Genomic DNA, 144179 nt, shown 5'->3' on the forward strand with positions numbered 1-144179 from the left:
TATCTTCTTCTCTGGAACAAATAATAGATTAATGAAACCAAAGACTGACTGTTAGATTTGCCCATAACAAATTACATGTAATGTGTAACCACTACAGAGACTTCAGAGCCAGCGGTAAATTCCAGAAGATCTGGCCGTGGCGAGACCACTCTTGAGCGGATTGATGAGTGCAGAACGCCCCCTGACATTATGGGTCTCACCCGTCCGAAACCGACGAAGCAATTTTTTCAAATAGACGTTATCTTTATTAACAAACTGCATATTTGAACTATAAACAAGTACATTCTTGCCTGAAAACCTCTTAAAACTACATTCCGTGACACAAAAAGAGTAATATTTATAAAATGATAAGGGATTTGGATGTCCGCCATGAAACTCGAGAAAAAAAAAAAAAAACGGACCCAGCTAGAACACCAGCTAGTGATACAAAATTGTGAAAGGGCGTTCCTGTGGCGATATCAGAAGAATATCTAACGGATCTCAATCAATCAGATTTGAGAACCAGAACTAATATATATATATTAGTCAAGCCCAAAATTATTCATACCCCTGGCAAATTCTGACTTAAAGTTACTTTTATTCAACCAGCAAGTTTTTGAGACCGGTAATGACACAGGCTTCTCCCAAAAGATAATAAGACAATGTACAAGAGGCATCATTGTGGAAAAAATATTTCTCATCTTTTATTTACATTTGAACAAAAAGCATATCTAAATGTTTTGAAGTTCCAGTGGCTACAGTGCAAAGTATTATTAAAAAATGTAACTGTGAAAAATTTCAGAGGATGTGGTCAGAAGCCAAAAATGACACCTGTGTTGGCCAGGAGGATAGTGAGAGAGGTAAAAAAAGAATCCAAGGATCACAACCAAGGCCATCCTGATGAATCTGGTCTCTGCTGGTGGCAACATCTCAAGGCAGACAGTCCAACAGACACTGCTCACCGCTGGGTTCCACGGACGCAGATCAAGGAGGACACCACTTCTCCAGATAAGGCATACAAAAGCCCGCTTGGCCTTTGCAAATGCTCATCTGGACAAAGAAGAAGACTTCTGGTCTTCTGTTTTATGGTCAGATGAAACAAAAATTTAATTGTTTGGTCACAATGATGTAGCCTTTATTTGGCGTAAAAAATGAGAAGCCTTCAACCCTAAGAACACCCTAAGAACACCAAACATGGTGGTGGGAACTTAATGTTTTGGGGGTGGGGCGTGGGGGGGGGGGGGGGGGTTTAGCCGGTGGACCAGGGAACCTTATCACAGTAAACGGCACCATGAAAATTCTCAACAACAACATCAGGCAGTCTGCAGAGAAACTTGGCCTTGGGCACCAGTGGACATTTCAGCACGACAACGATCCAAAACACGCAGCTAAAGTGGTGAAGCGTGAAATGGTTAGCAGACAAAACATTATTGTTTTGCAGTGGCCCAGCCAGAGTCCTGAATTAAATCCAAATGAGAATCTGTGGCGGGAGCTAAAGATCAGGTTGATGGCAAGGTGACCCTCCAACCTGAAGAGTTGGAGCTCATCTCTAAAGATGAATGAGCAAAATACCAGTGGAGACATATAAAAGGTGGTCAGGGGAAGCATTTGATTGCTGCAATAGCCAATAAAGACTTTTCTATTGATTATTGAGAAGGGTATGAATAATTTTGTACATGCAACTTTTTGTTCAAATGTACATAAAAGGTGAGTAATATTTTTTTCCACAATGATGCCTCTTGTACTCCGTCTTATCTTTTGGGAGAAGCCTGTGTCATTTCCGGTCTAAAAAAAAAACTTGCTGGTTGAATTAAAGTAACTTTAAGTCAGAATTTGTCAGGGCTATGAATAATACTAATTATGTTCTCAATTAGTAAGTCATGAAAGTACCAGTAAATTTTGTAACTTGTGCATTCTGTGTTGCTGCAGTTTTTGTTGTAGATCAAAAGGACAGATTTAGTCATTCTAATGACTCATTTTGTTCATTGCAGATCAGGATATATCCTTATTTGATACAGTGCCAGTCTCTGCTGTTGCTGCTGCTGCTGCTGCTGTTGTATTTTTGTTGACTGTAGCTGCAGTCGTGATGTTCTGTATCTGCAGGAAACACAGAAAAACAGACCAAAAAGGCAGGTGTTACTTACTGCCAATATATTTGTGCAAATACCTGTTATTAACATTAAAATAATGTAGAAAAGTGCTGATTACAATTTATTATTTATTCTAAAACACAACAATAATATGCAAACATCATTTGATTGTGTGTTTTATTTCTATCGTCATGAAACAGTTGAGACTCGTGAGGAAGAGATCACTTATGCTGATCCCGCATTCTACAAAAGAAAAGCACAGAAATCAGTAAGCTCATATATGATTTTATATTGTGTCTATGTTATTTCATCAGCACATAAGATTAAGGTGTGTGTATGAGTGCAGGCATGTGTGTTTGTATCATGCACACAACAGCACAAGATCATAAACATTAAATATGGTTTTTTTAAATGGTCAGTAATACTTTGATAAACCCATCTATTACGTAAACGTGTTTGTTTTGATTACAGAAAGTTCAAGTGGAGGAGGATGTGGTGTACGCTGGAGTCGTTGTGAGACGCTGAACAAACTGTAATTCTGTTTAAGGGTTATCATTTTTCTAGAACCCAAATACAAAAACATGGAAAAAGAGGTGGATTACTATATGTGTGTGGATATTTTTGTGTGAATATAAGTAGATGCATGTTTCATGTGACAGGATTCACTCACAAACCTTTGATCTCATTGTTTTCTAAACTAAGATAATACTATTTAGTAACTGGATTTTATCTCAAGGCTTTGGAGCAGTGTTGTTGTTTTGTATATGTTTGAATTATTTTCAGATGTTTCTGTAGACACTATGTCTGTGCTACAGATAAACCTGATTGGGCTTCACTACTGGATGAACATGTTCTTTCAGTAACAGCGTTGTCTCACTATAATATATGTGACCCTGGACCACAAAACCAGTCATAAATAGCATGGGTATATTTGTAAATTTCCTATAGATATTTTGTAAATATATAAAAACTTAATTTAAACTTAATTTAATATGCATTACTAAGAACTTCTTTTGGACAACTTTAAAGAAAATTTTCTCTATTCTGCACCCTCAGATTCCAGATTTTCATGCAGGTATAATATCACAAACAAATATTGTCTTGAAAGCTTTTATATTTAAATGTTATATTCATATATTCATTTTTTTAAAACTGACCCTTATGACTGGTTTTGTGGTCCAGGGTCACATATATTACAGCAGTGGCTCTCAACTGTGGCCTTCGAGGTATTTGCTGCAATAGTCCTAAAGACTTTGATGAAAATGTTGATATGCAAGTAAAAGAGAAATTTCAAATTTCTCACATTTTAATGCTTTGTGCATTTTGTCCTTTTTTGTATTACATTCAAATAAACATGTACAGATTGATATTTATTTTTCTGCTTCATTTTTGTAATCTGGTACAAACTAATAAATACAAACCCAACATGTTTTTGTCATATTCTTCAGTTGTAAGTCTCTTTGGATAAAATAAATGAATGTAAATGTATTACACATGTTCAGCTCTAGCCTTGTTTTACTCATTGCTGATTTAATTAATTTTACATCTTTTTAAACTTGAAAAACAAATCCACACATCTTGCATTGTCAAGTATTTTGCATCCCACAACACAATATCCTACTGGCCATCAAATGAAATTATACTTTCCAGTGATATCATCTCCATTTCATTCTGTAGTACTTAACATAATTTCTTTCTGGTTACATTTACACCTTTGAATTATGTTTTTACACTTGGTCATTATATCTCTGCAGGTATTTTGTTTTATTTATTTATTTATTTTTTCAATGTAATAGTTGTATCCACATCGCGTCATTTTTTTTTTCTGTTAAACATTAATAGAAAAAAAAAAAAAAAAAAAAAACGTTGAGCATGAAATGAGAAGCAGAGAAGAAAAAAAAGCTGACCACAGTCACACGGTCACACAAATAAATGCGTCAGTTTCTGTTCCTCCCTTCTCTCAGTCTGGTATTTATCTCTCAGCATATCTATTTAGCATGCTTGACTGTTGAACCACATGAGTTTTCTGATCCACAGATGTTTGGTCTGTTCAAGTATCTCTATTGTGTTGAGCTGTTAAAATCAGATTCAGGTGTCTCGTTTGGTTCCCTACAGTCCACTAAGTGAATGAAAATGAGTGAGTGAATACATACACTGAGAGTGCGGTGAAACGGCCATAGTTTGCTTCCTGTTTAATAATCATTTGAAAACTTGGAAAACTGGCAGCTTCAGTAGTAATGAAAATATTTATCTTGAACTCTGTCATGGACACTATGTAGGTTATAAACCTTGATTAAACTATTTAATAATCAATTAAAAATAAATCTGTACCCGAATGATATTACACTGTTCCCACATTGGACCAGCGTTTGGAAAATGGATGGATGGATGATTCTGAATTCATTCCGTGGGGCCCCCACAGTGTACCATGGGTAATCTTAAGCTGTTGAGTGTACATCAATACACATGTTATTGAGGTGCATTATGGGATTAAATGAGTGCACTCGATAATGTCCTCTGTGGTTTCGGACACCACTAGTGCCCTTTTGAAGAGTATAGGCAGAGTTTACAGGTCTGTATAACAAAACCAGACCATCTAGATTTCAAAACTCACCCAACCACAGCTAAAATTAGCCTATTCGCATTTCTGGGAAAAATGGCAAAATTGCATCAAAATCATATTCCGGGGGGAACATTGGTTGAAATTGCATTCTGTAATGTCATTGCAGCTGCTGTTAGAAGCTGTGGTAGCTATAAAAACAGTCAGTGTTTTGAGATTTACACTTTGGACTTCACATGAACATTGGCTGGTCTAGCCTGATACATACTATTTTAACACTATTGAAAAAAAAAAATAAAACATTTTCTTAAGACACCTGTTGTGATTTGAAATATTGAATTTAACTTGATGAGCAGCAAAGGCAACCACAGATAAATTCAGTAACAATCTGAAGCTTTTTCTGAGGATTTCAGTTTTTATATGAACAAACATATTTTTGTGCAAACAGAAGCAAGTGATCAGTTGATAGCAGAAGTGAATAGGGAAATACATTTTAAAAACTGTAGAGACACTTTAACCGAAAATATGCTGTGGTTTTAATGCGATTCTGCGAAATAAATGCTGATAAGCAGTTCTTCACGAAACTGAAGTGCTCAGGAGCTTAAAGCGTCAAAAAAGCTGTAGCTACTTCTGCTTTTATGCATGCAAATGTGTGTGAGAGATATAAGTGTGAAAAAAACAGAGCAGAAATTGACCTGTACATCGGAAAGTTTGCTTTTGGTGCTGAACAATGATATTCAACATATGTGAAGTTTATTGAATAAAAAGACTTTGTACTTTGTTAAATTTTCAGTCCTTTTAAATCAGATTACTGGTGTACATACAGTACGTCTCTACTAAAGACCCAGCTGGAGTGCCAACTAGTGATTAAACATGGAAAAACAAGGCCTTAGAAACTGTGTAAATACTTGTATATTAACTGTTTTAAATGTACATAGCCTGATAAAAATATAAATTTACAAATTAGGTATGATATCTCACTATGATTCTGTTTTTGATTCGTAGTATAGATTCGTAGTAGTGAATGGAGGTAGGCAGGTGATGAGCCGGTGGCTGTCCTATATGCCAGCATCAGTGTCTTGAATTTGATGCGTGCTGTAACCGGTAGCCAGTGCAGAGATATGAAGAGCGGTGTGACATGGGCCTTTTTGGGCTCATTGAAGACCAGTCGTGCTGCTGCATTCTGAATCATTTGAAGAGGTCGGATTGTGCATGTCGGTAGACTGGCTAAAAGAGCACTGCAGTAGGCCAGCCTGGAGATGACCAGGGCCTGGACAAGGAGTTGTGTAGCATGTTCTGTTAGGAAGGACCTGATCTTTCTGATGTTGTGCAATGCAAACCTGCAGGTGGTGTTCCTTCATCCATGCCGAGATATCAGCCAGGCAGCCTGAGATCCGTGCAGCTATGGATCATAATCACCTTGTATCATACTGATGGCTGCAAACCTTTTTGTTGGTTGATTTTTGTTGATGGTCTGTTAGCCTATGCTGGTTAGATGTTGTCACAGAGACCACTTCTTCCATTGAAGCCCATTCAAATGTATTTGTGTATTCTGCTGGAACACAAAATATATAAATTGCAAATATTATGTTACATTTTACCAGTGACTGATTCCTTTTGTTGTGTGTGTGTGTGTGTGTGTGTGTGTGTGTGTGTGTGTGTTATGCTTTCAGGATGATGTTGTACAACATGACTCTCCTAATGCAGATGACATTGCTTAAGCTCCCCCTTGTGAATGAATATGGAACAAATGTACATGTGTGTGAAATGAGAAGCTGAGAAGAAAAAAACAAGTGATCAAATTCGCTCGGTCGCAAAATAAATGTGTGAACATTAGTCAGCTCATATTCCACTAGTTGATCCTTATCTCTCATCACAACTATTTTAACACGTTTTCACAAACATGTCTGTTTAACCCTGTGATGCACAGATGTTTGGCCTGATTAAGCATGTCCATTGTCCTGCAGTGTGTAAAACTGTTGTTTGGTTTAGGTCCAATGGCTTTCCACTCTCCACAAACCACAATGAAATTTCACAGATCAACTAAATCACCAACACCAGCCACATCAGACACTGAATCACCACATGAAATGATTTTTAGCGAGAGACCTGAATCCGAATGCTTTACATGAACAAAACGTACATTTTGTGCGAATACAGAAGCAAGCTGCATTCAAATAAACATAATAAACATAATCAAATAAAAATAAACATAAATAAACAACGAGTTTGCGCTTACATATAATAAACAGCATAAAAGTTAAGCGTGTTTGGCGTGCTGTCCGGGGGAGGGGTCCGAGCTTGGCATTTGGCCCGAAAAAATTAACATTATCGTGTATGCATTATCGGTGTTCTGTTGAAAACACACTGTTAAACAGTTCTAGGAAGATGTTAACCACTGAAGTAAAAACAACAACAAAAAAAAAACAAAAAAAAAAAAAACAACGATGAGTGTGACCTGAGAAGCTGAGAAGAAAACAACTGACCACAGTCGCTTGGTCGTGAAAACTGTGCGACCACAGTCACGTGGTCACAAAAATAATTTTGTGTGAACATTAGTCAGTTCTTCAGTTTATATTCCACTCTGCTCTGGGTTGATCTATATCTCTCATCATGACTACTTTAGCCACAAACCATCATCAAACTCCACAGACCACAGAAAACTGACATCAGCTGCATCAGTCACTAAATCACCACATGAAAGAGTCTTGCTCTTTCAGCAAGAGATGAGTTCAGTTCAACAGTCTGAATGATTTTCACCAACAAAACATGTATTTTGTGTGAATATAGTAGCATGTGATTAATAAAGAGCAGATGAGAGAGTAGAACTGCAAGTGTAGAGTGAATTTAACCTTTAAACACAATGTGTTTTAAAGGCTTCTGCTAATACAATTGCTGATAAACAGACCTTTAGGAAACTAAAGCTCTCAGGAGCCAAAAAGATCCTGATACTTCTACTTTCATGCATGTAAATGTGTGTAAGAGAGAGATGGAGTGTGAAAAACAGAGAAGAAACTGACTAGTGCATTGGAAATTTAATACTAATCAATAGCATTCAGATCTGCTTTATATAACAATCAAATTATGTCAGTATATTACATTTTTGAAAATGACATAACAGTACATGAGACTACACAGATAATAACACCTTGCATAGAATCTACACATCTGTGTTGAGTAAGAAGGCAAATTAATTATTCTGATGACTCAGTATGATGCAGGTTTACTGTTTTGAACCATTTTGTCAATTTTGAATCATTTATTATTTATTTTTGATGGTTTATTGTGATACTGAAAGTCACTGTGTGAATGATTTAGACTAAAGGTCAAAAGACCAAATATCACACACAGTTCATCATTATGGGATAATAAAAAAAAAAATTATTAGGTGCTTTTTTGACCAATAAACATGCCAAGATATTTGTTAAATTTCAGATTCAGTCATTGAAACTTAGTTTCATGGTATACAAAGAGTATGTCTCTCCTAAAGACCCTTACTGGAGCGCCAACTAGTGTCTGAAGATGGAAAACCAAGGTCTTGTGGATACTTCAGTTTTCTGAAAGTGTATATGAACAATTTTATATTTCCATAATCCGATAAAAAAAAATATTTTTACCAAATTATTTTATGAGTGATTTAATTACAGCCTGATCCTATTTATGATTTCGATTCAGATAGGATCCAGAGATGGATTCTTCTCAACACTCTACTTTTAAAATACATGGTCATTCATAATAATAGCATTTATGAGCCCTTTTATCCTATATGCATTTTCAGTGGCTCTTGGTTTGTATGATTTTTTTCTCTTATGGTTAATACTGCATGGCCTGTTCACCCCTGGTGGTGGATGATGTAACTACACTTATCTAGGAACACAAGGCAACATCCTTCGTTGAATGGCATTCAAACATTTATATGTAGTCTGAGGAAATAAAAGTATTTTGTAGTAACATGAAAAACTATTAAAATATTTTAATATTTTATATTTAACCAGTGACTGATTCATTTTAGATGCTTTCATGATGATGTTGTACAGCAGGGGTGGGCAAACTTTTTGACTCGAGGGTCGAACAATATTTTTTTTAAATTGACAATTACTACTGTACTGTAGCCTATTCGTAGATACATGGCAGTTCAATTCTTGTACCATCTCTTTTTTTATGAGCACTTTATTACACAGATAAGTTGCATTATTGTACAAATCGATTGATGTATAAGACTCATTTTATCATTTAATTTAGAAATAATGTAAAATAAACTGAACTTTTACAAACGTTATAAACATGTATCTATATTCCCCTCGCTCCACAAAAAATTCCGTAAATTTAGCAGTGTTCAGAACAGAAAAGGCAACGAAAATATAAGTAAAAACAAACACAAACTCACTGTAAACATTTATTATAAACGCCCAACCTAAATATTTAACCCTTATCCAGTCTTCGTTTTGGAATCACAATCATGGTCTTTGGGGTCTCTAGAGACCCCAGGCAACAAAACCTACATTTTGTAACAAAAAATAATAATAATATAAAAATAAAAATTAAAAAATGAAAAAAAATGTTTTCCTGTTCATTAATGTTTTTACCCCACATTTGTGCAGTTTTCGTAGGATTTATGCTATCTTTTAAATATATATAAATTATTAAATAAATATATATTTTTAATAGGTTTATATGCAAAAACGTCTCGGGTTACTATTGTAACCTTAGTTCCCTGAGGGAACGAGACGCCGCGTCAGGAACGCTATGGGGAACGCCATTGGCGGGCCGCACTCTGAATCATGTCTTGCAACGAATGAACGACGGGGGTGACGTCACAGGCGCGGTGACGTCACCGACCAGGAACTATAAAACACGTGCGTTTGAAGCCCGCGGCAGCTCTAGCATGAAGCGAGCGCCGCAGGGGGCGGGAATTATGGTCCGAGACGCGGCGTCTCGTTCCCTCAGGGAACTAAGGTTACAATAGTAACCCGAGACGTTCCCTTCCGGGAACTCGAGCCGCGTCAGGAACGCTATGGGGAATGAGACTACCTACGCCCCCATAATTTCCGAACCCTGCGCAGTGTCTGTGCCAGCAGGTGGAAAGGTAAAGAGCATTTGTCTAGCATTACGCGGACAAGAGGCCCTGTAGTCCTCGGCCCTTAGGCACACGAGGAATGGTAGTCTTCCTCTGTCTGGTCGCCAGCCAGAGCGAGAGGTACTCCGCGGCCCTCAGGCACACGCAGAGTCTTAGTCCTTTGTCTGGGAGTCAGCCAGAGCAAGAGGGACCGAATGACCACTGTCTAGCACTCGGCGGACAGATGGTGTGTGTAGTCCCCGGTCCGTAGACCCACTAGGACTGAGAGCTTGACTTCTAGGCTCCTCGGCCCTCGGGCACACGAGGAGTGGGTGATCCTTTGCCTGGGGGTGCAGCCAGAGCAGGGATCCAAGGCTCGGCCTGCGCTACGCCAGGACGCGAGAGATAAGGCCATTGTCGGCATTCCGCGGACAAGAGGGCACTGCAATCCCCGGCCCTTGAGCTTACGGGGAAGACAGTAGGGCCTCCTTTAGTTTGGCGAAACTAACTTCTCTTCTTTCCGCAGAAAGATGCGCCTTGAGAAGTCTTCTCCTGGCTAGGGAGGTGGCTGACTCTCTAGGCCTAGCGCACTAGGCCGAGAGCACAGCAGAGCCTGGAGCGGCTCTGAGGTCAAGCTCATACTACCTGACGAATGTCAGGGGCGATAGGACCAACCCGCAGTTCCTGGAAGCGGAGCTTCTGGAGAACGGAGGCTTCACAGAAGACTCTCTAAAATGAGAGGAAATCTCAACGCTCAATCCAACAGCTCTTAAGAGTGGAGGTCTCAGATAACCCTTCCGTGAGGGGAGACCTAGCTACACTCACGCCTTTTTTCTTTTCTTTTTTTCTTTTCTAGTACTAGAAGCGGAGCTTCTGGAGAACGGAGGCTTCATAGAGGACTCTCTAAAATGAGAGGAAATCTCAACGCTCAATCCAACAGCTCTTAAGAGTGGAGGTCTCAAATAACCCTTTCGTGAGGGGAGGCCTAGCTACACTCACGCTAGGAAGTACTGGAAGCGGAGCTTCTGGGGAACGGAGGCTACATAAACGACTCTTTATAGTGAGAGGAGGCCTGATAACGCTCAACCCTATGAGAAGCTCTTAAGAGTGGAGGTCTCAAACATAAACCCTCAAGGTGGAGTGAGCTAGCCCTGCGGAAAGGCGAGACTGTAGGAACTCCAGAACTGTACCAATCGGGCAGTTGACTGGGTCTAAGTGGCGCTCGCGGCACCATCTCGCAAACAAGTTCCACTTGAGGCCATACAGTTTCCTCGTAGAGGGGGCTCTGGATTGGAGAAGGGTCTCAACCACCTCAGTAGGGAGACCCGCTCCTATAGGTTGCGCCCCCTCAGGGGCCACACCCATAACCTCAACTTCTCTGGGTGGGGTAGCAGACTGCGCCCCTGGCCTGAGATAGGAGGTCTCTCCTGACAGGAATCTCCCATGGAGAGCCGTCTAGGAGAGATACCAGGTCCGAGAACCATACTCGTGCCGGCCAGCGTGGGGCTACTAGTAGCAGCCGCACTTGAAACCGACGGACCCGTTCCAGAACTCCCGGGAGCAGAGCGATCGGGGAAAAGGCGTACAGACGCAGCCTCGGCCACGTCTGTGCCATGGCGTCCAGCCCCAGTGGAGCTGGAGGCACTAGAGAGTACCAGAGGGGACAGTGCGATGTCTCTTGAGTCGCAAAGAGGTCCACCTGTGCCTGGCCAAACACTCTCCATATCTGCTTCACCACCTCTGGGTGAAGCATCCATTCCCCGGGCCTCGGCCCCTGCCTCGACAGGACGTCTGCTCCCACATTCAGATGTCCAGGAATGTGGACTGCTCTCAGGGAGAGGATTTTTCCTTGAGACCACAGGAGGATCCGATACGCCAGCTTGAATAAGGGGCGTGAGCGGATCCCTCCTTGATGGTTTATGTAATAAACTACCGCTGTGCTGTCTGTACGAACGAGGACATGATGGTTTCTTAGGTCTGGTAGAAAACTCCTGAGGGCCTGGAACACCGCCAGCATCTCTAGGCAGTTTATGTGCCATGAGAGGTGGTGCGGGTTCCACAGGCCTTGGGCTGAGCGGACACTCATGACCGCTCCCCATCCGGTAAGGGCATGGCATCTGTCGCTAGTGTGACACGGCGGCATGGCATCCCCAAAACCGGTCCCTGATAGAGCAACCAGGGTTTCTTCCACATGACCAGGGCACGTAGGCAGCGCCGCGTGACACTGATCTTGCGGAGTGGGTTTCCCCTCGGGAAACCAGGAACCTCCTGGTTTTGAGCCACCACTGTAGTGGTCTCATATGCAGCAGTCCAAAAGGTATCACGTTGGAGGCGGCTGCCATAAGACCTAACAGTACCTGGAACTGTTTGACAGTGAGTGACTGGCCTAGCTTGACCGCATTTACTGCAGTGAGTATGGACTCTATCCGAGCAGGTGACAATCGTGCCCGCATCGTGGATGAATCCCACACCACGCCCAGATAAGTAGTCCTCTGTAATGGAGAGAGGACGCTCTTCTTGGCGTTGAGTCTCAACCCTAACTTCTGCATGTGAGCGAGAACAACACCTCGATGCTGAACCGCTAACTGCTCCGAGCTGGCTAGGATCAGCCAGTCGTTTATATAGTTGAGTATACGGATGCCCTGGAGTCGCAGTGGAGCCAGCGCAGCATCCACACACTTCGTAATAGTTCTGGGTGAGAGAGCTAGGCCGAACGGAAGAACCCTGTACTGGTACGCTTCGCCCCTGAAAGCGAACCTGAGGAACTTCCTGTGCTGAAGAAGGATGGAGACGTGGAAATAAGCGTCTTTTAGATCTATCGTGACGAACCAGTCCTCGGACCTGATCTGTGACACGACCTGTCTGACAGTAAGCATCTTGAACTTCAGTTTTCTGACTGAGCGGTTTAGAAGCCTGAGATCTAAGATGGGCCGAAGCCCCCCATCCTTCTTCGGAACAATGAAGTAACGGCTGTAGAACCCGGATTCCCTGTCTTGAGGAGGGACCACCTCGATGGCCTCCTTCCTCAGAAGAGTATCTACTCCTGCTCGGGGCTTACTAATGTTGGAAATACCCCGCTGAAAGGTGGCGGCTTGGTGCCGAACTGGATAGTATAACCTTTCTCTACAGTACGCAGGACCCACTTTGAAATATTTGGCAGTAGTTTCCACGCTGCCAGAAAATTTACTAAGGGTACCAGCCTCTCGAGACTGGTGTCTGGATTTACTCGAGGAACTAACTCGGAGACCTGTAACAGCGGACTGGCAGGACGCTCCTGAACTAGCTCCTCTGAGGACCCCCGCAGGGGTTGCGAACTCTCCAGGGCCGCTACGTTTTCGGGCGGGACTGCTAGAGACTGTTCGCGGGAGATCGCCGCGCCTTGTAATACTGGCAGGGTTAGCTGACAGATCTCCTGAGGGCCCCGAGGGGGTTGAAACCCGCACCTAAGGGTACGGTGCAAACCCCCCCCCGAGAGGGGCTGCCCTCAACGGCCCTGAATCACAGCCCTCAGGGCCGTATAGCCGAGGACTTCCTGGGTTGGGGGACGACCCTCAGGTCGAGCCAGCCTTTTTTTTTTTTTTTTTTTTTTTTTTTTTGGAAGCCCCCGACTTAGAGCGTTGCTTTCCGGGCCCTCTAGGCATAGCCGGAGGAGCGCGGGCGGCAACGCTCTGTTTCTGCGCCTCTAAAGTGGAGAGCTGGTACACGGCTGGGGTTTAATTTTCCCGTCAGGAACCCCAACACGTGTTCATTTGCTCATCAAGCCTAAGTTTTATTAGGCGGCCTGAAGAGCAACGACGGAGCTTTCAAGGATGATGCCAAACTGGGCGACAGATAGCTGACAGCGTCTGTCCAACCCGTGGCATCATCTTTACTTCCTAGTTTTTTCTTAGATCTAAACAACTCAATGTAGATCGTGGGAAGGACAGAAAGCTCCGTTTGGAAGTGCTGACTTAGTCCGCAGGAAGCAAAACGTTTGCTTTTCTGCGGCTCATATTGCTAGTGCACAGTCAGCACAACCACCAGCTCATATAAACTGAGGCGATCAGAGGGGGCGGTTGATTACTTTTGACAACGCACTTCACATCGACCTCCTCGGAGGAAGATATGGGAAGCGTTGAAAACCTTTCCTGGAGGGAAGAAACCGCAATGCGGGCTTCCTAATCCAGTAGAGGGTTTACCGATCTACCAGATAGGAGAGGAGATAGGGTATTTTAAAACACTCGTCTCCCGTCCCTCTAACAGATCGAGCCGCGATCCTCACAAGTGCAGCTACCGCTCCGCCTAGGCGGAAGCGGGGCCAGACCCGCAAGAAACGCTGGCGAAGGCTCCCTCCTCGAAGAGAGCCTTCCGTGGAGCGCCCGCAGTGGAGGATTTTTACGCTCACACTGTGGACAGCCAGCCTTTTCGAGGGCTGACTGTGCGTGCTCTACACTCAAGCAGACTAAACATAGACTGTGTTTCACTATCTATTTGGCTGCTTGAACCGCCTTAGTTTCTAAACTTTCTTTCCCCCTTAGGTTGCATTTAAATGGTCATACTACTCAAATAAAAGCCGTGCAAACTGGCACGAAAAAGCAGCAGTATGACCGGGACAGACACAGACACAGAGAGCTCTCGCTGAATGACAAAAGCTGCCGCGGGCTTCAAACGCACGTGTTTTATAGTTCCTGGTCGGTGACGTCACCGCGCCTGTGACGTCACCCCCGTCGTTCATTCGTTGCAAGACATGATTCAGAGTGCGGCCTGCCAATGGCGTTCCCCATAGCGTTCCTGACGCGGCTCGAGTTCCCGGAAGGGAACAGCTTTTTATGTAAAATCCACTTTATAAAATACCCACATTTTAATCTTTCATTCATGGGGATAACGTGGATAATTTAATATGGTTTAGTGTAAGATTTTTACCATTTTAAATGCAGTTTTAAAAGTAAAAAAATATATAACTTTTACCACTAGATAGCTGCAGAGCACTACAATTAACTAATTGCTATTTGACCAACAATAAGATATCTTTTCACAAGTTTTTTTTTTTCAGTTGAGTTCATATCTACATATAATGAAATCACAATTATAACAATAAAAAATACTTTTTGTCAAAATTTAGCATTTTTTGTACTGAAACAAAACCAGTTCTATTACATATTGAGGAGCAGTACACAACATGAACATAAGAATGCAACAACAACATCTTTTTTTTTTTTTTTGACAAATTATAAGAGAGCAGTTTTTATGGCCTCCAAATTTAGTCCTGAGTGTTTCGTAATATGTAGATATGAACTCAACTGAAAAAAAAAGTGAAAAGATATCTTTCAGGTGGTCAAATAGCAAAAAGCATATAGTGGAGCTCTGCAGCCACCTACTGATAAAAGTATATATATTTTTTTTAATGTTTAAAACTGGATTTTCCAAAAGATGGGCAAAAATCTTACACTAAACCATGTTAAATTATCCATTTTATCCCCATGAATGAAAGTTAGACATGTGGGGTTTTTATGAAAGTGAATTTTACAAAAAAAGCTGTTTTTGTATACAAACCTATAAAAAATATTTATTAATTTATATATATTTAAAAAATATCCTAAATCCTCCAAAAACTACACACATGAGCAGTAAAAACATTACTAAACAGGAAAATAACATTTTTTTTAATATATATATTATTTTATTACAAAATTGCATTTTGACCATGAACGTGAGTATTTTTTTCACACTAACATAAAGTCAAGCTATCATTCCAATTAAATTTTTTATTTGTAGATCAAGATAGTGTTGACTGATGTACAAAGTCTCATACCATTTGAACAAAGGGAACATTTTTTTATTTATTTTAGCAAACGTCATTCGGGGTCCAGAAATAAAGGACCAGATAAGGGTTAAATCGAAACTGAAACTAACGGCGTGGTTGCAGAAAAATGCAGAATACGAACTCGTTTGCCCCTTTTTACTCGTCACCAATCCTAATGTGCGCTATTTGCGCTTGAGCTTGATTGCTTCCTTATAAGTCAGAAAATACTGCACTGCATCCATTTTCATTAAAAGAAGGCATGTCTTTGCCAGATAAAACGACAATCATTTCTATCTTTTCCAGATGAAATTAGAGTGCCCATGAGCAGGAGGATAACACTGCCATTTGTTCTACTGGAAAGTCTACAGAGCATTTTAAGCATTTGTTTTTTTTTAACCCTCTGGTGCTCTTCGTTTTGCAGTCACACGTGTGCTCTTCGCGGTCAGAAGTGACCGGACACCTGTAACGCATCCTGTAATTTTTTCAGTAAAACCATTCCAATTCATTTTTGTTTAATAATATTTTTTCTTTTTTCTTTTGCATTTTGAGAGGGTTTTGTGGTAATAATGAATATTTATGCTGTAATTAATATCCATTTTTTTGTCATTGAGAATAATACAAATTTTTATTTTTATTATTATTATTTTTATTTTTATTTTAATGAATGCAATATTTCAGGTTGAAATAGAGACTCAGCCATTCAACATACATTTTTGAAGGCAGATTAGCGCCATCTGTTGGTAAAAAAAAAACGAGAAAAACATCTGTAATGGCAGGTGTAACTTGATGCCTGTATAGTTCTCTACAAAGCAGTTGTGAATTGCCTAGTTGTTTTTAGGCAATTGATTCAGCATTTTTATTAGGTGGAATAGTTGAACATACATTTAAACAATCTCAAAGACTATTTCTTATCCAGTTTGGGATAGTTTTTTATTATAAATATGATTTGAAGTGTTAATTTTTGTATATGCAAGAGAGTGTGTGTCTTTTGCACTATGGATATGTAATTTTTTTTATACATATATTTTTTTATTTTACATCTTCTCAATTTGCTTTGTTTCAGTTCATTTGTGCGTGTGTGTGGATGTGTGAGAAAGAGACAGAACAATTCTGTACATTTTTGTATTTTTGTCGATGTCCCATTCATTTCCTGTGGTCAGTCATTTTTGACCAAAGAGCACAAGTTTTTTTTTTTTTTTTTTTTTTTGAATCGTGCCCTCATTTTTTATGTGTGTCCATAAAAGTCACTGGATTTGGTACCGTTCTGATGAAGCTGTGATTTTTTTTTACAATTCAAAACCCCTAAATGTTTTGGTCAAAAGTGACCGAATAGAGGTGAGTATATTAGTGTGTGTGTGTGTGTGTGTGTGTGTGTGTGTGTCTGTGTGTGAATGGGTGTGTTTTAGAGTGTCACCCCTTCACTGCTGTGTACTTTTTTTCAGTATTGTGGAGGATTTGTAGATTGTACACACAAACATTCTCTGAATATTTGTATTTTTGTCAATTTCCCATTCATTTCCAATGGTCAGTCATTTTAGACAGAAGAGCACATTTTTTTATTTTATTTTTTAATCGTGCCCTAATTTTTATGTGTTCACATTCCAAATGCCATAAAAGTCACTGAATTTAGTAGCGTTTTGATGAAGCTGTGATTTTTTGAGAAATTCTAAACCGTAAATGTTTTGGTCAAAAGTGACCGAATAGAGGTGTGTATATTAATGTGTGTGTGTGTGTGTGTGTGTGTGTGTGTGTGTGTGTGTGTGTGTGTGTGTGTGTGTGTGTGTGTGTGTGCGTGTGTGTGGGAATGGGTGTGTTTATGAATGGGTGTGTTTTACAGCGTCACCCCTTCACTGCTGTGTACTTTTTTTCAGCGTTGTGGAGGATTTGTAGATTGTACACACAAAAATTCTCTGAATATTTGTATTTTTGTCGATTTCCCATTCAATTCCTATGGTCGGTCATTTTAGACCGAAGAGCACAAGTGTGACTATTTTTTTTTACGACCACTTAGCCTGCTTGAATCATTCCCTCAATTTTTTTTTTGTGTTGACATTCCAAATGGCATAAAAGTCACAGAGTTTCATATCATTCCGATTAAGCTGTGATTTTAAAAAATTCAAAACAGAAAATTTTTGACCGAAGAGCACCGAAGAGGGTTAAACATACCATCCAAGGCATTTTTCAAGACAAATGAAGACTTTTTTTTTAACACAAGTAACTTATTTACAATTGTGCCAGTTTGAAAGGTGTATATTTTGACTTTTCATTTTGTATTTGCTGTGTGGCTTGGACGCGCCGTCCGTCAAATCTAGTGATTATCTATCTATCTATCTTTATATATCTGTCTATATCTTTAGGGAAGTGGAGATTTGCTTATAAACCGGTTGATGGTTCACCATCAAACTGCAAGAGTGGCCGCAACGTCGGAGCAGCGCGACGGTGTAAATCAGGGGTTATATACAGCACTACAGTCTATATAACTGGATTTTACTAATATGGCATCAAATTAGTCATTTTGGACCAACTGCCCCCCGGGCTAATGAAAACGCCCGTAGTTTTTCCACCTCTGCAAATTCGTAATTTTTAAAAAAAAAATCATTTGCTGGTCGCCACAGGACTTATATGGCCCGCGGGTCGTAGGCTAGTTTGGACACCCCTGTTGTACAGCAACATGTGGCTCTCCTAATACAGATTATGCTGCTTTAGCTCCCTCTTTTGAGTAAATATGAAAACACATGACATTTTAATTGCTCTCATTGATATTTTAGGCCTTTAAACACTGTTGTAAGGAAATGTGTCAATGATAACTTTTTTAAAATTGTTTATATATTAATCTAAATCAATCCAAGTTCATTTCAAGAATAGTCTGTTCACTCTGCAGCAATATTTAAAAAGCATCCGGGCAGATATTGTGGGCATCCTAGACCAAGTCCTATCTATTCGAATGAGGAAATCCTGAAATCTCACATCCTTCATGAAACTGAAGCTCGCAGGAGCCAAAAGTGTCAAGCAAACTTGAGTTACTTCTGATTTTATGCATGTGAATGTGTGTAGAGATGTAATTGTAAAAATCGTTTGCTTTTAGTACTGAACAATGATATTCAACATATGAAGATTATAAAATACATAGGCTTTGTTTGTACTATGTTAAACTTTTCAGTCATTTTAAATCGGTTTACTTTGTACAGTCAATACGTCTCTACTAAAGATCCAGCTGGAGCGCCAACTAGTGGCCGAACATAGAAAAACAAGGCCTTTGAAACTGGAAACTTTCTAAATAATTGTATATTAACTGTTCAAACTTTGCATAACCTGATAAAAAATTATATATTTGAAAATTAGGTTTGAGATCACAGCCTGATCCTGTTTTTGATTTATATTTGTTCTGATAATCATCACTAGAAGCTTCTGTGAAAAATGTTCAGTATATTGTGTAGGGATTTGTGTGTATGATCAGGAAATATTGATGAAATGATCTTCTCCCAGTAACGCTGTGCTTTCGTAATTAATTCACATTTATAATACTTGCGCATTTTCATAGTATATGCTTTTTTCAGTGGTTGATAGTGTGTATTGTTTCCTCTTCTGGTTAGTGTGGCCTCTAGGCCTCTTCACCCCTGCTGGTAGATGTTCTAACTACACTATGGGAAAAGGAGGCAACCTCGACTGAAGGCCAGTCAAACGTATTTGCATATTCTGGTGAAGTTAAAGCATTTTCAAGCAACGTACAAATCGAAAATGTTTTATTTTGTAATATTTGTAGATTCTTTATTTGCATTGTTTTTTGTTGAGATTGTACAGCAATATTGTAATAAAACTACATTTAGTTTGGTCATTAAAAATCAACAAACTTATCTGAGAGTCTTAGTCTCTGTTCTTGATTGTTCTCTAGATGGCACAGATAAAGTGACATCAGTGTCAGTGATGGAGGGAAAAATCATCCTCCACATATTATATACTCCAAATATTATATTACATTATAAAGAGACTGATCCTTTTTTGGGGGTGATGTACACAGCAACAGTGACTCCTAATGTAGATGACATTGCTTTAGCTTCCCCTTGAGACTGAATATGGAAAACACATTCAGTTTTAGATGCCCTTTAAAAGCTGTTATGTGGAATTTTAATAAACATTTGTATATTAATTAACAAACATCTTGATGTTTTGTATTTTTATAATATTATACCTACAATGAAATATTAATGCAAATACAATCATTTAAAGGCTGATAACATCTCATCCTGGTTGTGAGTGTTTCTGTTATAGGCCTGCTGTTAAACAGTTCTAGGAAGATGTTGAAGTGTGAAATGAGAAGCTGAGAAGAAAAACAACTGACCGCAGTCACATGGTCACAAAAAATAAATGTGTGAACATTAGTCATTTCTTCAGTTCATATTCCACTCTGCTCTAGTTTGATCTTTATCTCTCATCACGACTATTTTAGCACATTTTTTCAACTCCATGATCTTTAGATGTTTAGTATGATCAAGTATCTCCATCGTGTTCAGCTGTTATAATCATTGTTTGATCCAGTGGTTTTCCGCTCCCACAAACCACCATCAAACTCCACAGACCAACTAAACCACATACATCAGCTGCATCAGTCACTGATTCACCACATGAAAGAGTCTTACTATTTCAACAAGAGATGAGTTCAGTTCAACAATCTGAATTAATGACATCAACAAAACATGTATTTTGTGTGAATTAAGAAAGATCAATTAAGAGCAGATGAGAAAGAAGAACTGCAAGCGCAGAGACACTTTAAACTTTACACAGAGTTTAATGCTACTGCTAATAAAAATGCTTATAAACAGTCATTTAAGAAACTGAAGCTCTCAGGTGCCAAAAAGATCCTGATACGTCTATTTTTATGCATGTGAAGTTGTGTGAGAGAGCGGTGGAGTGTGTAAAACAAGAGAAAAAACTGACCAGTGCATTGGAAATATTGTTTTTAGTACTAACCAATAGCATTCTGATCCGCTTTATTTAACAATCAAATCATGCTGATATGTCACATTTAAAAAAAGAAAAGAAAAGAAAAATAAACAGAACAGAACAGTACATAAAAGTAAACAGATAATAAGGCTGGATCTATGCATCTGAAGAGATAAATGAATTCTGATGTATCAATATGACTCACTTCTGCAGGATTACCGTGTTTAACAATGTTGTCAATTTTAACCATTAAAATTAAATTTTTAACAGTTTATTGTGATTCTGAATGTCACTGTGTGAATGATTTAGACTTAAGGTCAAAGGTCAAACATCACACAAACAGTGTTGATCATTATGGGATATTAAATACATTATTATGAGATGCGTTTTTTTTTTTTTTTTTTTTTTTTGTCCAATCTTAATGTTAGAATCATTTTTAATCTTCAGATTCAGTCATTTTAATTCAGTTTAATGGTGTACAAACAGTACATCTCTTCTAAAGACCCTGCCGGAGCGCCAGCTAGTGGCCGAACATTGAAAAACAACATTATTTTACAGTCATAGGCCTTAAAAAGTAGGATGTGAAGACATTTTCATTTAAACTCTTTTGTGACATGCATGCTAACTATTATATAGTTCTGTAATCTGTTATAAAATGTTTCCTAAATTACATTATGAGCTATGTGATCACTGCCTGATCCAGACCACCATCAATAGAAACTGCTGTGAAAACCTCAGTATCTGTGTGTTTGATCAGGAAATATCAACAGATGTTTAGCTTCCTCACTGAACTCTGATTAAATGCCTATCATAGTGAAGGTCATTTATCGTCTTTATTTCCAGAGATGGATTCATGCACAGTACATGTATTTCATGGCTTACCGTTTGTGTTGTTTTCTCTCTTCTCTTCTGGTCCACGATCGCCTCTGCTGGTAGATGTTGTAACTACACTACCTGGGGACTCAGGGCAACTTCCTTCTTTAAATGCCATTTAAACGAGCATGTGTAGTTTACTGAAAGAAATGTATCTGCAAGCAACATATGGTATTCCAAATATTTCATTATAGTTGATTTGTTGGTAATTATTTCTGGGATGCTTTCAGATTGATGTTGGACAGCAACACTAACTCTTCAAATGCAGATGATGCTGCTTTAGCTCCCTCTTGTGAGTGAATATGAAAATCGCTCCTGACTCTGATATTTTAGTCTTTTATGAGGTAATATGTAGACAATTTAATTATTACTTTGCTTCTTTAATCGTTTATAAAAAATATATATAAACTGACAATCGTGTAGTTTTGTTTCTCATGTATTGTTTGTGCTTTCACAATACCCAAATATGCCCTTCTTTTTCCTCTTCTTCTTCACTGAAAACGGTTGTGCTGCGTGTTGAAATGTGGAATATGTTTATTTATTTTTTTTATTTCTTAATGAGGAACAGAATTATTTAGAACAGAATAGAAATATAAAATATAAAACGGAAGCGTGAATTAATTAAAATTATTTTAGATATAAATGCTTATTGATGTTATACATGTTTTTAATGTCTTTTTATTATTTTCATTGCACAATTGATACATTTACAATGCAAGACAGAGATCATATCCCAGTTACTAACATTTCACATTTCTATTTTTGTGCTACTGCCATCGTGTGCTGAAAGAGAGGAAGTGCATTTAAAAGGCAGCACTTGAATCAAAATATGAGCTTTTCTATGGTACTTCTAAACTATAAAATAATAATATAAAAAAGCAAACTGTAAAATAATTTTACATCTGGTCATCTTTAGTCTACTCTGTTGATTTTATTTTGTACATCAATCATAAAACATACAGTATATGCAGCAAAATATATATATTTTTATTAATTATTAATATCGTAACATTTATAGACAAATGTATATTTTAGGTACATTTTCATGCTTTTTATGTGAAAACAGCTGTTAGGAAGCAAAAACTGTATCAGTGTTTGTCCACTAGGGGACATAAATTATCAGAAATTAAGATTTCACGTGAAAATGTATTCATAGATGCTTTTATCAAAATTAATAAAACAACACATTCATGCTTCAGCGTGAATACAAAGGCATTTTAAATTCAGGTTGCATATCTGACATTCAGATCTGATTAATATTTGAGGATGAGAAAAATTAACTTTAGAACTGTCCTTAACATATTTAATTTAAATTAATTAAATATTTATACACATAAATACACATTTGTTTTGTAATACAGTAATAATATAATAAATGCATGTTTCTCGATTTATCTAAAACCAACAAAGCATTTGAAATGCAAGTTTAAAACCAGCTAAACACACAAATTCATTTCTCAATTTCACCATGAATTCTAGAGGCTCATAAAAGCAGAAACATGTTTTGTTGTTGTGGCTGGAGCTGAAATGTTGGGGATGTCAGAGTGATTGACAGTTGTGGGCGGGTCTTATGCTGTTAAAGTGATCTTCTTCATTTAACAGCGGCATCACTGCAGTAACTTATTCACTTGTCTTTCTGTGGAACCTGAATGAAAATATAGAGACAATGAGAGAAAATAAAAAGTAGCTTATAGCTGAGAAGTCAAAAATATAAATAAAATGTGTGAAATCATTTCAATGCAGAAGAATTAAATGCAGAAACAGAACAGAATGTATGAGGAAGAACTGTGATTGTTATTACATTCACAGACTTAAGACTTCACTTACGACATAAACGAAGAATTTTCTGCATGAGGTCCTTCCTTTGCTGAGGATCAGTAGTTTATAAAGTCCAGCATCATTCATTCCGATGTTTTTGATAGTCAGTGATCCTGTCGTCTCGTTCAACGTCAGTCTGTCTTTCAATTTCTGATCAGTATCATCATGTTTAGTGGTCACTTTGGTCCCTCCAATAAGTTTAACTTTAATATCTGCTATTTGAGTGTCTTCAGCTCCAAACAGCCACCGTATCTCTTCATCTGTCTGTATTTCAGTATTAGTATCTAGAATGACATTCTCTTCCTCAGTAACTATCCGTGATTTCACTGAATGTCATGGCAGCACACAGAAAGAGGAGAAAGAAGAAAAAGTCAGTGAAGCTCCATTAAAGATGTGTGTGTGTGTGGGGGGGGGGGGGGGGGGTTATTTTTGGGTTGTTGTGAAGATTTTTGAGTTTCAGTGTGTATATGATAAGATGGTTTCTTCAAATTAAATGGTGAAATGCTCATGATGTGAACTCTTATAGCACTTCTGCAAATGAAGTTCACCTCATATGAACTACACATTACTAAACATCGTCAACTGATACTTTTAAAGAACATGTCATATGTAATGTGGCTATGATTCAATGTAAACAGTTTGCAAAGTTTTTAACCAAAAAAGTGCATTATACATAAAGATATTGTCTCTCAAAAGAAAGAGTCGACTCAGAATCGCCTTAACAAGTTGTTACATTTTCTTTCTTTATCTGCTGATATACGTCACTGGGTAACACATTAGCACAATCTTGGGTTTTATCTCCTTTGGTTTCTAATCTTCATTTGGACTAACAAGCGTCTCCGAACCACAGCCTGTAAGTACGATTGATACGTTATGTGTACATTTTCAAGTGAGTGCTCAAAATATAGCTTTTTGTGCTAATTTGTAATGTATACATATAGTGCAGCTTTAGGTTTCCAGGTATTGTCTGATCTAGTTCTGATAATTTAATGTAAACCCACTATTTCCTAAGAATGTGTCGATTAATGTAGACTGTCGTTGTTCTTATTACTTCGTTTTATAATAAACGTATACATTAATATTGTTTTGCTATCTGTTTGCAGTTTAGAAGCTACACTTCAGCTGTGGGCACGATTCACTTGCATTAGTATTAAACCAATTTTTTTATGTCATTAGTTTAGGAACAGATTAAAGCACTATATTATTGTTTTATGTAAAGGTGCTTAGGGTTGCCAGGTTTTACAACAAAACCCACCCAACTGCTACTCAAAACTAGCCCAATCGCTTTAAAATACACACTTTTTGTTGGGGTTCCCCTGGTAAATGCACATTCCAGTGGCTTAATATGGCGTTGTTGGGGTCCCTTCAATCCTCAGACATCAGAAACGACACAAACCTGGCAACACAGATGGTAGCCCTCGCCAACTTGCTCAAGTACTTCTCTCTGTGCCAATCACAACAGACTTGGCCAGCTGACCAACCAGAGCAGAGTAGGCTTATGGATGGGAGGGGTTTACAGACAGTACACTCAAAGCTGGTTCAAACTAAACGTTTCGAAATCGTTGACAAATGACTCTATGTATAAATGTATATTCTGAGATTATTGCAAAGTTTTCTGACCTTGGATGCATTTGAACCTGTTGTAAGGGAATCTAACACAATGTTAGCACACTTTAAAAAACATATTACCTGATCTTTAAGCATCCTGAACTTGCAAGACAATAAAAGAGAGCAGAGGACCAGTGTTTATCTCGTGAGTTTCAACATTTTCATGAAACTCTGGATACAATTAACATCAGATTACAATTATTGCAATTCCTCTTCACTTTGTTTGTAATGGCAGAATATAGAAACAAAGAAATAGAAAGAAAATGTTGCCTGGTCAATTTCATTTGCTGCTTTTTGTCACTTTCAAAATTTAAGGAAAAAAACAAACAAAAAGCATGCAGAGCGCCGTCGTCTGAGAAACAGATCTTCGTTCCTCGCCTGTACCCTGGAGAACTTTGCCAGTGCCACTCAAGAGCCAGAGCCCAGCCAACCACCACCCAGACATGCGGGACACGAGCCCGAGCCCACCGTAGACGGAGAGCTAAAGCCCACCGCTTTTTTTGCTATTATTTTTAAAGGGGTGATATGAGAAATCAAATTTGCCTTGATCCATTGGTATATACATTGGTATAAGATCCCTGTACAATTGAAACATCCTGCAACTTGAAACTTCAAAACAAATCCTGTAGGACCTATCAGCTGACAAAAACAAAAAAAACAGACCAACAGAATGAATGAATAACTGTGAGCATTATCACATAAAGAGATGGAGATTCTCACCTCTGATAAAAACAGTAAATGTCTTCTTGCATGTCCCGTTGATCAGTAACTTATATACTCCAGTGTGTTCAATTCTGCTGTTTGTGATAGTCAGTGAGCCAGTATTCCTATCCACCTCCAGTCTGTCTCTGAATATCCCATCATGAACATAATCACTGGTTGTGATCTCGTTGGTCCCTCCGATGATTTTAGCTGTAGGTTTTAGAGAGTCTTCATTTCCAGACTGCCACTCTATTTGATCACCTGTCCGTATTTCAGTAATGCCAGTGTTTAGTTTGACGTCCTCTCCCTCCATCCCTGTCACTGTCTTTGCTTCATGTCACAGCAGCGCATAGAAATAGAAATGTTTGGAATATAAATGAACGAATAGATGAAACACTGAGGAAGATACTGTGTGAGTCTTCATGTGTGCTTCTAATAATCAGTTTGTCATCTCATTTTCTTATATATCTGTACCAATTTACAACCTATTAACAAATCTGACATATCATATATATATGTAATACTTACGCTCTTCAGCTATCTTGTGGCAATAGTAATTCATACCAGCAGCTGCCGCAGCTGCCACAGCCACCAGCAGGACAGCAACAACAATCCCTGCTATAACAGTTGAAGACAGACCTGAACCTGTAGTGATAAAGAGAAACAGTCATTATTTTGAATATGTGTCTATAACAAACACTAGACTTTGGGTTATGTATGACACCACTGTACGCTGAAAAGTTTCTTATTTTAAAGCAAGTTTTGATTTCCTATAATGTTACTGTCACATCATCTGATTTATTCATAGACAGATGATAAACAATCATTACTTTAAAAGACTTGAGTTACTCACCACTGATGGTAACAACGTATTTCTGGTATACATTCTGTTTGTTGCTGCTGATCTTCACTTTATAAAGTCCAGAGTCTGTGGTTCTGGTGTTTGTGATGATCAGAGATCCAGTCTGATGATCCAGCTCCAGTCTGCCTCTGAATCTCTCATCAGTTTCAATATATAACGGTGAGCTCTTGGCCTCTACATCACGTTTAGCTATGAGTTTTCCTTCATCTCCAAACCTCCAAACTATAAGCTCATCTCTATATAATTGAGGAACAACAGTCTGAAGAATGACAGGATCACCCTCCTTCACTGACATGAGTTTCATTTCAGCTTCACCAGCATCAGTAACAGATGGAGTCTCTGCAAGAATCATAATCAGTTACTGAAACGATTAGGTCAGCTTATGGTTACAACATAAGGCAAATGCAGAATAATTAAAGTTACCATTCTGTAAGACTGCTGAACATTCGTTAATATTAGTTGGCTGTACTTTGATTATCAGTTTTATTTAGTTTTATTTATAAAACAGAAAGAATCATCTAATTATATTCAAAGATAAAAATATTCCCACCATAAACAGTAACAGTGAATTTCATATTTGAGGTCCCAGCTTTTTGGATGACCTCCAGTTTATAAAGTCCAGAGTGCTTGACTTTCATGTTCATAATGGTCAGAGATCCAGTCTGATCCAGCTGCAGTCTGCCTCTGAATATCTCAGTGTGACTGGGATAGGAGGTATCTTTTCCATTAATTTGAGCAATGACTGGATCTCCAAACCTCCACAGTATCAGAATAAATCCCTGTGTTTGAGTAGGATCGGGGTTTAGAGTGACAAAATCTCCCTCCATCACTGACACTGACTTCACTTCATCTCCATCAGCATTAAACACACCTGGAGATTAATCAGAAACAGTTACTCAGAGATTGAACTCATAACACTTCTGGTAATGTCAATAAATACATTTACCTGAAATTCGTATTGTCTTATATAGACAATTTGACGTATTAGGGTTTGAATAAAGGAAGTAGAGAAACAAAATTCTTGTTTAGTCCAATGGTGCAGATCGAGCGAGGGGATCGAGTAAAGAGAAATAACTGTTTTCAACTCCCTGCTGAAAACCCCCCCAGCTAAAACCAGCCTGGTTGGCTGGTCTTAGCTGGTTTAAGATGGAAGTAATTGGTTTTATCTGGTCTCCCAGCCAGATCAGCTATGGAAGTAACCCAAAACCCTTCAAAACCAGCCTGCTGACCAGCTAAAACCAGGCTGGATTATCAGATAAAAACCAGCCTAAACTGGTTTGCTGGTTTTAGCTGGTTTAAGATGGAAGTAGCTGGTTTCCCAACCTGGTTAGTCTGGTCAGGCTGGTTTTAGCTGGTTTTTTCAGCTGGTCTCCCAGCCAGACCAGCTAAGGAAGTGAGCAAAACCCCTCTAAAACCAGCCTGCTGACCCGCTATACGACCAGCTAAAACCAGGCTGGATTGCCAGCTAAACCAGCCTAAACTGGATTGCTGGTTTTAGCTGGTTTAGGCTGGTTTTAGCTAGTTTCCCAGCCGGCTAGACTGGTCAGGCTGGTTTTATCTGGTTGTTCCAGCTGATTTCCCAGCCAGACCAGCAAAGGAAGTGACCAAAACCCCTCTAAAAACCAGTCTGCTGACCAGCTAAGACCAGGCTGGATTACCAGCTAAAAAACAGCATAAACTGGTTTGCTGGTTTTAGCTGGTTTAAGATGGAAGTAGCTGGTTTCCCAGCCTGGCTAGTCTGGTCAGGCTGGTTTTAGCTGGTTGTTCCAGCTGGTCTCCCAGCCAGACCAGTTAAGGAAGTGAACAAAACCCCTCTAAAACCAGCCTGCTGACCAGCTATACGACCAGCTAAAACCAGGCTGGATTACCAGCTAAACCAACCTAAACTGGTTTAAGATGGTTTTAGCTGGTTTCGCAGCTGGCTAGACTGGTCAGGCTGGTTTTATCTGGTTGGTCCAGCTGATCTCCCAGCCAGACCAGCTAAGGAAGTGACCAAAATCCCTCTAAAACCAGCCTGCTGACCAGGTAAGACACGGCTGGATTGCCAGCTAAAAAACAGCATAAACTGGTTTTAGCTGGTTTAAGATGGAAGTAGCTGGTTTCCCAGCCTGGCTAGTCTGGTCAGGCTGGTTGTTCCAGCTGGTCTCCCAGCCAGACCAGTTAAGGAAGTGAGCAAAACCCCTCTAAAACCAGCCTGCTGACCAGCTATACAACCAGCTAAAACCAGGCTGGATTAGCAGCTAAACCAACCTAAACTGATTTGCTGGTTTTAGCTGGTTTAAGATGATTTTAGCTGGTTTCCCAGCCTGGCTAGTCTGGTCAGGCTGGTTTTAGCTGGTTGTTCCAGCTGGTCTCCCAGCCAGACCAGTTAAGGAAGTGAGCAAAACCCCTCTAAAAACCAGCCTGCTGACCAGCTATACAACCAGCTAAAACCAGGCTGGATTAGCAGCTAAACCAACCTAAACTGATTTGCTGGTTTTAGCTGGTTTAAGATGATTTTAGCTGGTTTCCCAGCCTGGCTAGTCTGGTCAGGCTGGTTTTAGCTGGTTGTTCCAGCTGGTCTCCCAGCCAGACCAGTTAAGGAAGTGAGCAAAACCCCTCTGAAACCAGCTTGGTGGCCAGCTAAGATCAGGCTGGATGACCAGCTAAAACCAGCCTAAAATAAGCCAGCCTGTTAACCAGCTATGACCAGCTAAGATGAGGCTGTTTTTTTTTTTCAGCAAGGACGATTAATCTTTATTCTTAAACAGATTTATTATGTAGACGAAGAACAATTGAAAAGCTGTGTCTATCTTATTATCTCCTAAATATGAAAACACAACAGACAACAAATCCATTAGCCTTAATGTGGTGTCTTATGGTGTAGAACAAAGTGCAGCTATTAAATTGACCCAGCAGGGCATAGTGTATCAAAAAGTTAAATGAAAATAAATAAATATGTACATTTTCTGAAGAAAATATGAGAGGTGATTACCATGACAAAACTCTGCTCTAAGTACTTATGATAACCCTAATCATGTTAGCATCATGTTAACAACAAATGCTAACAACATGTTAATTGTGTTAGCATTATGATAACAACATGGTAACACAAGTAAAATGTGAAAACAAAATTAGCATGATTAGCATGTTGCTAACATGATGTTCATGGTGATCATGTTTTAAACAAGGTGTTAATGTGATTAGAATAATGCTAGCAACATACTAACATGTTGTTAGCATAAAGTTAACATGATTAGCATGTTGTAAGTTTGATGCTACCATGTTTTTAACAAGAAGGTAACATGAGTAACATGATGCTAGCAAAAGTAAACAACATTTCCCCATGTTATATGTACTTACAAGTCAAGGCCTTGACACACTAATGGATTACAGGCGGTCGACAATTAAAGGTGCCATAGAATGGAAAACTGTATTTACCTTGGCATAGTTAAATAATAACAGTTCAGTACATGGACATGACATACAGTGAGTCTCAAACACCACCATTTCCTCCTCCTTATATATATAGTGTTGGCAAAAGACCTCTGAAAAATAGGTCAATTCCAACATAACACTGACTGTTAGGCCTACATAAGAGTCACGATCATTAATAGTTACGCCCCCAAGTGGTAGCCTGTTACATTGCAGTACATAAGGTTTCACTTACCACATACAGATATGACTACGCTGATGATGGCAAATGATTTACAGATCCCGAGCATCACTGACAAGCATCTAAACTTGTGTTGTAAGTACTTGTCTCGCTGTAGTATAACGTTACACAGAGCACATGCAATCACAACAGTGAGAGTAAAATGTTGCGGATTCAAAACGGCAGATTCAACAAACCCATATTAAAAGCTTCTTGAGCTCCGTAATTAAATATCAATTTTCTTCCATGTGCGAGCTATTGAGATTAGCAGCTCTGTGAAACAGCCAATCAGAGCAGAGCTCCTCGTTAATATTCACGGACCTTCCAAATAAGGCAAAAACAGAGCATTTCAAGGGACAAATCCTAGGGTTGTAATTGGACCTGTAAAACCATTTCTGGAGAATTTTTACCCTTTCCTGTGCCATATACCTTCTATTTAGATATCAGAGAACAATTTAAAATATTCTCTCAATGCATTCTATGACACCTTTAAGGTCACAGTTAATTTATTCTAGAGTTTCATATATTAACAATAAACGTTATTCCAACTAAAATCATGCAGTAGCTTATCTGCATTTCCTTTCAGAATACAAGTTTTCAAAGATTTAAAAGTTAGGCTAATGGGAGAAATCTATGAGAAATCATATGGGCCCTATGGAGCCCATCATTACACCCCAAGTGGGGCCTCAATTGGCTGGACCTTAAATATGAGTCCAGATGCAACCCCTTTGGGCCCCACATGGGTATGCTGGCTGCAGTGGAAAAGTTACAAGATATACATTATAGCATGGTGAAACTGTGATTTGCACTTTCAGAAGTGTCACATGTCAAAATATTTTAGTGATTTGTTATTTGTGTCATCATGTTTAAACTGCAATTTTGCACCTGACTCATTCCAAGCTTTAATGCATTATCTTAATTATGAGCACACTGGATTTTAATACAAACAGTTTTAATGTTTACCGTGTGTTGTTAGTCTCCTTGTATTTTCCCTATAGCGGCTAATGAACCGTAAGTCTTACCCATATGCTTACTTCTGCATTAAAGAAGGAGGTGGCTATTTTTATGGTGATCCAGGCCTCAGACCCTTGTCTATTTGAAATGCACAGTGCGAAATCTAAACCAAATGTTAGACTGATCAAGTGTGCGTTTTTTGGTCAAAATGCAGTTGATGCACACCATGCATGGTGGCTGACTGATAAGACAAAATTATCTGCCACTGCCAGGCTGGTGGTGTGTGTTAATTTCTCACCCTGCCTGGGGGAACTGAAATCCATTAGCTCATCTCTATAAGTTTAAAGTTTTTGCACATGCAAAATGCAGAAACTGCTTCATCTAGTTTCAGTTTATTGATTTTTACACAACATACGGTTACCTGCACATTCAAATAAATATAAAAAATAGCAGTGGTGGTCCAAATTCATCTGGATGAATGCTATTATTGTAACAAGGTAACGAACTTCAGGAACGAAAAGCCAGTGAATGAGCACTACTGTTTCTAGTGTCAAAGTGAAACAGAAAAAGTTCAATAATAATCAGAAATAGTGCACTTACTGTACATTAGTAGTACAATCTCAAATAACTTGAAAATGGTCTTCATGTTGCCGTAGATTCCAGCTAATTTTGAGTTTGATGGAAGTTCTACACCTCACCCACCCGATGGACAGCGACAAAACCTCTAAATACCCACAGAAGTAGTGCTTTATATGACACTGAAACTTAGAGGCACGTATCAAGCACGCAGCACGATCACCAGTGAAGCTCCATATCTGGGCGTGTATTGGTTTCACAGAATTTACAAAGTAAGTGTCACTTTCTGTTCGCCACACTTTAATTGGTAAATGAATATGTTAGAGAAAGAAAATCAATACACACACATGTGAACTCACATTAAACACAATACCCTCACAGAAAACTACAGGCAGTTTTTGAGTTGTTTATGTCATGATCTGGGCTGTGGGGCTCCCCTCAGCCACCTGAGGTCGCTGTTTTCCCTTCCCTGCACACACATCCCTAATTGTACACTCCTGTCTAGTTGTTATCACTGATTACACGCACACCTGTTCACAATCACATCTGGTCTATAAGAACACTCATTTCCCACTACTCATCCTGGCTGCATTGTCTTCCGTATGGTTTGTTTCCTGTCTCTGTTTTCAAGTTTTATGTTAATCCTGCTCCTGCCCAGATCCAGTCGTGTGTGCCGTGTTGGCCTTTTTGGTTTTGATTTGTTTGTGTTCTTTTGTGTTTTGTTTAAATTAAAAATACTTCCCTGCATTTTGGACCCTGACCTTCCTTACTCATCCGTGACAGAAACCAGCCAGCACAGATGGGTCCAGCGGGGAGTAATTTTTTTTTCTGAGGAGGCGGAGGCGGCGTCGGCCACCCGCTTTGAGACCATCTACGCCTGTTTGGCGGCGATGGAGGCCATTAACGCTGAGGCGGAGCGGAAGCGCCCCTACTATAGGGCCAGGGCGGAGGCGTTTTTTCGGGAGAGGGCGTCCGCTCAATCTGTTCCTGATGCGGCGGTGACCGTTCTCTCTGTACCGGACGCGGCGTTGACCGCTCTCTCTGCTCCGGACGCGGCGTTGACCGCTCTCTCTGTTCTGGACGCGGCGGTGACCGTTCTCTCTGTACCGGACGCGGCGTTGACCGCTCTCTCTGCTCCGGACGCGGCGGTGACCGCTCTCTCTGCTCCGGACGCGGCGTTGACCGGTCTCTCTGTTCTGGACGCGGCGGTGACCGCTCTATCTGCTCCGGACGCGGCGGTGACCGCTCTCTCTGTTCCGGACGCGGTGGTGACCGCTCTATCTGCTCCGGACGCGGCGGTGACCGCTCTCTCTGTTCCGGACGCGGCGGTGACCGCTCTCTCTGCTCCGGACGCGGCGTTGACCGGTCTCTCTGTTCCGGACGCGGCGGTGACCGCTCTATCTGCTCCGGACGCAGCGGTGACCGCTCTCTCTGTTCCGGACGCGGCGGTGACCGCTCTCTCTGTTCCGGACGCGGCGGTGACCGCTCTCTCTGTTCCGGACGCGGCGGTGACCGCTCTCTCTGCTCCGGACGCGGCGGTGACCGCTCTCTCTGTTCCGGACGCGGCGGTGACCGCTCTATCTGCTCCGGACGCGGCGGTGACCGCTCTCTCTGTTCCGGACGCGGCGGTGACCGCTCTCTCTGCTCCGGACGCGGCGGTGACCGCTATCTCCGTGTCTGACGCGCCGGAGACCGCAATCTCTGTTCCTGACACTGCGCCGACCGTGCTTTCTGTTCCTGACGCGGCGGTGACTGCGCTGCACGGGCCTGGCCCGCCGTCCCTCCCCCTGATTTGCCTTCCCCCGTTCCTCCACCCTCCAGACTTGTGGAACGTCTGGGAGCCGTTCCGTGGGGAGGGGGTAGTGTCATGATCTGGGCTGTGGGGCTCCCCTCAGCCACCTGAGGTCGCTGTTTTCCCTTCCCTGCACACACATCCCTAATTGTACACTCCTGTCTAGTTGTTATCACTGATTACACGCACACCTGTTCACAATCACATCTGGTCTATAAGAACACTCATTTCCCACTACTCATCCTGGCTGCATTGTCTTCCGTATGGTTTGTTTCCTGTCTCTGTTTTCAAGTTTTATGTTAATCCTGCTCCTGCCCAGATCCAGTCGTGTGTGCCGTGTTGGCCTTTTGCTTTGTTTGTTTGTTTGTTTGTTTAATTAATAAATATCCTTTCCCTGCACCTGGACCCAGACCCTTCCTTGTTTCACGTGACAGTTTAGGGTGTTTTTTTTTTTTAAGTCATTTGGTTTATGAGGACACTATGTCCTCATATCTTTATTTTTCACTAACCCATGACGGCGCTGCTTCTACAAGCTTTGAATCTTTTCAAAAGATCAGGAGAAAGCCCCAGGACTTTACAATTGGCAAATCACCAGATGAAAGCTTTTAAACAAGACAACAAGTAAAGCTGGTAATGCTATTTTGGAGTCGTTTATTCATTCTTTGGTAAGATCTTAAGATATTAAGGCCAAGTCCACACATACACATCGTCATACAGAGTTTTTCCTAATCTGGTCCTCCACATGAATACGCAAAAAGACGCTAAAATTGTAGTCAGTAAAGCAGTCCTTTACATTACACATTTTAGGTAATATATTAATATACTTTTTGATAGGAATTTGGGGATTTGTGCATTTTAATGAGTTTGAAAGACAAAAGCCTTTCAACAATACATAATACGTGGTTAAAGGAGAGGTTTACATATAGAGCAAATGTCGGAAAAACTCCCATCTCATTTTCTCCTCCAACTTCAAAATCGCCCTTTAGCTGTTTTACCTTTTTTTGTAAAGGGTGTTGACCATCCTTGCACGTTCACTTTGGAAACACTGGGTCGATACTTCTGCAGTGATGTAAAACAGTTTTGATGTTGGTGGTATTTTAAAATCCGATTTACTCTAATTACAAGTACTTAATTTTTGGAATCTGGTTACGTAATTAAGGTTAAATGTAATCCGTTATTGCCCAGTTTTGAAAACACGTTATGAAAAGCGCTGTCAAGAACATGCCAAACCAAAAGGTGGCGACATAACCCTAACTGTAAAGTCGTGTTGGCCAAAAAGTGCGCACTCCAACATTACGTGCCAAATAGTGTGTTGGAACTATTGCTGCGTCCGAAATCGCATACTTTCTACTACGTAGTATGTGAAAAACTGTACGCGAGGCGAGTAGTATGTCCGAATTCATAGTATTCGAAATACAGTAGGCGAGAAGTACCAGGATGACCTACTGCTTCCGCCTGAATTCTGTAGTTTAGTAGGCATACCATTGACACTTTCCTATCCCATGAGGCTCTGGGAGAGGAGTCGTCATATTTCGAAAAAAGGCAGAAAGTGGAGACGCATGACACGTGACAACATCAACAAGGCATATGTTGTATGTCCGAGTTCCATTCATACTACTCATATTCATGCTATATAGAAGAACATACTTTTTTTGACGGTCGGAAAGTATGTTCAAATTTAAATGTAGTACCTACTGAAGCAGTATGCGATTTTGGACACAGCTTTTCATTTTGTAGGCCGATCTGCTGCTAGCATCACACTTCCCTCGTCAAAAAGGCAATAGGATTTTTCCATACAAGTTTTTGGATTATCGTAAAAAATAAACTCTGTGTTCAACCATAGATCGTGAAATTTGCACGTTTTGTCCGTTAAGATAATCCCCATACAATAATACAACTTTTATGAATTTTGAAGCCTAAATACAAACCAAGCACATTTCTGTACATTTCGAAGTAAGGTCTATGAATCCTTAATTAATACGACTATTTTAATTAAAAACGAGTCTCCACGTAGTATTTAATAATAAAAAGGTAGTGCATGAAATTATTAAATAACAGCAGAGTGAGCAAGTTTTTGATTATGGTAAGATTAAACTTATTTTATACCATATTTTAGCTATCGTTTTGTTAAGGTGGTTACACAAAATGTTATTTTATCCTTTCTGTTTTCTAACAGCTTCATGTGCCTGTAAACACTTAATTTTAACGTGACTTCAAGTATATATCAGTAAAGTTTCACCGCAACAACATAAAGCCAGTAAATGTGGTGTTTATCGTAACATGAGTTCACATTATGATATGAACCCAGTGTCTCCACTGGTTAAATCAGTAGCAAAACAAGCATTTTCCATACGAATCTTGTGGTTTCATTTCGGGGGAAAGCAAAAAGCAAAACATTGTCGAACAACAATATAAAATACGGGGAACTAGTTTGGTTATTCTACAATTAATTGTACTACAAATTATACTAAAATTAGAAAATACTATAAATTGATGAACTGTTGTGCGTGATGACGTTCAATGTCCCCAACAGCGCCTGTTGTCCCATTTGGCAACTTGTTAGCAACCGTCTTTTTTAAGAAACATCACGAGTGGGGTGTAACTGGTGTGTTTAATGTCGTACAATAAAATGTGAAAGTATCTTGAGCTTGTGATAACCACGGACCTTGTTTAAGAGATTTAACCAAAATCCCATTTAAAAAACCCATTGACTTTGGGGCGATGGAACCGGAAGTGATAAAATCCTAACTTGCCTCCGGGTTTTTGCCAAAGTGTCGACATAGTTCCCCCACTCTATTCTTCATTTTCACAGACTAAAGGACACTGCAACAGGAGTTTCTGAAAATCAAAAGTTTTTGAAAAGGTTCAGTTTCAGTGATCTGCTATACTGCTTTTGGTTGTAAATAAACAGCTAAACCTCATACATATTAAAAATAAAGGTGTTTCACAATGCCATAGAAGAACCTTTTTTGTTTAAATGGTTTGATAAATAACCCTTAACATCTGAAGTGCTCTGTTTTCACACACTAATTTTGCACTTAATATACTAAAAGTTATTTAAACTATACTTGTGCTCTGAGAATCCGTGTTTTCATTGTTTTACTCTAGGGGCGCTATTACACATGTACTTTACAGAATTTCCAAAGCACAAGTGAAGAAGAAAACAAAATGAAGAAAACAATTGTTTATAGTGTTATTTATTTAAACCCACATTCACGTGTTTAAAAAAAAAAAAAAAAATGCATGAAGCTAAAAAATACAATGTTTTTGTTTACATGCAGATCTTTCTTTTGATGTTTTGTATGTTCAGATATTTGTATAACAATATATATACAAATGAATCCTTAATAATTATTAAGGACACAGTATACTTAAAGTATGATGTAAAGTTCACTTAAAGAAAACTTACCAGTACTTGCAGTATACAACTAGTTACTTCAAAATGTGCTAAACATGCTTTTTAATAAAATATCAGCATACCTATAAGTTCACTTTTAGTATACTTGCAGTAAAAACTGAAAATATAGATGGAAACTAGTTGTGTACTAAAGTTAACTACTGTTATACTTAAAAGTATACTTTTATATACTAGAAAGTGGGCCAGTTTAGTCCCAAGAAGTATTGAAATAATACACTTAAAACTATACTAGTACACTATATTTTTAAAAATTCACTTGAACTTTACACAAGTACACTTAATACAATAAACTTGAAGTGGTACAGGAGGGTATTAATGTTTTCTTTTGTTTACTGTTGATTTAATCTAAAGGCTGTGGCTGGAAGTCAGTTGTGATTGTTTCTGCTCTTTCTGTTTCTCTTTCCTTCAGTATATAATTATGCTTGTTAACAGAAGGAGTGCTTAATTAGCGCTCAATCATCATCTAATAAATATATCTCACTAACTTCAACACTGCTTAACAGTCTGAGTGTCGATTATATAAACGCCGAGCGGTGTTCATTTAACACAGGTGGTTTTGCAAAGGTGGTGCAAATATAGCAAGTGATCAATTGAAGGCAGATAGAAAATAGAGAGCGGAGAGAGGAACAGAAGTGCAGAAACACTTCAACTGTAAATGCACTGCGGTTTTATGTGCTTCTGCTAAAGTCAAAGTTGCTAAGCAGTCCTACAGAAGCTGAAGCTCGCAGGTGCCAAACGTGTCAAAAAAGCTGCAGTTACCTCTGCATGTAAATATGTGTGAGAAAGATAAAGTGTGAAAACTAAAGCAGAAACTGACCTGTGCTTTGAAAAGTTTGCTAACATGGCATTCGAATTTGCTTCTTTGAAACGTTTTGAAGGTGATAGAACTATCTTAAAAGAACTGAAGAGACGATTGGATTCTAATAAATCACTCTCTTATTTATACTGTAGGTGTACAGATCATTTTCTCACTGAGTTGGGCCTTCAACACATCTTACATTAATACAACAGAATACATAAATATTTAGACGTCTTCATTTTCTAATTTCATAGTGGGTATTTAAAGCTCTATTCATTGTACAGCAGAATGATTTGTATTGTAAAAAGTAATAACACATCCGGGGGTCATCGGATGAAAAACACACTTTTACATTGTTATTTGAACATTGATGTGTTGGCAGTTTGTGTACACAACCACCCTACAATGATAAAAATCCACCCAGTGGTAGTTTTTAATCTTTAAAAGTAATATCGCCTTTTAAAAATCAGCTCATTCTCAGCTTCTTGTCGGTGTGACGACACACGACAGAAGCCACTCCCACGAAAGTTAATTGACATGAGCACCTTATTCCTGATGAGTTCTCTACAATCAGACATTGGTACAAACTGCTGGTTTGGTCTGGCCAGAGGAGAACTGGCCCCCTGACTGAGCCTAGTTTCTCCCAAGGTTTTTTCTCAATTTCTGTCACCAGTAGAGTTTTGGTTCCTTGCCGCTGTCGCCTCTGGCTTGCTTAGTTGGGGACACTTTCCAGTGATATCGTATACTATTTGAACTGAACTGGACGATGAGATTACTGAATTCATTGATGAACTGCCTTTAACTGAAAATTTATTATTTACAATATTGCGTAACTTACACACTATGGTGCTGTTTAAAGACTGTGCAGTTGCTTTGACACAATCTGTATTGTTAAAAGCGCTATATAAATAACGGTGACTTGACTTGACTTGATTTGACTTAGACTCGCCCTCACCAATCTGAAACAGTTCGACTTCGATTGTGTCGACTCAGGTGCAGGAGAAGACAAGAAATTCTCTGATTGGGCGATTGAGGTGTTCTGTTGTTGAATGTAATAATGAATATAGCAATCGTCATTTATATTTGCATCTATGTTTTCGTGTGAATCGTTCCTGATGCAGCTTCACCCACAGCATAAGTATTAGGTTTTTTAAAGCATCTTTGCAAACGGCCTTTCTTAATAACGTGCTTGTTGGCAAGCCCTAAAGTAAACATTAGGGCTCATAATTTCACAGCAGAGAGGGGCAGGGTGAGCGGAGCTCATTTGCATGTAAAGGACCATCCAATAAAATGAGTTGATTCTTTGCAGAGCTGATTTTGACAAGGTAAAAGGGTGCTTTTTTTTTTACACATTATTGAGAATTGTATAGACTATGGCTGTGTCCAAATTCAGGGTCTACATCCTTCGGAGGACTCATTTGAAGGATGTTACGTCACAGCGCCGCGACGAAGGCTGTCCAAATTCATAGGATCCTTCAAATGCGGCCCACAAATACGTCCTCCTTTTCCCCGAATTTGAAGGATGGGTCTGGTGGATCCTTTCCCGTCCTACCTATCCCACAATTCCTTTCGGCAGAGCGCTTCCAGAATTTTCAAATAATGGCGGACGAAGCAAGCGGTAGTAATGATGGAAGTTTTAAAAAAACTGGCGTTTCAAAAAAATTTTTTTTACAGCGGTTGTCTAGTTAGGCCTTTGGTTTTAGCGTTAAGCGCTTTTTTTTTACATTTGTATGTATATATGTTAAAAAACATCACTTTCGTAAACTAGATTCTTTCTAACTGCCTGTGTGAATATCCCCTTACACACAGCTAATTTCTTGATAGTGATTGAAGATGTTTTTAACGCTTTTAGGGATGAAAGAGTAGTTATTTTGTTTTGTGCAGTACAGATAACCTTACTTCTTGCTTAGCGCTGTCACGGTTGCTAGGCGACAGGATATAAGCAACGGGGAAGGGAGGGAACTGAAAGAAGTGTAGGCTGTCCAAATTCACTGACACCTACTTCCAGGTTTTGCGGTCTTCGGAGGACCCCTCCTCCTTCAACCTGGTAGGAAGGATCCTAAGGAGGATGCAGACCCTGAATTTGGACACAGCCTATATGTGACCCTGGACCACAAAACCAGTCATAAGGTTAAATTTGACAAAACTGAGATTTATACATCATATGAAAGCTCAATAAATAAGCTTTCTATTGATGTATGGTTTGTTAGGATAGGACAATATTTGGCTGAGATACATCTATTTGAAATCAGAAATCTGAGGATGCAAAAAAATCAAAAAGACTGAGAAAATCACCTTTAAAGTTGTCCAAATTAGGTTCTTAACAATGCATATTACAAATCAAAAATTACATTTTGATATGTTTACAGTAGGAATTTTACAAAAAATCTTCATGGAACATGAACTTTACTTAATTTCTTAATGATTTTTGGCATAAAAGAAAAATCAAAAATTTTTACCCATGCAATGTATTTTTGGCTATTGCTACAAATATACCCCAGCGACTTAAGACTGTTTTTTGTGGTCCAGGGTCACATATAGTATATTATATACTTTTCATTAAGACCCTAAAGAATCATATGAACTTGTGGAAAATGGGCATCCGATGACCCATTTAAAAAAATACAGAAAACAAATTTTGATGGATCATTTACTTTATTTACGTTATCTGATTAATCAGCATTGAGTGGTGATTTCTGCCATTGAAAACTTCTGGATCTGATGTCATAAACCAGCACAGCTACAGCAGCCACACCCACCAGAGCAGAGAGAGCCAATCGAATCACAGCTTCAGTAGGACCACAGCAGCAGATACAGTCTTCTGAGAGATGAAATGAGCAGCACTTAAATAGAAATATGATTTATTGAGTTTGTCGGGGGAAAGAAAAACTTATAATGGTGCTGCCATACCTGAACATGTGTGACAGAGTTTGCTGATGTCCAGATGTTGAGTCTGGTTGCTGATGGGATTGTTGAGCACACAGCTGTAGGTGTTGTTATCCTGATATTCCACCTCCAGAGGTAGAGAGAGACTGATGCTGAGATCAGACACACTGATGCTGGACAATAAACTGTTTCCTTTGTACCAGGAGAGAGTAGCATGACTCACATTCAAGACAGAACACACCAATAAACAACTTTGATTGGAAGATGTTCCTGAAGATGATAAAGAACAGTCTCTGCTGATGACAGGAACAGGCAGACAAGCTGGAAGATATTGGATTACGGTTAATAGTTATGATAGTGATTATTGCCAAAAGATGTATATAAAACGGGAAATTCTTATCAGTAAACATCCAAAGTCGATCAATAAACAAATACACATTAAATGGGGTCAACAGGATGAGTAATTATCTACTTACCATAGACAGTAAGCTTGAATGTGTTGAGCGGCGTCTCTGTTCTGCTGCTGGTGACTTTATAAAATCCAGAGTCTGTGGTTCTGACGTTTGTGATGGTCAGAGATCCAGTCTGATCCAGCTTCAGTCTGTCTCTGAATCTCTCATCGTAAAACTCTTTCTTATCGTCCTTTCCGTTAATTTTAGCTATGAGAATGAGTCCAAATGTCCACATTATCAGATCATCTCTCTGTATTTCAGTAACATCGGTGTTTAGAGTGAGAGATTCTCCCTCCATCACCGAGACTGACTTCACTTCATCAACACCAAACACACCTGGAGAACAAACAAACATTTGCTCTGAATTTGAAGATTTACATTCACATTCACACTTTTTGTCATTTTACTGTGTCCCCAAGAGGATGTTGGAAAATTGACAATATCAGAGACAAAATTGATGATGGAAAGAATAAAGAACAGAATCATGTGCAGGTAAGCTAATTCTAATCTAAAAAGAACTTAAGACGTAAAATACTTACCAACCGGATTCAATAAGCACAAACAAATGAAAATCAACATTTTCTTAAGCACTTCTCTGAACAGTGTCCTGGCCCACTCTCGAGAAAGTCAAATGTGTAAAGTGGTTAAGTGAAACTCTGCAGTCATTGAATAAATCCCTCCAGTAGCACCTCCCACACAGATAGACCCATTTCAGTAATTATTTGTCTGTTGTTTTACAAATTACAGCAATATTTTACAGCAGCTGGTTGTATTTCTAATATATAATATATATATAATACAGCATATTGCTGTAAACTGCAATGCATTCTGGGGTCATGAGGTGGTCTGATGCAAACATACAGCATATTATAAAATACAGTAAAATTCAAATCTAAAGAGTAAAATCAGAATGTCGACCGTTGATTTACTTCAACGGTCAACTTTCGGGACCAGCGAGAAGACCAGCGAGAAGAACCATTAACAGCTGTGGTAAGTGACTTATTTTGTTTTATTTATTACATTTCATATTATTAAGGTGTCAAAAACATTAGTGGTAACCGCAGAATAACGAATCCTCCGTGTGCATTGTATTTAGAACCATTTAATTATGACCAGTTTTGCAGGGTAACATATGTTTCAATTAAATATGCTCATTCCCAATTTATTTTGAAATTCAGAGTAATACTGATTAGTATTATCTAAACAGTAATACTGTAATTTCTTTCATGCAAATTTGAGAGTTATATGTTAAAAAAATTGACCTGTTTTTCAAGATTAAAGATGTGTCAAATTATTTTTAGTTTTGTTTTTATTAAATAATAGGTGCACTGAGTTTCATACTATACAACACTTTATGCAGTTAAATATTGTTTAAAGCTTATGCAGTTAATGAATAGTTTAAGTTGCTAACCATTAATATTCAGCAATCTGGAAAATAAATACTGCAATTACAGAATACATAAAAATTTAAGTAGTTTACTGTAAAAAAAAACACAGCATTGTAAAAAATACAGCTATTTGCTGTAATCAGGAAATACAGGATGATGCTGTAAATTAAATTACAGCAATGCTGCTGTAAATATTACATTAACCGGCTGGCAACCCCTGTGCCAGTATTTTACTGTAAAATTTAAAGGAATTTTTTTTTACAGTGTATTTCCTTTGGGATCTGGATTAATGCACTCCAAGGTCTTAAATACAGTTTTTTGTTTTGTTTTGTTTTGTTTTGTTTTGTTTTGTTTTGTTTGTTTGTTTTGCCCAAAAACGCCTCCAAAATTAAAGTTTAAGCCTTAAACTTTAAGGAGTGAAAAACGGGAATTTTATGGGAATTGTTTAAAAGTTGGAACTGTTTTTTTATCAGACAAGCCACTTTAAGGACTCCCTGGATTTTTCTGACAAAAATGAAATCTCTGTGGTATAACTTAATAGAATTTAAGATTTAAAAAAAATAAGACATCGATAAATAGTTAGTTTTGTAATCTGTAATTTTACAGTAACAATCTGTAAAATACAATTACTACTATTATTATTAACAACATCAATAAAAACAACAATAATACTCTTTTATTATTCTCTTTGTCCTTCTGTAGATCAAACATTGTCATTCTGAGAAGTCATATACAGTCTGTGAAGGGAGGTGCTACTCGAGGGGTATTCACAGTCAATGCAGAGTTTCACTGAACCACTTCATTACCGACAGCTTTGTTTGCTTTCACTTGTTTGAAGAGTGTCAAGAGGGACCGATTATTATAACAGTTCTGAATTGAAGCGGTTTTGTAAACTGCTGAAGAAAATGTTTATTCTCATCTGTTTGTGCTCATGGAGTCTGGCTGGTGAGTTATGTTTATATTATAATTTTTCCTCAAACATATTTCTGTTATTTTTCATAATTCGTTTTGCCTACATATATTTATAATACTGTATCAGACTTATACACTCAAATACTTTTATCATTCGTTCCGCTGTCCCTTTTGAATAAGTATAAGTGCAGGGCGAAGGATTATTTTGTCGTGACAGTTTAAAACAATTAAACATGACTAAAAAGTTTTTTTATTTAGTAAATATTCCTGTTTGTTCATCAGGTGTGTTTGGTGAGTCAGTGTCTGTGATGGAGGGAGAATCTCTCACTCTAAACACTGATGTTACTGAAATGCAGAGAGATGATCTGATAATGTGGAAATTTGGACTCATTCTCATAGCTAAAATAAATGGAAAAGACTGTAAGAGAGAGTTTTACGATGAGAGATTCAGAGAAAGACTGAAGCTGAATCATCAAACTGGATCTCTGACCATCACAAACACCAGAACCACTGACTCTGGACTTTATACAGTCACCAGCAGCAGAAAAGTAATGCCAAACACATTCACTATCACTGTTTATGGTGAGTTAAAAGTACTTAAAAGTATACTCTCACTCCATTTGTTTATTGCAACTAAAAAATAATTATATCAGCACAGAAAACAGAGTTCGATGCTCGTTGAGGTCCTTTGCCAATACCGCTCCCTTCTCTCCACCCCTGTCTTTCTACTTTCCTATCCATTAAAGGCATAAAAGCCCATAAATATATATTTTATGATAAAATAACATGCTTATGCACAAATGAGTATGAAAATGTTTCACGTGCAAATCATGATTCACCAAAACTTTCTTAGTCAAATTTATTCTACATTTACGAAATTATTAGTGAATTAACGAGAACTGCTGTTCATTGTGTGCAGAAATGGGAACATTTCCATAACATACTTTTAGGCCTTTTTTTTACATGTTGAGCATTGACTAAACCATATTTTAATACATCTGGTATTTTTTTTCCAGTGCGTCTGCCTGTTCCTGTCATCAGCAGTACCTCTTCACAAAATCAATCACCATCGTCCAAATGTTCACTGCTGTGTTCAGTGGTGAATGTGAGTCAGGTGACTCTCTCCTGGTACAAAGGAAACCGTTTTTTGTCCAGCATCCATGTGTCTAATCTCAGCAGAAGTGTTTCTTTACATCTGGAGTGTCTGGATGATTCCTACAGCTGTGTGGTGAACAATCCCATCAGCAACCAGACTCAACATCTTAACAGCACTGAACTCTGTCAGCCATGTTCAGGCATGTCTGTGGTAATATTTTGTGTTATTATACTTTGTGTTCATGTAAAATTCATTTGTACCAATGACTGTCTCCTTCACATCCTCCAGATTTATCTCAAATAGTGCGGATTTCTGCTGCTGCTGCTGGATCTCTGTTGATTGTAGCTGCAATCGGGATATTTTGCATTTGCAGGAAACAAAGAAAAATAGACCAAGAAGGTAAGGATTATATATTATATACCTATATATATACCTATATATATATATATATATATATATATATATATATAAGGGCTGCACGATTATGACAAAAATCATAATTGTTGATTATTCCCATGAAATTGTAATTGCAATTATTATTACGATTATCAAAATTTACATTGATAGATATTTTAAATAGCTTTATACCATTGTTTGAGGCAACCGCATGCCATAATTTTATATACAAATAAAAAACAACAAGCTGAAAACACTCCAGAAAAACGTTTATAAAACTGATCAATTTTCTTGTTGCGATTAATTATAATGCTTTTAATTGATAATAATGCCATTAATTGATAATATTTTACACAGATTAAAGTGCAAATAATTATAAAGACCATTAAGTATCACTTTACAGTAAGATCTTTTAACCTTAGTCCATGCATTAATATTCACATTGAGCATTTGCTACATAAGTTATTAATCTTTGTTAAAAAAAAAACTCTTAGTTCATGTTACCTCATTAAATAACACAGTAACAACTTTCGATTTTAACAATTTGCTATTAAATATTGGAATTACCTCAGATTAATGAATGTTTGGAAGAATTTTTCATTGGCAGTTTATATAAACTAGTAAATTAACTAATGTTAACTAATGAAGCTTTAATGTAAAGTTTGACCGAATCAAAACACTTTCAAACAATATCTAGGGCATGTTGTAGTCCAGATTAAAATGTAGAAAAAAAAATAGCCTATTAAGTGTAAATAATTAAATATTTGGAGCTGTGATGAACACGGTAGCAAATACACAAATCTGAAACTTTAAATCATGTAAACACTTTTCAGAAACCGAAAACTGTTTTGTTTATGTGGTTTCCAGGGTAATGGCTGCATTTTAGTTTAGCCCATCTGCTGTCATGAAAGTGCGTATTTATTAGCCTCTTAAGCACGCAGAATTTTTTTTTAATCGCGCTTTTGCACGATTACGTAATCGTGGCATCCATAATCGTGATCCCGATTAGAAATTCGATGAATTGTGCAGCCCTTTAATTATTGTTGAAGCAGTTGAGACAGGTGCAGAGATCACTTACTCTGATCCAACATTTTACAAACGAAAAGCACAGAAATCGGTAGGTGAATTTATTTATTATTTATTTATTTATTTCAGCAGTGCGTTAGATTTAGGTTGATTTAGGAATGTTTTAATGATTTACAAACACGAACGCGACAATAAGCATATCATCTCATAGGTTTTCTATTGTAGGGACACACACACATGACCAGCGTGTAAAGGGGGTTCACCCAAAAATTAAAATTCTGTCATTATTCACCCATGTCGTTCCAAACTCGTAAGACAATCGTTATATTCCGCGATTTTCACTAAACCAATGTCAAGAGACCCATCGTGTTTCATTATGTTTACAAGCCTGCTTTGCCGAACTAGTTCTTAAAGGGTTGCCAAGTCCACTTAGCTATTATAAACTCACAACGCTTACTAAATTTCTCAATGCTTGTTGTTTAGACTCGGCTCATAAAGCGGTCCAGGTATTTAATAAAGAAGGCGCTGATTGCGATATTTTGGTATTCTTTTGTATTAAAGTTTATGACTTGTTCTTATTTGCTAAAGAGTCAAGATGTAGCTTGCCTCGTACCTCATTTTTTGATAAACATGAATACATAAAGGCTACATTTTATGTTAATGGAAGAAAATAAATAAGTAAATAGGTAAACATGCATTGTGTTTTGTTTCAGAGGTGTAAAAAGAAGGATATTGTGGTGTACAGTGGATTCTCAAGACGCTGACAAACGCTTGATCAAGATTCTGTTTTTGGGTTAGTATGTTTGTACACCCCAAATATGGGGAAGGAGATGAAATCATGTGTCTTATGAGAATACAAAAATGCACAGATTTAAAAGTTCATAAAAGTGATGCATTTCTCACCATCATTTGAAGGGGTTTCCAAGTTCCAAAATAATTTCTAATCTTTTTCTGCTCTTGTCCTACTGTATCACTCTATGTAGAATTTTTGCTTGCACAACTATGTTTAGGGTGAAGACATCCTATCCTGGAGTGGAAAAAAAAAACACTGAGTATGAATTGAGAAGCTGAGAAGAAAAAATAAATGAAACAATCACTTGGTCACAATTCATATTCCATTCTGCTCTTAGTTGGATATTTGATCTCTCATTACATTTTTTTTAACCCATTAATGCATTCATGGCTGTTGAACTCATGATCTATGTTTGGCCTGATATATATATATATATATATATATATATATATATATATATATTCTCAGTAACCACAGTAATGTTGTAGGCTATGTTACCATTGTCAGACTAATGGACTGTTTTATTGTGTTTTCTTCTCTCATATGTTCTGTGACCTATTTTGTCCTCATTAGTTGATCCTCCTCACCTGTCTGTCCCTCATTAGCACCCCTACTTAACCCTCTGATGAATTATTTAAAAACTACACAATCTGTGTTGACGTACACTTTTTAAAAACTCTTTTCTGACCACGTGCTGAGCCAGCGCTACTGTACGTCCACGAGGTTGTTCTGTTGGAGTTTCTATGTATGTATGAATGAATGTGTATGACATTTGTTTAAAAAAAAAGCTACTCGCTAAAGGTTAACGTAGGCCTACGTTTTTTTTTTTTTTTTTCAATGGTAAATAATTAATTTATATGATGATTTAGTCTATAAGAAGAAGCTTTGAGCCTACGTTTTTCCCTACATCTGAAAGACTGTAGTGAAATGTCTATGGCGACAGTAACTTCTTTTAAAAACATAAACTCTTTAATAGTGCATTAGTGCCATCTGCTGTTTGCATCAACCAAATATTTCATATATATCATATATATATTTTTTTTTATATTTAATTTTTTTTTTTTTTTTTTTTTTACAAAGCATTGGTATTGACAACAACTGAAATACAGAAAGTGAAAACAAAAATATGTTAGTATTTAAAAGTAAAAAAAATAAAATAAGTTTAAGTGAAATTTACTATAGTGCATACAACTACAAGTTCAAAAATTTCTTTTTAATGATGACTTAACCCTTAAATGCAGGGACCTGCACAGACATTTTCAGGGGCAGGGGCTCAAGTGAAATAAAGGGCACTTCTCATAATTCCTTTTTCTTTCTTTTTTTTTTTACAAAAAAGTATATATATTAATGCAACACTGACTTCCTTTTAAAAAAAATCATTAAAAAAGTTAATTTTATCTTTTTTTTTTTTGGCATTATGCTGCCTGCCTGCCTGGCCCTGCACTGCAAGCATGATTAAAATTAATTGTTTAAATACTTTTTTTTCACAAGCAAAATAACTTTTTAGCCTTACACAGCCAAGCATCAGAATACTGCCTTAATTTTTTAATCAAATACATTAATATTATTATTGCTATGCATGTACACATACACAACAACTGATGGTGACTGACAAGGACTTAGTTTCACATTTGAGGGAGGACTGTATCACCATCATCAAATAAAACCTTCAAAATCCACATTTAGATGGAGTTTGTTTTAAACCTAAATATTCTGTGGCTTAGTAAATATTAGATAAATATTTAGCTTTATTAACTTAATAAAATCTCTGAAAATCTTACTTGATTGTTACTTGTTTGAATTAAACTTACCAAAATAATTGAGAAAAATTCAATAAAAGCCAATGTCATCATGTATGTATTTGTAGTTGTATGGAAAACTATTTATAAAGGCGTCACGTGTGAGAAATCGGAGATCTGGGTACAAACGCGGGTAAGTATTTTTATTAACAAAAGAGAAAATAACAGAACAAAAGGCCAACACGGCACACACGACTAAACTAAAAACACAAAGCAAACACAGTCTTGAGCCAGGGTAAAACACAGAAACAAGATTACAAGACAATGCAGCCAGAATGATGAGTGAGAGATGAGCAGCTTTAAAGTCTGTATAATTGTGAACAGGTGTGAGCTTGATGAGTGTTAATGACAATAGACAAGTGAACGCAATCAGGGAAGTGCAGTGCAAGAGGAAGGGGAAACAGCGACCTCAGGTGGCTGTGGGAACCCCACAGCCCAGATCATGACATTATGACCCCCCCCCCCCCCCCCCCACCATAGCGGAAGCAATACAATCGGGCTTAAATAAATAAACTCCCTTTTAATATTTTGTGTCAAAATAATTATTTATTTGGTAGGTAGCCATGTAATAAGCGGGATCATGCTGTTACATGTTGTGTGATGTTTCATGTCTTTTACCTTGGTTTTGCACTTTTCATCATTTGGTTTCTTCCATTGTCTCCCCCTGTCATTTTGTATCATTGGTTTAGTCCTCGTGTTGTGTAATCACCTTCACCTGTGTTTAATGATTAGTTACTCCTTATAAGTCTGTCTTTGAGTTCAGTCTATTGTCGGTCATTTATGAAGTTTACCTGTGTGTGTGGATGTCTCCTGTTCAGTACAAGAAGTAATTAAAAGTATATATTATTCATGTCTGTCTCCCGCCTCGTCGAACCAGCACTGTCACGTAACAGAATGACCGACCAAAACCGTAGTGCTGAGGAACGGCTGTGGAGCTTGAGGCAGAGCGGTCGGGAGTTGGAGCGGTATGTAGAGGATTTCCTTGAGCTTTACCATCAGGTGAGCTGGTCCGACGCTTCCTTCAGCTTTGTGTTTCTGTTGGGGTTGGACGAAGAAACAATTCGTTGCGATCTCTCTGGTTATGATGTCCCGTTTGTCGAATTGGTCAATACCATTCTCTATTATAACTGCTCCAATTTTGAGATAGAACTAATAAAGAATGACAGTCCGATACAACGTCCAACCCCCTCAGAAACACATCCCATCGCACCAGCTCACCCAATGCCAAGAGCCTCTACATACCGATCCAACAGTTCAGACCGCCTGCCTCACCCTGAACACCCAGCGACCCTCCAGAGCTCCATAGCCTTCCTCAGCCCAATACCGCTGGCCACAGTTCCTGATCTCCCGGCCGAGATGGCCGATGTTCCTGATTTCCCGGCCGAGAGGGCCGTAGTTCCTGATTTCCCGGCCGAGAGGGCCGTAGTTCCTGATTTCCCGACCAAGATGGTCGACGTTCCTGATTTCCCGGCCAAGATGGTCGACGGTTCTGAGTTCCCGGCCGAAAGGGATGTAAGGGACCTTATGGATATGGCACTGCCCATGGAGTTCACGGCCCCAATCCTCTCGCCAGAATCTCCACTGGTCCTGTCCTGCCGTCCAGAGTCTCAGCTGGTCCCGTCCAGTCTTCCAGAGCCTCAACTGGTCCCGTCCGGCCGTCCAGAGTCTCAGCTGGTCCCGTCCGGCCGTCCAGAGTCTCAGCTGGTCCCGTCCAGTCTTCCAGAGCCTCAGCTGGTCCCGTCCAGCCGCCCAGAGCCTCCGCTGGTCCAGTCCAGCCGTCCAGAGCCTCCTCTGGTTACGACCAGCCTTCCAGAACCTCCGCTGGTTACGCCCAGCCTTCCTGAGCCTCCGCTGGCCCAGTCCAGCCTTCCAGAGCCTTCGCTGGTTACGCCCAGCCTTCCTGAGCCTCCGCTGGTTACGTCCAGTCTTCCAGAGCCTCCGCTGGTCCAGTCCAGCCTTCCAGAGCCTCTGCTGGCCCAGTCCAGCCTGCCAGAGTGTCCTCCAGTGACGGGTCTTCCAGAGCTCCCGCCAGAGCCGACTCTTCCAGAGCTTCCTCTAGAACCCCCGTATGAACCAGCAAATTTCCCCAAGAAAATTTTGGGGGGGGGGGGGGCTACAGGCCCTTAGCCAACGTGGCCTGGCCGAAGGTTGAGGCCAAGGCCACGAGGGCTGTCCTGCCATGGCCGCTTGAACTGTCTACACGGCCATGGTTTCCTGACCCACCATGGCTGCCTGAACTATCTACATGGCCATGGTCTCCTGACCCACCATGGCCACCCGAACTGTTTGTCCGGCCATGGCCTCCTGACCCACCATGGCTGCCTGAACTGTCTACATGGCCATGGTCTCCTGACCCACCATGGCCACCCGAACTGTTTGTCCGGCCATGGCCTCCTGACCCACCATGGCTGCCTGAACTGTCTACATGGCCATGGCCTCCTGACCCACCATGGCCACCCGAACTGTCTGTCCGGCCATGGCCTCCTGACCCACCATGGCCACCCGAACTGTCTGTCCGGCCATGGCCTCCTGACCCACCATGGCCACCCGAACTGTCTGTCCGGCCATGGCCTCTTGACCCACCATGGCCACCCGAACTGTCTGTCCGGCCATGGCTTCCTGACCCACCATGGCCACCTGAACTAACTGTCCGGCCATGGCCTCCTGATCCCCCTGACCCGCCATGGCTCCCTGATCCGCCCTGGAGGCCTTCCCAAACCAGCAAGGTCCTGTCTTGTAACGGCCTCCAGGGCGCCCGCCCTCCCTCCCCGGTGTTTCTGTCACGGCGCGAGACGCGCCTACCGGGAGGGGGGGGTAATGTTACATGTTGTGTGATGTTTCATGTCTTTTACCTTGGTTTTGCACTTTTCATCATTTGGTTTCTTCCATTGTCTCCCCCTGTCATTTTGTATCATTGGTTTAGTCCTCGTGTTGTGTAATCACCTTCACCTGTGTTTAATGATTAGTTACTCCTTATAAGTCTGTCTTTGAGTTCAGTCTATTGTCGGTCATTTATGAAGTTTACCTGTGTGTGTGGATGTCTCCTGTTCAGTACAAGAAGTAATTAAAAGTATATATTATTCATGTCTGTCTCCCGCCTCGTCGAACCAGCACTGTCACGTAACACATGCATAGCGATTCAGAGCTCCTGACCTGATATTTAGATATAGGACTACTATTCTTCAATAAATATATTTGTTTGAAAGGGAAGCTGTGCGCAAACAGGAATATATATTATTTTTCACAACAAAAAAAAAAGCACCCCAGAAAAAAGGGCACTTTTTCTCCAGGAATAAAAAGGGCAGATGCTCAAGCCCCCTTTGATGTCTATGTGTGCACGTGCCTGCTTAAATGTATATCGGGTCTTTTGCAATCTGAGACGTCATTCACCCTCCCTCCTTAATTTTTTCAATTTTGACATCAACTTTCTTAGTATTCAATCTATTCATTATAAACAATATAACAAGAAAAAAAAAAACATGAAACAATATCTGTTTTCTGATGATCCTTGTTTTGTAGGGTACAAAGTGCATATCGTGCGCAAAAACATGTAAATCTCTGATGACTAAATATACACACCTTCATTCCTCTAGGTGGCACTGTTTAATAAACATAATCACCTGATGTTTCACTCATAACAATGGCAGGCATAAAACGAAAGAATATCATCAGCAAAAATTTAACTTGTTTGAATGGCTTTACTGCAGAGCAATTACTGTACGCAATAAATTATAAACCTCACTGTCATTTGATGGTGGATGTGGTGAATAAGCTGCCAGCGATCAAAATATTGACTTTGGAGTCATTGAAAACGATAGTTATGAGATTATGGTTGAGATGGTGAATATGAGCTAGCTGTTGAAGTGCGCTCTATGGCGATTGTGAAATCATCTGCTCAAATTAACCCTCCTAAGTTTCAAGTGGTAATGCAATATGCTTTATTTTATTCTTCTGTAACTGTTCTTAAAATATTACGAGAGTTTTTTTTTTTTTTTTTTTTTTTTTTTTTTTTGCCGTTGCAGCAGTTAGAGATCTATCCGTGCTGGATACATAGGTCAGGGTCGCCAAAGACCCGAATATGTAACAGTGATTGGCGAAAAACATTAATTTAAGGGTTAAAGCCTTGTTTAAAAGATTATGCATGTTTCCAGTGAAAATTCTTGATTTTTTTTTTTTTTTTTTTGGGGGGGGGGGGGGCATTTTATGTCTTTACTTAGGACAGTAGATCGACAAGAAGCGAAGTGGGATAGTGGTAGGGCGGACGGGATCAGGAAAGGTCCGTGAGCCTGGATTCAAACTCGGGATCAGGGGCAGACTGGGACAAAATTTCAGACCGGGAAATCTCACACTCATCCATGCTATTCCATACACCCACAAACAATTCTGAAACATGGACAACCTTATTATGGCCATCACATAAAAAAAGTTTCAATCCTTAGGTTGGGGACATGCAAAACAATTAAAAGTTCTCTCCCGAACTGCACTTTCATTTTCCTTCTGTCTCAATTCTCCTAGTTCTCCCGATGGGCAGTCTGAACGCCGGAAGCACAGCAGCTTTAAATGTCGGCACACTTCCCTACAAGGCCATCAGCACCGACCTTAACAATCTTTCTAAACGCGAGTTTAACAGCTCAACAGCACATGGATTTATTAATTTCTTTTCATAAAAGCAGAAATATGTTGTTGAGCTGAACTGTTGGATGTTGATTGCGGTTGGCTTGTCTTATTAAACTGAACTCATCCCCTGCTGCTCATGCTCTTCATCCATATCCACTTCTTTCAGCAGTGTGTCCGCTTCAGTAGATTCATTCACTGTGGAATATAAAAAGAAAATATAGATCACAGAAATTGAAAAGACAGAAGGGAAGAGTTCTGTTATATACTATATACACACATCTGCACATGGATGATGTTACAGATCCACTCAAGAGCCCCTATACATGCTGAAAACAACAGAACATTAAACAAAATATAAGAAAATAATTAAAAAAATTATAGTTTTTACAATATAAATCTGCAAAAGTCTTTCTATGAAATAAATTATTTTATTAATACAGTGACTTGCCACTACCTATTAGCATTTTTTGGGGCTGTTTACATGTTGCATCTATATATATATATATATATATATATAGTTATAATAAATTTTGTACTCACCAGAATGAGTCACATTGAACCTCCTGTATCTGGTCCGTTCCCCGTTAATGATCTGTAGCTGAAAATGTCCAAAGTCTGCATCTGTGGTGTTTGTGATGGTCAGAGATCCAGTCCAATGATCCAGCTCCAGTCGGTCTCTGAATCGCTCTCTAATATTCATCGTTTCTGATTCGGCTTTAACAACGAGACAGTTTTTAGCTCCAAACGTCCACAGTATCAGATCACCTCTCTGTGTTGTAACACCAGGGTCTAGAGTGACCGGTCCTCCAACCTTCGCCGACACTTCCTTCACTTCATGTCAAAGACAGAACACAGAAACAGAAACACAGAAAACAAAGTGTAAATTAATTTTATCAACAAATTCATCCCGAAGGCTGCTTTTTTTTAACCTGCATGTTCATAGTTTCAGCTCATCTGTCTAGGAAGATATTACCTAAAGTATTTGACAAAGTATTTGATTTTTAGCCAAAAGAAAACTGAATTTAAATGATTGCTTATGAATTATATGATTCACCATCACAACTTGCTTGTAAGATTATGATGTTTTTGCCTCACAAAAACATTTCTGCTTTATTTGTGCAATATAAAATGTAAAGCTCATTTACACCCAGAACAATAACTATAAAGATAATTCCAATAATAATTAGCATCTACACCAACACACAGTATTGTTCTGTTTCTTATAAGCACACATTGCAGCTTTGTCATTTCAAAATGTAAATGTTCAAGCTATGCTAAGTCATTTTTTATTATAATTGTGTTAATAATTTGTATTCTTTTGAATTTAGAGAGTAGATTGCACTTTGGGAATTTGGGATAAGTTCTGATCATCTAAGCTGTACACACATTGATTTACTCACCAGTGACAGTAACGATGAATCTCATACATTTGCTTCTTCCGTTTTTTTGGCTAATCTGTAGTTTGTAGAGTCCAGAGTGAATGGTCCTGATGTTATTGATGATGAGATCTCCACTATTTTCATCCAGCACCAGCTTGCTTCTGAATCTCCCGTCAGCAACGTCGCATTCGGTGTCATTTGTTTCACTGGCCTTTTTTGTGAATTCAAAGAGTTCGAGATCCTCAAACCACCACTTTATCTGATCACCTTTCCGTAGTTCAGTATCAGTCTTTAGATGGACGGATCTCCCTTCCGTCCCTGGCACCACCTTTTCTTCAGCTGTCACAGTGGCACGTGGAAGCAGAGAGCAGGAAAGTTTTCAAACATTGCATTTTCAAACATGTTTTAACATGTTGCAGTCATGTTTTAGAAGTCTTTAGGGAAATTAACTACACAGTCTGCTGCACTGATTTGAATCATTAGATTAATCAAACCCAGATCTTAATGCGTTGCAAAACTGACAGTATATTTCCTCTCGGTTAATTATATTATTGATTATAAAACATTATAATGCATTTAAACTCTATTGTAGCATAATAGAACTCATTGTTTTTGTATTGCTTGTATCAGCTGTAATACTCACCCGCTTGTTTTTGTAGTTCAGAGATCCTGCGGCTATAGTAAATGACAACTCCAGCTAAAAGTGCAGCCACCAGCAGAACAGCAACCACTATTCCAACTATGACAGCAGCAGATGGACCCGGATCAGGAATAGGCCTAGCTAAACGGAGACAGTGAATGATTTTTAAAACGTGATTCAGAACTTGTTCGGACAACAAGTTCTGGAAGGGAGACTGAGATTTTGAGTATTGAGACATTGTCGTGGTATCTGATGTTTGGGCAAGTTCTACTTCGCGATTTCTACCAAGGGGTTAACCCGAACCCAACCGCGATTGTGCCCCTCTAGAAATCTGTGCATGCCAATGGACCTAGCCCTAAAAGACTTTTTTTTATTATTTTTTATTTGTTGCCATTTTAATAGTAATGTAAGTGACATAGAAGTCAGCTTATATTTCATACGTATTCAATCATTTCCAAACATTTTGTTCTAAATTGAAACTCACCAATGACAGAAACAAGGAATTGCTGCGAGCTCTCACGGCCTCTGATCTGTACTTCATAAAGTCCCGCATGTTTGGTTCGGGCGTCTTTGATGGTCAAAGATCCAGTCGGATCTAGTTGTAGTCTGTTCCTGAATCGCTCATCATCGATGTTTAATGAGGCCTCGTTCATTTCTACATCAATCTTAGCCAGGAGGACGCCTTCATCTCCGAACCTCCATACTATCAGATCATCCACCTGTAATTCAGTAACATTATTCTGCAGAGTGACAGAATCTTCCTCCATCACTGATACTGACTTCACTCCACCCGTCTCACCAAGCACATCTGGAAAACAAATCGGGCAAGAATTTATTTGTACAGATTTGCCGTATTAGCATCCTCCAGAAATCCATGTGAACCCACAAAAACATTCATGTAAGATGCTTACAACATCAAATGAAACCTGAAACAAGATCATTATTACATTAAATAGAAAAGATACTTACCAAAGACATTCACACTAAATATCCTGGATGTGACCTTTTCCCTAGAGATTCTTAGTTTATATTGTCCCGAGTGTCTCTTTCTCGTGTTTCTGATGGTGAGAGAGCCAGTGTTTTGATCCACCTGCAATCTGCCTTTGAATCTCTCATCTTCTGTGACAAAAAATGACGTCAAGTCGCTCTTTCTCGTTATTTGAGAAATGACAACACCTTTAGGCCCAAACAACCACAGTATTGTATCATCGTTCAGTATTTCACTGAGATTAGTGTGTAGAGTTACAGAATCTCCTTCCATCACTGACATTGTCCCATCGGTTTCTGCACCAAACACACCTGCAAAGCATAATTGAAGAATTACAGACGGCTTAATCTGACACCACAGTAGTAACCTCAGTGAACACATTCCGCTGGACACCTTTGAGCAAAACAAATCAGTTTATTGAAGTAACCAGTTTTACCAGTGTAAACGCAAAACAATAGGCCGTGTTTGCACAATGTTCTTTTAAAAAAGAAGAAGAGAAAGAACACAGGTTATTTCCTCATTCTCCCCATATTTCCCATTTCTTGGACTGTGTACCACTTGTCATAGCTGCGATCAAAACAGAGGGCCAGAGGGAATCTCGTCTGGAAGACATGTATCACGAAACCATCCGCACCGCCTTTAGATCATACCCAGATACAGACCCCCAGAGTCATTTTACCAGTGTCTACACTGAATTTGGTCATCAAATGACAGTGTTTCTTTTACTGTAATATCTACAGTAAGATATTGTAAAATGTGTATACAGTAATTTACTGTAAACCGCAAATGATTATGGGAAAATATATGGTCACTACTGTAATTCTCCAATACCGTAAATCCGTTTACAATTTCCAGTAGTGAACTTGCCTGCAAAAGGCAAGTGGCGGTAAAAGGACAAGAGAGAAATGTTGCACCATTAATGACAAAAACGTTAGTAAACAAGATGTTTTCAGCAAACTAATATTTTATTGTGTTTTTCTTGTTTTCATGTTGGTAGCCTTTCTTTCTGACTGACGACCACGGCCATAACGGTGAAAACATCAACTGGTGAGTAAGTTAAGGTGACCTATATTAGTCGAAATTAACTTTATTCAAACCTAGAAAGTTTGTACGTCCTGCTGCCCTTAAATGCAAGTTAGCTCGTCTGACAAGTCGTTATTAACCTCAAACTATTGTACATTAAACCAAATTAAATGTTTCGTTGTTGGAGTGGACACACGATAGGAATATGACTAATATTTTCAGCAGATAACAACATTTTTTATGTTTGTTACATTACTTAATATGTACGTTTCACTTTCAGTATCAGTTAATGCATTTACAGTAGCATAGCTGATGTAAATGTCTTATGAATGAAATTAATAGAATAACATAAATCCACTTACCGTTCAGAAATATTAGAGACAACAATAATATCCCCTGCATGTTGTTGTAGAGCTGTGAATGGAATACAGAGATGATCGATGGAGATTATTTAATAGTGTCTGCTTTCCGAGCGCCGTAGAAAGCGGGAACAAGTATTAGTATTCTCGTCAAAAGGGCAAAGCTGATAATGTTTCAGAAAGTTCCTTTTCATTATTTTCGCTCCATTTAATAAGCATTGCCGGCACAAGCCCTGGCTGCAGAGTTAGTTTCAGTTTGGAAATTTCCTGCATGCCTAAGCTGCTGTAGGGGCCGTCTTCAAATTTACCTCACAGTACAAAACGTAGTCCAATAATCCATTCAAGTATTTTTTTATTTATTTTTTTATTATTTTTTTTACAGAGCTAAAGTAAATCCCTACTGGGCAAACTGGAATATGTTTTGCCAATATCTTGCCTTAGGCAATACTTCCCCTAAGTATCTAGACTACACACATAAATGCAATTCATCAAAATAAGAAAATTAGAGACCTATAAAAGATGGAGTTCAATTGTAGATGTCAGAGTAATTGACACTGGTGGCTGTGTCTTATCAAACTGAACTCATCCCCTGCTTTATATTCGCTTCATCAGGAACCTTCTCATTCAGCAAGGGCATCACTATAATCTGGCATGATTTTCATTGGGATCTAAGAAACCAAGAGATATTACCTTAATCAGTTTTGTAGCTGTGTCCATCAGACGGCAAAAGCAAAGTCAACAATTTTCCATTAAATCATCATTTTCCAAGTTCATTGGGCACAATTAAGAAAAGAACATTTATTATGTTTGTGAACTCAGTCACGCACCTTCCAGAACATACAAACTGAAATGTCAAGGTAACCTTGATCTTTTAAACACATGGAACAATTTACAAATAGACTATTTCATTTTGTGAAAAAACAATCTTTAATCTATGCACTGTAACAGATTTTTCTAATTTGAACAGTTTTTTACTGTAATATCTACAGTAAGATATTGTAAAATGTGTATACAGTAATTTACTGTAAACCGCAAATGATTATGGGAAAATATATGGTCGCTACTGTAATTCTCCAATACTGTAAATCCATTTACAATTTCCAGTAGAGAACTTGCCTGCGAAAAACTGACCAATGGCAAGGCAAGTGGCAGTAAAAGGACAAAAGAGAAATGTTGCACCATTAACGACAAAAACGTTAGTAAACAAGATGTTTTCAGCAAACTAATATTTTATTGTTTTTCTTGTTTTCATGTTGGTAGCCTTTCTTTCTGACTGACGACCGCCGCCATAACGGTGAAAACATCAACTGGTGAGTAAGTTAAGGTGACCTATATTAGTGGAAATTAACTTTATTCAAACCTAGAAAGTTTGTACGTTCTGCTGCGGCTCATCTGACGAGTCGTTATTAACAGCGAACTAAAGTGTAATACTGAGGTAAAGTGCATTAGGCAACACCAATGTTTCTGTGGAGATTTTAAACAGTATTTTCAAGCCCTTCTTTTGTTTGTTATTTCCAAGTTTCCGGTCTGGATGTCATCTGCAAGGTCGGATGAGGTCTTCTTGTGTTCACTGGTAAGCCGAAGTTAACAAACTTAACGTTAGTTACAAAGCAGCATAAAATATTTTCTACGCTGCCTCATTATTGCTAGTAAGGTAATTCTCTTCAAATTAGATTTAATTAAGAAATGTGTGTATCAATGTCGTATGTGACTTTATAGACGGTCCCTAAATTTAGTGAAAGACGTGACATAAAACAGCCCGCTAACATGAAATTCTGAAGTAAAACTGAAAGACCGCTGTTAAGTGCATCTTTTGTATTTTATTTTGAAAGTTTGTGGTCTCGTGGTCATGTCGTCTGATGTGCATTGGTGAGCTTTCGCTTTCATTAACATAAATTAGCCAAATTAGCTAAAGGCTGCTAGTCTCCACTAACTCTCAAAACAGGTTAGAGTAACGGGTTGGCAATATAAATATAGCAAATTTTGCTAATAAATATTATAAACGTTTATTTTATTAAAAATGTAAATTCTATTACTATACAGATTTTTTTTTTTTTTTCCTTATCATGAACTATTAACACTAAAATGATGCAGTGACTACAGGAGATTTCTCCAAGCAAAAACTGGATGCTGTCTATCGGGGAAGAGTCATCATACAGCCAGCTGTCCATTTTACAGAAATGCAGAATTGGCTAATCCAAAATACATTTTGTTTTACATTGCATTTACATTCATGAATTGGCCAAATGATGTTATACTAAGCAAGGTATATTGCATTTAATGTACACAACTGTAATTATTCCCTGGGAATCAAACAGGGTTGATTCCCATTTTATTACCATTGGGTGATTGAGGTTTTACAATGCGCATGCACATTACAATTATTTCTATTAAACCAGCACTTAAACAGCAAAACGCAGCTGCTTTAGGTATCTTTAACTTACTGTAACCTTTAAGTTCATAATAGCAATCTTACCATCTGTCAAATTTAGATTATTCTTACTGTAAAGCAACAAATATAGATTTTTCATGAAAGTAGGCCTATTATATGCACAGACTTTCTAGAAAACACACGTTTATATAAACAGATTGGTTAGCGTTTAGCATGGTCTGTGGCAAACTTTACTAAATGTCAGAGCAATCCTTGCTAAATAATTGTAATTTATTACATGTTTTGTAATAATGTTTTGTAATGTGTATATTGTTACATGTTTTGTAATGTGTATATTGTTACAAAAGCTTTTCGGATAAAGATAAATGTTAGATCCGTAGATCCAGATAAATGTTGATCTTTAGATCTTTCTATTCATCAAAGAATCCTGGTATACATATGTTGTACTTAACTGTTTTAATACTCATATTAATAATAATTAAAAAAAAAAAACGTGTTTATAAACATGTATAAGTATTCTGGTAAGTATAGTTATTACTATACTTTTACCATAGGCCTAATAAAACCACAGTTATTTTTCCTTGTGTAAACATACACATGAGAGACAGAGAGATGTCAGGGAAAATGAATAAGACTAAAAAGGTAAATTGTGGATTTAAGGAGTTTAACTTTTTTATGCGATGATGATGGGCATAGAAAACATATTGTTGTCCATGGTTTCAAAATTTGTTGTGGGTGTATGGAATGCCCTGGAGGAGTATGAAATTTCCCGGCCTGACATTTTGTCCCAGTCCGCCCCCGAGTGTTATGCAACAGATTTGCAGAAAGAAAAAATAAACTTTTCACATACGTTTAAGTTAATTCGAATTTGTAAAACAGCACTAACTGAATCAGTGTTTGCTAGAATAATACTTGAATAATACAAAAAGCAGTGAATAATAAGCCAAGGCACAATGTGGTACCATAATTCTTTAAATACAGAGTTGGGTAAAAGTGCAAACAATCCTTTTCTATCTTTTGTTTTCCAAGTGCAGTAAGGCGAGTACTTCAGCATTAATACAAATACAAAGTTCCTTTAGATACGTGATTCTTAATCCTGGTCCTGGAGACCTACCACATTTCAGATTTTGTGTGTCTCTCTTATTTAACCCATTTGTGCCCAATTTATTTATTTATTTTTTCTTGAAAATTGTACTTGAATGTGCGGCAACAGTTGCCGGTGAGCAAATAAGTTGTATGCACCCATTCAATGTCAAATTTGAATAGGAGGAGAACATTTGCCATCTAACTCAAAATAATTGCTTTCAACACCCTGCTGAAAAAAAAGAACAGCTAAAACCAGCCTAAGCTGGTTGTCTGGTCTTAGTCGGTTTTAGCTGGTCTTCCAGCCTGCCTAGGCTGGTCAGGCTGTTTTTAGCTGGTTGTTCCAGCTAGTCTCCCAGCCAGTCAAGTTAAGGAAGTGGCCAAAATTCATCTAAAACCAGCCTGCTGACCAGCTAAGACCAGGCGGGATTACCAACTAAAACCAGCCTAAACTGGTTTAGCTGGTTTAAGATGGAAGTAGCTGGTTTTAGCTAGTCCCCCAGCCTTGGTAGGCTGGTTTTAGCTGGTGGTTCCAACTGGCTGGGAGACCAGCTCCCAGTGGCCAAAACCCCTCTGAGCTTAACTTATTCGGATCATCAGCTCATTAGAAAAGAGCTCTATGAACTAACTGTTTCAGATAAGACAGACATACAAAATGTGAACATCAGTGTTGAAAACAACTGCTTTAGATCACATTTACAATTTTACATTCGCATTTACATTTGCCACAGGATAATGAAAGTCAATCTGAACATGATCAGATACAGGGTGAACTATAATTTCCTTTTTTTATATATAGGAGCACAGTGCATATTTTGAGTAATACTGCTGTGGTTACACATGTTATAAAATATACAAGCACAAACATCAAAGCTGTCTAAGAGGTAATAAAATAAAAACAATAAAAGGCACAATATGTATGATTTTTTTAGTGTTTTGCGTATTTCAGTCTCATCCTGCTTCATACTACAGTGACGTTAATAAATCTTTAACCAATCTTTCCCCCAGAAAGACATTAAAGTAAGTCTCCGGTAAACTGAGAGAAGAGCAGAGTAAACTTTATAATTACCTACAGCATCAGTGAATGATATCAGTAAAATGTGTTGTCAAATTTGCACGGATCATTATTGCAGCTTCCATAGACATCAGCGTGCATTTTACAGATTTAAAATCCCATGATTCTACACCGTTATCAAACTACGCCTTTGTTTCTTTGTTTGTTTTGAATATGTGCCTCCTTGTGGCAAAAAATAAAATAAAATAAAATAAAATACAATACAATACATACTGTGCCTTTAAGAAAGCTTCATCAATACACTTTCTAATTTATCTGTAAAGCATTTGCATGCACGTTTAAGAAACGCACAGGTTCATTTCTCACTTTCAATAAATGTATTCTAGAGGTGCATAAAAATCAGTGGGTATGTCTTATTTCATCAAACTAAACTATTGTCTGCGTATTCACTCCAACAGACTCATTTTCATTCATCATAACATTTGCTGATTTGTTCACTTGGTTTGCTTTAGAATCTGAAAAACAAAGAACACAAGAGACATTAAAAAGTACGTAACAAACTACAAAATTCTGTCTTATTTGAGCACTTGCTTTTTTTTTTCCTCACAAATGATGACAGTGTAGTTGTGAACTCAGTCTCCAGAACATACAAAAGCAAGTGAAAAGTTTACTTCGATAATATAGGCTACGTTCACAACGCAGGCAAATCATATCATTTTGAAAGAGTCGATTGCTCACCAGAGATCGTGACATTGAATTCCCAGCAAATGTTCATTCCGCATTTGGTGACAAACTTTAGTTGATAAACTCCAGTGTCACTGGTTCTGGTGCTCTTGATGGTCAGAGATCCGGTTAGATGATGCAGCTCCAGTCTGCCTTTGAATTGCACACCGTAGGAGGTCTTACTGACGTCCCCATTCATTCCAACTGCTAGGGGTTTATCTTGAAAGCTCCACTGTACCCGCTTATCTCCTTCCATGTTAAAGTCAGTGATTAGAATTAAACATTCTCCCACCATCGCTGACACCGTCTTGGGACCAGACTCACCTGGAGAACAAACAAAGTTACTCATACTAATATAAATTTAATAGCACGCTGTCAACTGAGGTCTCGTGTCTCCTAATATAGTTTAAAAGCACTGTATAATCATTTAGTTATAAAATTAAATATGCTTAATTGGTCCCTGGACCCTAATTTGAAATCCTATGTTGTATAAAATCCCAATTCCGAAATAACCACACCGATACTAAATTATAAATAGTTTAATCATGTCTGGGGAACATAATTGTTTGAGCCCCTGCTGATTTTGTACGTTCGCCCACTGACAAAGCAATGATCAGACTAAAAGTTTAATGGTAGGTATATTTAAAAAGTGAGAGACAAAAACCACACAAATCCATTAAAAAAAAAAATAATGAGTGAAATAAGTATTTGAACCCTTCGCAAAACATGACTTTGCACATGGTGGCAAACCCCTTGTTGGCAATCACAGCTCTCTTCAGATTTTCTATGGGATTAAGATCTGAAGAATTGCTAGGCTACTATAGGACCTTAATGTGCTGCTTCTTGAGCCACTCCTTTGTTGCCTTGGCCGTGTGTTTTGGGTCACTGTCATGCTGGAATACCAATCCACGACCCATTTCCAATGGTTCTCACCCAAGATTTGATTGTACATGGCCCTGTCCATCGTCCCTTTGATGTGGTCCAGCTGTCCTGTCCCCTTAGCAGAAAACACCTCCAAAGCATTATCTTTCCACCTCCATGTTTGAAGGTGGGGATGGTGTTCTTGGGGTCATAGGCAGCATTCCTCCTCCTCCTCCAAACATGAGTTGAGTTGATGCCAAAGAGCTTGACTGTGGTCTCATCTGCCCACAACACTTTCACCCAGTTCTCCTCTGAATCATTTAGATATTCATTGGGCCTGTACATGAGCAGGAGGACCTTGCGTGCAAGTTCCTAGTTCTAGGCTGATTCCTCATGGTTCTTATAATCACTGAAACTCCACAGGGTGAAATCTTGCATGGAGCCCTAGACTGAGCAAGACTAGTCTCGCGTAGCCAGACCTTCAGACTGCTGAAGGTCTGGAATTCATGGCAGCTTTCATTGGCCAAGGCCCGCCCATAAGACCGTTTGACCGACATGTCAAACAACCAATCACAGTTCGTTTCGTTCAGCGTCACGTTTCTGTGCGTGGAAATGCCCCCACAACAACAGACTGGCGTGCAACAAGTCAGTCATTGAAATAACCAGCACTGAAAGTTAACAAAGAAGAGGGAGAACAAGCAGTAAGTCAGTAATTTGTTCGCGAACGTAGCAAATGTGTATAACAACAATGGCGTCTGCATAAGCACCTTTTAGCAAAACGCCGAGTAAATAAGTCTGCGCTTTGTTTCCCGGCGGACCGAAAATAAACGCGACACTCGCGTCTCTCGGAATTCCGGTCAAATTCAACTAATCAGATGACGACTTCGACATTCCTGAAGTGTTTCCAGTTAAGTGTACCATATGCATCAGACGTTCAGCCAACGTTCCGTGGGCGTGACGTCTGAGGCTGAGACTAGAGCGAGACTGACTGTTATTTTGTTTCTCTTCCATTTGTGAATAATCCACCAATCGTTGTCACCTTTTCACTAAGCTGCTTGGCGATGATCTTGTAGCCCATTCCCGCCTTGTGTAGGTCTACAATCTTGTCCCTGACATCCTTGGACAGCTCTTTGGTCTTAGCCATGGTAAAGAGTTTGGAATCTGATTGAGTGATTGCTTCTGTGGACAGGTGTCTTTAATACAGGTAACAAAATGAGATTAGGAACACTCCCTTTAAAAAGTGCTCCTAATATCAGCTTGTTATCTGTATAAAAGACATCTGGGAGCCAGGATTCTTGCTGATTTATAAGGGATCAAGTACTTATTTCACTCATTAAAATGCCTATCAATTTGTAACTTTTTTTTAAATACATTTCTCTGGATTTTTTGTTGTTGTTATTCTGTCTTTCGTTGTTAAAATAAACCTGGCATTAAAATTATAGACTGATCAGTTCTTTGTCAGTGGGCAAACATACAAAATCAGCAGGGGATCAAACACTTATTTCCCCCACTGTACCTGCAACTAACTGTTATTTTTATAAGAAATTCTGATTTCTATTACTGCTTTATATTTATTGTGAATGATCTTCATCCACTGCATGCAGAGTGGGGGTTCGGTGGGGATTTATTAGTGATTAGTGCAGCTTTAGTCGTAACATGTTTGGTTTTAATTTCAATATATTTGAAGTGAAATTAAGACTCACAACAAATGAAAACTCTGAATTTCCTGTACATGCTCTTTTTGCTTCCGATGATCTGTAGTTTATAAGGTCCGGGTGTGATGTTCTTGATGGTCAGAGATCCGGTGTTCTTGTCTAGCTGCATACTGTCTCTGAATCTCTCATCGGCATCAGCGTATGTGGTCTCTCTGGTCTCTCCAGTCAACTGAGCAATGAGATTGTTTTCATCTCCAAACATCCACAGGATCAGATCATCTCTCTGAGTTTCGGTGTCAGGGTTTAGAATCACGTTCTTGCCCTTCACCCCTAAAATCATCCCCACTGTGACAACAACACAAAGACAAAGATAAACACAGAGAAAAAAAGTTTCCAATATATATTATGTAGTTTGAAAACTTGAAATGCACACTTAGAACTGGGCGCAGATTGCAATAAAAATGTTTAGTGTTTCTGCAGCATTTCTGTCGTGAAGAAATGGCCAAATATTAAAGATTAAGTGGACATTTGAATTAAATGTTTGTCGAGTCAATATTAAAACGAGGATTAAACAAATATTAAAGTAAAAAAAAAACAATCGTCAGTCCGTTGGCGCCCTCTGCAGGCATTTGTTATAATGCATAATGTACATTTATACAGCTTTGTTCAATAAAACCATACGACTACTTGCTTTTGATACTATTTGAACTAATTATTATTTTCTTATTGCTATTATATATGTACTTGAGTCACTTTACAGGCTATTGTGAACTTAGATCTATTTTATTATTACAATAAAAATATTATTATAATTATCTGATTACTCGATTAATCGTCGGAATAATTGACAGATTACTCAATTACCAAAATAATCGATAGTTACAGCTCTATATTACATACCCCTCACAGAAAATGCATGAGCAAGGTTGTGCAAATCCGTACAAATTTACCACCTTGTTAAACTTGGTATGAATTAGACTTGAGATAGCATTGGTCTGCATGTTCTGTATCTGTGTATGAATGGCACGGTTTTGTCTATTAGACACAATCATATGACGCTTGTGGCATTTTCAGTTTCTGCACAATACATGACGACATGAACTTCAATCTACAGAGCTGCTCTGGGAGTCATTTCATTAGAGAAAAACTACTCTCAAATACACACTGAAACTGAAAGGCCTTCACGACAACCCGTCAAAATAAAAGTCTGCCCACTGTTCAGGGGTGCTTTTTAGCTAAATATATTCATATGTTCCACCGAACTGTTGGTAATGACAGTAAACTTGCGAGCATAAATGCTTTCCGGGAGACGCACCCCTGGGTGGGCATTCAAGGTGTGTATTCACGTGAATGGGTTAAATACACAATACTTGGCCTCACACTACTTTCACTTTCACTTTTCAGTTTGTCAGAATCTAGGGATGTGTCTAAAGCCAAATACCACAATTGGAAAGGAAATTATGCATCCTATGAAACCCCTAAACCGACATGGTGATGGATAAATTTGTGATGGGAAGAAAAATTATTTTTTGCTTTTTACTTTCACTTTCAAATTCGCAATCCCGCGCACTCCCGTCACCGCTTTTACAAGATATTTTTCAGTGACGCTCAGGATCTGTTGCATACCAAATCTTCCAGCATCGTCCTGTCATCTCTCCTTACTATCTTCAGAAAATAAGTGTGAAGCCGCAGCAAGAATAAGCAAGTCCCATTAGGGGCTCCGTAGAATGTGTTACTCATTTTCTAAGCCTTTCCAAATCACCATCTCCTTGCAGCAAATCTTCATTTGTTTGTGTAATGGTGGAATTCCTCTAACTGTTTGTCTCAACTGGTAAAGATGCCATCACGTGTGCACATACAAAAAGCACATTTAGCCTATTAATGCAGCAATGTTTTGGATGTTCAGTAAGTTCTGTTGTAAAATATGCATCATAAAGCATGTTTTTGTTTGTTTTGTTTAAGGTTTGGCAACAATGTGAAAGCTAAATGAACCATCTGTATCATCAGTATCATGCACCATTTTCTTCTTTTAATCCAGATCAGAAGAACCAAGATAACTGAGCTACATCTGTGAACACACCCTTCCATTTTTGAAGAGTACAGTTTGAGCTGAGTTAAAGGGATGGTTCGGAGTAGAATTGACTTCATTGCTATGCACTCCGAAGCCCATGTAAATACCCCATCCGGAGTTTTTTTTTACCTTAGTCAAACATTTATGGAGATATTAGAGTTTTTCGAATTGATTGTTACAGGAGTGAATGGTACATGTGATGTATCTCGTAAATTGCACCACTAAACGTGCAAGTAATCTTACCAAACTTGTACAGTAGTGTAAATAGGTTATGTACTCACAAAACGCTGCATCGGAACATTTGTAAATCCACCATGAGTGTTTTAAAAACACGTTTTAGCCGATCCCTCCTAGTCTCAAAAACTACAAATGGCGACACGTCGACGTCACTTCCCTGGTTTACAAAAAAGCACGTAAAAGTCCTCCTACACGTTGACATGCACACAGATGTAGTAGGAGGACTTTTACGTGCTTTTTTCAAAACAGGGAAGTGACGTCGACTTGTAGTTTTTGAGACTAGTAGTTCTCTGGGAAAAATGTGTTTTTAAAACACTCATGGTGGACTTACAAATGTTCTGATGCAGCGTTTTGTGAGTACATAACCTATTTACACTACTGTACAAGTTTGGTAAGATTACTTGCACGTTTAGTGGTGCAATTTACGAGATACATTACATGTACCATTCACTCCTGTAACAAGCAATTCGAAAAACTCTAATATCTCCATAAATGTTCGACTAAGGTAAAAAAAACTCTGAGTGAGGTATTTAGATGGGCTTCGGAGTGCATAGCAATGAAGTCAATTCTACTCCGAACCATCCCTTTAACATCAGAAAAAACAAAACGCTTGAAATACTCACATTTTACAGCCACATTGATTCTCTTGATTATGGTCCGTTTTTTGCTGATGATCTTCTGCTTGTAAACTCCAGTGTGTTCAACTGTGATGTTTCTAATCGTCAGGGATCCAGTATTTATGTCCAGCTCTAGATTGCCTTCGAATCTCCCATCGTCGACGCCGAATGTAGAGATTTTTCCATCACCTTCTTTGATTTCAGCTATGAGGGTGTTTTCATCTCCAAACAGCCACAGTATCTTATCTTTTTTCCGCATTTCAGCATTAGTCTTCAGAATCAAAGACTCTCCTTCCTGCACGGACACGTTCTTCACTTTTGTCACAGCAGCACACAGAAACAGATAAATTAGGAAATTTTTACAAGCAAGTTAGTAAAGCTTCATTGAGCATGTGTGTGTGTGTACTGGTAGTTGGTAGTAAACTATAAAAATAACAGATAACTATATAATTTTTAACATAAATATAGTTTGATCGTCATCTGGTGGCTGGCTGCAGTATATGTCATAAACCCCTATTAATATTGAAAACTTTAAATTGAAAACTGACAGACAGCTACTCACAATTTATTACGATTTTGAATCTCTTGTTTGTGGTTCCTTTGCTGCTACTCATCTGAAGTTTGTAAAGTCCAGAGTGTTCAGTTTTCATGTTCTTGATGGTCAGTGATCCAGTCCTCTTGTCCAGCTTCAGTCTGTCTTTGAATATCCCATCAGTACCTTCATATGTCTCTCTGGTCTTTCCAGTCATTTGAGCAATGCGATTGTTTTCATCACCAAACATCCACAGGATCAGATCATCTTTTTGGATTTCAGTATCAGGGTATAAAGTGAATGACTGGCCCTCTATCACTGAAAACATCACGACTTCATTTGTGACAGCAGACGGCACATAGAGAGGAATACAAAGAAAATGTTACCATTTGATCAAGTGTGGATGCTGTTTTATCAGAGCTAAAAGGTTACTGTACTGCATTATGCTAATGCACTGTATTAACCCTGCTGATGTTTTACATTTTAGTTTTGTAGAATACTGAAGTGAGTCAGACAATTTTAGACTCAGTTTAGAAAAGGGTTGAAACAAGCCAGGATAACCAAACAACATCATAAATCTGGCCATGGCACCCTGGCACATGTCTGAATCAAGTCTAACCAACTTACTAGGAGCTTTAAACAGCTTGAGGCATTAAAACGAAAGAACACACTGATCATTTCAACTCAGGAAGTAGACTGTCAAATTAGGGCAAGTAACCAAGATGAATGGACAAAGAGATGACTGGAAATCATGAGCGGATTGCCTTCCCCCACCATGAAGACAAAGATAAAAACCAGAATGAGATTCCTTCTGTACCCTTTTAACCTTTTCGTTGCTTACAGAACACATTCTTACATTTACAAACAGAGACACAGAGACCGCCTTTCTACATATCTATACAATATCTATATCTAAAAGAAAGGAAAGGAAAGGAGGTGACATGAGGCCAAGTATGGTGACCCATACTAGGAATTTGTGCTCTGCATTTAACCCATCCAAGTGCACACACACAGTAGTGAACACACAAACACACAGTGGGCAGCTACTGCTGTGACGCCCGGCTGTGTTTCCCCTAGGTTTCCAACTTAGGGGGCGGGGCTTCCCAGTACTTTAGCCTACTTTGTGTAATAACGAAAACATTTATTTCAGTAAGAAAATAAGTCCATAACTCTCTATTTTAACATTTCGAACAATAGGGCTCTACAATCTTTTGCTTTTTTTTTTTAATTGTTGTGTTTTAATTTTTCTGATAATCCAATGAAAGCTAAACATTAATTTGTTTTTAATCAAATGAAAAATAAACCCTTTTAATTTTTTCGCAAACAAACAGTTTTAGTGTTAAAATCAACATTGAACAACCACAGAACTTCCAACCAATCAGCAACCTTCAATCCCTCAACTCAAAGGCAATGCAAGCACAGCCTCCAGAATCTAGCTGAACTGGTCCATTTGATTTAAAGTTTAACCCTTAAATAAATACCTCAGGTCTTTAGTGACTCGGGACGTGATTTACTACCCTCTCCTTCCTTTATTTTTTTTTAAAGCTGGCATCAGCTTTCTTAGTATTCCTGAATCTGTTTATTATGAACAATTAAACAAGAAAAAACATATAAAAGAATGTCTGTTTTCTGATAATTTTTTAGTAAAATGTGTATACGGTCTGTAGAGACCCAAGGTGTGAAATAGTGCAAGTACATTTTTCATGCACAAAAATCTGTAAATATCTGATGACTAAATACATGCTATTCACCGTTATTTGTTTGATAGACAATAATGACCTGATGCTTCATTTGTAATTATTGCAGGCATAAAACAAAAGAATATCATCAGCAAAATTTGAATTGGTTTGAATGGCTTTACTGCACAGCAATTACTGTATGCAACAAAATATCAATATCATTGTCATTTGAGGGTGGTTTTGAAGTCATTGAAAATGATAGTTTTGCGAATATGTTTGAGATTGCGAATATGAGCCTGTGCTAATAAAGTGCTTTCACTGTATTCTGTTTAAAATCGGTTTCCTTTACCGTCTCATGATTTATGCCTGATCGCATCCTTTACTGGAAACGGGATGTGTGTAGAGGAAACAAATGAAGGACAACGGAAAATGCTTACGCTGTAAGTGTATAAAAAAACGATTCTGTGCAGGGGAAGTACATTCTTATTGTACGAGAAGCCAACCCGTATATTTCATAATAACACTGAAGACTTTGAACATAAACACTTTAGTATGTGATTGTTGCTCTTCACTTTGGCCAACGCATGACCAGATGAATGATAGACAATGAATAAACTCTAAAGCCTTCTGCACACCAGGACGATTTTCGCATGCTTATCGGCAGCTTTATTCCAGACAATATCTATCCAAGTCATGTTTACTGTAACTTCAGCAGCCCCTGCTGAAAAAACCCCCCAGCTAAAAACCAGCTTGGCTGGTCTTGGCTAGTTTAAGCTGGAAGTAGCTGGTTTTAGCTGGTCTACCAGCCTAGCCAGGCTGGAAAACCCCTCTAAAACCAGCCTGCTGACCTGCTATTACCAGCTAAAACCAGGCTGGTTGACCAGCCTAGGCTGGTTTTAGGTGTTTTTTTTTTTTATCACCAGGGGCTCCAGGCATGTAAACAAAAGCGCCAATCTCCTTGGACGGCCAGTTTTTAACGCAGTGCGGCAAGCGAAAAAATAAAAAAAATTTTAATTGACATTTTAACGCCTGCCGTTTTGCGTGTTGGTGTGCACACTCACATTGGCACCCACTGTTTAATCACGAGGCGTTAAACGTTGACAACAATCATCCCGGTGTGCACAAGCCTTTAGTCAGCAATATTCTTCATGCTGCCGAATAAGGAGCCTCCAATATTATAGTTTTCTTCCTTTCTTTTCATTTGAAAATAACTGTGTTGGTCAATATGTTGTTCAACTTGAGTGGATAATCAGCTTAATGTGTTAAATAATGGCCCTTTAACAACTCTGATCATTATCATACTGAAAAAACTTGAGATACTCACGTCTGACAGTAACAATGAACCTCTGATACAAGGTTCCTCTGCTGCCGATGGTCTGTAGTTTATAGACTCCAATGTGTTCAGCTGTGATGTTTGCGATGGTCAGGGATCCAGTCTTGTCTAGTTTCAGTCTGTCTTTGAATCTCCCATCAGCACCATCAAATGTAGTGATCTCTCTGGTTTCGCTTCTGATTTCGGCTATGAGAGTCTCCTGAGGTCCAAACATCCACAAGATCAGATCATCTCTCTGTATTTCAGCATCAGTCTCTAGAGTGACAGATTCTCCCTCCTTTACTGATACCATCTTCTCTTCATCTGTCAGCAGCAGCACATCAAAACAGAGATTTTAAGATTTTCAGCAGATGAGAAAACTGACACTGAGAAGATGCCATGATCTAATAATTGATAACCGTTTAATAATACAAGTTATATTAGTTGAACTCTTACATGTTTTGCATAGCTGTTCAGAGATCATGTCTTCATCCACAGCAGGACCTAGAAAAAGAGAAATGAGAGTATGTAGATGAAGATGTGTGGTTCTTAAAATGCTTCTAATAATCTGTAATTTGCAATAATGTTGTGTGTTACCATTAGCCATTTAAAACTCAAAAATATATACACATATATAGTTTCTGTAAATAAAGTCATACTAATGAACAGATACAGTATGATGAAATATATGAACTCACTTACATTAGTATGAAATAACAAAAAACATTAAAGCAAAAAATAAAATGGCCAGTGCAGCTCTGTCTTCAGAGTTTCTGTATTATTGTCTAAAAGTTGAAGCTGAATAAAACAATAAACAGTGACATACATACAGTTGAGAGTCAGACAGCCCAGACAAAACTCAAAACAGCCACAGCAAGCTTATGACTTCATGCTAAATTTCACAGCCTTGCCCTCATGTATGTAGTTGAGGTCAATTCTGCATTTTTAACAGAAATTAGTATATTAGTTATGCAACATGCAATATACAAATCACACATTATATTAATTACTGCATTAATCAATTCACAAACAGAACGTGTGGTAATTACAAAAACATAGAAAAACTGAATATGAACACTCATTAAATTGCTACATTATAACTCTACTGTCAATTTCCATTTTCCCATTTTAGCTGTAACACTTACTCTCTTTTAACTGTTGTTCTGAGTTCTCTGGTTCTTGTCGTATCAGCACATAGAAGTGGAGAAAATAGGACATCATTAGCATAAATGTCAGTAAAACTGCAAGACTGAGATGAAAACTTATTTTACATCTTTATGTGCAGCTTGGTAAAAATCTTCCTCTTTGCTCATCAGTCAATTACACTATTAAAGGCCTTTAACATAAATGTTTTTACTATTGTGGCATTAAAAAAAGAGCTCCATAGGATTGCATCTTATGCCATTTGTTTGGTTGTTTTAACTACTCCTTTTAGTAAACATAAAAAACGAAAACTAATGAGCAGATAACAGGAACATATCATTTCCGTGTTTCTTAAATACATCTGTGCGGTCATATGAAGAGCTCAGGCGGTCCAGATTGAATTCAAAATGGCCAAAAGACAGCAGGATTGTGATTTTAGGTCTTGTGCAATTACAGATGCCATTAAATATTTCAGTAAAACAATCAGAAGCAGATCTTGTGGTAACAAAAATAACTATTGACTATAGAAAGTCATACACATTTAAACTCTACTGTGGCAAAATAAATCTCATTTGTTTCTTGCTGTATGAGTTGTAATACGTACCCATTAAATATTTTAGATTCCAGATTCTTTGGCGATAGTAAAAAACAAAAGCAGCTGCAGCCACCAGCAGCAGAATAACAGCAACACTTATTCCTGCTTTAGCACCTGGAGACAGACCTGATAGTGATAAAGAGAGACAGTCAGTAACAAACACTATAAACATCAGCAGCACTTTATGACCTCAGTAAAAGATCAGATAAGTAGGTCTTGATGTTATTTAATTACATTTAAACATTAAAATCAGTGCTGAAGATTAAACAGTTGCAAATATTATTTACATTATTATGGAAAGTTTGACAACAGCCAGTATTTATCACAGATCATCAGTAATGTATGACAGTTCACATCTGTTTTATCTAATAAAAGGTGTGAAAAAGTAGAGCTACTCTCTGAAGGACTCCTCGTCATCTGAGCCCTTCAGTGTCACGTTAGCTGAATTATTCACAGTTGATAAATAATCAAAACTTTAAAACACTTGAGTTACTCACCACTAACATTAACAGTAAATCGCTTGTGTAAGGTCTGTTTGTTGCTGCTGATCTTCATTGTGTAAAGTCCAGAGTCTGTGGTTCTGGTGTTTGTGATGTTCAGAGATCCAGTCTGATGATCCAGTTTCAGTCTTTCTCTGAATCTCTCATCATAATATAATGGTGGGCTCTTGGCCTCTATATCACATTTAGCTATGAGTTTTCCTTCATCTCCAAACCTCCACACTATCAGCTCACTTCCGTTTATTTCAGTAACAGTAACATCTGTCTGAAGAGTGACAGAATCGCCCTTCACCACAGACACACTCTTCATTTCAGCTTCACCAGCATCAGTAACAGTAGCTACAGATGGAGACTCTACAGGAAACAGACAGAGATTAAACATTTTGAACACCATTATTAATGTAAACATAATCTTTTGTATTTTATACTTTCGCATAAAATCAACATCACAGTCGCCATCATGTGGTTGATCTGAATATCAGTCATGTGATCACCTGCAGCCACAGTGATGATATTTGGAACAACAGCACGACTGTGAAATTGTGAAACTAAAACGCTGTTTGAACACATTATTTGCTGGCTGCACTTTAAATCTCTGTTTAATTTGTTTAAAAAATTAAAATTTATAACAGCTTATTAAAAAAAATTGTATTGCTCACCATAGATATTAACGCTAAATGTCTGACGTGGGGTCTTATTCTTGTGGCTGATCTCTACTTCATAAGATCCAGAGTGATTGGTTCTCATGTTCTTGATGATCAGAGATCCATTCTGGTTCAGCTCTAGTCTGTCTCTAAATATATCAGGGACATTGGGATATGAGATCCCAGTACCATCAGCTTCAGCAATGACTAAACCTCCAAACCACCACAGCATCAGATTAAATCCCTGTATTTCAGTAGGATCGGGGTTTAGAGTGACAGAACCTCCCTCTATCACTGACACTGACTTCACTTCATCTGCATCAACACCAAACACACCTGAGGAACAAACAGAAACAGTTTCCTACTGATTAAACTCATAAAACACTGCTGGTAATGTCAGTGAACAGATCTAACTGAGATCATTTAGTCTTCTTGTCTTATAAACAATTTGAATTATTCAGCTTTTAAAAATAAAACACAGACAGTCTTCCTGACAAAGTAATGACAAAAAATCTCCTGTCAGTTAATCTACAATCTACAGATGTGGTACATTTCTTCATATATATTTTGCTTTTATACATAGTTACTTGAGATGAGATACATGTGTAAAGCTGAGCAAATATATGCAACTCTTTACTTCCTCGATACAGCAACACTCTCTTTAAACACACATGTAAATTAATCAAATATGCATCTGCTTCATAAGACTCATGTGCTTCCCACTACATAGGAGAGAGACAAGAACAACTTAATGCAGGGCTAGTTGTAGTTAATTAAATTATAACATTACATTTGTGCTAAATGAAATGTATCATTGTTACAAATAGCTTGACTTGAATGAACCAAGTTGAAGAATCCTTAAAGATAATAAATAATGAAGATAAATTATAGGCCTATAAATAAATTTTAAAAGTTTGTTTACTAATTTCGGGGGGGGGGGTGGTGTGCCGGTAACCAACGTTTTTTTTTTTTTTTTTTTTTTTTTTTTTGGGTACTTTAGCATACTTTCTGTGTAATAGCGAAAAAAAAATTCAGTGAAAAAAATAAGGGCAAAACTCTACATTTTAACATTTGGAACAACAGGGCCGTACAATCTTTTTCTTTTTTCAGATTTTTCTCTAAATTTTCTGATAATCAGACGAAGGCAACAAACATTTATTTATTTTTAATCAAATGAAAATTAAACCCTTTTATTTTTTGGGCAAACAAACAGGGGTTTACTGTTAAAAATTAATACATGGAAGAAAAATAGTTAAATGTTTTCTGTATTTCTTTGTATTTTTTTTTCTGAAATTAAGCCATTAATCTTGTTGTAATATATCATTTAATTGTTTTATTTAAATTTGCATAAAAATAGAGACAGAAATGACATGCCGTCGTGTAAATAAGAGTAATAACATAAGGCTATTTAGTTTGTTTAATAAAAGAGCAAGGCATCGAGCTGCTCTATAGGAAATGTAACGACTTCTATTGTGATCTGGCGCTATAGAAAATTTAATTAACTTGACCTTCAAAATAATATAATTAACTTGACCCCTAAAATAATGGCAGGGGAAACAGTGCATTTTCAGTTGTGTTCAGCAGTGAATCAAATGTTGACATTTAATATTATAATATGCTTATATTACAACTTAAAATCGCGTTGACAGTAACGCTTGCAGTATCATCAATCTATCGCCCGTCTCACGGCTTTTTACACAATGTATAAAACATGTTTAATAAAGAATTCTAGGAATTAAAACATCAAGAAAAACCCTTTTTAGTGAAACTGAAAGTGTTACTGAATGAACTGAAATAACTTACCGCACATTAGTAATAGAAACAAACCAGGCTTTAAAGCGCACTTCATATTGTTGTAGGTAGATTCTAATATAAAATATGATTTCGATGAATATTAATATTAGTTATGATCGAGCTGTGTGTGATTGAGTCCCAACCCGACTGCGATGACTGAGGGCTAACAAAACCCACTAAATCGACGGATATTTATCGCCTGTGAATGTATTAACACAATCAAAAAACAAATCAGTTAATTGTCATAACTGACAGACTGCAGTAAAGCGCAGAAGACACCAATAACTATCCCAGCTTTTTATTTATCTTTCTCCTCCTCCTTCTTCTTCTTCTTCTTCTTTTTCGACAAATCACAAACTACAATAATGGTTTACTGCCATCTAGTGTTTGCATAGACCAAAGACCATATTTTCTTTCAGGTTCATAAAGGTGTTGGAAAATAAAGATAGGATGTGTGCAGTGACAGCAATTAATAAATAAAATAAAATAAATAAAGCATGCATACTTTTTATGATGCTGTTTTGATACCATATGTAACCCTGGACCATAAGGGTCATTTTCTTTATTAGAAACTGAGATTAATACACCATCTGAAAGCTGAATAAATAACTGTAGTTTTTTTTATGATAGGACAATATTTGGCCGAGAAACAGCTATTTGAAAATCTGGAATCTGAGGGTGCAAAAATAAATAAATAAAAAATAAAATCACCTTCAAAGTTGTCCAAATTAAGTTATATATTTACAGTAGAAAATGTACCAAATATCAAAGTATCTTTACTTAATAGATTTAATAATAATAATTTGTTGTAAAAATCAAAACATGTTTTCTGAAGATATCAAACCTATTGGCCTAAAGTGAAAGCTATACTAATCTTAAAATATCGCTCTGGAGGAACAATAGTCCTCAGTATCTTCATTTCTAAAAAAGGATATGCGTGAATACAGACTCTGAAAGGAGGTGCTAAGAGTTATTAATTGGCACTGAGCACTTTATAGACTTCACCACCCTCATCTTCAGCTCATCTGACATCTATATCACAAATCACCTTGCCACAGTTTAAGACTTTAGTTTTTTTTTTTTATTATTATTATTATTATTGTTCTGATGTTCAAACTACTGAAGATGAATCACCAGATTTTTTTTTTACCATTTGTGCTTGTGAATTTAGTTGGTAAGTTCTAAATGTTTTATTGCACATAGTGTGGTAATTTCTAAATCAGTAAGAAGATTTTGCATGTGCTATTGATGTCAAAACATGATTACAAATCAATCACAGCTCAAGCTAAATATGTTATAGCTAATATCAATTTAGTTTGAAGCCATTATTTCCTTTGTTTGTTCTGCAGGTGTGTTTGGTGCAAATGAAGTGAAGGTGGTGTCAGTGATGGGGGGGAGATTCTGTCACTCTGCATATTAACGATGCTGAAATACAGAATCAGATCATGTGGAGATTTGGACACAACAACATTCTCATCGCTCAAATCAACATACATAAATATGAAAGGACATTTTACAATGGTAGTGTGAACAGTAGCGTGTTTAGGAAGCACGCAATTGCGTGGGGCCCCATGGTCCAGGGTATTTTTGCAATTGGTTTGATTACTCAAAAGCTTTAGGACAAGCAATACTGTTATCATTACCTGCGTTGTTTTATCTCCGTATATTTCTGTTAATTGCGATTTAGAAGCTGTTCTCATAAACCGATTTCAAAGAGATGACACACCTGCCGTGAGAGGTTTGGCATTCTCTATCTCTGTCCGGCGCAGGTAAAATAATTATAAGGCAAAGGTGAGGTGCTATTCATATTTCTTTATTAAATACAAAATAATTAGAAACCTTTTCCAGGCGTTATTTTAAAAACCGCACAAGTGCGCAAATGGCTTTAAATGACCACATCGCGTCTAAGCAAGCTGCATACTGCACAGTTGAAAATGGAATTGTCACAGTTTTCATGCATCGTCACTAAAGTTTATAATTTGCATTTCTTTTCAAGTTTGGCCAGTATTTAAACCATTCAGCACTTCTGCGCTCTCCAGAGACGGCGTGCTCATAATTGGCCTATTGTGAAAACAAAAGTAAACAGCATGATCAAACATTTACTCAATCGTTTAAATAAAAAAAAAATACTCCATCCAACAAGAGTCACGTACATAAAAGTGGAATTCACCTCAATTTAAAAAATGAAATTCAGGCACTGAATGAATGTCTGTAAAAATCCTGATGGGAGTATCAGTATAAATACTGCTAGATGTTAAAAATAAGCCTTTTTTATCATGAAGATAAAATCAGAGATGAAAATGTCCCTATAAGAGGGACACTTAGGAGCAATCATGCCTGTTTCCTGAGAAAGTCAATATGTTAATTTTATAACATAAAAATAGCTTGGGGACGCTATAATTGTCTATTACACCTTGTTGTGCCCCTATGCATATAATGGTCAAACATGTTGTGATTGTGGAATCATTCGCAAAATCCACATAGGAGGGCCCCCCTGGACCACTTGCTAAGTGCCCCCAAAACACAAAACACACCCCTGGGTGCATCGTCCCATCCCACGACAAAAGTCCAATCAAGTAGCAAGTTCTCGATAAAACCTAGCGACAGCAGCTTTTAAATTTGACCAAACCGACGGGGTCTGGTTCGAGACTGGACATAAAACTTTCAGATGACACGCAGCTCATTTCTCCGTCACTGAAATCACACTTGACAGCGGGAGCGTGTTTGTGGGGCAGAGTGGCTCTCTCGCACTGTATGGCATGACGGACAGCTATTTGTCCAGTCCTGTTCCGTTCACACAGCGCTTGTGTTCCGAGAATGCGGTTGTGAGTCCTGAAAGAAAGAGAAATCTTGAGATTGTAGGTGAATGAGCAAATTGACATGTCAGTGGCACTCAGAAGATAACATGATCTTATAATTGATAACACTTTACAACACTGTTGTCTTAATAATAAAAGTTAGATTAGTTTAACTCTTGCTGTATGAAATACTTACATGTTTTACATAGATGTTCAGATATCATGTCTTCATCTTTCATAGCAGCTCCTAGAAAAAGAAAAATGAGATTGTGAGTACGTAGATGAAGGAGTGTGTTGAATTTCATTTCAAACTTTCATGACTTTCATCTGTGGGACACAAAAGAAGAATTATTCATAATCTTTCCTTCGGAGTTCCGCCAGAAAAAAACAACAACAAATGACTTGAGGTAGAATAAACAATGAATCTAAATAACATTGGGTCACACTTTATTTTAAGGTCCAATCCTCACAATAGGTAGATTCAAGATGTAGAAGAATTAATGAAAGTACTAAAAAACAGCCAATGTGTTAATAATAGACTTGTTAATAAGCAACTAGTTAAATAGTGAGAATTGGTCCCTATGTTAAAGTGTTACCACAGTATATTTTTATATATCATATTTCTGTAAATGTTTCAAAATTATGTACAGAGTACAGCTCTGTTTTCAAAGTTTCTGTATTAGTGTCTGAAAGAAGAAGCTGAATGAAGCCATGAACAGCCCAGACAAAACTCAAAACAGCCACAGCAAATGCTAAATTTCACAGCCGTGCCCTTATGTATGTTTTTGTGTTCAGTTATGCATTTTTAACAGAAATTAGTATACATGCAACCCAAAATTGGACAATCACACATTGTCTTAATTACTGCATTAATTAATTCACAAACAGAACGTGTGGTAAGAACAAAAACATAGAAAAATTGAATATGAACACTCATTACATTACTACATTATAACTCTACTGTCAGAAAACAATTTCTATTTTTCCATTTCAGCTGTTACACTTACTCTCTTTTAACTGTTGTTCAGAGTTCTCTGGTTCTTGTCGTATCAGCACATAGAAGTGGAGAAAATAGGACATCATTAGCATAAATGCCAGTAACACTGCAAGACTGAGATGACAACTTATTTTACATCTTTATGTGCACTTTGGTAAAAATCTTCCTCTTTGCTCATCAGTCAATTTCACTATTAAAGTCCTCTAACATAAATGTTTCTATGAGCTATTGTGGCATTTTAAAAAAGAGCTCCATAGGATTGCATCTTATGCCATTTGTTTGGTTATTTTAACTATTCCTTTTAGTAAACATAAAAAATGAAATATAATGAGCCGATAACAGGAACATATTTCTTTGTTTCTCAAATACATCTGTGCGGTCATTTGAAGAGCTCAGGCAGTCCAGAAAGAATTCAAAATGGCCAAAAGACAGCAGCATTGTGTTTTTAGGTCTTGTGCAGTTACAGATGCCATTAAATATTGCAGTAAAACAATCAGAAACAGATCTTGTGGTAACAAAAATAACTATTGACTATAACAAGTCATATACATTTAAGCTCTACTGTGGCAAAATAAATCTCATTTGTCTCTTGCTGTATGAGTTGTAATACGTACCCATTAAACATTTTAGATTCCAGATTCTTTGGCGATAGTAAAAAACAAAAGCAGCTGCAGCCATCAGCAGCAGAACAACAGCAACACTTATTCCTGCTTTAGCACCTGGAGACAGACCTGCTAATGATAAAGAGAGACAGTCACTATGTGAAGATCTGATAAGAAGATCTTTATTATTAATAACTTTAATGTAAACATTAAAATCAGTGACGAGGATCAAACATTTGCAAATATTTTAACATTACTATCAGAAGCTTGACAACACAGCTTTACCACGGATTGTAATGTATGTCAATTTGCATTAAAAGTTCTGGGGAAGATGTTTTGCTCTCTGAAGGTTATGGGATGTATGTAACCTTCTTTTGTTTGTTTGCTTTTTTTTAAAGAAAAGTTGTGAGCCCTATAACGTCACATTATCTGTCTTTTTCACAGCTGATAAACAATCATAACTTTAAAACACTTGTGTTACTCACCAATGACATTAACAGTAAAACGCTTGTGCAAGGTCTGTTTGTTGCTGCTGATCTTCACTGTGTAAAGTCCAGAGTCTGTGGTTCTGGTGTTTGTGATGATCAGAGATCCAGTCTGATGATCCAGTTTCAGTCTTTCTCTGAATCTCTCATCATAATATAATGGTGGGCTCTTGGCCTCTATATCACATTTAGCTATGAGTTTTCCTTCCTCTCCAAACCTCCACACTATCAGCTCACTTCCGTTTATTTTAGTAACATCCGTCTGAAGAGTGACAGAATCGCCCTTCATCACAGACACACTCTTCATTTCAGCTTCACCAGCATCAGTAACAGTAGCTACAGACTGAGACTCTACAAGAAACAGACAGAGATTAAACCATTATTAACAGAAACATAATCTTTTGTATTTTATACTTTTGCAAAAAATCAACATCACACTCGTCATCATGCAGTTGATCTGAATATCAGTCATGTGATCACCTGCAGCCACAGTGATGATATCATCATCATGACTGTGATTTTGTGCAACTAAACACTGTTTGAACACATTATTTGCTGGCTGGACTTTAAATTTTGTTTTTCGTTATTTCGTAACTGTTTAATTAGTTTAAAAAAAAATTAATTGAAAACAGCTAATTTAAAAATAAATAATATCCTCACCAAAGACAGTAACACTGAATATCTTTTTTAAGAGGCCAGTGCTGAGGTCGATCTGTAGTTCATAAGCTCCAGTGTGTTTGGTTCTCATGTTCTTGATGATCAGAGATCCGGTCTGGTTCAGCTCTAGTCTGTCTCTGAATATCTCTCCAGTTTCATCAATGACTGAACCATTAAACCACCACAGTATCTGATAACTTCCCTGTATTTCAGTAAGATCATTGTTTAGAGTGACAGAATCTCCCTCCATCACTGACACTGACTTCACTTCATCTGCATCAACACCAAACACACCTGAGGAACAAACAGAAACAGTTTCCTACAGATTAAACTCGTAAAACACTGCTGGTAATGTCAGTGAACAGATCTAACTGAGATCATTTAGTCTTCTTGTCTTATAAACAATTTGAATTATTCGCTTTTAAAAATAAAGCACAGACAGTCTTCCTGACAAAGTAATGACAGAAAATCTCCTGTCAATTAATCTACAATCTACAGATGTGATATATTTATTCATTCAGGGGATGCTTTTATACATAGTTACTTGAAATGAGATACATGTGGAAAGCTGAGCAAATATATGCAACTCTTTACTTCCCCAATACAGCAGCAATCCTCTTAAACACACATGTAAATTAATCAGCTATGCATTTGCTTCATAAGACTCATGTGCTTCCCACTACATAGGAGAGAGACAAGAACAACTTAATGCAGGGCTAGTTGTAGTTAATTAAATCATAACATTACATTTGTGCTAAATTAAATAAGGCAATTCAATTATTTTCAATGCAATTATAATAATAAAAAATAAGAATTAAACAATGGAAGCGAAATGTAACAACATACATACTTAGAAATTTTTTTTGTTTGTCTATATTTTTGTCTATTTTTAGTTTGTATATATATAGCTAGATCTCACATTTATCTTTGTTACGCATCGTCATATCACCCTAAAACTGCTCAATGTTAAAATTAGGCCGTAACAGACAACAAATAACTTGACTTGAATGAACCAAGGTGAAGATGCCTTACAGATACTGAACAAGGAAGAAAAGGAGTGCAATTAAATAAAGGTAAATAACGGGCTAAATCCGTACAAACACTATAGTGCTCGAAATGCTGCAAATAACTATTTCCCTAAATTACCTGATTTTCTACCTTATTTGTGGTGTGAGCGCTTGCTCAATGCAAATATATAATATAGAATAAATTATAAAGACAAATTATAGGCCTATAGATAAATTAAAAAGTTTAAGATATTTACTTACTTTCTGTTGTGTTAAGCAGTGAATCAAATGTAATATTTTGTATGACATTTAATATTATTGTATGCTTATATTATTCAACTTAAGTTCGCGTTGAAAGTAACGCTTATAGTATTATAAATTGCTATTGCCCTTCTCACGGCTTTTTATACATATATACACAACGTATAAAACATGTTTTAATATGATAAAGTACTCTATGACTAAAACAAAGTTTCGGGGTCAAAGTAGTGAAACTGAAAGTGTTAATAAATGAACTGAAATAACTCACCACACATTAGCAATAAACACAAACCGGGGTTTAAAGGGCTCTTCATACTGTTGTAGACTGAAAAAATATCGGATTTCGATAAATATTAATATTTGTTGTGATCGAGTTGAGTGCTATTGAGGCACACCCATCCGACAGCAGTAACGACAGAGGGTTAACAAAACCCATTAAATCCACAGATATTTATACCGATTATGAATGTATTAACGCAACGAAAGAAAAAGCAGTTAATCGCCATGACTGACGGGCTTTAGCAAAGTCCAGAAGACACCAAAAACTATCTTCAGCTACCCTTCTTCTTCTTCTTCTTCTTCTTTCAGGTTTGATGGTGGATGGCAACTCACTTAGGAGGCGCATTACCGCCACCTACTAGACTGGAGTGTGGGCAGTAGAATGGCATTGAGGAGGTGGAACTTACTTAAACTAGAAAAAAAGAAAAAGAAAAAAACTTTGGATTGCATTTTAAATTCTTTCAATTAAACCAGTAAGTAATTTATTAATACTTTGTGCACTTTCCCAGATGTATTCCCCAGTACATACTCGAGTGTTATATTTTGTTCTTTGATTTGTGCCTTTAATTTTACCCTTTCATCCTCATATTTTTTATTTTTTATTTGCATTTTAATAGTATATGCTTTACTGTCTCTTGTACATTGCAATGATTGCATAGCCCAGTGGGATGCTTTCTTATTTTGAATAATGTTGCATTTAAACCCCCATTATTAGGCGCGATATTACCATCTCCTCCCTTGGACTCCTGCCCATCTTCATATTTGTGACTACCTGTTTTTGAATATTATATAGACGACACCCTGTATCTGCTACATCCCAATAACATTGCCATGTTTTGAGTATGTAGTTTTTAATGATAGTTTTAACCTCCGTTCTACTGATACTTGTACCTCTAGTTTTAAGGAGGTTTTTGCTAGCGTATCCACCATTTCATTTCCTACCACCCCTACATGAGCAGGAACCCAAAGGAAAGATACCAATATTTTCTGATTATAAAGCATGAGGAGTAAATAGAGAATTTTATATATGAGGTCTTGTCTACATGATACCTTTCCAGATTGAATGCTGGTTAATGCTGATGCTATAACATGCTATAACAATCTCTTTGCTCTGAATATTGCCTTCCACCCACTCTAGTGCCAGCGAGATAGCTATTAGTTCCACACTGTATACTGACAACTTAGTCTGTTGTTCTTTTTTTTTTACATGCTATTCCATACCGAGGTATGAAAAAAGCTGCACCAGTCCGGCCTGTTTCAGGCTGCTTTGATCCATCTGTAAATATAAATATCTTGTCTTGATATTGCTCTACATAATTTTGAACTATTAACCACTGTGGCATTATTTCTAATCTTTCCTTAAATATTTGCTGCAAGCTTATATCTACAGATGGCATTACACATTTCCAAGGTGGAATCTCTGATATAGTCACAGTGGGGCTTATCTGCAACTAATGGAGGCCTGCATTTTGTGCCTTTACGTGCACCCATAAAAAGCTATTGAAATTCCTTTTATTATGTTCTGCACACTCCTGCAAGACTGTCTTTGTGGGGTGCGTTATACTATGTCCTTGTAAATTTGTCCAATATGCCAACATGATCTTGGCCCTCCTGATACGGAGCGGCATCTCTCCTGTCTCTACCTGTAATGCAGTTACTGGTGATGTTTTGAATGCTCTAGTACAAATTCGGAGTGCCTGTGACTGTTCCACATCCAGTTTTTTTTAAGATGAGTCTCTGAAGCTGTTATATATGCCAAGCAGCCATAATCAGATGCAGTTCTCATGAGAGCCTGATAAATACTTATTAGCGATGCTTTACTTGTTCCCCAGTCTCGACCTGATAAACACCTCAACACATTGTTTATCTTCTTACATTTTTCTCTAACCCTATCTATATGCTGACACCAAGTCATTTTCTCATCAAAAAGAACTCCTAGAAATCTCACTACCTTAACCTGCTCCAAATTTTGTCCATACAGTTTCAAATGCACTGCTTTATGATAATTTTCGCTGTTTCTAAGCACAGTATCGAATCCTTTGTCCCCCTCCCTTTACGAAACCCAGACTGATATTCTGAAAAGAGTTCCCTACTTTCTATAAAATAACTTAGCCTGTCTGTAACCATCCTTTCAATAACGTTGCCTAATTGTGACGTTAGAGCTATAGGCCTATAACTTGATGGGTCTGAAGCATTTTTACCAGGTTTTAGAATTGGAACTATCACTGCTTGTTTCCATTTACATGGGATTTTACCTGTATTCCATACCATATTGAACAATCTTAGAACTACAACTACCAAGAACTTTCTCCAGCTACACTTTCTCTTCTTCTTCTTCTTTGACAGATCACACACTACAATGACGCATTACTGCCATCTAGTGTTTGCGTAGACCAAAGACCATATTTTCTGGTCTTTCAGATTCATAACGGTGTTAAATACGGAAAATAAAAATATTACATTAAATAAAAACATTAATAAAGCATAGAGCATACTTTTTATAATGCTGTTTTGATACCATATGCGGCCCTGGACCACAAAACCAGTCATAAGGGTCAGTTTTTTTTTGGAATTGAGATTTATACACCATCTGAATAAATAAGCTGAATAAATAAGCTTTCCACAGATGGTAATGTGTAGTTTTCTTATGATAGAACAATATTTGGTCTAGAAACAGCTATTTGAAAATCTGGAATCTGTGGGTGCAAAAAAAAAAAAAAAAAATTCTAAATACTGCGTCAATCACATGCAATCAAAATTAAGTTTTAATATATTTATAGTAGAGAATTTACAAAATATATTCAAGGAAAATTATTTTACGTGAAAATCAAAACAGCTTATGCCAGTGTTTTCTGAAGACATCAAACCTATTGACATAAAGTGGAACCTGTACCATAAAGAGGAACCTATACTAATCTAAAAATATTGCACTGGAGGAACATTAGTCCTCAGTATCTTCATTTCTAAAAAAGGCTATGTGTGCATACAGACCTTGAAAGGAGGTGCTAAGAGTTATTTATTGGCATCACTCTCATCTTCAGCTCATCTGACATTTATATCACAAGCTTTCAGTCGTGTCAGGACCCATTTGTGTTTGTCACCTTGTCACAATTGAAGACTTTTGTTTTTTGAAAGTGTTCTGTTGTTCAAACTACTGAAGATGACGAATCACCAGATTTTTTTCCATTTGTGCTTGTGGAGCCTAGTTGGTAAGTTATAAATGTCTTATGGCACATAGTGTAGTACTTTCTAAATCAGTAAGAAGATTTTGCATGTGTTATTAATGTCAAAGCATGATTGCAGATCAGTCTGTAATTCACAGCTCAAGATAAATGTTATAATATCAATTTAGTTTGAAGCCATTATTTCTGTTTGTTCTGCAGGTGTGTTTGGTGCAGATGAAGTGAAGTTGGTGTCAGTGACAAGGGGATATTCTGTCACTCTACATATTAACGATACTGAAATACAGAATCAGATCATGTGGAGATTTGGACACAACAACATTCTCATCGCTCAAATCAACAGACTGAAAAATGAAAGGACATTTTACAATGAGAGTGCCAATGGAAGATTCAAAGGAAGATTGCAGCTTGACCAGAATGGATCTCTGACCATCACACACACCAGAATCACAGACTCCGGACTTTATCAAGTAACCAGCACCAAATCGGTGACCCCGATTAACATATTTTATCTTATTGTCTGTGGTGAGTATACCCACCTATCAGTCTACCTATATTCATCTTTTAACATGTAAAATGCATTGTGAAGCTATAAATATGTGACCCTGGACCAAAAAACCAGTCTTAAGTCGCTGGGGTATATTTGTAGCAATAGCCAAAAATACATTGCATGGGTCAAAATTATTGATTTTTCTTTAATGCCAAAAATCATTAGTAAATTAAGTAAAGATCATGTTCCATGAAGATTTTTTGTAAAATTCCTACTGTAAATATATCAAAATGTAAATTTTGATTAGTAATATGCATTGTTAAGAACCTAATTTGGACAACTTTAAAGGTGATTTTCTCAGTATTTTGATTTTTTTCCACCCTCAGATTCCAGATTTTCAAATAGATGTATCTCGGCCAAATATTGTCCTATCCCTTATTTATTAAGCTTTCATATGGTGTATAAATCTCAGTTTTGTAAAATTTAACCTTATGACTGGTTTTGTGGTCCAGGGTCACATATGAGAACCAAACTCACTAAGGCTACGTTCACACTGTCAGTTTTTAGGATTGACAACCGCATTTTCTTCCAGGTGTAAGTCTCAAAATGTCCCGTTCACACAGCAGCATCTCGAATACTGGCTGTATGAACGTGCTACGGGACGGGAGCCCGTATCTTTACCAGTAAACAAAGCAACAATATCAAACATGGCAACGACGTCCATGAAACCATACATATCTATGCATAAAATTATAAGTCTTATCACTTCCTGACATGACTAGAGTCAAATTAAGCCGCGAGTTCTCCGTCACTGTAAGTTACTGAAACTTAAAACAGGAAACACACGGCAGACGCGCTTTTGTGGGACAGAGTGGCTCTCTCGCACTGTATGGCCTGACGGACAACTATAGTTGTTCAGTCTTGTTCCGTTCAAAATGTGGTTGTGAGTCATGAAAATTTACAGATGTGAGTTTGTTTATTGAATGCGGTTGCCACACCTGTAAATAATGTGTGACGTAACCGTATTAAGGACTCAAATACAGGACTAACAACTGCATTCTGCTGCTGTGTGAATGTGGCCTAATGCTGTCTAAATATAACTCATCAGTTTTTCTAATGTTGCTTTTTTTTTTTTTCTTTCTCAAGAAACTGATCTCTGGAAATTGGTCCTCTCTGCTCTGGGGCCGGGGGGCGTGATCATGATCGTGATCGTGATCGTGATCGTGACGGTCATTCTGGTTTATAAATGCAAGAACGGAAGAAGAGTGTGCGGACAACAGCAACACACACTAATCGGTCAGACGTAGATTTCCTTACAGCCTCGCACATTCAAGTCAAAAAGTATTACAATGTATGTTAAAGTTACAAATCTTGTCTTAAAAAACCCCACTACTATTATTCTTACAATCTGTAATCACTATAAGTCTAAAATGTTAAATGATGATAAATGTATGGCTCAGTATGTCTTATTTACTAACATCTAATCTCTTGATATGACTGTGTAAAAATTGCTATGCAAGATATATCTGATATGCAAAAATTGATATGCAATACATGTCATATTGTTATATTACTTTATGCCTCTTTTGTATCCATATTAAATTTTTTTGTTTTTTTAATATCTTGTCCTAATTTCTGACCACCAAAGGAATATCGTATTTGCAAAGACAACACCATTATTCAGTTCTGTTCACTGTTAAATTGATTTTACATCTTTAGTGTGTTAGTCTCAATCAATCAAAGGTAAAATCAATCTGTGAACAGCTTTGCATTATTAAAAGCATTGAAAACTATTTCAGCACGGTGTCTTCATAAAGCTTTTACATGAGCATCAAACGAGACTTATACAATTATTGAGATATTGAGAACTATATCTCACTGGAACATATTAATATTTTACAGCCAAATCACTTCATATTCCTTCTGCATTCTATGTTTCTTCATTTAGGAAACTTGTATCACTTTTATCCCGAAAGTTCTAGAAACATTACTAGGCCGTTTAAAGGAAAAACTAGATTAAAAGATATATCTTTTAAAAGAGTGGCATAACTTAAATGCATCATGGGTGTGGGCATTCTGTCCGAGAAGTTTCAGAATTAAGCACTGAGTGTGAAATGAGACGACGAAAAAAGACATTATAGCGCATTCACAAAAATAAATGCGTGACCGTTAGTCCGTTCTTCACTTTATATTCAACTCTCATTAAGATTGTTTTAGCACATGGCTGTTGGTTTTCTAATACATACTTATCTACAAATATTGTACCCAAGAACAAATACTCAACGCTGTTTTGACTAAATGTTTTCTGAGAAGTATATCCTAAATCAAAACACCATTTGTAACATGGGCGAACCAGGCCTTCAGTCGGGCTCAAACTTTTTTTTTTTTTTTTTTTTTTTTTTGGCCATCTAAGACAAATTTTGAAAATTCTTAAAGATTCCTATAATCCTAGGCTAAAATTTGTAGTCTTTGATCACTGGTTTGACATGTTCACCCACAGCCGATTAATGGTTTTTGCGATTAAATTTGACCTTAGACAAAATTCTGGCAGCGTCAGAAGATTTGATGCACAGTCCTGCAGTGTGACAACTTCTACGACAAACATCAAACTGTCTCTGTTTTTTGAGACAAGCCATGGTCAGAATTAATGCTAGAGATTTCTTCTAACCGCAGAAACTCTGGCGCTTCTATCCACTGCACACGGAAATCATATGATGTGACCTTTGCTATGATAAACACGGTTGTGTTGCTGTTTCCATTTGTTTCCATCCGTCATCCAGACCAGCTAAGGAAGTGGCCAAAACCCATCTAAAACCAGCCTGCTGACCAGCTAAAACCAGGCTGGATTACTAGCTAAAACCAGCCTAAACTGGTTTGCTGGTTTTAGCTGGTTTAAGCCAGAAGTAGCTGGTCCCTCAGCCTGGGTAGGCTGGTCAGGCTTGTTATAGCTGGCTGGATTACTAGCTAAAATCAGCCTAAACTGATTTGCTGGTTTTAGCTGGTTTAAGCCAGAAATAGCTGGTCCCACAGCCTGGGTAGGCTGATCAGGCTTGTTATAGCTGGTTGTTCTAGCTGGTCTCCCAGCTAGATCAGCTAAGAAAGTGAACAAAACCCCTCTGAAACTAGCCTGCTGACCAGCTAAAACCAGCCTAAGAGGGTTGGCTGGTCTTAGCTGGTTTAAGATGGTAGTAGCTGGTTTTAGTCGGTCTGCCAGCCTGACCAGCTATAAGAAAGTGGCCAAAATCCCTCTAAAACTGGCCTGCTGACCAGGTATGACCAGCTAAAACCATTCAACCAGCTTAGGCTTGTTTTAGCTGTTTTTGTTCAGCAGGGAGGATCAGTCTTTATTCATAATCACATTTATCATGTATAAAAGTCAAAAAACATTCTATATAAACCCAAAAAAAAAAGCTGAATCTAATTTATAATCTCTTGAACATGACAAAATACAACAGACAACAAATCCATTTGTCTTGAAGTGGTGGAACATAGTGCAGAACAAAGTGCAGCCATTAAGTTGCCCCAAAGGGCATTGTGTATCAAAAGGTTAAATGAAAATAATAATATATATATATATATATATATATATAACATATATTATAATATTAACCCTAATTATGTTAGCATCATGTTAACAACATGCAAACAATGTGTTATTTGTGATAGCATTATGCTTACACAAGTAAAATGTTAAAACTAAATTAGCATGATTAGCATGTTGCTAGAATGATGCTAACATGTTTTACCAAGAAGGTACCATGAGTAGCATGATGCTAGCAACACTATGCCCCATTTCCCTATGATATATGATGTACTTACAAGTCATTTGCCCAGTTGCCGCTTGGACTTTTGACTATAAAGTCTATAGATCTCTTGTAAGATTTGTTTCATTTGGATGATTCTATAGACTATGATTGTGTAAATCTATATGTGTCAACAAAAAAACTTGTTAGTAACATGAAAATTAACTTTCTTTGGGAGGGTTTGGCCTCGCCATGCTTCCTGGAAGTAAGGGTAGGAAGCTGACTGCCTCATGTGGCAGGAAGGAAGTCCATGGCTTTTTTTAGTCATGAAATTATTAATTTGGTTGTTTGCTTGCATGTCATTGAGACATAAAACATGGATAACATCTAGAAAAATACAAAAGGAAAATGACAACTATAACCTGCGGCAACTGCCGTGGGCTTACCTTATTGGGATCATCAGCTCATTAGGTAAGAGCTCCATGAGTGTTTCAGATAAGACACACATACAAAATGTGAACATCCGTGTTGAAAGCCACTGCTTTAGATCACATTTACAATTTTACTAGGGCCGGGACTCGATTAAATTTTTTTTTTTTTTTTTTTATTAATTAGAGGCTTTGTAATTAATTAATCAAAATTAATCGCATTTTAATCGCATATAAATATTTGACCTGAGAACAGTGAGAAGTAAGTTTTTTTCATATGGATTTTTAGTATTCCATTAAATAATGAATACATAAGCTTAAGCAACAAAATATTGTTTATTTTTATTTAACCAAGTCCAACAGACCAGTGCAATATTGCCATTAAGTGTATAGCAATAGGCTCGATATGCAAATTCCTTGTTGCATAGCTTGCACACAACCATGCTCTTATCGACGCTTCCATCCATTCGTTTTTTTATAACAAAATTTCCCATCCACAGGGCCAACCAAAGCGGTCTCATCAGCTTCTTTGTCCATGTTCACTGTGGTTTGTTTTTGTCTGAACGCTAGTTGTTGCTCCAGTATAATCGGTCCTCATTAACTCATCCAGTGAGAAACGTTCCGTATTGCAAAAATAAGTGCGATTAAAATGCGTTAAAAAATGTAACGCATTATTTTTGTGTAATTAATTAATCTAAATTAACGCGTTAAAGTCCCGGCCCTAAATTTTACATTCACATTTGGCCACAGAATAAAGAACAGCCACAATAGAGCTATAATACACGTGGATCTGATAAATATTCACAAAAATACTCACTATATTATGAAATATGTGATATTCCAATTCTGAAATATGTAAGTATCTGGTAAACTGAGGGAAGAGCAGAGTAAACTTAATAACTACCAACAGAATTTATGTATATGATATCAATAAAACGTGTTGTCAGATTATATTTGTAAGGATCATTATAGCCGCTTCCATAGCGTGCATTTTACAAACTATAAATGTATGGTTTTGCTAGTACTTATGTGTATTTAACCCTTATGCGGTCTTCGTTTTGGAATCACACTCATGGTCTTTGGGGTCTCTATTTTACAAAAAAAGCTGTTTTTGTATAAAAACCTATTAAAAATATTTATTTATTAATTTATATATATTTAAAAAATATCCTAAATCCTCCAAAAACTGCACACATGAGGAGTAAAAACATTAATAAACAGGAAAATAACATTTTTTTTTTTTACTATTATTTTATAAGAAAAATTGCATTTTGTTGACCCCAAAGACCATGAACGTGAGTATTTTTTTCACACTAACATAAAATCAAGATATCATTCCAATTTTTTATTTGTAGATCAAGATAGTGTTGACTGATTTACAAAGTCTCATACCATTTGGACAAAGGGAACATTTTTTTAAATTTTAGCAAATGCCATTCGGGGTCCAGAAATTCCCCGAAGACCGCATAAGGATTAAATGTCTGAAACCTAAAATAAGCATTATATGGTTGAAAACACGGAATAGTTGTGATTATATGACAAGGGCTCAGCCCGTCTAATCCTCGAGTGTGAGGATGAAGATGACAACTCCCATGATTCTACACAGTGTTTAAACAACGCCTTTGTTTCTTTGTTTGTTTTGAATATGTGCCTCCTAGTGGCATCAGTACATTTTCTAATTCATCTGAAAGGCATTTTACATGCAAGTTTAAGAAACGCACAGGTTCATTTCTCACTTGCAATAAATGTATTCTAGAGGTGCATAACAATCAGTGGGTGTGCCGTATTTCATTAAACTAAACTATTGTCTGTTGCATATTCACTCAAGTAGGTTCCTCTCCCTTCATCTGATCTGATTTATTCACTTTAAACAACATGGGAGGCGTTTAAAAAAAGGTAATACACTACAGTAGAGCAGTATAATAAACTTGAGCAGTATAAGACTGAGCAGGCAAATTGTATCACACTGAAAGAGTTAATTTGCTCACCAGAGACAGTGACTTTGAATTCCCAGCAAATGTTCTTTCCGCATTTGGTGACGAACTTTAGTTGATAAACTCCAGTGTCACTGGTTCTGGTGTTCTTGATGGTCAGAGATCCGGTTAGATGATGCAGCTCCAGTCTGTCTCTGAATTGCACACCGTAGGAGGTCTTACTGATGTCCCCATTCATTCCAACTGCTAGGGTTGTATCTTGAAAGCTCCACTGTACCCGCTCATCTCTTTCTATGTTAAAGTCAGTGATTAGAATTAAACATTCTCTCACCATCGCTGACACCGTCTTGGGACCAGACTCACCTGGAGAACAAACAAAGTTACTCATACTAATATAAATTTAATAGCACGCTGTCAACTGAGGTCTCATGTCACCTAATATAGTTTAAAAGGACTATATTATAATTTAGTTTCCAAAATGTTATATGCTTAATTGGTCCCTGGACCCCAACTTGAAATCCCATGTTCAATACAATCTAAATTATGAAATAACCACACCGATACTAAATTATAAATAGCAGTTTAATCATACAGTGGGAAAAATTATAATTTTATCCCCTGCTGTTTTGTACGTTTGCCCACTGACAAAGGAATGATCAGAAAATAATTGTTATGCTATGTTTATTTGAACAGTGAGAGACGAAATAAAAACAAAAAGAAATCCAGAAAAATACACTTCAAAAAATGTAAATGAGTGAAATAAGAATGCAAAACGTGACTTAGTTAGTACTTGGTGCATGGCAAAACCTTTGTTGGTAATCATAGGTCAGACATTTCATGTAGTTGGCCACCAGGTTTGCACACATCTCAGGAGGGATTTTGTCCCACTCCTCATCGCAGATCCTCTCCGAGTCATTAAGGTTTCGAGGCTGACATTTGGCAACTAGAACCTTCAGCTCCCTTCGGATTTTCTATGGGATTAATTTTTGGTCTCTTCTGCCATCAACACTTTCACCCATTCCTGCACCCTGCAGGATTCCCCATCCTTCACGGCGTAGTGTGTTACCAATTGTTTTCTTGGTGACTATGGTCCCATCTGCCTTGAGATCAGTGACAAGATCCTCCTGTAGTTCTAGGCTGATTCCTCATGGTTCTTCTGATTACTGAAACTCCACAAGGTGAGATCTTGCATGGAGCCCTGGGCAGAGGAAGACTGACAGTTATTTAGTTTTTCTTCCATTTGCAGATAATCCACCAACTGTTGTCACCTTCCTACCAAGCGGCTTGTCGATGGTCTTGTAGCCCATTCCAGCCTTGAGTAGGTCTACAATCTTTTCCTTGACATCCTTGGACAGCTCTTTGGTCTTGGCCATGGTGAAGAGTTTGGAATATGAATGATTGATTGCTTCTGTGGACAGGTGTCTTTTATACAGGTAACAAACTGAGATGAGGAACACTCCCTTTAAGAAAGTGCTCCTAATATCAGCTTGTTACCTGTATACCTGTGAAAATCAAAACAGCTTATGCCTATTGGCATAAAGTGAAAGCTATGCTAATCTTAAAATATTGCACTGGAGGAACATTAGTCCTCAGTATCTTCATTTCTAAAAAAAGGCTATGTGTGCATACAGACCCTGAAAGGAGGTGCTAAGAGTTATTTATTGGCACTGAGCACTTTATAGACTTGCATCGCCCTCATCTTCAGCTCATCTGACATTTATATCACAAGCTTTCAGTCGTGTCAGGACCCATTTGTTTTTGTCACAATTGAAGACTTTTGTTCTTTGAAAGTGTTCTGTTGTTCAAACTTCTGAAGATGACGAATCACCAGATTTTTTTACATTTGTGCTTGTGGAGTCTAGTTGGTAAGTTATACATGTTTTATGGCACATAGTGTAGTACTTTCTAAATCAGTAAGTAGATTTTGCATGTACTAATGTCTGTAATTCACAGCTCAAGCTAAATGTTATAATATCAATTTAGTATGATGCAATTATTTCTGTTTGTTCTGCAGGTGTGTTTGGTGCAGATGAACCGAAGTTGGTGTCAGTGACAAGGGGAGAGTCTGTTACTCTAAATATTAATGATACTGAAATACAGAATCAGATCATGTGGAGATTTGGACACAGCAACATTCTCATCGCTCAAATCAACAGACAGAAAAATGAAAGGACATTTTACAATGGTAGTGCCAATGGAAGATTCAAAGGAAGATTGCAGCTGGACCAGTTTGGATCTCTGACCATCACACACACCAGAATCACAGACTCCGGACTTTATCAAGTAACCAGCACCAAATCGGTGACTCCGATTACCATATTTCATCTTATTGTCTGTGGTGAGTATACCCTGCCTATATTCGTCTTTTAACACTTTTTTTAGGACTGTCAAAAGTTTATTTTAATTTAGGCCTAAACATGTATGAGGTTACAGCGAATCGCAATGAGCAGTGAAGTTTCTCTTTAAATTCACTGTCATGTTTTTTCTGAACTCTAACGTTAGATTGTGAAAATAGCTTTATTTTCATAAAGTAAAAATTTTCTCTTTGCACTTACAGGCTAATATTCTAATAGGCTAATCATGTTCCTAGAGATATGCCTTTTCTAAAAAAAGTTAATCTCCAGTCCTAAACAAACACAACTAAACCAGCTAAATAAGCTCTTTAGGAGCACTTGAGGTATTAGATTAAGCCTTAACATTTTGACATTATAATAGTGAACTTTGATTATCATGTTCTGGTACATTTACGAATCCGAGATCAACTTTGCAGGACAGCGGGTCACCAGGAGCAGGGTTGGAGACCTATAACTCATCAGTTTTTCTAACTTTGCTTTTTTTTTTCTTTCTCATGAGACTGTCGCTGTTGTGGTTTTACTGAAGCTGTGATCCGATTGGTCCTCTCTGCTCTGGTGAGTGTGGCCGGGCTGGTCATTCTGGGTAATGAATTCAGAACCAGAAATGATCAACAGAAGAAGAGTGTGAGGACAATAGCAACAAACACTGAGCCGTCAGACCTAGATTTCCTTTTAAATGACTTGTATGCTTGCACAATCTAATCACAAAGTATAACAACGTATGTTAAAGTTACAAAACTTCTTTTTAAAAAAAAAAAAAAAAAAACACTGCTATTAATATAACAATCTGTAATCACTATTAGACTAAAATGTTAAACAATAGTAAATGTATGGCTCAGTATTTCTTATTTACTAACATCTAATCTCTTGATATGATTGTGTAAAAATTGCTATGCAAGATATACCTGATATGCTAAAATTTATATGCAGTACATGTCATATTGTTATATTACTTTTTGCCTCTTTTTTATCCATATGAAATAAACATGCTTTCATATAATTTCTTTTAAATATCTTGGCCTCATTTCTGTCCACCAAATGAATATATCTGCAAAGACAACACCATTATTTAGTTCTGTTCACTGTTAAAGTGATTTTACATCTTTAGTGAGCTAGTCTCAATCATTCAAAGGTAAAATCAACCTGTGAATGCCTTTGCATTATTAAAACTATTGAAAATTATTTCAGCATGGTGTCTTCATATAGCTTTTACATGAGCATCAAACGAGACTAATACAATTGAGGATGACATCTATAAACTATATCCCACTGCCAATAACATTATTAATATTTTACAGCCAAATCACTTCATATTCCTTCTGCATTCTATGTTTCTTCATTTAGAAAACTTTTATCACTTTTATCCGCAAAGTTCTAGAAACATAGGCTATTCAAAAGAAAAAAACTAGGTGAAAAGATATATCTTTTAAAAGAGTAGCATAACTTAAATGCATTATGGATGTGGGCTTTCCGTCCAAGTTTCAGAATTAAACACTGAGTGTGAAATGAGAAGACGAAAAAAGACATCAGCGCAGTCACAAAAATAAATGTGTGACCGTTAGTCCGTTCTTCAGTTTATATTCAACTCTCATTAAGATTGTTTTAGCACATGGCTGTTGGTTTTCTAATATATACTTATCAACATATAGTTGGTGTGATCAAGTATCTCCATCATGTTCAGCTTGGTTCAGTCATTGTTTCTCTGCTTCCCACAAACCATAATCAAACTCCACAGACCAACTAAACCACCGACATCAGCTGCGTCAGTCACTGAATCACATTGCCACTGATATGGCAGAGTAACTGCCAAGAAAAAAATGAAATGGCACATCATGGCAAAAAGGTTGCCGACCCCCACGATAGATCTGTAAATAACTCATTCACGCTAAACATTTACTCCATGAATTATTGTACCAAAGAACAAATACTCAACGCTGTTTTGACTAAATGTTTGCTGAGAAATATATATCCTAAACGGCTGTTGGTGAACATGTCAAACCAGTGATCAAAGACCACAAATTTTAGCCTAGGATTAAAGAAATCTTTAAGGATTTTCTAAATTTGTCTCAGATGGCCAAAAAAGAAAAAAGGAAAAAAAAAAAAGGGTTTGAGCCCAACTTAAGGCCTGGTTTCCCCATGTTAGACACATTTCTGGCAGTGTCAGAAGATTTAATGCACAGTCCTGCAGTGTGACTTCTTCTACGACAAACATCAAACTCTCTCTTTTTTTCAAGACAAGCCATGATCAGAATTAATGCTGATGAGATTTCTTCTAACCGCATAAACTCTGGCGCTTCCGTCCACTGCACACGGAAATCATATGATGTGGCCTTTGCCATGATAAACACTGTTGTGTTGCTGTTTCCATCCATCATCCAGACCAGCTAAGGAAGTGGCCTAAACCCATTTTAAACCAGCCTGCTGACCAGCTAAAACCAGGCTGGATTACTAGCTAATCCAGCCAGAAGTAACTGGTTTTAGCTGGTCCCACAGCCTAGGTAGGCTGGTTTTAGCTGTTGTTCCAGCTGGTCTCTCAGCTAAGAAAGCTGACCAGCTAAAACCAGCCTAAAATGGTTGTCTGGTCTTAGCTGGTTTAAGATGGTAATAACTGGTAATAACTGGTCAGGCTAGCTGGTTCCAGCTCATCTCCCAGCCTGAACAGCTAAGAAAGTGGCCAAAACCCATCTTAAACCAGCCTGCCGACCAGGTATGACCAGCTAAAACCAGCTTAAGCTCGTTTTATCCATTTTTGTTCAGCAGGGAAGATCAATCTTTTTTCATAATCAGATTTATTATGCATTAAAGTCAAAGAACATTCTATGTGTAACCATTGGCTATAGGATATTAAAATAAAACCCGACTACACCACCTAGGTTATTACCCAGGACAATATAAAGAGACACTTGTTGATTAACACAAAAGTTACAACGATATGAAGGACCCTGCTGGTTCGTTTTTGATTCAAAACAGAGACGTGAGTTCCGAAAACTGCACATTTATTAATTCACACCATGGTATTCTCAAACATTAAAAAAAAAAAAACTGTCTTAAAATGGCCTCATCACAATTACCATTTAATTACCCAGAGTCACAAAGAGACCGCAATAAATAACGCTGGAATATAAGGGAACATTCCACACGGCAAATCAGTGTATAAAGATGATTAAAGCAAGTGAAAAACCAAACCAATACAAATCAATACAAATTCCCCTTCAGTTCAGCGTCAATATAGCACATGTATGTCTGCAAGATGTCTGTTAAAGATCTCTTGATCTGGAAAGTGCCTTGAAGTGATGGAACAAAGGGCAGCCATTACATTACCCCAAAAGGACACTGTGCATCAAAAAGTTAAATAAAAAAAAAAATAATATTAATAATAAATAAGTACATTTTCTGAAGAAAATGTGAGTGGTGCTTGCCATGACAAAACTGGGCACTAGGCATTACAATTAACACCAATCATGTTAGCATCATGTTAACAACATGTTAATTGTGTTAGCATTATGCATTTACAATTTAACATTTACATTTACATTTGGCCACAGGATAAAGAAAGTCAATCTGAACATGATCGGATACAGGGTGAACTACAATTTGATTATTATATAAAAGAGCACAGTGCATAGTTTGAGTAATAATGCATTTCATATTTGAACACTTATTGTCTACAAGCACAAATAAACCTGTCGAGGAAAGAGGTATGATGTGTAACATTAATTAAAAACAATTAAAGGCACAATATGTATGATGTATGATTTTGTTTTGTTTTGTCTCCACAGCTTTCAGTCCCACCCTGCTTCACTGTAGTAAAATGAATACGTCTTTAATAGCTTACATTAGCTCATTAATGAACATGATTTCTTCCTGAATCTCGTCAGATTGCATCAAATGTGGGCATGAAGACAACAACTCCCATGATTCCAAACTCAATCACAGCGTCATCAAACTACGCTTTTGTTTCTTTGTTTGTTTTGAATATGTGCCCTCTAGTGGTGAAAATTACATACTGTGCCTTTAAGAAAGCTTCATCAACATGCACAAATTCATTTCTCACTTTCAATGTATGTATTCTAGAGGTGCATAAAAATCAGTGAGTGTGCCTTATTTCATCAAACTAAGCTATTGTCTGCATTTTCTTTCAAGTAGGATCCTCTCCGTTTATCTGATTGGTTCACTTGGTTTCCTACTGAATCTGAAATACAAACAACACGAGAGGCGTTAAAAAGAAGGTAATAAACTACAAAGTTCAGTCTTATTTGAGCACTGCAGGCAAATCATATCACATTGAAAGAGTTGTTTTGCTCACCTGAGACAGTGACTTTGAATTCCCAGCAAATTTTCTTTCCGCATTTGGTGACAAACTTTAATTGATAAACTCCAGTGTCACTGGTTCTGGTGTTCTTGATGGTCAGAGATCCGGTTAGATGATGCAGCTCCAGTCTGCCTTTGAATTGCACATCACCGTAGGAGGTCTTACTGATGTCCCCATTCATTCCAACTGCTAGGGTTTTACCTTGAAAGCTCCACTGTACCCGCTCATCTCTTTCGATGTTAAAGTCAGTGATTAGAATAAAACATTCTCCCACCATCGCTGACACCGTCTTGGGACCAGACTCACCTGGAGAACAAACAAAGTTACTCATACTAATATAAATTCAATAGCACGCTGTCAACTGAGGTCTCATGTCACCTAATATAGTTTAAAAGCACTGTATCATCATTTAGTTTCCAAAATTAAATGTGTTTAATTGGTCACTGGACCCTGATTAACCGCACTGACAATAAATTAGAAATAACAGTTTAATCTTACAGTTGGGAACATAATTGTTTGATCCCCTGCTGATTTTGTACGTTTGCCTACTGACAAAGAAATGATCAGTCTATAATTTTAATGGAAGGTTTATTTGAACAGTGAGGGATAGAATAACAATAACCCCCTCATTAAAATGGGAATCAGTTGTTTTGTTGTTATTCTGTCTATTACTGTTGAAATAAACCTAAACAAATCAATTAATTATTTTTCCCACTGTATCTGCAACTAACTGTTATTTTTATAAGAAATTCTGATCGATATTACTTATCTCTATCCACTGCATGCAGGCCAAATAAATCAATAATTAAATTCAGTGGTGATTTATTACTGATTAGTGCAGCTTTAGTCATAACATGTTCTGTTATTCTATTGTAAGAAGAAAACTTTTTGAAGTGAAATTAAGACTCACAACAAATGAAAACTCTGAATTTCCTGTACATGCTCCTTTTGCTTCCAATGATCTGTAGTTTATAAGGTCCGGGTGTGATGTTCTTGATGGTCAGAGATCCGGTGTTCTTGTCTAGCTGCATTCTGTCTCTGAATCTCTCATCAGCATCAGCGTATGTGGTCTCTCTGGTCTCTCCAGTCAACTGAGCAATGAGATTGTTTTCATCTCCAAACATCCACAGGATCAGATCATCTCTCTGAGTTTCGGTATCAAGGTTTAGAGTCACGTCCTTTCCCTTCACCCCTAAAATCATCCTCGCTGTGACAACAGCACAAAGATAAACACAGAGAAAAAAAGTTTCCAATATGTAAGTGTGTGCATGTAGATTGACAGTACCGCACAAAGTCCATTCATGTGCGATTTTAACATCAACTTGAAGTGGACACTTAGGAGTGGGAGAAGATCGCAATAAAAACAGTTCAGTCTATTAGATTATTACTAGATTTGAGGTACTCAAACTTCTACTCGGACTCGAGTCTATTCTCGAGTACAATTTTTAGAGGACTCGGACTCGGATACATTTTGACTCGGACTCGAGCTTTTCAGACTCGGGAATTGTTGCGAGTCCAGGGACAGTTGACGGAAATTTTACTGACTCGATGCATTATTACAAAAGTGACTGAGTATTTGCATGTGTTTAATAGTCTTGCAGGTTTTGTGCCGAATTCTGACTCCCGCCAGATTACTACCCCGTAGTATTGGTAGGTTTAGGGTTAGGTGTGGGGGAGGGGTTAGGATTAGGCAATCAGGTAGCGATTTCAAAAAGAGGGGGTAATAATTTGGCAGGGGTCAGAATTCGGTTTTGAGTGAATTTGAACAGTTGGAACAAATAAAGATGTGTCAAAAAATATATGATCTGTGCATCCGGTCTTAAAACGACAGCAACATAAACCTGCTGCAGCAGACTGCGTCATATTACATTTAACTATTTTATCTCACAATTCAGAATTTGTATAGGTCGTCTATATGTTGTATTTAGGACTTTATAACTCAATTGAACTCTACAGTAGCGAGTTTGTCAGTTCTGAGGGGAAAAATGCCAGAAGTGTGGGATATAAACTCATGATTTTGAACTGAGGGGAAACGGAATATGTCTTTTCTTATCAGAATTGTGAGATATAATCAAAAATAAAGTCAGAATTTTGCAATATAAACTCAAATTTTACTCTTTATTCCATGGCTTCCATAGACTGGTACTTAAAAACGGCCATTAACTCTCACAGCCTCATTTTCATCCAAGAAAAAAAATATATGTAAAATGCCATCTACTCTGTCTAAGGTCTAACCATTCATCATAAACACAGCTGCAATCAGAGATAAGAGGTGCATTCTCTGCTTCTCAGGTCTCATTTACCCACCCCATTAAATTTATACTAATTTTTACTATATAACAACGAGTCATGTCCTGCCCTATCATTTTTCACATTCTAAAAGCTGTTTTACTCTGAAATATGTCACAATACATAAGCTATAACTTCTGTTACATGCTGAGCAGGACACTAATTATGAGATGGTGTGAAATCAAAAATCAAAATGGCAATATGCAATAGGTTTGCTTTTTTACATTTAAATTGCCATTGCCTTATTCTAGTTGTAAAGGTTAAAACAAGGTTAAGATACTGACAAACAGTAGTGTTTAGTTGGACTCGACTCGGACTCGGCCCATTTGGACTCAGACTCAATTGGTTAAAGACTCTGACTTGACTCGGACTCAACTTAGGTGGACTCGAACCAACACTAATCATTACAATTTTTTAGTTGCTTTTGGGAAACGCACCCCTGGGTGGGCGTTCAAGGCATGTGTGTTTACATGTATCATGGGTTTAATTCGCCATACTTGGCCTCACGGATCTGTTGTATACCAAATCTTCCAGCATCGTCCTGTCAGTCATCTCTCCTTACAATCTTCAGACAATAAGTGTGAAGCCGCAGCAAGCAGCAAGCCTAAGTACCAGTTCTTTCAATCCAGACTACTTTAATACAACTGTGAACACACCCTTCATTTTTTGAAGACTGAGCTGATCAGAAGTTGGAATGGAGCTTGTACAGTTTGAGATGAATTAACTGCAAAAAAAAAAAAAAAAAAACTTGAAATACTCACCTTTTACAGCAACATTGATTCTCTTGATCGTGGTTCTTTTTTTGCTGATAACCTTCTGCTTGTAAACTCCAGTGTGTTCAGCTGTGATGTTTCTTATCGTCAGGGATCCAGTTTTACTGTCCAGCCCTAGACTGCCTCCAAATCTCCCATCGTTGACGACAAATGTAGAGATTTTTCCATCAACTTCTTTGATTTCAGCTAAGAGGGTGCTTTCATCTTCAAACAGCCAGAGTATCTTATCCTTTTTCCCAATTTCAGCATTAGTCTTAAGAGTCAAATCCTCTCCTTCCTGCCCAGACATATTCTTCACTTTTGTCACAGCAGCACATAGAAACAGAGAAATTAGGAAATTTTTACAAGCAAGTTAGTAGTAAACTATAAAAATAACATGGATAACTATCATTTTTAACATAGATACAACACTTTGATCGCCACCTGGTGGCTGGCTGCAGTAAATGTCATAAACCTAATATGGAAAACTTTAAAGGTCCCATATTGTCAAAATCGAAATTTCCTGGCTTTTTTCATGATAACTGAGGTCTAGGGGCTATGTAACTACCATATGAGTTTCAAAACAGTCAATCCACAGTAAACTGCACACAGCCTGCTTAAAGTCGCTGTTCATTTTCACGAGCCGCTGTGACTTCCGTAACGATGTGACGTCCGATCTACTCAAGTCACCTCCCCAAGCGCCAACCACCGTCCCACCCTCCTTTTGTCAAACCCAGACATCCATTCCATTTTTGAAGAACAACAACACGAGAACAAGTCGAGAAAACCCTGTTCAGTTGATAAATGTCGAAACTACATCATTGCACAGGCTTCAGAACAACATGAATATAAGAGACCAGTGGCACGTCAACTTCAGCCTCTTTCACACAGCGATTGCGGTAACTACACAGATAATGTGTCCCATGATTTGTTCCGGAGTTGTTTAATTTGGTTCATTCACAGTTGTTTTCCGGAATCTGTGCGTGCTTTACACACAACCCATAAAGACATGTGACGTTTGGATGTGAGATGTAATGCGACACATACGTTTCACGAATCTGAAACTAACCTGAACAAACTGCTTCAGTGATGATAGTGCTGAGCTGGCTCTGACCGATCGCCGCTTCATTCCACTTTGCACATATTTTTCATTGTGAAGAGTCGCATGATAACGTGCATCATTACTACAACACTGCCTTTATGGCTCTGGCTTTTGTTGACACAGCGCTCGTTCCCGTAATTTTCCAGAATCAGTGCGCATTGTGCTTTTACTAAAGCAACAGTTATGTAGCTTACTGCATTCGGTGTTTAAAAATGAAAAAACATTAATGAAATATCTGAAATATCTTGTTGAGTATCAGCAGGCTAGGCTCTCTCTATTGCTCTGGGCTCGGCTAAAGCATACATGATTGTAGTTACTTGTGATTGGCTTGGCTGTGCGTCACTCAGAAAACAACAGGCCAATCAGAAGAGAGGCTAATGAATATTAATTTATTGCTGATGGGCCAAAATCGACCTGTTTTTGACAGAGCTCCTAAAAAAGGAGCTGTAAAAACATATATAGATGGATTTTGGCACTTATACCGCAAATATATATTCTTAAGGACATCAACAACTAAAATAAACCTCCAGAAATGTGTACAATATGGGACCTTTAAATTGAAAACTGACAGACAGCTACTCACAATTTATTACAACTTTTAATCTCCCGTTTGTGGTTCCTTTGCTGCTGCTTATCTGAAATGTGTAAAGTCCAGAGTGTTCAGTTTTCATGTTCTCGATGGTAAGTGATCCAGTCATCTTGTCCAGCTTCAGTCTGTCTTTGAATATCCCATCAGTACCTTCATATGTTTCTCTGGTCTTCTCAGTCATTTGAGCAATGAGATTGTTTTCATCACCAAACATCCACAGGATCAGATCATTTTTTTGTATTTCAGTATCAGGGTATACAGTGAATGATTGGCCCTCTATCACTGAAAATATCACAACTTCATTTGTGACAGCAGATGGAACATAGAGAGAAATACAAAGAAAATGTTACCATTTGATCAAGTGTGGATGCTGTTTTATCAGAGCTAAAAGGTTACTGTACTGCATTATGTTTATGCGCTGTATGAACCCTGCTTATGTTTGACATTTTTGTCTTGTAGAATATCGAAGTCAATCAGACCATTTTAGACTCAACTTAGAAGAGAGCTGAAACAAGCCAAACTCCACAAAGAGGCCCAGGATAACCAAACATCATCATAAATCTGGCCATGGGCCCTAGGAGTCTGAATCAAGTCTAACCAACTTACTAGGAGCTTTGAACAGCTTGCAGCATTAAAACAAAAGAATGCATTGATAATTTCAACTCAGGAAGTAGACTGTCAAATTTAGGGCAAGTAGCCAAGATAAATGGACAAAGAGATGCACCACATGACTGGAAATCATAAGCTAAAGACCTCCTTGGATTGTTAAAACAACATCTTTTCTCATAAAAACAAGATTTTATGTCATTGAAACGACATCTTTTTTTCTCGTAAAAACGACATGATTAGGATTAATCTCCAATCTGCCTACAACAGAGGTCTCAAACTCAATTCCTGGAGGAATTGATGATGATCAAACTGTTATTTCTGAATAATCGAGCTTTAAATATTATTTGGATGACTTAAGTTTTATTTAATTGAAAATTGAAATACTAACAGAAATAAAAGAAAAATGACAAACGTTTTGATAGTGTTATGATGATGATTATGATGTAGAATAAATGTTCGTCTGATGTACCGCTCTGCAAATTAGTCACAATTATGTTTTTTCATAATGGTTGGCTATCTAATATATTTCTAATATATAAAGTGGTGAATAAGATGCCAGCGATCAAAATAACGATTTTGAAGTCATTGAAAATGATAGTTTTGCAAACATGTTTGAGATTGCGAATATGAGCCTGTGCTAATAAAGTGCTTTCACTGTATTAAGTCTGTGTCCGTTACAGTCTCACGATTTATGCCTGATTGAATCCTTTACGGGCAAACAGGATGTGTGTAGAAGAAATAAATGAAGGACAATGGAAATTCTTACACTGTAAGTGTATAAAAAAAGGATTCTGTGCATGGGAAGTACATTCTGATTGTGTGAGAAGCCAACCGGTATATATCATAATAACACTGCAGACTTTAGTATGTGATTGTTGCTCTTCACTTTGGCCAATGCATGACCAGATGAATGATAGACAATGAATAAACTCTAAAGCCTTCTGCACACCAGGACGATTATCGCATGCTTGTCGGCAACTTTATTAAAGACGTTTTTTGCCACGTCTTTGTGTTCATACCCAAAAACTCCCTGACATTAGAGAAACCTCTCCATAACAACTCCTTCGCATACGGATTTTTGTAGTCGTTGTCGCATTTGTCATAAAGCTCTTTGTGTTTAGACACCAATGAGACCAGCAGCTCTACACTCATCTTGCCTCGATGCATCCTCTTCGTCTACTTACTTCTTTTTCGTCATTAGGTATCAATGTGTGCTCAGCAAGACCCTTTTGTGCTTGAGCACCAAGTCATGTTCACTCTAACTTCAGCAGCCCCTGCTGAAAAAAAAAAAACAGCTAAAAACCAGCTTGGCTGGTCTTGGCTAGTTTAAGCTGGAAGTAGCTGGTTTTAGCTGGTCTACCAAGCCAAAAAATAAAACGTGCCGTAGTGTGTGCACTAACATTGGCACCCTTTGTTTAATCACGAGGCGTTAAATGCTGACAATAATCGTCCCGGTGTGCACAAGCCTTTAGACAGCAATATTCTTCATGCTGCCGAATAAGGAGCCTCCAATATTCTCCCAAGTTTTCTTCCTTTCTTTTCATTTGAACATAATTGTTTTTGTCAATATGTTGTTCAACTTGAGTGGATAATCAGCTCAACAGGTGGAAAACTCAATCAAGCGATTCAGAATTAATGTGAGAAATAATTGCCATTTAACAACTCTGATCATTATCATACTGAAAAAACTACTCACGTCTGACAGTAACAATGAATCTTTGATACAAGGTTCCTCTGCTGCCAATGGTCTGTATTTTATAGACTCCAATGTGTTCAGCTGTGATGTTTGTGATGGTCAGGGATCCAGTCTTGTCTAGTTTCAGTTTGTCTTTGAATCTCCCATCAGCACCATCAAATGTAGTGATCTCTCTGGACTCTCTGCTGATTTCAGCTATGAGAGTCTCCTGAGGTCCAAACATCCACAGGATCTGATCATCTCTCTGTATTTCAGCATCAGTCTTTAGAGTGACTGATTCTCCCTCCTTTACTGATTCAATCTTCTCTTCATCTGTCAGCAGCAGCACATAAAAACTAAAAATTGACACTGAGAAGATGCCATGATCTAATAATTGATAACCTTTTCAATAATGTTTTCTTAATAATACAAGTGAAATTAGTTAAACGCTTACATGTTTTGCATAGCTGTTCAGTGATCATTACTTCATCTTCCACAGCAGGACCTAGAAAAAGAGAAAAGAGAGTATTTTGATCAAGCGGTGTGGTTCTTAATATGCTACTAATAGTCTGTAATTTGCAATAATATTGTGTGTTACAATTAGCAGTTATTAATGTGAATTAAGAATAAATAATACTTCCCACAGCATTTATTACTTCTTTAATGTTCAGGTACAGCTGAAGTCAAATGTTACATTCACCTTGCAAAATTAGCTAAATGTTTACCAAAATAAGAGGAAACATACAAAATGCATGTTAGATGAACACTCCTTAATGCATAATGTTTCCTTCTGGAGAACCAGTGAGCATTTGAACCTTCTGTAATAGTTTCATTTGAGTCCCTCAGCTTTCCTCAGTGTGAAAAGATGGATCTCAAAATAACATAGTCATTGCTGGAAAGGGTTCAAATACACACACACACACACACACAAAAATGAAAAGTGCATCATGGAGTAAAGTCAGATGTCCAAATGTCTGTGGTAAAGCTTACATGCAGTCCATTCCTATATAAACATATTATGAATGTGTGCAGCAGTCAAATCGTACAAGGCGGGGAATAAAACATCAGAATCGAGAGATATTAGGTGCTTTCGAGATGCATTACACTAGCCTGCCGCCGGCTAAGCTTTATTCATTGTAGTGAAGCCTCTCACAGCATCATTAAAAAAAAAACGGCCTCTGGTTGACCAGTTTTTTTCCCCAAACTTTACTCTTATACAAGAAGAATATATATTTACCATATCACCTAATCTTCATTTTCATCATTAATGTTTTGTTTGAATATTACATTCGATATAAAGATTGATTCCATACAGGAATTTTTTTTTTTTAAGAAAAAACCCGGAGCACACGTCATTCTAATCATCACATAATCTGACCAATGAGAATAAAGTGTGTCGTCATCAAGGCTTTCGCAGCCGATTTTAAGCAGCTGCAGCGCCTTTCCTCTGAGACTGCTCTCGTTTTGCTCTCACGGTACTTTGATGGCACACGTGATCGAAAGGCGGCCGCCGGCAGGCGGCAGGCGATTTCTGTCGGCACCGCATGAAGTCGAACGCACCTAAAAACATCTCAACTTTTCAGAATTCTGCAAGCGCAACACAGGTCATGTGACATGAACCAACCAATCAGCTTCATCCTTTCCCTTAATAACACTGAAAGCACTGGCAAGGTAGAGAAACAGCTTATCAAAGCTGTCCAGAAATAAGCATTTTTAAATAAATTTGATAACAGAGCTACTGCAAGCGATTTTTAATGCTGAAAAAATCTATTTATTCTTTGCTGAAACTACCGCGTCTTTATGGAGAGCGCATGTCATGGCTGCTTAGCAACGGCAGACGCCACTGGAGCTCAAACTACAGAGCGGTTTGGCAAAGACTTGGGTTTGGAAAGAAAGAGAAGGTAGCGCTTCAGCATTTTCCACGCGTTTTTAGGCGCAACATGTGAACGGCCCCTAAAACAGATTCACCACGATGACGACCTCTGAAGTGAGATATAAGATTGTTAAAACTTAACAGCTTTTTACCTCCTCTCGGAATCCTTGCTAATCATGTGTTGCAAATAGCAGTCATAGTAGCATTGTGCTCCTCTGTCACCGTGAAAAACTTCCAGACCTGCGAAGGCGATGATGACGACACAGATGATGACGTATTAAATGCAACAAAGGCCGAGAGTCACTGCAGTTTACAGCTGCAGTCACTTGCACTCGGAAAGCAGATGAATCTCAGATAAACCAGACTGAATGATTGATTTACCAGCAAGAGTACTTTATCGGATCAGGTTTCATTTATTTATCGGAGCAATAAAAATGACGTAATTTTTACCCATATCGGTCGATAATTTATCTGTACGATAAATATCGTGCATCCCTAATATATATATATAGAGTCAGAAATTAGTATATAAGTCATGCAACTCAATATACAAATCACACATTATATTAATTACTGCATTAATCAATTCACAAACAGACCGTGTGGTAAGAAAAAAAAAACATAGAAATACTGAATATGAACACTCATTACATTACTACATTATAACTCTACCGTCAGAAAACAATTTACATTTTTCCACTGCAGCTGTAATACTTACTCTCTTTTAACTGTTGTTCTGAGTTCTCTGGATCTTGTCGTATCAGCACATAGAAGTGGAGAAAATACAAAAAAAAAAAAACAGCATGAGGGTTTCAAATGACTTGAAGGAGAATAAACAATAAATCTAAATAATACTGGGTCACACTTCATTTTAAGAATATGGCCATGCAGAATAAATCCTTTGTAAGTACTAAAAACCATATCATATTTTTGTACATGTTTCCAAATAATATTTTCTTTCTCTCTCTCATATAGTATATATGTGACCCTTGACCACAAAACCAGTCATAACAAGGTTAAATTTTACAAAACTGAGATGTATACATCATATGAAAGCTCAATAAATAAGCTTTCTATTAATGTATGGTTTGTTAGGATAGGACAATATTTGGCCGAGATACGTCTATTTGAAATCTGAAATCTGAGAATGCAAAAAAATCTAAATAATGAGAAAATCACCTTTAAAGTTGTCCAAATTAAGTTCTTAACAATGCATATTACTGATCAAAAATTACATTTTGGTATATTTACAGTAGGAATTTTACAAAAAATCTTCATGGAACATCATCTTTACTGAATTTCCTAATGATTTTTGGCATAAAAGAAAAATCAATAATTTTGACCCATACAATGTATTTTTGGCTACTGCTACAAATATACCCCAGCGACTTAAGACTGGTTTTGTGGTCCAGGGTCACATATATACATATATATATATATATATATATACTTACTATAAATAAAGTCTTACTAATGAACAGGTATGATGAAAAATATGAACTCACTTTCATTAGTAGGAATTAAAGAATACATGCATACATACAGTTGAGAGTCAGACAGCCCAGACAAAATTCAAAACAGCCACAGCAAGCCTATGACTTCATGCCAAATTTCGCAGCCTTGCCCTCATGTATGTAGTTGAGGTCAATTCTGTATTTTTAACATAAATTAGTATATTAGTTATTCAACTCAATATACAAATCACACATTATATTACTGCATTAATCAATTCACAAACAGACCGTGTGGTAACAAGAAAAAAACCCATAGAAATACTGAATATGAACACTCATTACATTACTACGTTATAACTCTACTGTCAGAAAACTATTTCCATTTTTCCACTGCAGCTGTAACACTTACTCTCTTTTAACTGTTGTTCTGAGTTCTCTGGATCTTGTCGTATCATCACATAGAAGTGGAGAAAATAGGACATCATTAGCATAAATGTCAGTAAAACTGCAGGACTGAGATGACAACTTATTTTTAGAGATGTTCCGATACCCTTTTTTCCTTCCCGATACCGATTCCGATACCTGGGCTCGGGGTATCGGCCGATACCGAGTACTAATCCGATACCTGGGTGTGTAATTGTATATACAGCTGTAGATAATACTAATAAATTATTTTATTGCGTGCTTCAGACTTATTAATAAAACAAATATACAGTGATATATACAGTGAACTGGAGTATTTTTTATATGACATACATTGAACTTTTATTATATGACATATACAGTGAAGTAGAGTATTTTTATTATATGACATACATTTGACAGTAATATTTTTTCATAGTTAGTATTACTGATCTGGTTTTCTGACGTACATCAGCCCTGTTTATAACAGAGAATTTTGGCCAGAATCTGAAAGATTCTCACTAGATCTCGCAGCAACCTTATTCATTGTGCGGCATTTTCAAATGCTCCTCACTGCATCTCGCAGCAGTAACAGTGTTGCAAAATCAACGTTGGCTCCCGAATAAAGCTGTTCGGGGTTTGTGCAAGTTTGTTTGCATTGCAGTCCAAGCTGATAAACGGTCAGCGCTGAGCAGCTCAAACGTGTTGTGATAGTTTCACTTTCGTTTCGCGTGCCATTTTATGTTTCTCATCTGAGACAGAAATGGCAGAGTTTATGAGTTGAACAACGCGGTGGTCGCGCCAGTTTGACCGCTCACGAAAATTAGTAGCCTAACACTGGCAGAAAAATTGGTCACAGTCTGGAGCCCTTTAATATTACCGCAAGTGTCCCGCGCGCTTCAGTACAGGAGTAAACAAACCACGCGCCTGTACAATTCATTAACACAGAACCACGCATTAATTCATATTTAAACAGTCGGTTTTTGGCTTAATATTAGTCTATGTCACGATTTGATTTAAGTGTAATGAACTACCCTTGATTAATGCATCAAAGTTTGACTAATTCCGTGACGTTCCGCGTTAAACTGTAAGTTCCATTTTGACTGGATTCCGCGATTCCGTCCGTGTTTTCCGCATCGCAGAAATCATAAAGCCCTATATGAGACCAGCTTTAGCGGACAAACTGCTAGCACATTTGTATTTCTTCTTCGCTGCTCTAAACAGTGGTTGCTTGTGGCAACACTATTTGCATGCTGAGCCACGAAGAAGAACTGGCTTCTGATCTGCTAGCGGGAATAATTTATATCTTAAGAAAATGGTATCGGATCGGTACGTGGGTTCAAGTACTCCCCGATTATGATCCATTCTCGAAGACTTACTTTTAGTCATTATTTGGGTAGCACACCCTTCCTGAATGCCTTCAGCAGAATTCAAATTAGCCATTTTAATCTAGATTAATCTAGATTAATTCCAAGATTTAATCTAGATTAAAAAATAATCTATGCCCACCCCTAATAAAAACAAAAACTCATGAGCAGATAACAGGCGACAGATTCACGGACAGAACATATAATTTCCATGTTTTTCAAAAACATCTGTGCGGTAATATGAAGAGCTCAGGCAGTTCAGATAGAATTCAAAATCGCAGTAAAACAATCTAAAGCAGATCTTGTGGTAACAAAAACAACCATTGACTGCAGAAAGTCATATACATTTAAACTCTACTGTGGCAAAATAAATCTAATTTTTCTCTTGCGTTATGAGTTGTTATACTTACCCATTAAACATTTTAGATCATAAATTCTTTGGCGATAGTAAAAAACAGAAGCAGATGCTGCAGCCATCAGCAGCAGAACAGCAACACTTATTCCCGCTTTAGCACCTGGAGACAGACCTGCTAATGATAAAGAGAGACAGTCATGTGAAGAAATAAATAAGAAGATCTTTATTATTAATGTAAACATTAAAATCAGTGATGTGGATCAAACATTTGCAAATATGTTAACATTACTATCAGAAGCTTGACAACAGTCAGTATTTACCACGGATATATTTACAGTTGTCTGTAATGTACGTCAATTCACATTTATTGTTTTGCCAATAAAAGGTCAAGGGAATTTGCTTTGCTCTATTTGTTTGTTTTTTAAAGGAAAGTTTGCATTATCTGTCTTTTTTCACAGCTGATAAACAGTAACAGTAACATCAGTCTGAGAAGTGACAGAATCGCCCTTCATCACAAACACACTCTTAATTTCAGCTTCACCAGCGTCAGTAACAGTAGCTACAGACTGAGACTCTACAAGTAAACAGACAAAGATTGAACATTTTGAACACCGTTATTAACTTAAACATAATCTTTTGTATTTAACACTTTTGTATGAAATCAACATCATCATCTGCAGCCACAGTGATTATATTTGAAACAACAGCTTGACTGTAAAATTGTGAAACTAAAATGCAGTTTGAACACATTATTTGATGATTTTTTAATTAGTTTAAAAAAATAAAATCTAAAACAGCTTATTTAAAAATAAATAATATCCTCACCAGAGATAGTAACACTGAATTTCTCATACAAGGTGCCAGTGTTGGTGTCGATCTCTAGTTGATAAAGTCCAGAGTGATTGGTTCTCATGTTCTTGATGATCAGAGATCCGGTCCGGTTCAGCTCTAGTCTGTCTCTGAATATCTCAGTGTCACTGGGATATGAGACCTTAGTACCATCAGTTTGAGCAATGACTAAACCTCCAAACCACCACTGCATCAGATTAAATCCCTGTAGTTTAGTAGGATCAGGGATTAGAGCGACAGAATCTCCCTCCATCACTGACACTGACTTCACATCATTTTCAGCAACACTGAACACACCTGAGGAACAGAAACAGTTTCCTACAGATTAACCTCATAAAACACTTCTGGTAATGTGAACAGATTTATTTATTTTTTTTCTCTCTGAAATTAGGTGGTTATCTTGTTGTAATATATATATATATATATATATATATATATATATATATATATATATATATATATATATATAATTTAATTGTTTTATTTAAATTTGCCCAAAATAGGAAAATATAAACACCTACATAATACTGTACAAAAGTGTTACAAGACTAATATAGTTGTTACTTTTATTTTGACAGGTTGCCGTGATGTTTCTATGTGTATTCATTAGCCTAGTATTTGTTGCTAATTTTCTCAAATTAAATGGTAACATTCACAATAAGTGACACTCACAGCAGCTCAGCAACAGTTTTTCTGTTCATGTGAGACGCAAAGGCGCAAAGGTTGGCCTGGCCCACCCAATCAGAAGCTTGGCCCACCCGAGCCCTACACTACACAGTAATCACAAAATTGGTGCGATATTCAGTTGAGCTCCATATTTTTTTTCTTACCAGCCGTACCGCAAACATTCTAATATTTTATATAATTTTTGCACTTTGCAATATGCAGGGGAATTGAAATCGCTTTTAAATGAGTGCTCACACTGTTTACTTTTACTTTCAATTTTGCGTTAACGCGCACTCTGTGTAAAGGGAGCAGCACATCTTATAATAGATCTGTCAGTGAGCGCAAGATTGAGCAACAAATCCTCCAGCATGGTCTTTTTTTAGTCATCGCTCTTTATTTTCGACACGTGATCAGTCAATTCTAAAGGTCATTGCACACTGAGTCCATTTCGAACCTGATCTGATTTTTTTTTTTTTAATGACGGACGAAAGTTTCAGAGGCAGTGTGTAAACTCAATTAACATAACCTGTATTTATTTTTTAACGTGTGAAAATTTCGAACTCATGTGTGCAATGACATTAACTCCTGCAGCTGGTGTTGATGCAGGGTTGCCAATTGGAATTGGTCTGCTTTTAAACTGTTGCCATGGGTTGATTTCCCCCAATGGTTTAAAGATTTGAAATATTGCAGAAATTAAATTTCAATAAAATGCTTGTATTTAAATACTTTGCGTTCTATGATAAAACGGTTTCTCGGAGGAGAAATTGTAGACGCGCGATCATGTAGAGACAGAAATTACACGCCATTGTGTAAATAAGAGAAATAACATGAGGCTATTTAGTTTGTTTAATAAAAGAGCAAGGCATAGAGCTGTTCTATAGGAAAGGTAACCTTAAACGACTTCTATTGTGATCTGGCGCTGCAGTATATAGAAAATGTAATTAGCATGACTTTCAAAATAATATGATTAACTTGACCCCTAAAATAATGGCAGGGGAAACACTGTATTTTCAGTTGTGTTCAGCAGTGAATCAAATGTTGACATTTAATATGGGCTGCCAATTCTCACGCAATTGACACTTTTCTAACGCAGTCAAAATCACCTTTAGTTAAAACTGTAATAAGATATTAGCGAAACAGATTTGTAAAGTCTCCAATGTATGTGTGTTTGCGCTCTGGAAATCACCAAAATTTTCTGTGTATTATTAGCGCTGAGCAATGTAGCCAGTCACAGACATATGCCAAGGCTGGGGCCAAGGGATATTCCAGATGGGCAGGGGTTATGATAAGGGGGTGGGCGGGTGGGTGGAGAATATATGTGTGCTAGTGTACTCAACTAGCACACATAAATACTAATACTAGCACTCTTAAGTGTACTACAAGTGGTAACTACATGCATAATTTTAATACAGATTTTAATACATTTTCTCTAGTTCAAAAAGCACAATTAACTATTTTAAAATAGCAAAATTGAGTATGTTATAAATGTTCTTAAGATTATTTTAAAAAAGTACTAAATATTTTTTGGTATATTAAGTACAAAATTAGGGTGTGACAAATAGAGTAAGCATTATGCATATCCCAAATATCAAAAACTTATATATATAAGTCAAAATTAAGTGAGTTTTTGCTTAGAAACAAGCTAAATAATCTGCCAATGGGGTAAGCAAAAAAAAAAAAAAAAAAAAAACTTATTTCAAACAGAAAACAAGATTATTTTTCTTACCCCTTGGCAGATTATTTTGTTTGTTTCAAGCAAAAATGCACTTAGTTTTGATTTGTTTTAATGTTTACTCATCTAGTAAATCCTTCTTGATTTAAGATGTAGATAATTTGGCTGGAAACAAGGCAGACAAATCTAAGCTAGAAAAGCATTTTTGCAGATTTGCACATTTTACAGTCATGCACATTGATCATAAACACAGTTCATACCAGTAACCTTCACAAAACCTAACATCCAGCACAGTTTTGTCATAGGTAGAACATGATAAAGAGCATTTGATTGGAATTTAATTTTCATTTTAGTTTCAAACCTTTAAACAAGTGGAAAGCATTCCCATATCACATGATGCATGCCCTCATAGTGAAACTGGAAGTGAAAGAACTGAACTTACCACACATTAATAAAAACAAACCAGGCTTTAAAGCGCTCTTCATACTGTTGTAGGTAGATTCTAATATATATACATATGATTTCGATGAATAATAATATTAGTTTGTGACCGAGTTGTGTTTGATTGAGTCACAACCCGACAGCGACGACTGACGACTGACGTATAACAAAACCTAAACTAAACTAAATCGACGGATATTTATATCGCCTGTGAATGTATTAACGCACTGAACGAAAAATCAATTAATTGTCATAACTGACAGACTGTAGTAAAGCGCAGAAGACTACAATAACTATCCCCCGCTCCTCTTCTCTCTCTTTCTCTGAGAAGGTCCTAGCCGCAGCATGCAGAATGAGCGAGTAGCGTCTCGCTGCAGCCTGCGGTGGACATCCAACCCCGCCCACATCCAAGTGTGACGCCAGACGCCACGCCCATGTTCAAACACGTCACACATCCAACATATTAAATAGTATTAACACATATTAAAATAATGATAATATGGTTAGCAATGTTCACATTTGTGGACATATCTTTAGAGAATTTGATAAAAATGAAAACATGCTAAGTGTTACTTTTACAATAACAAAACTTAATTGTCCGTCTAAATCTGATCTTGTGTAAGCTATGTCAAAATCGATTATAATAAACGTGAATTTATTTCATTACACAAACAAATAGGGCAAGGTTTAAATGTTTTATTACCAATTACCATTTTCTTAACTTTAATCAACCAAAGCAAGCGTTTTACCGGCTGTTTGAATGTAATTAGTTCCATATGAAAGATGACCTAGGTTTAATTTGTATTATTTAATACAAACTGTTTTGTTTACATCCCCGACACAACATACTTCCGCCATTCTTGCACATGTGTACAACATCGGGATTCTTCTTTTTTTTTTCTTCTTCTTTTTTTTAAATAATTGGACATAACAAAAATATTGAAATTGAATTCCAGATACACAAAATACAAGCTTAATCTGTATACAGTAATACAATATGTAATAAGAGGGGGGAAAATAATAATAATAAAAAAATTTAAATAAACTAATACCATAGAGAGAAAAATAAATAAATAAAAAGTAAATAAAAAGTAAATAAATAAACAAAAACTAAATTAAAACCTAGAAACAACTAAACAATAGTTAAAAATTTCTTCCTTTTCCCTTAAATATACAACAAAAATTATATTGTGGGTGCATAACCAGAAAAAAAGTTCTCCGTGAAATGTAACAACAAATGTATTCATTTGTCTTAAAGACTTTTTAAAAAGTTCTATTTCTGATCAAAATAAATTACATTTTGGTATGCATTTAGCAAATTTCTGTTTATGAATATAATATTTGCCTTGAAAATTTTAAAAGTTAACAACGTACTCAATCATTTTACTTTTATGATAATAAGTACCGATAACATCTTTTAAAGAAAGCATATAATTATCATTTCTTTGCAGAATAGAAATGTGCTAACATCAGACAAAAACTAAGAGACATTTCACAATTATAAAACAAATGACACAAGTCCTCCTCATGTGTGTTACAGAAACTGCAGGTATTATCAATATCCATGAATTCAAAAAGAGCTACTTTACATGGATAAATTTCGTGAAGTATTTTGAAATGCACCGCTTTAAGGCTACCGATGGGGAGAGGAGTCACACGATGACGCATTGACGTGGGCGTGGTGTCTGACGTCACACATGGATGTGGGCGGGGTTGGATGTCCACCGCAGGCTGCAGCGAGCCCTACTTGGAATGAGCGAGTCAGTCAGTGCAGCCCGTAGCGCGATGACGTAGCTGGATCGGGTCCAATACGTACTGGACGTTGTTACGCGCATGCGCGGTGGTTTGTTTGGCTGATATTTCATTATAAACAGTCACATAAGTAAAAACAGCTTGATCTGACAGCTATGATCAGTTTGTATATTGAATCTAATGTTTAATGTTGTTTTTTCCCCATATATGTACATGCCCTGCTGATACTGGGTTCTGATTCAATTTGCTGATCAATGTAGAAAAATGAGTATAGCCATTAAAGAAGGAACTCTTACCAGTCAAAATATCATTAAGCACACTCTTTTTTTTGACATCTGACAAGATTATTTTCTTTTATTGGTGCTGTTATTATTTTTCCATTTTCCTTGAATGTGTACTGGTATTTAAAGTATTTTACATCCCTTATTGTATTGTAACTTTAGGATTAAAATGACATAGAGACATATTTTTAAAATGACACATAAAATGACATATTTTTGCTTCCACTCAACAATAAATATGACCTGAATAAAATGGCTTCATTTTAATGTTGTATGCACACTCACTGAAAATAACTTGACAAAGATATTACGCTTTTAATCCATTAAATTTAAATTAAAAAGATCTTAAGTTATGCAATTAAAACTTTAAAATGTTAACATTTTGCATGTGTGTAGAGAGCATCACATCACAATTTAAGCATCACATTTGTGTAAATTATTATTCATCAATTATTACTTATAAAAATTCATCACTACTAGTACACAGGTTAGAATATTATCACAATACAATATTGTCCTATTATATTCAGAGATTGCTACTGCGCATGACGTCGGCAAAACAAAACACCGCGCATGCGCCTAACAATGTCCAGTATCAAAAAAGATCAAATTAACGAATATTTTATCATTAACCTACTATTACTACTTGCAAAATGTCATATTCACCGCTGCAAATTCACTCAACAAAATCCTTTATTTATTATTTTAAAAAAGAGGTTCAACAGTATATCCAAACTATTTCATCATCCAAAAAACTATAAATTTGTTTCATCTTTTTAATTTATATTGTTTAAGGTCTTGTTTTGTATTTATTTATTTTTTTTATTATATACATAATGCTGACTTTTTTGTACTTTTGTGCTTTGTATCTTGGCAATTAAAAAAAAAAAAAACGTCCAGTACGTATTGGACCTGATCCAGCTACGTCATCGCGCTACAGCCTGCAGTGAGGACCTCTCGGAATGAGCGGCGCTCCACCTTGGGCAGGGCTACATGTGTTCCCCTACCCACAATTCATATTATTGGTTGAGTCATTCTACCAAACGGGTGCCATTTGGGTCCGCAACATTTGATGAGATGCTTAAGGCACAAAAAATGTCCTAAAGTGTGTTTTCAAAGCTTAAAGTTATTAATTCAAGTGTTCTTGTTAACACGGTATATGACAAAACACTATTCTTAAAAAATAACATACTATTTTGTAATCATTTTTCATTAGTACATAGGACAATTTTACATGTCCATGTTGACCAACATGATATTTTCATCTAAAATATCACCAAATAAGTTATAGATTTTTTTTTTCGAACTTTTATTATTTTCAGCATTTTATGTGTGTCCTTGTTTACATAAGAAATATTTATTCAAATTAAACATTATTTTTTTTTGTAAATATTTTATCATTTGTGTGTGTCCCTAATTTTATCTAACCACCCCGTCCCTTTCACGCTAACTTGTTTTATCTATAATTAATGTACTGTTGCTTTAAATGACATCACAACGAGGAAGTGACATCATTTGAGCCTTACAGCCACCTAGAACAAAAGCAGGCAAAACTGACATTGTTTAACATCATTAATTTGATGTTTTTTCATGTTAGACAGGGTCCGTCAAGTTTAACCCTACCACCCCGTCACGCAAATTAGATAGGAAAAGGTTTTTTTATTAATTATTTTACATTATTAATGTAAAGAAAATCAAATTTCAGATTGAATGCATGCATGCTAGGTGAGAAACTTGACCACATGGGAGATCTGTGGCCATTTTGGGATGAAATTTACCACCTCGTCATGTTTTTTTATTGTGAAGGGGTGGTAATGGATGTGATGGTATGGTTCTGCCTCCTGTTTGAATGAGAAGATATGTGTGAAACTATTCTAATATAGGATTCTAATATAGGTTGGGTGACCATACAGTTGCCTTTTTTGATTAGTTCAAGTCAAATCAACACATGCCCTTGTGAAATGTATGCACAAAATTTAAAACCAGCAGTTCATATAGAGAAACACTTTGTCCATACCACCCCGTCACATCGCTTACCACCCCCTCACAGGGGTCATTTTGTAAAAAGTTTATAAAAATAAAATTAAAAGTTACTTGATTTAATGTTGTATATGATATTCTTATTGTGTGGACTGATTAAATAAATGCCACTTTATTTGTATTTTTTTGAGTGAATTTGTTTTTCACTACAAACAGTGAGGCCATTGAAATGTCAAATTCATTTTTTAAGATTAAAAATTTAACAATTACATTTTTTATTAAATTACAGACTCTGTATTGATGGTTTGCAAAAAAAGAGACAATTCATTATTAGGAAAACATAAAATTTTAAAAATATATTTCATGTTTTACTACTCTAATGGCATACATATCGTCCATAACGGGGTGGTACAAGAAAGGTTCCCTTGCCTAAAGAAAAAGGATAATATTAATAAGGAGTTTGTGCCTGAGGTGGGAAAATATGTTTTTTGGAGGGTTAACTTGTCTTTCAAATTGTAGTCTTTTTTTATAGAAAGTTTGTTCTTAATGATTTTTTTGAAAATTGCAAAGTGGAAATGGCACCCGTTTCGTAGAATGACTCGGTTAATGACAATGTACGGGCGCCAAACCCTCGGCAGGTTTTCATTCTACTTGTTCATCGCTTCACTGCTGAGTAAACAAGCCGTGTTTTATATAATTTTATTGAATTTAATGTTTGATTAGAACATTACATTCATTATGTCATTAAATAAGCGATTAATATGTAAGGAGATGTGAAATAGTTAAAATAAGATCGCTGTCGTGTAACGTCATTCACGAGAGCAGTTTCCATCCTATGGTTTACTTTTATCCTTTTCACTTCTATGCTTCAGGACAAAACATATGGATGTATAAACAACTTTTCTTAGGTAGTTTCTATGAAAACGATCGGCATCTAATAATCAAGCCATCATTTATTGTGAGTTAGCTTAAACACTTATCCATGTTTTACTGCGGTAAAGTTGGTTTGACATTCATTAGACATTCGGTTACATACCAGTTAAACTCTTTGTGCCTGTTATATGTTTTGAGGCCAAACTAACTTATAGGTAGACATAAATATATGCTCTTTATGTAGTTAGAAAGTATTTTTTTTTTAAATAATAATAAACATTAACAACATATATAAAATTAAACAATTTAACTACATGACATTATACTATAAAACCAATAGTAAACTATTCAGAATAGCATCCCTGTTATTGCACTAGGCTCCGTTTTTGGAATTAGGATTTTATGTACACTGTTAGACACTTCAAAGGGTTTTTACAGTAACTTACTGTAATTAGAATTTACAGCACCCAACTGTATTTCAGTTTACCGTAAGGCATTGTAGTAATGTACTGCCAAATATTATTGTAACTGATTGTTTTGTATATAGATTTCATTACATTTTTAATTTTTAATTTCATGGGTCCTACTGACATTCAATTTAAACAGACACAATTATTCCAAAATATCACATTCTTTATTTAAACATTGCATATACACAATCTACTAATGCTGGAACAGTGCATCTTCACTATTTCTCCCATCTAAGGCATTCCAGGTGCTGCTCCAAAACTTAGGCCACCTTTGGTCACCACCCACTTTGTTACGTAGAGAAATTTGATCACATTTATTTGAATGGATTACAGCACTTGTTTCAGTAAATTATCGATCGACGAGAGAAAGACTTAAGGCGAGAGAGATGACAGTTGTGTGTTTGTGTGTGTATGTGCGTACCTGCTTGCATGCTGTGCGTCTCTCTCTACAAACAACGAATTCATTCAAAAACAGCAGTTTTACCACCACGTTGCTTAGGAATATAATGTAGCGATCTAGTATCTAGGCTGTTTTAATAAGAATCGCGGGCAAGCGTCGCATTGTGCCACGTCTTTAAAATTCGAACACATAGTTTTCTATGAGTATATGCACACCGGTGTAGCAGTCGATTCTGTTCCCCTCGGAATGTCTGTTCCCCTTTACGTATTCATACTATGTAGTCTTGCGTAGTTGCCGTGTTACCATACGTATTGTCAGAACTAACGTACTCATGAAGCACAACTGGATGTACGGGAAGCAAAAGGGATCAAAAAGTACCGTCTTTTCTCCGAGACTTAAAAATGGATCTGAGAAGCTAGGTTTTTCCAACTTACAACCGATTTAAGCGTATGATGCTTTCTAGCGCAGGCCTATTTGAAACGGTATGTGTCACGGATTTTTTAAATGTCACTTAATTTAAGTGAAACCAAAAACAATTTTGCAGCAGGTGTAAGAATTTACAAAAATAAATAAAATAAGACCAAACAACAGTGACTTAATTCAGTTTGTTTTATTGCAAGAAAAGCATTTGTATTCTTCTTCTGTGGGTGGATTATTAACACAATCCATATGGAACCATCGCCCACAGTCATCACAGGAAATCTATAAAATAAAAGATACATTTTAAAAATTAGCAACATTGTAAGCAAATCTTAGTCTATTTATTAATATTCCACACCAGTTTAAATAGAAATGAAAAGGTTACCCAGAGATCATCAGCATCGGAGTCAACAAATGTTTCTGCCTCCCCACAAAAGTGACACAGGTTACTTAGGTCATCTGTAAGGTACAGTATGGACAGGGTGTGACTTTTTTAATTTTCAAAGCACTAATGAAAGTGATGCACACATCAAAAAGGCATGACAATAACTTTCATGGTTAAATACAATAATAATATAAATACCAGATTGGCTAAGCAGTGTTGATGCAATCTCCAGTCTGAGTTGTGCTATGTGTTGTGGTGCAAGTCAATGATGGTATTTTGCAGAATATTTTCTGCAAACTGTAAAGCAAAGGTTAAAGGAAAAACAAAAACAAATCCTATTTAAATGAACATTTAAAATGCGCTGTCACACACCTTCAAAGCAAACACACCACATGATGTAGCATCCTCCTGCAGTGGGTGAGTCGGACTTTCACACACCCAATGTGAAACTGGAATTCCTTTTTTTCTCATCATTGCTCTACAAACAAATTTCTTTCCTTTTCTATCACACACAACTTCCCAAAATATTACTTCAGATCATGGCAAATTAAAAAGGCTACCTTGTTTTTTCAAGACACCTTTTCTTCTTGAGGTCAGTCTCTCCAAGTGGGTCAAGCAGAATGTTTTTTTTTTGGATGGGTATAAAGCCTAGGTAATATGCAAAATTGCAAGACGTTAAAGGTAATGTGCCGAAACATTTTTAAAGGGCCAAAGGGAAACCCCACTGTTCTCAAGCACAAACACTTACAACTAAAAACCAATGATGACACTCATTTACAATCCCAACTATTATCTCATAGTCTCCTGGGTTCTCCTGGGGGGGAGAAATAAAAAGAATTATATATATATATATATATATATATATATATATATATATATATATATATATATACACACACACACACACACACACACACACACACACACACACACACACACACACACATACATATATAGTATTGTCTACATGTTGCTATTTTTTACTGCACACACATAGCCTGGGTGTCCCCATACTGCCTTGCGCAGCGCGATTTTATTCACGCTTCTAGTCAGTCTGGAAACCATGGACCTAATTTTCACCTAAGATAGGGAACCAATCACAGAACGGGGAGGGAGCAGCAAGACGATGACGCCTTCTATGCGACTCACCGAAGGATCCAGCATGGCAGCAGACGCAAAGTTATCTTTCGTGTCTGTCACTGGACGCGAGCGGCGCGACCCGACGCGACAAATGACATTAGAACGCAAGTTTATTTTGAAAAAAGAGCAACTTTTGGCGTTCGCTCTACATACGTCATCCGGTATAATTGAAACGATTGGCTATGAGCTACGCACAGCGCATTTGATAGACATTCGTATCGCCCAATAAACGGCTCTGGGCATTCGTAAACCACGCCTCAAATACGAGAAAATGAACATGTGGTTCCCAGACCACGAATCATGACGAAGTCATAACGTGGTCTGGTGATAGCCAGGCTAGCACACACAGCAAGAATAATAATAAAAAATACTTAATAAAAGCATTAATACAACAGACCTTGAATCCACAATATTTTCCATTCCACATGGCAGTCATAGCAAATGTATCCATGTGGAAGGCTTTCTTTGGTGAGGTTAAGTTGTGCTGCCTCACTTTCAGTCTCAGATATGCATTTATTACCTTGGCAAAATGAAACAAATTATTAATATGTTGCATTAAAGACTTATGACCCCCCCCCCCCCCCAAAAAAAAAAAAAAAAAAAACACACACACCTCACTCTCCAGCTCCTTCCCAGGGCCGATCTGTAGAATATCTTGATAAAATAACTTGTAGGGTCCCACTTTGGACAGCAGAACATGGCTATCATTACCAGCCCAGGCACTTTGGATACCTACAGAATAAAAAAAAAATAATACATTAAAAAAAAAACACTCCCCCCCCACACACACACACACACACACATTCTGACGTATTAAAATTCAGACCAACATTGATTACAACATGTGATATTTCATCAGTACTTACAGCTATGTACTGCATCCTTGGCGTCAGCTGGTATAACCGTTGCTATGGTAGTTTGGGACACAGGATAGGAAAGTGGCATTGATAAGTCCAGTGGAGAAAGAGAAGAGGACGATTTGGGGGAGATGCAGGGAGAAAGCATTGGTGCTGTTGGTGAGGATGTAAGTGATGGTGGGGGCTGCATTTCCTTAGTGATGGTGAGGTCTACATGTGTAGGTGAAGGGTGTTGTCCAGTTTCTTTATGTCTCTTAAGTTGGGGTTCATGTACAGCAAGTCTGTGGGGTATCCGGGGTGTGTCTTCCTTAAAGGATTTAAGGTGGTCTGTACTAATTTTGGGAAAAATGGAACCCTTCCCATCCCTCAGATCTGCACTCTTGTCTTTTAGACTTATTATTTCATATGGTCCCAGCCAGCTGCACTCGAGCTTGCCCCCCTTCCTCTGCTGGGTCCTTATATTTTTCCGTAAGACCTTTTGGCCTACACAGAATGGTGCCTGATTTGCCACTTTCTGTCTCCGCTCCTGTTTTCTCTTGGCATTGTCCTTCACTATGTGGTCCATTTTTTCCTTGAGAGAAATGGCCCCCGACACAGTGTCCTCTGCTATAACAGATTCCACTGTGCTGTTGACCTTTACAAAATATAGAACATTGAAATTATGTCATTAATTTGTAAATGAAACATGAATTTTATTAGAGATTGCACATTTTTCATACCTCAAACGTCTCGGGCACCTCACAAGGATATCGAGCCTCCATGCCAAACATCAAGAAAAATGGGGAGAACCTAGTTGTCAGCTGGGTTTTGGTTCTTAAACCAAACATTACTGCATCTAGGTACTCATCCCATTTTTCAGGCCGTGAATCGACAAGCTTACACAAGGCTCTAGAATTAGAACCAAGAGGAGTTGGAAGTTATCAGTGTACACTTGAAAGACAACCAATATTAATATGAAAATTGTATTCCACTTGTTGAAAGGTTTACCTCTGAATGGTATGATTTAATTTTTCAACAAGTCCATTAGTTTGTGGATGGTATGGGGCACAGAGGCTTCTTTCCACACTGAGGAAGGCACAGAGTTCTCTGTTGATCTATTTGAAAAACATGCATAAGGTTTGTGATTTGCACAAAGCAATTATGGTTCACTGCTTAATATACACAACTTTTTCATGCATACAAAATGTGATTCATTCAGCATGCTACAAACCTGGTTGACAAACTCAGTGCCTTGGTCAGTGAGTATCCTCTTTGGTGCCCCAAACCTGTAAAAGAAGTTGATGATGCAACGAGAGACAACTGTAGCAGATTTGTTTGGGATTGCATATGCTTCGGACCATTTTGTGTAATAGTCAACCAGGACACAAATGTATTCGTTGCCTTTGTCGGTCCTGGTGACTTTACCCACTAGGTCCATACCCAGCAGTTCCAGAGGCTTGTCCACCTTAAAATGAAAAGAGCACACAAAAAAATACATTTAAATTCTGTGACCATAATCTGTGACACATTCTCTTTAAATGCTTGTGAACAAGCTTACATACACATATTGGGATGTACTTGGGCTCCTGTTTGATGGACGGTCTGCTGAACTGGCACTGGACACACTGCAGAACCTGATATTTAGAAAGAAGCACATCACAAATACATTCAAAAACAATACATTTGTATCTCATGACAAATTTGAAAATAATTTTATATTTACCCATTTATCAATGTCCACCCCCATTCCAGGCCAGTAAAATCTGGCTGAAATGGCAAGCTTTGTCTTTTCTGTTCCGCAGTGTGCTCCATAGGGGCTGGCATGAAATTCTAAAAATATTTGGTTGGCCTCTTTTTGCCCAACAACCACTCTTCTTTTTATTTGCACATTGTTTTTTGAAGACATATGGTAAAGTTTCCCATCTATTAAAACAGCATTTTTATTAGTCAAATCTATAATAATAATAATAATAATAATAATAATAATAATAATAATAATAATAATAATAATAATAATAGTACTATGTTCTGAAGGCCCAATGCAAAAAATAGTCCCATTTAAAATTACATTAAAGAATAGGTAATTTGTACCATTGTAACCGCTGGAAAGTCAATTTAGTTCAAGACAATATTAACTTTGTATCAGGTCTTCGTGTCAGTATATGAATATCACTTAGAGTAGTTTGCTTACCATCAACTTGGAAGTTGGAAGAACGTCTGCGAATTACATATTTTTGCTCTTTCTTAATGCCAAACGGGTAAATTCCCTGAGTTTTATAATTTGAAAATTTCTTCAAACAATTTTTGATCCATAGTTAAGATTTTCTGACAACCTCAGCAAGAATGTAAATTCAAGTGACAACATGCCATGCTCATGGCCCAAATTTATAGCTAAACTGATTAAAAACTAATTGATTTCATTAGTGGTCTCTGCAATTATGCTCTAATTACTATAACTACTAAAAGCTGTGTTTACCCTTGCATCTTGTATTTCTTGTGAAAAATTTAAATATTTAAATTTATTTATATAAAAAATTTAAATTTATAGATTAACTATTATATTTAATATAGTCTATAATATGAGGCATCAAGTTTAGGATCATTCTACAGAAATGTCCACTTTTGGTGTGGCATGGTGCTTTAACCCTCTGGGCCTCTTCGGTCATTTTTGACCGAAAAATTTTATGTTTTGAATTTTTAAAAATCGTAGCTTCATCAGAATGAGATGACGCTTGGTGACTTTTGTTGCATTAGCTATGTGAGTACAAAAAAAAATCAGTGACATGATTCGGATATGTTAAAGGGTCAAAAAAAAAATAGTCACACTTGGCTCCTTCGCGGTCAGAAATGACCGACATAGGAAATGAATGGGAAATACGAAAAAATGTGATAATTCAGATAATCTTTTGGTAATACAAGCTACAAATGAGCAACTGTGCTGAAAAGAAGTGTTCAGCAAGCAAGGACTGACACTCTAAAATAACAAAAGTACAGAACTGACACACACACGCACACACACGCGCACACACACACACACAGACACACACAGAGACACACAGAAATAAGCAGAAAAATGCAAAACCTGATATTTATCCAATCAAAAAAATATCTAAACCTTGCCAAAATTTATCTTTTAGAATGTCTGAATATATTTCTAAATGCAAAGCCTAATAAAATGAAGAAACAGTAAAAAGAAAAAAAACAATAGGAATCCCAAAGCCCCTGTATATATGTATATAGGGAGACACAGGAGTTTACATGGCATTACACAAGTTTTTATTTTTTATGCCACTAGATGGTGCAATTTTCACTTTAAAAAAATGGATTTTAAATGCTTTTACTCTATTTTAATGTGAAATGTTGTATTTATTGAAAAATAATAAATACATAATTAATTAAAAAATATAATATAAAATATAATTCTACTGGGAAAAAATTGCTCATTAAAACTGTATAAATATTGCATAGATTCATAAAAAATGCTCAAAATTCTAAATAATAATTACAAAATATTATTGAACAAAAATATATTTAATTGATTTTCCTGAAGAAAAAAAAAAGTTACTTTTTAAGGCTTCGGTCACTTTTGACCGCGAGGGAGCCAAGTGTGACCCCTTAATGAGGAGGCCCAGAGGGTTAAAATGTACTTCTTTTTATAACATTTAAACTTAGACCAAATTATTAGATTACCTTTTGACTTTATGAATATAGAAAAATGACAGCTTAATTTTTATTTTATTTTACTTCAAAATTTTAAGACCACATGTACAATTTTCATCACTTGTGTTACCTTAGAACTATTAACATTTTTATAAATATTATTTTTATTTAATGTGGCAGAAAAAAACAGTCACACCATTGACACAATGAATCACCAGTGACATAAATAAGACCTGATATACTTTTTTTATTTTTGACATTTTGTAAGATGTATGCAGCATTGTTTCATTATGCCATTAATTAACATATTTGAAATGTTAGAACAACTTGACCCCAAAATAAAACCCTTTCCATCTGTACATGGCTGTGGGGACAAGCAGTTCTGTGGTGCTTGGAATATAAATAATTAAAAAAAAAATATTGGCAAATTGATGGCTCAAGGTTTAATAACATATTGTTTCAATGTGAAATATAAAAAAAAAATTGTAACTCTAAGGTGTTTTCCAAGTGTAACATTTCTGTAAAGGCAAGGGAGATGAAAATTTACATTTAATAACAATTTAGACGTCTGCACCGACAGATTATGTTAAAATGTATATGCAAAATTCAACTGCATAAATTCAGACATTACACAAAAACAAAGGAACAATTTCAAGAATACTAAAAACCACAGAACACGAACACTAACTTAAAGAATAATTTTATTACGCTGTAGAGAAGAAAGACACTTGAACGTTGGGCAAATACATTTGTCCCATGTCGCTTTCCGTACATCCAGTTGTGCCTCGGTGCCTTTGCGGAAGCTGTCCGCAAACACGAGGTGCGTTCCGATCGACAGGGTCCCTACGCCGTGTTCACTGCTCCCTACTCCCTTAGCACGGTATATCCGTTGAAGTGGACTTCGCTGACAATAATCGCTCATTTGGAATGCCCTGGAACGTCATCAAAGCAAATCAACGGCAGGGGTCACGCAGATTATGATTTAACATAATGAATATTGTAATTTATTTTACTTTATTTAAAATATTAATTTTACTGAATTTAAATACATATAAAATACATATAAACGTATGTATCTAAAAAAATATAGTCCAAATGTATATGTTTAGACCGTTAACAGATTAACAGATTTTTGTGGTATTATCTCACGCACTTTTTTTCCCACACACAGCCTATATTTAACTATCCTGTGATAACATTAAATAAAACAAGACAGAGCTTCACCTCGCCAGTTTTACTTTCATTCATAAAATACAATATGCAAATGTAACATGAATCGCCATAACCATTCATAAACACTCTAATTTGTATAATAATAACAACATTTATTGCAACCGCTTCATTTCAGAGCCTTAAAAAAACTTAAACGGCTCTTCTCCATCATTACTTCGAACTGGTGACGCGGTGCGCAATGACAGTTGGGTAGTTTTCCCCGTCCACTTCCTGTGAAGTGAAGTACCGATGTTCCCTTATTCCCTATGCCGTTCGCAGTGCCCTTCGAACTGAACATGTTCGCTCCCTTCGGTTTGGAATCTCACTTAAGATGGCGGAATACCCTGTGAAGTCCACTTCGCAGTCCACTTACGGTCGAATGGAACGCACCTACGCTTTGTAGAGGGGGAACAGGAATTCCAGAAGGGAACAGAATCGACTGCTACACCGGCGGCACCATTCGGCGTCTGTCCGCGGCACCCAGCTACGACTCAAGAAGCTGTTCAAATTTCTCCCGCGCCACAGAGCGCCATCTGCATAGTTTTATACTAAATAACATCATATTTGTCTCAAATTGTCCTATTAGATTAAAAAACAAGATACCACTGCAGCAAAATACTAGCTAACCTTAGCTAAACTATTTTGCTACTATGTAACATAGTTGCCTAGTAACAGATAGCCTACAAAAAGCAATAACAGACTTATCATAACACAGATTCTTTTCACTGATTAACGTTCAAAACTTAGCTATTATCAATTAAAATTATATATTTAGAATAATATTAACAATAAATTTAGTTAAAACTCACCCATCTTGCAGTGCAGAACTTCACTGAAAAATGAACTGGCGCGTGTAGAATGTGCGCGTCTGGTGTGCGATACCTCCAGATGTCCTCGGCGCGATGCGGTGTTGCGCTGCGTTTCTCGTCCGGTCTGCGACCCCCTTTAGAGCGCTGATTGTTTCTATAACAACCGGGACTTCTAACGGCAGCTGTAGTGACGCGCTGACTTTACTAATCAGCGATTGCCGCTTTCACTAAGAAGGCGGGGCTTAGCGGCCATAATGAGCTTTGCATTTTTCCCCCATTCAAAACTATAAGACTGACAAGTCTTGGGTATTCTATACATAGATATATAGATACCCCATTGGACCATTCCAAGTGTGTAGATGCATCCGCCATTTTGCCGCGGTCCACTTGACGTCATTCGCCATACTGTAGGTTCGCAGACCAACGGCTGTGCAGGACTGTGATATTTCGAATATTCAGTTATTACTATGGTGATTTACCTAGATCTATGGGTGAATGACGTCAAGTGGACTGCAGCAAAATGGCGGAAGTCTTACATATAAAGGCCCATAGGAACAGTCGCTAATGAGGCATCTAGGTATATATATATATATATATATATATATATATATATATATATAGATGAGACGAAGCTGCGAACATAAGCTGCATTAAAAACAGACAGACGCTATTTGAATGGGTTCCTATGGAGACCGGAACAGAAAAGCATCAATCTGACGTTATAATTCGTAATGGTGGTGCTCATCGTTTACTCAGGAAAAAGGTCTATAGAATCATATATATATGATGGTGTTCAACATTTTCAACATTTTATAAGTGTTACTGTTGTAATTATTAATTAATTAGTTATTCTTTATGAATTGGTCACAGTTCACAAGTAGTTCTCAATGACATTGACAATGATTTTTTTTAGTAATTTTCAAATACCTAATAAGGGACTACCTTTGTCCAAAATTAGCAATGCCTACTGCTTAGTTAATCTTGCTTCTACATTAGTTAATAGTATTAAGTTAAGTGTTAATGTAGATTTACCTATTACTTTCTGCATAGCTACTTGTTAACAACAGCCCATTATTCTAAAGTGTTACCGGAAGATGTTTTACTCTCTAACGTCGTCCTATAACGTCGCATGTGTTTTTCACAGTTGATAAACAATCATAACTTTAAAACACTTGAGTAACTCACCAGTGACATTAACAGTAAATCGCTTGTGTAAGGTCTGTTTGTTGCTGCTGATCTTCACTGTGTAAAGTCCAGAGTCTGTGGTTCTGATGTTTGTGATGATCAGAGATCCAGTCTGATGATCCAGTTTCAGTCTTTCCCTGAATCTCTCATCATAATATAATGAGCTCTTGGCCTCTATATCACATTTAGCTATGAGCTTTCCTTCATCTCCAAACGATCACAATATCAGCTTACTTCAATTTATTTTAGTAACATCAGTCTGAAGTGTGACAAAACCGCCATTCATCACAGACACACTCTTCATTTCAGCTTCATCGGCATCAGTAACAGGACTTTCAGATGGAGACTCTACAGGAAACAGAGATTAAACAGTTTGAACACCATTATTAACAGAAACATAATCTTTTGTATTTTATACTTTTGCATGAAATCAACATCACACTCGCCTTCATGTGGTTGATCTGAATATCAGTCATGCGATCACCTGCAGACACAGTGATGATATCAACATCATGACTGTGATATTGTGCAACTAAACACTGTTTGAACACATTATTTGCTGGCACTGGATGCATACGTCCACAGAGCTGCCCTGTGGAGAAATTCTGACCAATTGCTTGTGCGCTACGGTCCTTATACGTAAGGGCTTCCTGCCTCTAAGCGGACCCTTAGTATATGGATACTGGAGGCCATCCCTATGGCTTTGGAGTCTGACATCCCCACTATTTTGGGGAACAAGGCTCACTCCACTAGGAGTATGGTTGCCTCTAAGGCCTTTCTGTCAGGCATTTCCCTGTCTGACATCTGTGATGCTGTGGGCTGTTCCACACCTCTTACGTTTGTAAGTTCTATGGCCTCGACATTCGGGCCACTCCAGGCTTCGCTGTCCTCTCGCTTTAGTGTTACTTACTTAATGTTAATTGGTTATCAAAAATTAAGTTTTGATGTATTTACAGTAGAAAAATTTACAAAATATCTTCATGAAACATTATCTTACTTAACAGATTTAATAATAATAATAATAATAATTTGTTGTGAAAATCAAAACAGCATATGCCAATGTTTTCTGAAGATATCAAACCTATTGACATAAAGTGGAACCTGTACCATAAAGAGGAACCTATACTAATCTTAAAATATTGCACTGGAGGAACAGTAGTCCAGTATCTTCATTTCTAAAAAAGGCTATGTGTGCATACAGACCCTGAAAGGAGGTGCTAAGAGTTATTTATTGGCACTGAGCACTTTATAGACGTGCATCACCCTCATCTTCAACTCATCTGACATTTATATCATAAGTTTTCAGTCGTGTCAGGACCCATTTGTGTTTACCACCTTGTCACAATTGAAGAATTGTTCAAACTACTGAAGATGACGAATCACCCAATTTTTTTCCATTTGTGCTTTTGGAGTCTAGTTGGTAAGTTATAAATGTTTTATGGAACATGATCTTACTTAATAGATTTAATAATAATAATAATAATAATAATAATTTGTTGTGAAAATCAAAACAGCATATGCCAATGTTTTCTGAAGATATCAAACCTACTGACATAAAGTGGAACCTGTACCATAAAGAGGAACCTATACTAATCTTAAAATATTGCACTGGAGGAACAGTAGTCCAGTATCTTCATTTCTAAAAAAGGCTATGTGTGCATACAGACCCTGAAAGGAGGTGCTAAGAGTTATTTATTGGCACTGAGCACTTTATTGACGTGCATCACCCTCATCTTCAACTCATCTGACATTTATATCATAAGTTTTCAGTCGTGTCAGGACCCATTTGTGTTTACCACCTTGTCACAATTGAAGATTTGTTCAAACTTCTGAAGATGACGAATCAGCCAATTTTGTTCCATTTGTGCTTGTGGAGTCTAGTTGGTAAGTTTATAAATGTTTTATATCACATAGTGTAGTACTTTCTAAATCAGTAAGAAGATTTTGCATGTGCCTTTAATGTCAAAGCATGATTGCAAATCAATCACAGCTCAAGCTAAATATATTATAGCTAATATCAATTTAGTTTGAAACCTTTGTTTCTGTTTGTTCTGCAGGTGTTTTTGGTGCAGATGAACCGAAGTTGGTGTCAGTGACGGGGGGAAAATCTGTCACTCTACATATTAATGATACTGAAATACAGAATCAGATCATGTGGAGATTTGGACACAGCAACATTCTCATCGCTCAAATCAACAGACAGAAAAATGAAAGGACATTTTACAATGGTAGTGCGGATGGAAGATTCAAAGGAAGATTGCAGCTGGACCAGACTGGATCTCTGACTATCACAAACACCAGAACCACAGACTCCGGACTTTATCAAGTAACCAGCACCAAATCGGTGACTCCGATTACCATATTTCATCTTATTGTCTGTGGTGAGTATACCCTTATCTATTAATCTTTTAACATGCAAAACAATGTCATAATTAGTTTGATAAAAAAGATAGTCGGTTTAGCAATACTCATTGCAACATTTTACAACATTAATTTATTAATGATTTAATTCCAACAACATCTAAACAAAAGTAATCTGCTCTGTGCATTGTGAGGATTAGCTGTAAATATATGTGAACCAAACTCAAGGCTGCGTTCACACTGTCTGTTTTTAAATTGACAACTGAATTCTCTTACAGTTGTGAGTCTCGAAATGTCCCGTTCACACAGCAGCTTACAGTAGCGTCTCGAATACCGCCTGTGTAAACGTGCTTCGGCAGCCCGTATCTTTACCACTAACATAGCAACAGTGACTAAAGTAATGTTAAACCTGGCGATGTCCATAAAATCATACATTTATGCATAAAATTAAAAGTCTTATCACTTCCTGACACAACAAGAATCCAATTGAGTCGCGAGTTCAGACACACAGTTCATTCCTCCGTCACTGTAAGTTACTGAAACCACACATGAAAACCCCGAAACACAGGGCAAATGCACATTTGTGCGGCAGAGCGGCTCTCTCGCGCTGTATGGCCTGACGAAAAACTAGTCTGTTCCATTCATACAGCGCGTGTGTTCCGAGAATGCAGTTGTGGGTCCTGAAAATTTACAGGTGTGAGTATTGAATGTGGTTGATACCCCTGCTAAAAAAAAAAAAACAGCTAATACCAGCCTAGGCTGGTTGGCTGGTCTTAGCTGGTTTAAGCTGGAAGTGGCTGGTTTAAGCTGGTATCCCAGCCTGGCCAGGCTGGAAAAGTGGCCAAAACCCTTCTAAAACCAACCTGACTTCCAGCTATGACCAGCTATAACCAGGCTGGTTGACTAGCTAAAACCAGCCAAACAGCCTAGGCTGGTTTTAGCTGTTTTTTTTTTTTTTCACCAGGGACACCCGTAAAAACTCAAATGACTGACAACCGTTTTCTGCTGCTGTGTGAAAGTGGCCTAACTGTCAAAAGTTTATTTTAATTTGGATCTAAACATGTATGAGGTTACAACGAATCACAACGATCAGTGAAGTCTCTCTTTAAATTCACTGTCATTATCACGTGAACTATTCATGCATGAGATCTGCTAACACCGGATTGTGAAAATAGCTTTATTTTCATAAAGTGAAACTTTTCTCCTTGCACTTACAGGCTAATATGACCTGGGTTTTTCTAGTGTAAGTGTGTAAATTATGTTGTTTCCACATTGGACGCTTTGTGTCTCTTTTGGCCAGGGGTGCCCAACCCTGTTGCATCTGCGTTTCTAAAAAGTTAATCTCCATTCTCGATCAAACACAACTAAACCAGCTAATGGTTTTTAAGAGCACTTGAGGACTTACATTAAGACTTAACATCTAGACATTATAATAGTGAACTATAACTATCATCATGTTCTGGTACTGTACATTTACAGATCCGAGGACAGTGGGTCACAAGGAGCAGGGCTGGAGACCTGTAATATAACTCATCATTTCTAACATTGCTTTTTTTTTTTTCTTTCTCATGAGACGGTCGCTGTTTTGGTTTAACTGCAAAATTGATCTACTCTGGTGTGTTGGGCCTGGCCGGGCTGGTCATTCTGGTTTGTGAATTCATAACCAGAAATGATCAACAGAAGAAGAGCGTGAGGACAACAGCAACAAACACTGAGCCATCAGACATAGATAACCTGAAATGACTTACAGCCTCGCACATTCAAGCCACAAAGTATTACAATGTATGGTAAAGATACAAAACTTCCCTTTTTTTTTTTCAAAAAATAAACATGTAATAAACTTTGTTTATGAAATAAACATGCTTTCATATAATATTAAAATATCTTGTCCTCATTTCTGACCACCAAAATTATTCAGTTCTACCAGAGAGACTCTGAGGCGATAGAAATTTGAACAAATTTTATTTGAATGAATGAATAAGACAGAAGGGTTAATGGTTTCTTTGGCGTGGGCTCCATCCTTAATCTGTGACTGAGGTAGACTGCATTTCCTGCCTGAAGATGAAGGCAGGGGAGAGCCTTCCCCCACGTGGTATGGATGGTAGCCAACCTGGTGGTGGTGGGGAGGATGGAGTGGAACTTCGGGTACGACACCTAGGGGCAGCAGGATGGAAGAGTAAGTTTTGGTCTTTTATTCAAGGCGTCAAGCTGCTATTGGTTGTCGAGATAATCATGAATTAGAGTCATCCTGGTAGAACTTTACGCTAAAGCTTTCATTTCTACCAGAGAGACTCTGAGGCGATAGAAATTTGAACAAATTTTATTTGAATGAATGAATAAGACAGAAGGGTTAATGGTTTCTTTGGCGTGGGCTCCATCCTTAATCTGTGACTGAGGTAGACTGCATTTCCTGCCTGAAGATGAAGGCAGGGGAGAGCCTTCCCCCAAAGAAAAAGAGCCCGAAGTACGAGTGATAATGGAAGGGTTAAGATTGCGTGAAAGGGGAAGCCTTGTAATTTAAATTAAGAAGCCACGGTTGGCTTCTAATAATAGCCACGATAGGCTATGCAGGGATGTCTTTAAGGGGAGGAAGGCAATCTGCGACGGGTTAAAAGCCACGATTGGCTTATTTTAAAGATCTGATTCATTAAACAATATTGATAATAATTAGTAATGATATAGTTGTTATTAGTAAAAGTAATATGGGCACGATTGACTTTGCTAGTTGAAGCCACGATAGGCTCTCACGGTTAAGCCACGACTGGCCGTTCGAGCAAGTTCCGAACTTTTAAAGCCACGACTGGCCGTATAGCCTCGATTGGCTTGATGTGAGGGACAACGTTAGGTCTTGGGAAAATAAGCGTGCCGCGATAGGCAATGAGTGTAAGCCGGGACGGGCGTCGAGCCTCGGTATTGAAGGCTTATCGTGGATAATAAAATAATCCAATGACATATTGTAAGAGTGAGTTATTGATAATAAGAGCTAATAATAATTAAGACGATGGTAAAAGCCACGACTGACATTCGGTAAATGCCACGACTGGCCGTTTAAGCCGCGCAGGCTTGAGTTAGGACCATGCTAGGTCGAATAAATTAGTAAAGATAAACATAAAGGAGCGGATGGCTTCGAGCCGTTATTGCCACTGACGTTATATTGAAGGCCTATCGTGCATAATATAATAATCCAATGACATATTGTAAGAGTGAGTTATTGATAATGAAAGCTAATAATAATTAAGACGATGGTAAAAGCCACGACTGACTTTCGGTAAATGCCACGACTGGCCGTTTAAGCCGCGTAGGCTTGAGGAAGGACCATGCTAGGTCGAATAAATTAGTAAAGATAAACATAAAGGAGCGAACGGCTTCGAGTCGTTATTGCCGCTGACGTTAGGTTGCTGATTATAGTGTAGGCTTAGTCTATGAGATTACGAACGTTAGTATGATAAAGAAAATGCAAAGACGTCATATTAGTTGTAGGCTATAACGACGACGATAAGTAAAAGCATGATTGACTTTTGGTAACTTTAACCACCATAAGTAACAAAAGAATTCGACGTAAAACCACCACCAGTAGCTAGCGAATTCAACGTACCTTTATGATGTGAGAGACTGCTGTGCATTCAGGATCTTATGAAATTCTGATCTGATATACGTTTCATATGCCGAAGAAGACCATCGTCCGAGCTGTTTGATGGTAGACTCTGGAACCCCTCGTTCAGCTGCCGTAGTGGCAGCGCCGATGCGGAAAGAGTGGCTAGTATAAATATCGGGTGAAGGACCGGCGGCTGTCAAGGTGGTTGACGAATGAATTCTAAACCACCGTTTAGTAATGGGTAACCCACTTAAGAGAAAGAAAAGAGGTGAGATACCAGAAGTGCGCGGCCGTATTTTGAGAAAGTTGAGCATGGAAGCGAAAGGGCATAGAGAGTAGCCAAATTTATTTTGAAATTGAAATTGTGACACCAGACCCGTGGGAATCTGATTTTGAGAGTTTAATCAACAGTGAAAAGTAATTAGGTGAAAAGTGTAAATCTTGAAATAAATCTTTTGTTGGATCGAAACGATTACTATCGGAAGTAAACTCACCAATGCGCGAGAAACCAAAGAATGCCGTTTAAAACGTAGCTTCGAGCAGAGTGTTGGAATAGTTGTCAAATAAGCCGTTACGAAGTTTTGAGACTAAGGTCTGAAGTATGCGGAGTGTGATAGGCTGACGTTTAACTTTGAACACAGATTTTGACATACCCTGGAGAAGTAATCAAATGAAAGGGGACGAAAATAAGCTGGGGCAATTAGGGATATTATACCTTGCGTGGATTTGAACACCAGCCGGAATTTTACAGTTGAAATATTAAGTTGGCATGATTCAAAACAGTATGTGAGGAAAGCACACACGGTCGAAATTAAAATGGGAAATAACGGAATTTGATAGGTGAAGCAAAACATGATGAACCGGGACCAAGCCGAGTTGTATGTTTTGAGAGTTGACGGTGCTACGCCTTTGCGATGTACGATTTGGCAGAATTTAAAAGGTTGTTAAAATCCAAAGGCCTGTTTAATTCAAGAGAATTTGTTGCAGCGTGGGCACGGCGTCGGATCCTTGTTGGCCGCTGGGTAAAGACGTCGGAATACCTGCAAACGAGAGCGAGAGAGAGCGTCAGCTTAGGCATTAAAACGACCTGGAATGTGTTCGGCTTTGATGATAAAATTGTGCGTCATGGATTGCCAAGTTAGACGTCTTAAAATAGACATGATAGCCGGGCAATGCTAACGACCTTTGTTAATGATGTGGACAGTGGCTTCGTTGTCGCAAAACAAGGTAATACGTTTCCGTAACCGAGCTGAGCCCCAGAGAACACTAGCAACCGCGATAGGGTAGATTTCATAGAGAGCGGACGAGGTGGAATTTTGAATGAAATCGACAAATCGTGAGGCCACTTTTCTGCGAACCACTGCCCTTGGAAGAATCCCCCAAAATCAATAGACGGGGTTGCGTCGGTATATAGTTCAGAGCGTTGGATGATTCGGAAACGTCGTTATAGAAGGAAATGCCATTCCAGTTGTTTAGAAGAGACCAAAACCTAAGGTCTGAAAAACAACCGTCATCTAGGAGAAGCGAGTCGCTTAAATTTGCAACTGAATGAGCCAAATGCAGCATGCGAGATATGAAAGAACGACCTTGTGGAATGATTCGCATTGCGAGTTGAGACTGCCGAGAAGAGAAAGCATGTCACGTTTGGAAGTTAAGCGAGACGTGAGGAACGATTCCATAACGGACCTGATTCGGACAAATTTTTGGTGTGGAAGAGAAGCTTGCATCTTAATAGTATCCAGAATTATGCGAGAAATTCGAGACGTGTGATGGGACCGATTGTTTTTTCTTCTGACGAAGGAACACCCAAGTCGCAAAAGACTTGTTTTAGAGTATCGAGCACGAAGCTTCAGAAGGAGGAAGGTCGATTAACAGAAAAGTATACCATTGAATTCATAATTGGACGGCCTTATATGGCGAGCGCGGGGTTTGCGGGATCAGCACCATGGAGAGCGCCCGGAGCACGGCAAGCATGAACTTTAGGGCAGAGAGAAGCGGAGTGACCGTGGGAGCTACAAACGGCTCAAGTCAGAATTTTTGGCCTCCGAAATGGCGAATAAGCAAGTCAGAGTCAGCCAACGAAGGCAACAGGAGAAGCAGCTTTTGCTGAAAAAGACTTGTGAGACTCGTAAAATAAGGTCCCACCATATCTTAGATTAAAGTCTGCCATCATGGCTAGATAAAGTTCTAATTCCTCTCTGCGATTTGGGAAAACTAAAAGCAATGACGAATTCGGTAAAAGGCAGGTTTCGTTGTAGCCTGGGATCTGAAGTTAAGTAGGACTGCCACGTCGCCACAGTCAATCGTCTGCCTGTCAATCACGGGTCGTGGTAACAGCAGTGCAGCAGGTTAATGTCTTTACCTGAGATGATGTCAGATCTCATTTTGGGAGACACTGAAGCAGCAGCGGGTGGAACGAATGGTCTACCGAAAACCTGGGCCGTTAGAGCCGTTGAGAGATTGAACGCTGCAGGAGGAAATGACGTAGCGGCGTTTTGTAGCGGAGTCTGAACTGGAGATGTTGCGAAAGTCGACGTGGCAGGAAAAGTGGAGAGTGCAGCAGAGGAAATTGGATCGATGACTGAAGGGGAGACTGAGACGGAGGCGGAAGACGTCGCGGGAATATATGGTTCGGGTGCGCGCGAAGCGAAGGCTGACTGGAAGAAGCCCAGACTAGTTTCGAAACATTTGACGGTTTCGGTGAGCTGGAGTAAAGCCTTTAAGAGTTGCGCGTTTGCACTGCCCGAATCCGGGCTTGGCGGAGGAGAGGAGGATTTAGCCGAGCGTTTTCGTCCTGTTTGAGGGGCTGGGCTGCGGTGCCATGGTCGCCTCGGACACGTCGGATGATGAAGCCGGAAGGCTACCCAGCGTGTTGGAAGCAAGGAGGATGAGGTCATCGTGGGTCAAGTCATTGCTGACGAGGATGCCGGAATCCAGTAAGGTGGCCGCGATATTCTCGGGAGGCCACTGGACCCAGGGAGATTCCTTAGAATGCGCATACTCCGGTGCAGGGAGGCGGGCGAAAGAGGAACGGAGTCTTCGTCAGAGATTGCAAGATCCACGAGCGGTTTTTGAAACATCTTGAGCTGCTAGAGGAATCGACCAGACGGAACTTCGGGTACGACACCTAGGGGCAGCAGGATGGAAGAGTAAGTTTTGGTCTTTTATTCAAGGCGTCAAGCTGCTATTGGTTGTCGAGATAATCATGAATTAGAGTCATCCTGGTAGAACTTTACGCTAAAGCTTTCATTTCTGTTGAATTGATTTTACATCTTTAGTGTAGTCTTAATCATTCCATTTAAAAGAAAAACTATAGATGAAAAGATACATCTTTTAAAGTAGCATAACTTAAATGCATCATGGAAGTGGGCTTTCCATCAAAAACACACCCTTCCGATAAGTTTCTCTGCTTCCCACAAACCATAATCAAACTCCACAGACAAACTAAACCACCGACATCAGCTGCGTCAGTCACTGAATCTCTACTATTTTGGTGCAAATAGCAAGTGATCAATGAAGAGTAAACTGATATTTTGTAGATTATAAATCGACAACATATGAGAAGACATGCATTCTGATGAATGACTCTCTTACTCTTTCAAATATGACTTGAAATTTGTACCATTTAGAATGTTTATTGTGAATGTTACTCTAAGAATCATTTAGACAAAAAGCAAAAATTTGCCTATAGGGGTTCAGGACACCTCTACATATTACCTTTTAATCTAGGCTACATGTCAGAATCTTTTTTTTTAAAACTGCAGATTCAGTCATTTAAATTCAGTTTTTGTAATGACCTTGCTGGAGCGCAAACAAGTGACCAAACTATTATTTATGTTTTTTTTTTTTTTTTTTTTGAGTTTTTTTTTGAGTTTTTTTTTTTTGAGTTTTTGCCCGATTTTCCCCTCCCGAGATTCGGACCAAAAAAAAAAAAAAAAAAAAACCTGGGAATCGCTTTTGTTTATAATGTACTGGCGGTTATGTAGGAAGCTGCGAACACAGGCTAGACTTTAGTCGCTAAAATATAAATGACGAACTGCTGCGTGAGATCACGTGAGGCGATCCCTCTTGTAGTGTGTGATGTGCCACTATTTTCATATAGGTGTGCGTGTGTAAGATTTGAGGGAAAATAATCTGCAAAGATTGTCTTTATGTGTGTGCTGAAACCAACTTTCATAATCGGCTAGGATTATAAAACTCCTGTAGTGTGAGCCCGTCTTAAAAATGAGTTAGTTTATGCAGATCCTGTTTTGATTTACATTCTGGTTTGAGCTGGTCATCACTGTGACAACTTCTGTAGCAGCCTGCAATAGCAGACTTTATAGATCTGTTCAACCAGCATAATTTCATTACAGAACTTTGATTAAATGTTGTTAATATTCGTTAATAGTGTGTGTGTTTTTTTTTTTTAAGTAGATATCATGGTTCATGTGTATTGTTTTTTTTTTCTTCTTCTTCTTCTTCTTCTTCTTCTTCTTTTCAGGTTAGCATGGCCTGCTGCATAGGCTATTTATTCCTCTATTTATTTACCAGGGGTATCATGTACAGCAGGGGTGCCCAAACCTGTTCATGGAGATCTATCTACCTGCAGACTTTAGTTCCAGCCCTGCTCCAACACAGCTGTCTGTAATTATAAAGTGCTACCTAAGAGATTAATTGGCTGGTTCAGGTGTGTTTAATTAGAGTTGGAGCTGAACTTTGTAGAATGGTAGATCTCCAGGAACAGGGTTGGCTACCCCTGATGTAAAGCAACTTGTCTCCGCTAATGCAGATGACATTTAGCGCCCCCTTAATTGTGACTGAATATGAAACACTACATTTTTAACCACAGTCTTAAGGCTAAAATGGGATTTGTAAATTGCTTGAGTATTTGTAACTAAAATAATCAACATTTTCATCCAATTCAACCAGTGCTCTTTGTGTTGATGAATGTAGCCTATTTCTGAGAGTGAGACACATTTGTGGGACCTCGCGATTCCGATCAACAGAATAATTTGTTAAACTTCTGTGTAAGTTTAATTTTTTTTAATTATAATATTTTATTAGTGACATCAAATTAATATTTGATGTGTGAACTTGTTTCGCCTCACGTCCATCTTCTTGTACACATATTGGACGCCACTCATATTGGTCAGTGACTTTACCTTGACTTTACTGCTTATAATAAAATCTTACAGCCACTAGATGGAGCCAAGTCCGTTTTTCATATCCCTGTTGCTGGAGATCTACCCACCTGCAGACTTTTGTTTCAGCGCTGCTCCGACACAGCTGTCTGTAATTAGCAGGTGCTCAAAAGATTATTTATCTGGTTGTCAGGAATGGGCACCCCTGTGTTAGGAGATTTTTGCTGTATCTGCTAAGATTCAGGCCCCGTTTACACAAAGGGAAGACGCAGATATTTCCTTGCAGTTTGGCCTCTCATTTACACGAAAACCCCGTTTTTATCACAGTAACTCCGGCCAAAGTGGATAAATTTGAAAACGCCGTTTTCACGTTGTATTGTGGACTGTGAAAACGGAGGCTTTTGAAAACGATGACGCATATTTATAGTCATGAGACGCGTATATCTATGTTTACAGCAGTGATTGTGCCTGTGGTATTCACAGTCACACCGCTGCTAAAGAGATTTACCTTGTACATTCAGATTACAGTCCTAAAATGATGGCAAACAATTTACTCACAATTGCTGTCCTGCAAAACATGACGACAGCTGCTTTTCGGGGGAAGTAAATGAGCGCGCGTAGACGCGTCAGTGAAGTATGAGATATTTCCGTAAATGATCCCGGCAGAAAAATTGCGTGAGAACTTATTACGTCTGTATAATTTTTAAGGCTTTACGCATGCGCAGTAAGGCGAATTTGACATTTTCCTACGTTTCAGTGTGGACGAGAATCTTCCCTGGTGAAAAAAAACAGCTAAAAACCAGCTGGTTTTAGCTGGTCAACCAGCCTGGTTTTAGCTGGTCATAGCTGGGAGGCAGGCTGGTTTTAGAGGGGTTTTGGCCATTTTTCCAGCCTGGCCAGGCTGGTCTTAGCTGGTCAGGCTGGGAGACCAACTAAAACCAGCCATTTCCAGCTTAAACCAGCTAAGACCAGCCAACCAGCCTAGGCTGGTTTAAGCTGTTTTTTTCAGCAGGGTTTTGGAAAACGCCTGGAAACACTAGTGTGGACGGAGAGCGTTTTAAAACGAAAACTCCGTTTTCAAATGTATCCAGATTAATTTAGACGTAGCCTCAGTTTACTGGGAAGATCAGAAGATTTGGGAACATGGTTGGGAAGCACTGAACTACTCCACCACTGGCAACCCCAAACTTGTTTTACCAGTTTTCTTTACCTTTTGACCTTTAGTCTAAATCATTCACGCAGGGTCACAAACACAACTTTGTTCTATAATCATTAAAATGTTATATTGCAGCATGGTGTGGTTGTTATAGGCTCACTGTCATTGTTGCCTATTGAGGAAAACAAACAAAAAAGTAATAATTCACACTGGTCAATTTCTGGTCTTTCACGCTTTACCTTTCTCACTTGTTACATGCAAATAAGCAGAAATATCTGTACCTTTTTGTATTTAAACTGCTAAGTGCTTCCATTCTCACGAGATGAGATGTTTACCAATGCATGTTTGGGCAGAAGTGCATTAAACCACAGTGGCCCAGTTTCACAGACAGGGTTTAGGTTAAGCCAGGATTAGGCCATTGTTCAATTAGGACATTTATGTAGTTTTTAGAAATAGTCCTAAGGTAAAAACATTACTGGTGTGCATCTTGAGACAAAACAAAAAATCTGACATATTTTAAGATCAGTCAGTGCAAAAGTTTCTTTCAGCTGAAACAGCTCAGACTTACATTTTAGTCTAGGACTAGGCTTAAAGGGATAGTTCAACCAAAAATGAAAATTTGATGTTTATCTGCTTACCCCCAGGGCATCCAAGATGTAGGTGACTTTGTTTCCTCAGAAAAACAAAAACGAAGATTTTTAACAAAAACCGGTGCAGTCTGCCAGCCTTATCATAGACTAGGATGGGCACCAAACCTTTGAAAGTAAACAAAAACATGCACAGACAAATCAAAATTTACACCCTGCGGCTCGTGATGATACATTGATGTCTTAAGACACGAAACGATTGTTTTTTGCGAGAAACTG

At 37.7% G+C, this 144179-nt stretch overlaps 7 protein-coding genes across 7 annotated transcripts; 1 reads left to right on the plus strand and 6 right to left on the minus strand.

Moving 5' to 3' along the window:
- Positions 1-22131: 22131 nt before the first annotated feature.
- LOC141337950 (uncharacterized) lies at positions 22132-33740 on the minus strand. The gene is made up of 7 exons (XM_073843524.1): positions 33737-33740; positions 26822-27142; positions 26263-26610; positions 25938-26054; positions 25428-25739; positions 23109-23431; positions 22132-22926 (listed from the first exon to the last, which is right to left on the minus strand). Exons 1-7 carry the CDS (start codon positions 33738-33740, stop codon positions 22906-22908), a joined length of 1446 nt encoding a protein of 481 aa, XP_073699625.1. The 3' UTR covers positions 22132-22905.
- Positions 33741-40116: 6376 nt separating this feature from the next.
- Positions 40117-83436, minus strand: LOC141337951 (uncharacterized). Its single transcript, XM_073843525.1, has 4 exons — positions 83127-83436; positions 40807-41118; positions 40355-40651; positions 40117-40262 (listed from the first exon to the last, which is right to left on the minus strand). Exons 1-4 carry the CDS (start codon positions 83170-83172, stop codon positions 40117-40119), a joined length of 801 nt encoding a protein of 266 aa, XP_073699626.1. The 5' UTR covers positions 83173-83436.
- On the plus strand, positions 43076-44517 carry LOC141338858 (SLAM family member 9-like). The gene is made up of 4 exons (XM_073844472.1): positions 43076-43115; positions 43365-43664; positions 44099-44388; positions 44482-44517. The coding sequence occupies exons 1-4, from the start codon at positions 43076-43078 to the stop codon at positions 44515-44517; spliced, it is 666 nt and encodes a 221-aa protein (XP_073700573.1).
- Positions 54202-56116, minus strand: LOC141338859 (uncharacterized). Its single transcript, XM_073844473.1, has 4 exons — positions 55798-56116; positions 55313-55636; positions 54832-54969; positions 54202-54527 (listed from the first exon to the last, which is right to left on the minus strand). The coding sequence occupies exons 1-4, from the start codon at positions 56096-56098 to the stop codon at positions 54202-54204; spliced, it is 1089 nt and encodes a 362-aa protein (XP_073700574.1). The 5' UTR covers positions 56099-56116.
- On the minus strand, positions 60915-76390 carry LOC141338497 (uncharacterized). The gene is made up of 12 exons (XM_073844066.1): positions 76061-76390; positions 74273-74593; positions 73611-73967; positions 73123-73239; positions 72521-72553; positions 71832-71879; positions 71388-71699; positions 68415-68717; positions 67859-68167; positions 64976-65272; positions 62427-62735; positions 60915-62203 (listed from the first exon to the last, which is right to left on the minus strand). The coding sequence occupies exons 1-12, from the start codon at positions 76104-76106 to the stop codon at positions 62115-62117; spliced, it is 2541 nt and encodes an 846-aa protein (XP_073700167.1). The 5' UTR covers positions 76107-76390; the 3' UTR covers positions 60915-62114.
- LOC141338860 (uncharacterized) lies at positions 79752-82528 on the minus strand. Its single transcript, XM_073844474.1, has 5 exons — positions 82510-82528; positions 81594-81884; positions 80934-81284; positions 80461-80577; positions 79752-79889 (listed from the first exon to the last, which is right to left on the minus strand). Exons 1-5 carry the CDS (start codon positions 82526-82528, stop codon positions 79840-79842), a joined length of 828 nt encoding a protein of 275 aa, XP_073700575.1. The 3' UTR covers positions 79752-79839.
- A 14827-nt stretch (positions 83437-98263) lies between the features above and the next one.
- On the minus strand, positions 98264-109445 carry LOC141338498 (uncharacterized). The gene is made up of 8 exons (XM_073844067.1): positions 109188-109445; positions 107051-107101; positions 106618-106929; positions 104307-104609; positions 102631-102939; positions 100491-100787; positions 99575-99886; positions 98264-99460 (listed from the first exon to the last, which is right to left on the minus strand). The coding sequence occupies exons 2-8, from the start codon at positions 107076-107078 to the stop codon at positions 99378-99380; spliced, it is 1644 nt and encodes a 547-aa protein (XP_073700168.1). The 5' UTR covers positions 107079-107101; positions 109188-109445; the 3' UTR covers positions 98264-99377.
- Between the last annotated feature and the right edge of the window lie 34734 nt (positions 109446-144179).

Source organism: Garra rufa, chromosome 7, assembly GCF_049309525.1.
Source record: "Garra rufa chromosome 7, GarRuf1.0, whole genome shotgun sequence".
NCBI lineage: Eukaryota > Metazoa > Chordata > Actinopteri > Cypriniformes > Cyprinidae > Garra > Garra rufa.

Bases quoted from the DNA above. Each gene is read 5' to 3' on its own strand.
- LOC141338859 (XM_073844473.1), bottom strand. From the start codon at position 56,098: ATGTCAGTGATGGAAGGAGATTCTGTAACTCTACACACTAATCTCAGT. The intron at 54,970-55,312 runs GTGAGTTTCAAT...GTCTCCGTTTAG, and splicing joins ATTCCTTGTTTCTGTCATTG to CTAGGCCTATTCCTGATCCG. The intron at 54,528-54,831 runs GTGAGTATTACA...CCACTGTGACAG, and splicing joins TGAACTACAAAAACAAGCGG to CTGAAGAAAAGGTGGTGCCA.
- LOC141337951 (XM_073843525.1), bottom strand. From the start codon at position 83,172: ATGAAGAGCCCTTTAAACCCCGGTTTGTGTTTATTGCTAATGTGTG. The intron at 40,652-40,806 runs GTAAGTAGATAA...AATATCTTCCAG, and splicing joins ATTCAAGCTTACTGTCTATG to CTTGTCTGCCTGTTCCTGTC. The intron at 40,263-40,354 runs GTATGGCAGCAC...ATCTCTCAGAAG, and splicing joins ACTCTGTCACACATGTTCAG to ACTGTATCTGCTGCTGTGGT.
- LOC141337950 (XM_073843524.1), bottom strand. The intron at 26,055-26,262 runs GTGAGTAACTCA...TTATCACTACAG, and splicing joins ATACGTTGTTACCATCAGTG to GTTCAGGTCTGTCTTCAACT. The intron at 22,927-23,108 runs GTAAGTGAAGTC...ATTTTCATTCAG, and splicing joins GAAAATTCTTCGTTTATGTC to GTTCCACAGAAAGACAAGTG.
- LOC141338497 (XM_073844066.1), bottom strand. From the start codon at position 76,106: ATGAAGTGCGCTTTAAAGCCTGGTTTGTTTCTATTACTAATGTGCG. The intron at 73,240-73,610 runs GTGAGTAACTCA...TATCACTATCAG, and splicing joins ATTTACTGTTAATGTTAGTG to GTCTGTCTCCAGGTGCTAAA. The intron at 62,736-64,975 runs GTGAGTCTTAAT...TTTGTTCTCCAG, and splicing joins ATTCAGAGTTTTCATTTGTT to GTGAGTCTGGTCCCAAGACG.
- LOC141338858 (XM_073844472.1), top strand. From the start codon at position 43,076: ATGTTTATTCTCATCTGTTTGTGCTCATGGAGTCTGGCTG. The intron at 43,665-44,098 runs GTGAGTTAAAAG...TTTTTTTTCCAG, and splicing joins ATTCACTATCACTGTTTATG to TGCGTCTGCCTGTTCCTGTC. The intron at 44,389-44,481 runs GTAATATTTTGT...TATCTCAAATAG, and splicing joins CATGTTCAGGCATGTCTGTG to TGCGGATTTCTGCTGCTGCT.
- LOC141338860 (XM_073844474.1), bottom strand. The intron at 81,285-81,593 runs GTGAGGATATTA...TGTTTCTTGTAG, and splicing joins ATTCAGTGTTACTGTCTTTG to AGTCTCAGTCTGTAGCTACT. The intron at 79,890-80,460 runs GTACGTATTACA...TGATACGACAAG, and splicing joins GAATCTAAAATGTTTAATGG to AACCAGAGAACTCTGAACAA.
- LOC141338498 (XM_073844067.1), bottom strand. From the start codon at position 107,078: ATGATCACTGAACAGCTATGCAAAACAT. The intron at 102,940-104,306 runs GTGAGTAGCTGT...CTGTGACAAAAG, and splicing joins ATTAAAAGTTGTAATAAATT to TGAAGAATATGTCTGGGCAG. The intron at 99,461-99,574 runs GTGAGCAAAACA...TTTGTATTTCAG, and splicing joins ATTCAAAGTCACTGTCTCAG to ATTCAGTAGGAAACCAAGTG.